The 111,907-nt window shown below is 48.1% G+C and overlaps 3 protein-coding genes across 3 annotated transcripts; 2 read left to right on the top strand and 1 right to left on the bottom strand.

Moving 5' to 3' along the window:
* The first annotated feature begins 16,922 nt into the window (after positions 1–16,922).
* On the top strand, positions 16,923–47,981 carry PADI4 (peptidyl arginine deiminase 4). Its single transcript, XM_004377202.2, has 16 exons — positions 16,923–17,061; positions 25,825–26,005; positions 28,203–28,269; positions 29,275–29,360; positions 30,298–30,415; positions 32,404–32,529; positions 35,028–35,206; positions 35,378–35,481; positions 36,242–36,353; positions 37,855–37,962; positions 41,319–41,473; positions 42,736–42,880; positions 43,076–43,178; positions 44,066–44,139; positions 44,670–44,810; positions 47,534–47,981. Exons 1-16 carry the CDS (start codon positions 16,967–16,969, stop codon positions 47,765–47,767), a joined length of 2,028 nt encoding a protein of 675 aa, XP_004377259.2. The 5' UTR covers positions 16,923–16,966; the 3' UTR covers positions 47,768–47,981.
* Positions 47,982–53,819: 5,838 nt separating this feature from the next.
* On the top strand, positions 53,820–78,874 carry PADI6 (peptidyl arginine deiminase 6). The gene is made up of 16 exons (XM_004377201.3): positions 53,820–53,929; positions 54,633–54,816; positions 56,751–56,823; positions 59,562–59,629; positions 60,341–60,461; positions 61,580–61,705; positions 66,183–66,361; positions 66,621–66,724; positions 69,395–69,506; positions 71,031–71,138; positions 71,375–71,529; positions 72,337–72,493; positions 72,608–72,731; positions 74,557–74,627; positions 76,745–76,906; positions 78,583–78,874. The coding sequence occupies exons 1-16, from the start codon at positions 53,838–53,840 to the stop codon at positions 78,814–78,816; spliced, it is 2,070 nt and encodes a 689-aa protein (XP_004377258.1). The 5' UTR covers positions 53,820–53,837; the 3' UTR covers positions 78,817–78,874.
* A 6,742-nt stretch (positions 78,875–85,616) lies between these two features.
* RCC2 (regulator of chromosome condensation 2) lies at positions 85,617–111,907 on the bottom strand. Its single transcript, XM_004377200.2, has 13 exons — positions 111,745–111,907; positions 110,389–110,690; positions 104,530–104,623; positions 100,545–100,688; positions 97,598–97,729; positions 97,102–97,190; positions 95,598–95,712; positions 92,762–92,928; positions 91,229–91,409; positions 90,846–90,951; positions 89,801–89,873; positions 86,740–86,817; positions 85,617–85,960 (listed from the first exon to the last, which is right to left on the bottom strand). The coding sequence occupies exons 2-13, from the start codon at positions 110,680–110,682 to the stop codon at positions 85,856–85,858; spliced, it is 1,578 nt and encodes a 525-aa protein (XP_004377257.1). The 5' UTR covers positions 110,683–110,690; positions 111,745–111,907; the 3' UTR covers positions 85,617–85,855.

The raw sequence follows: 111,907 nt of genomic DNA, 5'->3' as shown, positions 1-111,907 counted from the left end.
CCAACACCATAATTCAAAGGCATCAATTCTTCATCGATCTTCCGTATTCATTGTCCAGCTTTTGCATGTGTATAAGGCAATCGAAAATACCATGGGTTGGGTCAGGTGCACCTTCATCCTCAAAGTGACATCTTTGCTTTTTTGCAGCAGATTTGCCCAATGCAATATTTCATTTGATTTCTTGACTGCCCCTTCCATGAGAGTTGATTGTGGATCCAAGTAAAATGAAATCCTTGACAACTTCAACATTTTCTCCATTTATCATGGTGTTGCTTATATGCCCATTTGTGAGGATCTTTGTTTTCTTTATGTTAAGGTAGGGAGCCCCGGTTGCGCAGTGGTTAGAGTACTCAGCTGCTAACCAAAAACATTGGTGGTTGGAAATCACCAGCTACTCCATAGGAGAAAGATGTGGCAGTCTGCTTTTGGAAAGATTACAGCCTTGGAAACCCTATGGCGCAGCTCTACTGTGTCCTATAGGGTCACTATGAGTCAGAAACAACTTGACGGCAGTGGGTTTGTTTTATTTTTATTTTTTTATGTTGAGGTACAATCCATACTGAAGATTGTAGTTTTTGATCTTCACCACTAAGTACTTTAAGTCCTCTTCACTTACAGCAAGCAAGGTTGTGTCATCTGCATATTGCCTGTTGTTAATGAGTCTTCCTCCAATCCTGATGCCATATTCTTCTTCATATAGACCAACTTCTTGAATTGTTTGCTCAGCATAGAGATTGAGTAAGTGTGGTGAAATGATACAACCCTGACACACACCTTTCCTGATTTTAAACCATGCAGTATCTCCTTGTTCTGTTTGAATGACTGCCTCTCGGTCTATGTACAGGTTCCTCATGAGCACAATTAAGTGTTCTGGAATTCCCATTCTTTGCAATGTTATTCATAGCTTGTTGTGATCCACACAGTTGAATGCCTTTGCATAGTCAATAAAACACAGGTAGACATATTTCTGGCTTTCTCTGCTTTCAGCCAAGATCTGTCTGACATCAACAATGATTTCCCTTGTTCCACGTTTTCTGAATCCAATTATTGAAAGAACAATAGATCTATCTATGAATCTATCTACGAATCCGATTATCAATAGATTGATCGATCGATCGATAGCCATCAAGTTGACTTCAACTCATGCTGATCTGACTTACAACAGAACGAAATGCTGCCCTGTCCTGCATCATCATCCTCACGATCGCTTGTATGCTGGAGTCCGTCACTGCAGTTATTGTGGCAATCCATCTCACCGAGGGCCTCCCTCACCCTGTTGGCCCTCTACTTCACTAAACACGGTGTCTTCCTCTAGTGATTGGTCCCGCCTGATGACGTATCCAAAGCAAATGAGGTGGACAATGTTCTGTTATGATCCATAAGGCTTTTTTCATTGGCTAATTTTCAGAAGATCGTCAGGCCTTTCCTTCTAATCTGTCTTTGTCTGAAAGCTCTGCTAAAACCTGTTCACCATGGGGTATCCTGCTGGAATTTGAAATACTGGTGGCATAGTTTCCAACATGATAGTAACATGCAAGCCACCGCAGTAAAACAAACTGACAGATGTGTGAACCCATCAAACTGTATGCCAAATATTCCACATGCATTTTTCTTTTGTTATTGCGCTTTAGGTGAAAGTTTAGAGCTCAAGTTAATTTCTCATACAAAAATTTATACACATATTGTTATGTGACCCTAGTTGCAATCCCTGTGATGTGACAGTACACTCCGCTTTCCACCCCGCATTTCCTGTGTCCATTCAACCAGCTCAGGGGAGTGTGTTATCAGCTGTCCTCTGCTTCTTGAAGGCATTATGATGCCCCTCGCCTCATACAGCAGGTGCTGCCAGTGCTTGCCCACGTGCCCTCACTGTTCAATCTCCAGCACCTGCTCCCTTTGCCTGAAAGCTTTCTCTGGCCACCAGAGCCCACTGACCTAAGTGCCAGGGAATTAATGTCCCCTAGAAGCAGACAACCAATGACTGATGGAAGTTGGCCACCCCACGCATAATACTACTGTCATTATTGCTTCTGGGCCTGCTTATAAGGCCAAGAGGCTTGTTCATTCTAAACCCACAGGGTCCTTGAGTGACAGCTGAAGATGCCCAGGCAACCCTCCTGAGTGAGGAAGGAAGCATAGTGAGGCCTGGAGCACCCTGGGAGGAGAGCTCCAGCAAAGCCAGCCACCAAACCAAGAGCTGCAAGCTCTGTCGATGCTTGCGCAACAGCCTTACCCAACCCTGCTTTCTGCTTCCTGGCTAGGCTTGAATCCTCTGAGCAAATAAATCCCGGAAGACATAATCACTCAAGTCTGCATGAGGAGAAGGAGAGGTGTCAGTGTTATTTTAAACCAGTGCTAGGTTCAACCTTGTATGACAATGTGATTTTAACACAGCACCAGGTTCAACGCTTGAGTTGCTTTTGGAGAGATGCAATGAGGGTTCTGACCAGAAAAGCATTTTTTTTTTTTTTTGGCTTTTGTGAAATGATGATGAGTTTGTGAAATGACACAGATTCCCTGGCTCTGGCCCTTTCTCTCCCTAACATCTCTCCCCATCAAAATTGCTCTAAAACAACATTAGCAGCAGCAGCAGCATCAACAGCTAGATGGCAAACATCTGGAAGTTTTGTCGGTCACATTAGGAACTAAATAAACACAAAATGTTGTTAGTTGCTGTAGAGTCGATTCTGACTTCTGGTGACCCCATGTGTTGCCGAGTAGAACTGTGCTCCGTAGAGTTTTCAAGGCTTCCAAAAGGTCTTTTGGAAGCAGATGGCCAAGCTTTACTTCTGAGTTGTCGCTGAGTGGTTTTGACTTGCCACCCTCTCGGCTAGTAGTCAAGCACTTAACTGTTTGTCCCACCCAGGGACTCCTAAACACAAAACACCACTATCAAAATAGTGGAAACAAAACCAAAAAATAACGTTGCTGGGAAAGCCATGGAAAAATGAGCAGTCTGGTGAATTGCATATGTAGGTGTGACTGATCTAATCCTTTGGAAAGCAATTTCAAATACTAGGAATTCTGCCTTAGGAAAATAAACCAAGAAAATAAGCCAATTCAGAGACAAATCTTTATTTGGAATTTTTTTTTTTTTTTTTTTGGCTTTAACAGACATTTATTTGCTCATAGTCTAGGAGGCTGGAAGTCCAAATTGAGGGTGTTAGCTTTAGGGAAGGCTATTTGGGATTCTTAAGAGCAAAAAAATCAGAATCATGCTTGGTCAAAATATAAATGCATACAGTAATGAGCAGGAAAATCATGATATCTCCATTTGATGCAAAGTATGAAACCTCCAAGGTCTTTATGGCAATATGACAAACATATCTTATGTTAAGTGAAAAATTCTGGGTACAAAAGGAGGTGCTCTGTGAAATGACAGAGTAAATGAGTAGGTGGGGTAGCCCAGGCGAGGGTGGTTGTAGTAATCATTACGTGTGGAAGTGACTAAGTTAGGGATGGTTTGCTTTGAATGTATCTTTTAAAATTTAAATGTATGGAAAAAAAGAGGAAAAAATTAGAGACATTTATATACAGGACATAGAGAATTGTCTGAGACCTATAAAGTAAAAAAGTTGTGAAACGGTAGATTGTCCAATCCCATCATCCATAATGATCTAGAAGAAATTCTAGAAGGATCTATACTTAATTGAAAATATTGGTTATCAGTGGGGAGTAGAATGAGGGGGTGTGGGTGGGAAAAAGTTTATCTTTCTACATTTTAATAAAATCTCATTTTGAAAGTGGTAACTGAAAAAAAATTAAATTAAGGTTACACAAGAGCAGAAAAGAATCTGTAAGATATAAAACCAAACATTCTATGTATTTAAAAAATGAGAGGAAGTAAAATTATTTGCTAGATAAGATTTTTAGACAGAATCAGATTTTTGTCCCCTTGTGTTTCTTCCAACCAGCATTTTTATTCCCTAATTTATTGTTATTATTATTACCCCTATAAAAAGTAGGAGGAAACATCTCATAAACTATTTTTTATGATTTTTTAAAAAATTTATTTATTTTGTTGTTGTTGAGAATATACACGGCAAAGCATACACAAATTCAACAGTTCCTTCACGTACCATTTAGTAACATTGATTACATTCTTCAAGTTGTGCAACCATTCTCACCCTCCTTTTCAGAGTTGTTCCTCCCCCATTAACATAAATTCACTGCCCCCTAAGATTCCTGTCTAATCATTTGAGTTACTGTTATCATTTTGATCCCATATACATAGTTCTTAAAAGAGCATAATGCTCAAGGCAGGCATTTTTTACTAGTTCAGCTAAACTATTGTTTGGTTTTAAGAAGAGTTCAGGGGATATTTTTGGTTTAAGGTTTAAAGATTATCTCAGGGCAATAGTTTCAGGGGTTCACCCAACTTTCATGGGCTCCAGGAAGCCTGGAGTCCATGAGAATTTGGAATTCTGTTCTCAATTTTCCCCCTTTTGATCAAGACTCTTCTGTAGACTATTTGATCAAAATGTTCAGTAATGGTAGCCAGATACCATCCAGTTCTTCTGGTCTCATGGCAAAGGAGGCAGCTGTTCATGGAGGCAATTAGCCACACATTCCATATCACCTTCCTATTCCTGACTCTCCTTCTTCTTCTCTTGCTCCAGGCTAATAGCGAACAATTGTTGTGCCTTGGATGGCTGCTTGCAAGCTTTTAAGACCCTAGGCACTACACGACCAACTAAGAGGTAGAACAGAAGCACTAAACATGTTATTAGGCCAATTAACTGGGAGGTCCCATGAAACCATGACCCTAAGCTTCCAAACCAAGGAATCAAAGCCCATGAGGCTTTTGGTTATACATAAGCAGTCTCAGCAGCTACTCTTTTTTGTTGTTGTTGTAAATATATAACACAACTTTTGCAAATTCAACTTTTTACAAGTGTACCACTTATTGACAGTAATTACAGTAACTCTACCCTTAATCAATGCTACATTTCCATTACCGTTAACCCCCCTTTCTCCCTCCCTCCCACCTCTGGTAATCAAAAATCAAACCTGTTGCCTTTGAAACTATTCCGACTCATAGTGACCCCATAGGATAGGGTAAAAATTCCCCATAGGGTTTCCAAGGCTGTAATCTTTACAGAAGCAGACTGCCACATCTTTCTCCCTTGGAGCAGCTGGTACGTTCGAATCACCAATCTTTTCGTTTCACAGGTGAGCACTTAACCATTGCACCACCAGGACTTCTCCTGCCCCTGGTATACTCTATGCATTGCCTTTTCTTGTTTCTTTATGTAAGTGGAGGCTGTACATATAATATGTGTCCTTTTATGACTGACTTATTTCACTCAGCATAGTATCTTCGAGCTCCATCCATATTATAGCATGTGTCAAGGCTTCATTTCTCCTACAGGCTGAGTAGTAGTCCATTGTATGTGTGTACCACATTTTGTTCATCCATTCATCTGATGATGGGCATTTAGGTTGTTTCCACCTTTTGGCTATTGTGAATAGTGCTGCAGTGAACATTGGTGGGTAAGACACTTTTCAATTCTCTACTTTAAAAGTCCTTTGAGTCTATACCTAGAAGTGGAACTGCTGGGTCACACTTAGTTCTATTTTTAGCCTCCACTGACAGACAGGTGATGGCTATGCGTGGGGTGGTTGGCTGGGAATTGAACCTGGGTCTCCTGCATGTTTTCCAGAATGGCGCTACCCTTTTGCATTCCCAACAGCAATTGGTAAGGGTTCCAGTTTCCCCACAACCTCGCCAACACTTGTTATTTTCTTTTTTTTAATCTTAGCTATCCTAGTGGGATCGTAAACTTTTTAAAGGAAGCTATGAAACTTACTAATCCTATCGTGTAAAATGAAAGGCCTCCCCTGGGGGGTTTCTGTCAACAGGAAGTAAAGCTCCAACAATTTTGAGTCTCCTCCAGCAGCAAGGTCAACACTTTGGCCATGGGCTGGAGGGGAGGGGTGGTATCTTCGTTAACTCCCAAATAATGAGTCAGTTGATTTCCTCAAAGATGAAATGAATTTATCATCTGACTGAATCCCTGCCAAAGTGGATACGCCTCCTCTCCCCAAGGAGGAAAGCAGATCCCGGGCCCTTATTCTCCATCAGCCAGGCCAGATGCCCAGCTGTTGCTAGAACCAAGCAGGCATATGATCAAGAACAATGGTACTGAAGGAAGAAGTTCAAGCTGCACTGAAGGCTTTGGCAAAAAACAAAGTCTGTAAGAATTGACGGAATACCAATTGAGATGTTTCAACAAACAGATGCAATGCTGGAAGCACTTACGTCTATGCCAAGAAATTTGGAAGATAGCTACCTGGCCAACCGACTGGAAGAGAGCCATATTTGTGCTTATTCCAAAGAAAAGTGAGGTCTAACAGAATGTGGAAATTATCGAACAATATCATTAATATCACACTCAAGTAAAATTTTGCTGAAGATCATTCAAAAGCGGTTGCAATAGTACATCAACAGGGAACTGCCAGAAATTCAAGCCAGATTCAGAAGAGGACATGGAACCAGGGATATCATTGCTGATGTCAGATGGATCTTGGCTGAAAGCAGAGAGTATTGGAAGGATGTTTACCTGTGTTTAATTGACTATGCAAAGGCATTCGACTGTGTGGATCATAATAAATTATGGATAACTTTGCAAAAAATGGGAATACTAGAACACTTAATTGTGCTCATGAGGAACCTGTACATAGACCAAGAGGCAGTCATTCAAACAGAACAAGGGAATACTGCGTGGTTTAAAGTCAGGAAAGGTGTGTGTCAGGGTTGTATCCTTTCACCATACTTATTCAATCTGTATGCTGAGCAGATAATCAGAGAAGGTGGACTATATGAAGAAGAATGCAGTATCAGGACCGGAGGAAGATTCATTAACAACCCGTGTTATGCAGATGACACAACCTTGCTTGCTGAAAGTGAAGAGGACTTGAAGCACTTACTGATAAAGATCAAAGACTCAGCCTTCAGTATGAATTACATCTCAACATAAAGAAAACACAAATCCTCACAACTGGACCGATAAGCAACATTATGATAAATGGAGAAAAGATGGAAGTTGTCAGGGATTTCATTTTACTTGGATCCAATCAACCCCCATGGAAGCAGCAATCAAGAAATCAAATGATCTGTGTCTGGTTACCCAATAAGCAAGGTAAGCATGGGTTTACTTGTGCTTACTTACTAATCTGTAGTGAACAGTTTCACATTTTTTCACCAAATTAAAGATTCTCTTTCTAGATATGGCTGGCATCTGTCTCTCTCCCAACCTCGCAGCATCTTCCTATAGAATCGAGGCCTCTTTTCAAATTTACTGTCCCTAACAGTAACTGTGTGAAATTGTTCACTATAGATTAGTAAGTAAGCACAAATAAGCCCATGCTTACCTTACTTATTCTGTGGTGAAACCCATGTGAAATTTTTCACTACAGATTAGTAAGTAAGCACAAATAAGCCCGTGCTTACCTTGCTTATTGGGTAATGCACTCCTGCAAATGAGGGCTAATCTGCTGCAAAAGACCTCTTTAAAATGTTAAAAAGCAAAGATGTAACCTTGAGGACTAAGGTGCACCTGACCCAAGCCATGGTGTTTTCAATCGCCTCATGCATGTGAAAGCTAGACAATGAATAAGGAAGACCAAAGAAAAATTGATGACTTTGAATTATGGTGCTGGCAAAGAATATTGAATATTCGAGTCAGTTGCAGTTCATAGTAACCCTATGTACAACAGAAGGACATACTGCCAGGTCTTGTGCCATTCTTATAATCATTGCTATGCTTGAGCCCATTGTTGAAGCCACTGTGTTAATCCACCTCATCAACGGTCTGCCTCTTTTTTGACGACCCTCTACTTTACCAAACATGATGTCCATCTCCACACACTGGTCCCTACTGATAACATGACCAAAGTACATGACACAAAGTCTTGTCATCTTTGCTTCCAAGGAACTCTCTGGCTGTATTTCTTCCAAGACAGACTTGTTTGTTTTTCTGGCAGTCCGTGGTATATTCAATATTCTTCGCCAACACCATAATTCAAAGGCATCAATTCTTCTTCGGTCTTCCTTGTTCATGCAAAAAATTAAATAGGTATAATTCTAACAAAACATGTGCAGGACTTGTATGCTAAAAGCTACAAAACACTGGCAAAAGAAATCAAATATCTAAATAAACGGAAGGACATACCATGTTCATGGGTTAAAAGGCTCAACATAGTAAAGATGTCAATTCTCCCCAAATTAATATTAATATAATGCAATTCCTCTCAAAATCCCAGCAAGATTTTTTTTGTAGATAGAGACAAGATTATTCTAAAATATACGTGGAAATACAAAGGAAATAGAATAGCTAAGGCAATTTTGGGGGGAAAAAAAAGAATAAGATCGGAGCAATTGGTCTACTGATTTCAAGATATGTTACAGAGCTTCAATAACCAAAACTGTGTGGTATTGGATGGGGGATAAACATAGATCAGTGGAACAGAACAGAGAACCCAGTAATAGCCCATACATATATGGCCAACTAATTTTTGATAAAGACGCAAAAGCAATTCAATGAAGGTAGGATAGTCTTTTCAACAAACGGTGCAGGAGCAAAGGATATATCTTAAAATAAATGGTGTCTTCGATTCAAGAAACTACGGTACTTTTTGTACACCTATAAGTGCTAGAAACTGTTCTAGGCAGTAGGAATATTTTGCTGTTGCTGTTGTAGTTGATGTTCAATCACCTCCAATTCATGGTGACCTTATGTATAACAGAACAAAACGTTGCCTGGTCCTATGTCATCTTCATGATTGTTGGTATATTTGAGTCCATAGTTGTGGCCATTGTGTCAATCCAACTCATTGAACAGTGAACAGAGTAAAGTCCTTGCCTTTGTGGTGCTGACATTCTTGTGGACACGATCCCTGGGAAGAATCCTAGGTGCTGGAGAAGGAATGTGGGCACCTAGGGCCAAGGATGGGGTGGAAGTCAGTGCCAGAAAAGGAATGCAGGGGCATTGACCTTCAGTCTGGCTGGGTCCCTGTCATGGATTGAATTGTGTTTTCCAAAAATATCTGTCAACTTGGCTAGGTCATGATTCCCAGTATTGTATGATTATCTACCATTTTGTCATCTGATGTGATTTCCCTATCTGTTGTATATTCTCTTACTATCACATAATAAGATGGATTAGTGGTAGTTATATTGATGAGATCTACAAGATTAGATAGTGTCTTAAGCCAATCTCTTTTGAGATATAAAAGAGATAAGTGAGCTGAGAGACACGGGAACCTCACACCACCAAGAAAGCAGCACCAGGAGCAGAGCGTGTCCTTTGGACCTGAGGTTCCTGTGCTGAGATGCTCCTGGACCAAGGGAAGACTGATGCATCACAAGGACATTCCTCCAGAGCCGACAGAGAGAGAAAGCCTTCCCCTGGAGCCGGCGCCCTGAATTTGGACTTCTAGCCTACAAAACTGTGAGAGAATAAACTTCTCTTTGTTAAAGCCATCCACTTGTAGTATATCTGTTACAGCGGCACTAGATAACCAGCATAGTCCCCTTCCTTTTCTCAAAGATAGCATGGTGGAAGGTCACAGGCATTTGATGCACAAACCTGTGTTCCATTTCCCATCTCTATCCCCAACTGGCTGCTTATTCATCAATGATCAATATCAACGTCAACACATCCTCCCTTCACTGGGTTATCATGAGGTTCACATGAGTGGGTGCATGTAAAATGGCTCAGGGTGGGGACTGGCACTTGTTAAAGTCATGATTCTGCCCCCTAGTGGAAGCATGAAAGGATTCTGCGAAGGAGGGCAGAGAGGTGCTGGGGGCAGGACAGGGCTGTACGAGCAGAGGAAGAAGGAAAGAGCCCCCACTCTACCCTAGCAAGCAGAGGTGCACCTGGACAAACAACGTACCAGGAGGGGGAGGTTGGCCAGTTTCTGCCAGCCTGCATGACACGTTCCCAGTTTTATGCTTCAAGTTACAGAGGCAGAGGGGCCTAGAGGCCAGGGTCTTTGTGCTGGAAGGGTCTTGAGAGCTCCTTGGCCAAGGGCCCGGGTCAGTGGGTGGCTGCATGACCGGAAGAGTGGGGCAAGCACACACAGGCTCGGGAGTCAGGCCAAGCAAAAATAAAGCCAGGCATTAACACTGTGTTTGTAACCTTGGTCAGGTTGCCTAACCGCTCTGAGGCCTGGTTTCCTCACATGGAAAATGGGGAGAGTGTAGTTCAGATGTCAAGATTGCTGCGGGGAGGAGGGGTGATGCAAATCAGGCACCTGGCACAGGTAAGGGCTGCACAGAGAATGGACTGTATCAGATGGAGCTGGGTTTGAAACCTGCATAGCAGCTGTGTGGCCTCAAGCAGAGTGCCACTGCAGAAATGAGATCATAATTCCTGCCCCACTGGGTTATGGGGAGAATTGGAAATAATGCAGCTAAAGGACTAGTGACAGGTGTGGCACACACCAGTTGCCATCCAGTCAATTCCAACTCATGGCAATCTTATGTGCATCAGAGTAGAACTGTCCTCCATAGGGTTTTCAATGGCTGATTTTTCGGAAGTAGATCTCCAGGCCTTTCTTCTGAGGCACCTCTGGGTGGACACGAACCTCCGACCTCTTGGTTAGCAGCAGAGCATATTAACCATTGCATCACTCAGGTGTTCAATAACCAAACCAAAAAAACAAACCCATCGCTGTTGAGTCGATTCCGCCTCATGGCAACCCCACGTATTACAGAGTAGAACTGCTCCATGGGGCTTTCTTGGCAGATCACCAGGCCTTTCTTCTGCAGAGCCACTGAGTGGATTTGAATCACCAACCTTTAGATTAGCAGCCAAGCGTAAACCATTTGTGCCACCCAGAGACTTCGTTTAATAATCAAAAACCTAACCAAACCTGCTGTCGTCGAGCCTACTCCAACTCATAGTGACCCTATAGGGCAGAGTAGAACTGCCCCATAGGGTTTCCAAGGAGTGGCTAGTGGATTCAAACTGCCAACCTTTTGGTTAGCAGCCGAGCTTTTAACCACTTCGCCACCAGGGCTCAGCTTAATAACCAAACCTTAAAAAAAAACCAAACCTGTTGCCGTCAAGTCAATTTCGACTCATAGTGACCCTATAGGACAGAGTAGAACTGCCCCATAAGGTTTCCAAGGAGCAGTTGGTAGATTTGAACTGCCAACCTTTTGGTTAGCAGCCAAACGCTTAACCATTGCACCACCAGGGCTCCGTGATAAGCAGGGAGTGTTCAATAGACAGTGCCAGGCACTTAGTAGGCATTCAATTTACTGAATGAACAGCTAAATAAATGAATCTTGCTGAAGGAATGGCTAGGCCATCTACTCTGAATGCAACTGCGCTACCCTCAGTCTCAGGTTCTCTGGGAGGCTTCCCTGACCCCAGTTCCTTTCCCCAGGATGACATTGTCACCGTCACCTGGAGCAGGAAAGCTGGGCCAGTCATGGTGCCTGGACATTAACTCAGTGCTCAGTGGCCTGGCCCTAAATGCCCAGAGGGCATTGGGCAACCCTTAGAACACCTTCACTTCCTCCGGGAGAGAGGCTGGCCTGGAGGTTCTGCATTTGGCAGGAAGAGAGGCCCCTTCCTCCAGGTTCTGACCTGAGTTCTGAGCCAGTTGCCCACTGGACAGGAAAGGGTCCTCAGCCCCAAGGCCCCCTTGAGGCTCTGAGAGGGTTAATGCCTCCTGAAAAGGTAACAGCCAGGCTGGGTTCTCAGGGATTCTCTCAGGAGGCTGTCTTGAGAGGCCCCACCCATGGTCAAGTGCTGGGCTGAACTGCGATCAGCCACGAGTGTTTAGTGAACCCTACTACATGCGAGGCTCTGTTCCAGGCCTTGGGGTAGAACCAAGATAGAAACAGGTTCTGCTCTCATGAAGAATCCGGACTAGCTAGGAGACAGACATGTATACACATACATAGTGACAAACGGTGGCGAATTTCAAGGACAAAACCCAAAAAGCTCTATGGGAGAATAGGAGGGGCACCTTTTAGAAGGAAGAATCAGGCGTGCACTCTTGGAGGAAGTGATGCTGAAGCTGAGATACTTAAATTAGCCCTGACAAGCCACTTACTCTGCACCAGGCACTGTTGGGAAGTTTTACATGCATTAGCTCATATAATCCTTATATCAATCCCATGAAGTAAGTACTGTTATCATCCTCGTATTACAGATGAGGAAACTGAGGCACAAAGAGGTGAAGTAACTTATCCAGGGTCACACAATTAGAAGGCCAAGATGTGAACCCAGGCCGCCTGGCTACGCAGTCTTTGCTCTTAAGCCCCATCCCTGCTACTGAACCATCACCTAGGACAGAATGGGGGTCATAATAGGGAGACAGTGCCAGAGAGGGAAGCTCTCCAGGGAGATTCGGAGCCCCAGGAGTTCCTAAGCCCTTTGTAGGAACTGAAGGAAGCCCTGGTGGTCTGGAGTAAAGTGAGATTTGAGAACAGGCTCCACATCCAACAGTAGGGAGCAGCTATGTGATGATGTAGTCATCAGAAATGCTGGAGTGGGTGGTACCCGGCACCCTTCTCCCAGGCCCATCTGCCTCTTGTTTCACTGACCTTGATTCCTGCCCACCCCAGAGCCCATTGCCCCTGCCCTGCCCTGCATGACCGAGTGCAGGTCTGCAAAGAGGTTCTGCCTCAGAAATGCAGCTGCTCTCCCCAAGACTGTGGGTGTGCGTGTGTGTGTGCATATACGTGTGTGCATGCGTGTGCACGTGTGTGCATGTAGAAAGAGGAGGGAGGCTCTTCCTTGTTATAATTAAAGGAATGTTTATAAACCTGGCTTTCATTGCCCCCTGTGGAATAGAAAATAACAAGACCTTGCTCTCTGGGTTCGCCTCTGTCTGGTCACTCCTTCTTGGTCTCTGGTGGAGTGCCCCAGGGCTCATTCCTTGGCCTTCTCTCTTCTCCTTCCACACTCATCCCTAGGTGAGCTCTACATGCCGACATCTCACAGATTTCGTTTCCAGCATGGTCTTCTCTCTCTTTTTTTTTATTTTTTGTTTATTTATTTTGTATTATACATTAGATGAAGGTTTACAGAACAAATAGTTTCTCATTACCCAGTCAGTACACATATTGTTTTATGACATTGGTTAACAACCCCACGACATGTTAACACTCTTCCTTCTCAACTTTGGAGGACTTTTTTTTTTTTTTTTTTTTTGGTGAAAGTATACATAGCCAAAGTTACACCATTTCAAATGTTTCTACATGTACAATTCAGTGACATCGATCACATTAGTCCAATTGTGCTGCTATTCTCCCTGTCCTTTTCCAGATTATTCTATCACCATTATCTTTAACTCACTGCCCCTTAGGCTTCCCATCAAACCTTTTGAGTTGCTGTTGGCAATTCGGTCTCACATAGATAATTCTTTTTTTTTTGTACCTTAGATGAAGGTTTACAGAAAAAATAGTTTCTCATTAAACAGTTAGCATGGTCTTCTCTCTTGAACTCCAGAATGATGGGTCCAATCATTCTACAGGATGTCTCTGCACGGACTCTAATGAACATTTCCCATTGGACACGGCCAGGACCAAACTCTTAATCTCCCCACTGCCCTCAACCTCCCCTCCACCAGCTTCCCCCAGCTCAGTTGATGGCAGCTCCATCCTTCCAGGTGCTCAGGCCCTGAACTTTGGAGTCACCCTGGTTCCTCTCTTTTCCTTACACCCACATCCAACCCATCTGCAAATCCTATTGGCTGTACCTTCACGATATGCTCAGAATCTGACCACTTCTCTGTCTCCACTGCCACCACCCTGGCCTGAGCCCCCATCCTCTCTCACCTCCCTGGTCTCCCTACTTCCTCCTTTGCCCCCTATGGTCTATTCTCACACAGCAACCAGAGTGGTTGTGTTCAAAGAAGCCAGATCATGTTCTTCCTCTGCTCAAAAGTCCCCCATGGCTCTCCAGGTCACTTGGAGTAAAAGCCAAAGTCCTTAAAAGGCCCCCAAGGCCCCATATGATCTGTTTCCTCATCACCACCTCCTTTCCTGCTGCTCGCCCCTCCCTGTTCCTCATTCCACCCCAGCCACACTGGCCTTCTTACTCATCCTGGAACCCATCAGTCATGTCCCTGCCTCAGGACACTGGTTGCACTGGCTGTTCCCTCTACCTGGAACATTCTTTCCCCAGATATTCACATTGTCACCTCCCTCAAGTCTTCACTCAAATGTCACCTACTCTGACCACCCTATTTAAAACTGCAACCTGCCTTTTGCCCTGCATTCCTGGCAGCCCTAACTCTGGTCCATTTTTCCATAGCAGTGGCCTCCTAATATATTATAATATATAATAATAATATAGTAGATATAATCCACTTATTATATTTATTGCCTATTGACTGTCTCTTTCCATTAGAAAATAAATTCTGTGAAGGCAGGGATCTTTGTCTGTTTTATTTGCTATGTATCCCCAGTGCCAGAGACAGTGCCTGGCAAACAGTAGGTACTCAATAAATATTTGTTGGATTAATAAAATTGCTCTTGATTTGTCTGCTTTGTGGCTTATCCACAGCAAATTTAAACCCCAAACTGCCATAGGAAAAAGTAAACTACCCAGAAGACCTAAGACTTGGTGGCATTTCAACCCTCCCACTGACTTGCTGTGTGACCACGGGCATGCCAAAGCCCCTCTCTGTGCCTCAGTCTCCCCATCTATAGAATGAAGACTGGATTTGGTGTTCCCTGAGGGCCCTCTCAACTCTGACAATTGACAGCTCCCTCCTGCCACCTTCCATTAGATGCTCAAACTAGTTTGAATTATATGGCTGCCAAAGAATTTCTTTTATTAAGAATTACTGTGTGCAAGTAATTGTGTAGACACATCAGAGCAACAAGTCTGGCCGCATTATCTCCAGGTAAAGAAAACGGGCTTTGAGTCTTGTCTTAGTCATCTAGTGCTGCTCTAACAGATACCACAAGTGAATGGCTTTAACAAAGAGAAGTTTCTTCTCTCACGGTCCAGTAGGCTACACGTTCAAATTCAGGGCATCAGTTCCAAGGGAACACTTTCTCTGTCAGCTCTGGAGGAAGGTCCATGTCACCAGTCTTCCCTTGGTCTGGGAGCCTCTCTGCTCAGGAATTTCAGGTCCGAAGGAGGCGCTCTGCTCCCGGCACTGCTTTCTTGGTGGTATGAGTTACCCATGTCTCTCTGCTTGCTTGTCTCTTTTACATCTCAGAAGAGATTGGCTTAAGACACTATCGACTTTGTAGACTTCATCAGTATAACCACCGCTAATCTATCTTATTACATCGTAGTGATAGAGTTACAACACATAAGGAAATCACATCAGATTACAAAATGGTACACAATCATAGAGTATTGGGAATCATGACCCAGCCAAGTTGACAAATATTTTTGGGGGACACAATTCAATCCATGACAAGCCTCAAGAAGGGGGTTTGGAAACTGGACCCTGCACTTTATGAGTTGTGGGACATTAGGAGATTTATTTAGCCTCTCTGAGCCTTTATGGCTCACCTATAAAGTGGGCATCATGATAGGACCTGCCTCACAGGCATGTTGGCACGAAGCAGGATTTGAATTCAGGCCTGCCCCTTACAAAAGTCAGGCTCTTACTTACTAATGGGGTGCCCATTCCTAGTCAGATTCTTACTAATGGGGTGCCCATTCCCAGTCAGATTCTTACTAATGGCCTGCCCATTCCCAGCCAGACTTTTACTTACTAATGCAAACTCTCTGCTTTGAAGCCAAAGCAGACAGAATACAGCATCCCCAACCTGCAGAACGCTTTATGCTCCCTCCAGATCCCCGTGCACCGCCCCCTCTGAGTGCTCTCCGCTGGGGCCTGTCCAGCCCTCCTCACCCATCACCTCACTGGCAGACAGAGCCCGGCACCAAAGGCCCAGGTGCAACCACAGCTCTGTGGCCAAGTGGGTGTCCCCCTGGCAGGTGTGGTCCCCTCCTGCTCTGTCTAGTCTGACACCCAGAGGCCCCAGCAAGAGGCAGGCATCCTGGAGTGTGCAGAGAACACCAGCTTCCAGGCCAGCTCTCCCACGCACTAGCTACGGAAACTTGGGCAAGCACTTTTCGTCTCTGGGCCTCAGTTTTTCCCTTCTGTAAAATGGGTGGTAGTAATACATACATATATACCTTGTTCTGTAGTGACGAGTAGATATAGTAAAGTCTGAAAAGCACTTATGACGTGGACAGGCAGCTAAAAAATCTCACACTCTAGAGCCAGATGTCTTTGGTTCAAATCCTGGCTCTAGTGCTTTCTGGCTGTGTAGTCTCTCTGCACCCCGGTGTCTTCCTCTGTAAAGTGGGAATAATAATGGCGCTGACCTCAGAGAGTTGCTGTGAGGATGAAACGGGGATAGTAAGAGTGCCTACTTCATAAGCTTGTTGTCATGAGTTATTCCAGACAAAGTGCACAGACAGGTGCCTGGCACATGGGACACACTCAAGAAGGGGGTGCTGTCACATGGTCACCCAGCCTGTGGAGACTTGTCCCAAGCCTGGCTAGTCTTTGAATGTATAACCTGGGCTGTGACCTCTTGCCTAAAATCTCCCAACCTCCCTGCGTGTATAGCCTTCTCTTCTCTGATGCCCTTGTTTGGTGCAGGGAGGCGAGGTTGGGTGGATCTAGATGGTCATGGACCCCCAGCTGGGACAGGGCCATGGGCATGATGGCTCAGACCTGCACCCAGGTGAAGGCTTCCTCACTTGATAGTGAGCCCCCTGGAGCCCTAGGTCTTTCCCAGGACACTGAGTGAGCTAGCTGCCCTTGATCCTGGTATTGAACCCCGAGCTGTCAGAGGGGCAGCCCCAGGGCAGAGGACAGCTGAGAGCACTTGCCCGGGACCTGAACTGGGAGGGGCTGAGCCACTGGAGCTCCACCACAGGCGCTGACTCATGGCCTCTGCTGGGCAGTATAAAGGAACCAGCCTGGGGGCTTCTTGTAGCCAGAGGGAGGACCTGGCTGGATGATGGCCCAGGGGGCAGTGATCTGTGTGGCCCCAGAGAAGCCCACCCATGCCGTGTGTGTGCTGGGCACCAAGTCTCGAGTCGATGTCTTCAGGTGAGAGGGGGGCTGTGGGCAGGTCCAGGGATGTTGACAAGGCTGCCCTGCAGACACAGGAATGTGCGGTTGACTCAGGCTTCCGGCTCCAGCCTTGGTAGCCGCCGCCAGGGGAGCAGCTGGGAGAGATAAAACCTAAGGGGCCCTGGGAGGTGCCCAGGCTCACGGCAGTGGGCTCTTTGCCCTGTACAAGTACAAGTTCCTGTGGGCCTCACCACAGAGAATTATTATGAGGCAAACAGGGCAGGCTTCCTCTCACCATCGAAGCAACAGAAGCTAAGAAATGGTCTGTGACTTGCCTAAGTTCACACAGCAGTATGCCCTGGAAACAAAGCTAAAACCTGGGCCTCCTGACACGTACTGGTTCACGGTGCATTTTGTTACCCCTCACCTCTCAGCCAAGCATAATAGTGTGGGAATGATAAGATGGGCTCTGCCATGGGACAGACCAAGGTGGGAAACCTGGCCCTGCTGTTGGCTAGCTGGGCAACTGAGCCTCAGGTTCCTCATCTGTGAAATGGGATGATAATACCCACTTCATAGGGTGCTTGCAGGGATTAAATGTGAAAAAAATGTGACAGTGTTTGTTGAGCACTTGGCTTAGGGCTGGCTACATGGCAGGTAGCTGTTTGTTCATTCAGTTAAGAAATGTTAACTGAGGACTGACTACGTGCCAAGCCATGTGCCAGACTCTGGGGAAAGCAAGATGGTTGAAGAATGTTCTCAGGGAGTGTACATGGTTGTTGTCAGTAAGAGTAATGGCAGCCCTGGTTCCTCCACCGCAGGCAGGAACGTTTCCTTGAAAGTACCACTCACTGCCTGAACCCCGGGAGTCTGAGAACAGCAGGAAAGGTCTGTGTGGCCTCCCAGGGTCAGGGAGGGGGATGAGAGAATGAAAAGATTGGAGAATAAAAGAAAAAGATAAAGCCTGATGTTGCTTGAGGCCATAAACTCCTTTAAGAATGAGACACTCGGTGGTGCATACAGAGGAAATGAAAAGGGCTGGAGCTAGCCCGGGCCCCTGGCAGCATGCCCAGGCTAGCCCTCTACCCAGCACAGGGCTGGGCAGCACTGAAGAGCAGTGGGCTAAGGTCACAAGTGCTTCTTCTGGCCCTGGAGATGGGGACAGGGAGCTGGCCAGGGCTGGGCCAAGAGGGAGGCCCTGCCCACTTCTCCCCAGAAAGGATCCTCCAGATGGTCGTGAGCCCTGTCAATTCTATCCCCTAAAGATCTCACATAAGAATAGCTAATATTTACATTGCATTTTCTACATATAACTCATTCAACAGCCTTAGGAGGTAGGTGGTACTGTTATCTCCATTTCACAGAGGGGGAAACTGAGGCTCAGAGAGGTTAAGTAATCTACCTGAAGGCACATAGCTACTAAGTGGGGGGGGGGTCTAGGATTCCAACCCAGGCAGCCTAGCTGCAGGACCCTCCTCTCTCCTCCTGGCTCCCTCTATGAGCCCTTCCCATCACTTCTTACCTAGTCCTTGACGGCCACGCTTTTTCCCATCTCCCATCTTCCTCCCAGTCAGCGCCTTCCGCCTGTCTCCTACTCAACCATCACCTTCATGAGGCCTGGCTTCTTTCCCTAATACACAGATGGGGCCGGGCCCTCCCTCCTCGCCTACTTCCTTGACCCCGCAGCCCCAGGCCCATCGCATGCCGGTCTCTATATCTTTGCTCAAGTTGTGCCCTCTGCCACTGGGCTCTGAAACCCCAGAGGTTACAAAGTCAAGGCCATTGAGCTGGGACCAGACCTCAGAGGTGTGGGCGCCTATTCCAGAGCTCTTAGAAACTCTGCTTGTGGTTTTAGCTCTGGGTTTGACAACTGCTTTCCCTGCAATGGGAAATACATTGATTAAATTCAAACAGAATATCGCTGACCTGTGATGAATGTTAACTGTCAAGGGCTTTCGATAATGTTAGCTGCTGAGGTCAGGGAAGCATCACGATCTCAGCTACTGCATGCCAGGCCCTATGCATCTACAGTTTCTAATCCTCACAGGAAACCTGTGAGGTAAACACTATCATCACCCCCATTTTAGAGATGAGTAAACCAAGGCTCAGAGAGGCGAAAGGTCACCCAACTTAAATGCAGCAAAGTCGGGAGATTGGCCTCGCTGGGTGCTGCTTCTGAAGGGCTCGGGGAAGGCCCAGAACGGGTGGAAGTCCCAGGAGGCACCTACCCCGGAGGATGTTGGGGACTCTGAAGCTGCCGTCAATGGGCTTCTCCTCTTCCTCCCAGGGTCTTCTTCTCAACAGGAGACCACTCAGTGTGGTGAAAAGGAGCAAGGGCATTTCCGTCAGTGTCTCTGTGCCTCAATTTTCCCATCTAAGCCTCATAGCAGCCTAGGAAGCAGGTGCACATTGTTCCCATCTCACAGAGGGAGACACTGAGACCCAGGGACGGTCAGTGGTTAGGCCTAGGCCACACAGCTTGTCAGAAGCAGCCTGAGGTCATGTTCATTCTCCATCCCCTTAAGGCTGCCTGCTGCTCATTGGCTGGACTGGGGGAGGTTTCCATCGGGCGGCAGAACCACTAGCTGGTCTGCAGGTCAGTGTCTGATCAAAAGCTACTTGCTGGCTGGTGACGCCTGAGTGCAAAACCACTGACAGTGTAGACGGGTCTGCCCTGTGTGGTGTGGTGCGGTGCAGTTCATACACTCAGAACACGTTGACCTAGAGCCTCCCTGATCCAGTTAGACCTGGATCAGGGTAGTCCAGCCCCACCCTCTGCTCTCCTCAGCCCAGCACCCTTCCTCGGTGACCTCACAGCCCTGCAGGACCACACCTGTCACCTGACCTGGGTGAATCCCTGACCCGCAGCTCTGCCCTGACCCCTCCTCACTTGGCCTCCACCCACGGGCTGCCTCCACCTGAAGCACCTGGACGGCCCACTGAAAACAAAACCAGCCTGACCAACTTCCCTTTCCTGATCCTTATGATGAACCCGCCTCCCCTATTTTCCTACTAACCTCACTAACATCCCCTGCCCCATCGCCCAGGCTCCCGACTGTGGGTGCGTTTCAGTGGGGTGCTGTGGCAGAAGCAGAGATTCTGGACGGGATACCAGTTCTACCGCTCCTGAGCTGTGTGACCGGGTGACCATGGGCAGGGTGACTTGAGGCTCCGTTTTCTCATCTGTAAATTAGGGAGAGTGACGCCTGCTTTGCAGTGCTGCTGTGAATGTTCAGTGAAGCAACACATCTAAAGGGCCAGGCACATAGTTGCCCTCAACCAATAGCGCACTCATTCTCTCCAGCCTCAGTTTCTTCATCTATAAAAGGAAACAATAAAGGTACCTACATCACAGAGTAGTCATGGAGCTGTACATAAACGGGTTTACACAGTGCCTAGCACAGAGTAAATAATAAATGACAGCTATTGCAATGATTGGAGTCCCTGGTGGCACAGTGGTTAAGAGCTGTGGCTGCTAACCAAAAGGTCAGCAGTTCGAATCCACCAGGCTCTCCTTGGAAACCCTATGGGGCAGTTCTACTCTGTCCTTAGGGTCTCTATGAGTCAGAATCGACTTGATGGCAATGGGTTTGGTATTTTTGGATTGCAATGATTGGAGTCCCTGGGTGGTGCAAACAGTTAATGTACTCAGCTGCTAACTGGAAGATGGGAGGATCGGGTCCACCCGGAGATGCCTCTGAAGAAAGGCCTGTCGATCTACTTCAGAAAAGTCAGCCATTGGAAACCCTAAGGATGTAGAAATCATTGAATGGGAAACTGTTTTTCTGTGTATAGTTTCACCAAAAATACAATAAAATATTAAAAAAAAAAAACTCTATGGAGCACAGTTCTATTCTGACACATGTAGGGTTGCCATCAGTTAGAACTGACTCGGCCACAGCTAGGTATTTTGTTTTTGTTTTTTTTTACCGTTTTGTTGCAATGATTGTTTCTATCATTCATCATACATCACTATGCCTATCATAGGAATCCATGCTTTCTTGCCCATGGTTACTGGGGTTGTAAGTGGAGGGAATAAGATTCAAACCCAGGTCTGTCTGTTTTCTGCTTGTCTCCATAGCCCCTCTAATCAGGACCCCAACTTCCCTTTTCCCCACCTACTCCTGGGACTTGCCAAGCCAGCCCTGAATTATTCAAGGGACCTTCAAGACCTTCTCCTACTTCCTGTCTCTTCCAGCTCCACGTTTCTTTCACGCAGCTCTGAGCCTTCTCTTCCTCTGACAGCATTGCAATTGTGCCCCTCCCTTTTGCCAGAACCTACCCTGGCTCCCCATTGTCCACCATATTGAATCTCAACTACCATTGGCCTCAACGCTTTGATTCTCTGCTTCTGCTCCCTGCTTCACCACCTTCCCTCTTCATTACCTTTCAGTCCCTCAGGTAAGACTAATGCATTCCTCTCCTCTAGCCCAGCAAGTCTGTTGACTCCAGACTAACTCCTCCCATCTCTGTGGCTTTAAATAGCACTAACAATGCATACACTGGCATGGTGCTTTCTTTATCCTACCCTGTGCATCACTTCATATTTCCCTCAGACTCCAGTCAAGTTCAAGGTAATGCAACAAACTGGTATTAGCATCTTCTAGGGCAGCAGTTCTCACAATTAAGCATGCATCAGAATCTTGTGGAAGGCTCATTAAAACCAGGGCTTAGAACCAGTTCACTCAGGTTGGAACCCCTGCTGAGAATTTACATTTCTAAGAAGTTTCCATGCGATGCTAATGTTACTGGTTAGAGACCAATTCTGAGAACCACTAGTAGAGCAGTGGTTCTCAAAATTTATTGGAATAAGAATCACTTGGAGATCTTGTTAAAATGTAGATTCTGACTCAGTATATCTGGGGTGGAAATGCAAATTCTCAGTAGGTGTTTGAACTGAAATGAACTGGTTCGAAGCCATGGTTAAAACAGATTACTGGAACCCAACTCCAGTTTCTGATTCAGTAGGTCTGGGTGGGACTCAGGTTCTCAGCTGATGTTGATGCTGCTGTTCTGGGGACTACACTTTGAGAACCACTGGTCTGTGGAAGAGCACAGGGCTGGAACATCAGAGTACGGGCGGGTGCAGATGAGGAAGCCAGCCCCAGTGTGGTGGACGTGAACTCGGGCTTGGCTGCAGGCAGACTCAGACCTGCCATTATTAGCCATGTGGCCTGGACAAGTCACTTCGCCCCTCTGAGTCTCAGTTTCCTCATCTGTAAAACAGGACTAACAATACCCCACCCACAGGATTATTGTGAAAATGGAGGTTAATGACCACATTGAGAAAGATGACCAGCTGGTCACATGCTGCAGGCTTCACCTTAGTGAAAGTCAGGAAAACTTGAGCAATGCCATAATTGTGCCATACCAACAATGTCACCGAAGGTGACAAAGATTCCAAGTGCTAGAATTCCTGAACAGAGAACGGGGAGGACACTGTGGCTACTGGTTGGGAGCTAATGTTTCAGCTGTGGCTTTTCCTATTTCAGCTAAGAATAAACATTTTTATATTGTCACCTTTTGTTGTTCATATCCACATGACAGGCAAAAATTGGCATGGCTGACTTTTTAAAATCTACTAGGACATGTCACTTGCTTTTTCTTTCTTCTTATGAGGGAATTGATTTTGATTCCAGTGATTTTTAATTACCTGCCACCTCTCCAGAACCAAGGCATCACGTCACTTGAGAGAATAGGACTTTCTTGAAAGTGGAGAGAAAGAACTGCTGTCTAGAGAAGCCCAGAGAGCGAGGGTGTATGAGTTTCCTATGGCCTCTATAACAAACTACCACTAATTTAGTGGTTTAAAACAACACAAATGTATTATCTTAACATTTGGAGACCACAAGTCTGAAAATGGGCCTCACAGAAGGGCTGCAACCTTCGGGAGATTTTAAGGAGAATCATTCCTTGCCTTTTCCAGCTTCTAGAGGTCGCCCACACTTCTTGGCTCATGGCCCCTTCCAACAATCACGTATTCCAACCTCTTTTTCCATGGTCACATCTCCTTCTCCGACTCTGACCCTCCTTCTTCTCTAAGGACACTTACCTTTCTTTTTCTTCTCTTAGTGGAGTAACTGGAATCTGCTGTACAATGTCGAAAAACTTTGGTGATTATGGACATTCTTGCCATGTTCCTAATCTCAAAGGGGAGGTTTACAGAATTTCACTATTAAATATGATGCTTTCTGTGGGTTTTTTGTTTACCTTTATCAACTACTTATAAAAATATCTGCTTTATCTGTAGTGATATTTTCTTTCTATATTCCTGATTTTTTTTCCTTGATCAGCCTTGCCAGAGATATGTCAGTTTTGTTAGTCTCTTCTAAGAACCAGCTTTTGACTTTGTTGATTTACTTGTTGTCTAGTTCATAGATTTCTGCCATGTTTATTTTCTTTATTTTGGGTGGTTACATTCTGTTTTCTTAATTTTTGGTCTTTTTAAAGACTGCTTTTACGATCCCCCAAATTTCTAAGTATTATTATTTAATATCCTTTATTAATTATCCTTTGACTTGTGAGTTACTTACAAGTTTGCTTTTTAAAATTCCAAATGTAAGGTATCGGGCTTTTAAAAAATACTTTATGTTAGTGAATTCTAACTTAGTTACATTGTGATCAAAGAATACACTACCGTTCTATATGTTACCTATCCTTTAACATTTGTTGGAATTTGCCTTACGGCCAAGTAAAAAGTCAATTTTTTAAATGATCCATGTGTGATTTGCTTGGGAAAATGTATTTTATAACTTTCTTGTATACAGATGATATTTGTTTAGATTTACCAAAATATTTACTATTTTATTTGCTCACAATTCTTCCTTTTATCTCATACCATAATTCTGGCATCAGATATCTTCTTCCTAAAGTATGTCTTTAGAAATTGCTTTGGTGAAAGTTTGTTGGTTTTAAAATATCAAATTTTGCTCATCTGAAATGTCTTTATTAAAAGAAAGTTTTGTTGGGTGCACAATTCTAGATTAATAGTTTTTTTTCAAAATACTTCAAATATATTATTCAACTATCTCCTGGATTTCATTGTTGCTGTTGAGAAGTCTTTCAATCTAATTGATATTCCTTTATAGATAATCTGACTTTTCCTTCTAGATGCCTTTAAGGTCTTCTTTTTGTCTTTAGTGTTCTTTAGTTTAACCACTGTATGTGGGTGTGTGTGTGCATGTGTGCGCATGTGCACACACAGAGAAGAGATTCCTTAAATATTTCCCTTACTTCTCATGATCTAAGCAATGGTTTCAAAAGTATATTTTATTCATGATCCAGTTGTTTTGTAAGAGGAATGTCCTTCAGAATATCTAGTCTGCCATAATCCTAGAAACAGAAGTCTGTGATTCTTCATTTGTGCACATATGTGTGGGTGTAAAATCTTCAATAAATTGAAGAGGAACGGCGTCACATTCATTGTCAAAAAGAACATTTCAAGATCTATCCTGAAGTACAACTCTGCCAGTGATAGGATAATATCCATATGCTCACAAGGAAGACCAGTTAATGTGACTATTTATTCAAATTTACGCACAACCACTAAGGCCAAAGATAAGGAAATTGAAGATTTTTACCAACTTCTGCAGTCTGAAATTGACTGGACATGCAATCAAGATGCATTGATAATTATTAGTGATTGGAATGTGAAAGTTGGAAACAGAGAAGAAGGATCAGTAGTTGGAAAATACGGCCTTGGTGATAGAAACGACGCTGGAGATCACATGATAGAATTTTGCAAGACCAAAGACTTACTCATTGCAAATATCTTTTTTCGTCAACATAAATAGTAACTATACACGTGGATCTTGCCAGATGGAATACACAAGAATCAAATCAACTACATCTGTGGAAAAAGATGATAGAAAAGCTCAATATCATCAGTCAAAACAAGGCAAGGGGTGACTGCGGAACAGACCTCAATTGTTCATATGCAAGTTCAAGCTGAAGCTGAAGAAAATTAAAACAAGTCCACAAGAGCCAAAATACAACCTTGAATATATCCCACCTTGAGCATCTCAAGAATAGTTTTGATGCATTAAACACTAATGACCGAAGACCAGACGAGTTGTAGAATGACATCAAGGACATCATATATGAAGAAAGCAAAAGGTCGTTAAAAAGAAAGGAAAGAAAGAAAACACCAAAATGGATGTCAGAAGAGACTCTGAAACTTGCTTTTGAATGTACAGTAGCTAAAGCCACTGGAAGAAATGATGAAGTAAAAGAGCTCAACAGAAGATTTCAAAGGGTGGTTCGAGAAGAAAAAGTAAAGTATTACAATGAAATGTGCAAAGACCTGGAGTTAGAAAACCAAAAGGGAAGAACATGCTCAGCATTTCTCAAGCTGAAAAAACTGAAGAAAAATTCAAGCCTCGAGCCGCAATATTGAAGGTTCTATGGGCAAAATATTGAACAATGCAGGAAGCATCAAAAGAAGATAGAAGGAATACACACGGTCACTGTACCAAAAATAATTGGTCAACGTTCAGCCATTTCAGGAGGTAGCATATGATCAAGAACCAATGGTATTGAAGGAAGAAGTCCAAGCTGCACGAAAAGCACTGGTGAAAAATAAGGATCCAGAAACTGACGGAATACCAATTGAGATGTTTTGACAAATGAATGCAGCACCGGAGGTGCTCACTTGTCTATGCTAAGAAATTTGGAAGACAGCTATATGCTCATTCCAAAGAAAAGTGATCCTGTAGAAAAAGGAGAAATGCTGAGGAGAGTAGAATGGGCCAGGCCCTTCCTCACTTGGTCTCTCTGTTCCTCTATCTTTTTCTTCCACAGCTCTGCCCCCAATGGCTGCACATCCTTCAGCATCAGTGCCTCCCCAGAAGTGGTCGTGAATGTTGCCCACATCCGTCCAGTCAAGAAGAATCCCACAGGTTCTTCCACATGGCCCCTGGACCCTAGGCTGGAGGTGACCGTGATGATGAAAGCTTCTAGCAGTAGCATCAGTGACCAGAAGGTGAGTGTGGCTGCTGTGCAATGGGATGTGTGGGAGTAGGTCAGCAGGGCAGAAACTACTCACAGTCTGTCCTGCCTTAATCCACAGCCCCAGCCCTGGCAGAGCCTCCTTCCCTCTGAAAAGGCTCAGATGGCTTGTTCCAGCCATAGCATCCTCACAGACAATACTATAGGGATACCAGGGGGTTATGGATACCAGGGCTTGGATTAAATTCTTTTATTCAGCAAATGTTTAGTGAGTATTTACTGCATGCTAGACACTGTTAGGCTCTGGGATATAGAAATAAACAAGACAGATGATGTCGCAGTCCTCATGGGGCTTACAACACATGAGTGAAGGCATCAGATAATATACAGGTAAATAAGCAAGAATTACAAATGGCGGTGAATACTAGGAAGCCCACAGGCAGGAAGTCCCAGGGAACTCTGCTCCATGTATCTTGTATTAGCTTTCTGTGGCTGCTCTAACAAATTGCCGAAAACTATTGGCTTAAAACAACAAAAATTTATTCTTTCACAGTTGCAGAGGCCAGAAGTCCAAAATCAAGGTGCCCTCAGGGCCACACTCCCTGTGGAGGCTGTAGTGGAGACTCAGGTCTTTGCCTCTTCCAGCTTCTGTTGGCTGTTGGCATTCCTTGATTTATGGCTGCATCACTCTAATCTCTGCCTCCATGGTCACGTTGCTCCTTCTCATCTCTGTGTAATCTCCCTCTTCCTCACTCCTATGAGGACACTTGTCATTATAAGGACACTTGTCCAGGGCTCACCTCCATAATCCAGGATGAACTCCTCATCTCGAGATTCTTAATTACATCTGCAAAGGCCCTGTTTCCAAATAAGGCAACACTCACAGCTCCCAACACTCACAGAGATTAGGACGTGGACATATCTTTTTGGGGATTATCATTGAACCCACTGCATTCCTTTGACTGTAGATGGGCCAAACAGGATCCTCAAGGGTTCGCACAGAGAGATCTGAGCCAACGGCCACTCTCTCCCAGAAGGATGGGCCAAGCAGCCTCCTCCCTGGGACCAGAAAGTTATCACCTGCTGTGGGAACACAGAGCTGGGGCATTCAGTCAGGTCAAGGAGGGGATGGTCAGGTAAAACCTCCTGGAAGAAGTGGCAAGCTGAAGGATGGGTACGAGTGGCCCATATAAGTGAGAGCTTTACCTAGAGGAGGCGGCCTGTGTGCATACTCTGGATGAGAAGAGGGTGGGAAACATGTTGGAGAAACTGAGGCAGTTCTACCTGGCAAGATGGGAGGGTGGTGAGGAAAGTGGGTGAGAGAGGGAGTCAGTATAAAGGGTTTGGCAATTTTCTGAGGGCAACAGGAAGCCAGTGAAAAATTTTCTGCCAGAATCACATTTGTATGTTAGAAAGATCCCACTGGCTGAAGTGTAGCAAGTAGGACTAGGGTGTAGACTGGAGGCAGGGAGGCCAGTCAGGAGACTGATGCCTTGGTTTATACAAGAGGCAACAGTGGCCATGACGTTTCCCTGGACTCCCCACTCTCTACAGGGCAGGTCCAAATACTTCAGTGGGCTCCATCAGTCTCCTCAGGAGTTCCTCTTCTTCTGGTGGCAGCTCTTTGATTTTGCTTGGGGGAACTTCCCACTGCTATTTTGCTTGGAATTGTCAATCCAGATACTCTGCCCTCCTCTGGACAGGCTGAGCCAATCAGAGGTGTTCTCCCTGGATTTTGAACCTTGGGCAAAGGGGATTGGTGTTTCTTAATTTCAATAGCACCCACCCTAAAGAGACCACGACCCACGTAAAGCTCCTGCTCCCCAGATTCTCCCAGGGCTTGGGCTCTAGCCTCTCTGAGGTCTGGTTCTTCAGGTCTTTCCTTAATCCCTTTTGCTCTCCAGACTCACTTTATGTGCCTGTAACCAACTCTCTCCCTCTAATACCTCTTCCACTGTGTACCTCTTCATTAGATCCTCCCCGACACCCCCAAGCAGAGTGAGTCACTCAATTTCTGGGTTCCCATAGAACCTTCTACAACATCATAGTTATTTGAGTTGTTTGCTAGCCCTCTCTCTCCACCAGCTGGGGCACTCCTTACAGGCTGGGACTATGTCTTGCCCATCCTTGTCTCCCCATTGCCCAGCCCTGAGCTGGCACATAGCAGGGGGCCAGTCAGTGTTTGTTGAATGAATAAGAGAAGTCATTAGTGGTCTGCTGCTGTCCTGTAGGTTCGAATTTCATACTGTGGACCCCAGTCCCAGCCAACCCAAGCCCTGCTCTACCTCACTGGAGTCGGTAAGTGATGACCAGGATCCTGGAGCACCAGCCACCCCCTACACACACACACACACACACACACACACACACACACACACACACACACACACATCTGCAAGGCATCTCGCCAGCTCTTCTCTGGAGCTTATTTTAGACTGAGCAGAGAAAAAGAACAGGTTCTAGCCAGGCATACATCTGTTAGTTCATAAGTATTCCCTCATGAGTCAGTGAACCACAAAAAATACAATTGGTAGGGGTGTGTAGGAAGCTTCGATTACATCTTATTAGTATTTTATTTTTCAAGTTAGGTGGTGGGTACATGGATTTTTCAATATGAGTCTCTATAACTTTTCAACTCCTCAAATATTTATCACAAAAGATGTATTATAGAATAATATAGACCAGAGTTTCCAAATTTCCGTGATATATTCCATCCTCACAATTTTTGCCATATCAATGATCTGCCTATACTAATATATATTTTTAATATTCTTCTTTAAATAAAATCCATTTTTAAACTTGTCCTCATCTTGAGCAATAATCATGATATTATTATTTAAATGTGTATTAAATATCTAAACAATGTTTTATATATGCTGGTCAGCCTGATCATTCGAGCATATAAACAGTTCGTATTAACTAGGGAAACAGCCAAAGTCACCAGGGGCTGGAGCTGGGGCCAGAGCTTTGAGAGCCAAGCGAGATGTCCTTGCATGGCTTTCCGAAACTCCGGGGGAAGGCAGGACATCTACGGCCCACTTTGCACCACAGTTGTGGCCCCTTGAAGGAGAATGGATGTTGGCAGAAGTCCTCGCTCTGCTGTCTGAATGGCAGCCATCTCTCTTGAGGGCCCTGGTGCGGAGGGATTCTTTGAGCCTGTGTCTCCTGGGAAAGGAGAGGGAGCGATGCTTCCCACCCTCGGTGCACAGAGTCTTCTGCACTAACGGCCTGCCCATCCAGGGCCAGGTGAGCCCCCAGCCTATACCGTCACCAACTTTCTCCTCTCATTTGGTGGGATTTCAGAAATCTCCCTGCGCACGGACATCAGCCGCGCGGCCAAAGTGAAGCCGGGCAAAGTGAAGCCGACCGGAAGAGCCGGGAATCACCAGGTACCTCGCAACCTTGACCACCGTCATCCCCATCGGCTCCCTTTAGCTCTGCTGGGTTCTCCTGGGGCCACCCCTTGTGGTGCTGAAGTGAACAACAGTCTGTCTCATGTATTACAGAAAGTAAAAACAAAAAAAGAAAAGAAGAAGGAAATTAAAATCACCATTCCCATTTTGGTTTATATATTTCCCATCTCTTTTACGAGACTAGATTTTCACCGTTTGTGGATTCAGAAAATGTGTTGCCCTGGAAACTATAGAGTCACCAGCTAACACAAAGCAGAGAAAAGATTTGTAAGCAGGTCTCTCTGGCTCAAAATCCCCTTGCTGTGCTTGTTAGTTGCTGTTGAGTCAATGCAGACTCATGATGACCCCATGTGTGCAGAGTAGAACTGCCCCGTAGTGTTTTCCAGGAATCCACTCTTTTCTTCCCACTCAAAATCTAGTCATCCCCAGTGGCAAATGCTCTCCAACCAACGGAAGGTGTTGTCAGTATTAGTTTCCCTACCGGGCAGGGCCACTTAATTTGCCTTCATCTTTGACCAGACAGTACCTGGCTGCTAAGAATAGACTCACACTTCGGCAAATAAGTACTTAAGGGTTCACATAATAGTAACTATTTAGATTAGAATCTTGACATAAATATTTAGCTCAACTTGGTTTGTCAAGTCAACAGTTTTAAAAAGTTGTTGAAGTCCATTCTACCGACTTCGGCACCTTTTGAAAAACCATGGACTGCATTTTTGGTGCCTGTGTTTATGATTTTGTAGGCAGGCAAAAATCCACTTCTGAGACAAAAGAGTTATTTGATGTGGGAGCGGGATGTGTAACCTGCAGGAAGCTGATGAGAAGATGAGGGAAGATAGCTCTGCTTCTCCCAAGAGTTCGGGGGCTCTATGAGGGTTCCTAAGTGTGCCCCATCTCTCCTGGGTGTCCACAGAGGACCTGGACCTGGGGCCCTCGCGGACAGGGCGCCATCCTGCTGGTGAACTGTGACAAAGACGATCCCAGATCCTCTACCATGGACTTGATGAATAATGAGGTGAACAGTGGCAAAGGTAAAGACCCCTGATAGCCAGGGGGAATGGGGTTTTGGCACATGGCCTGAGCCTCCTATCAGCCCTCTGAAATAGGGTTATTGAAAGCATGTTCTTGTTAGGATGTTCATTTTATAGGTGAAGAAATGAGAAAAGACCCTGAAGGGGTAAGTGACCTGCCCAAGGTCACACAGCAGTCAGAGAAGAGCTGGGACCAATGCTGAGTCTTCTCCAGGCTTCAGTTCCCATGTCCTTGCTTCCTGTCCAACTCAAACTTCTGCTATTGAGGCAAACTTGGAGCCCAAAATAATCCCAAATGAAAACCTGCCCCAGATGCATGCCACAGCAACCCCTGGGTCCCTGCCAGATCCAGGCACTGCTCTGAGCACTTCAGAATCATTAACTCATCTGATCCTTTAACACAAAGCTAAGAAGTATACACTATCATCATCCCCATTCTACAGGTAGGGAAACCAAGGCACAGAGAAGCAATTGGCCCAAAGTTACACAGCTAATAAGTAGCAGGCTTAGGATTTGAACCTGGGCATTCTGACACCAGGACAGGTTTAGGGGCACAAGGAGGGTGGTGGGCTAGGCAAGGGGGCAGGGCTCCCCTGTCACATCTCTGGGCTAATGAGCTGTGGCCAGGGTGGATGACATGACATCGCCCATTTGCTGGAGGAGGGTGCTAAGGGGGTGAGGTTGGTGACGCCAGGGCAGTGGCTGTTGCCTTCCTGGGGAGCTGCTAGGATAACACAGAAATGGATGCATTGTAAAGTTGCATCCAGTTGGTCTGGCCTGAGGCCAGGGGACAGCCTCTACACAGTGCCTGGTACAAAGTCATGGCCCTCTGTGAGTACCCCTAGGGTGCCAGACACTGCAGTAAGCATTTTATATGCGTTACCTCATCTTACCTGCATGACAGCCCTAAGGGTGGGCACTACTCTTAGCCCTTGTCTTAGGGTTCTCTAGAGAAACAGAACAAGTGATATAGATGTATGTATATACAGAGAAAGAGAGAGAATTTACTTCAAGGGATTTGGCTTATGTGATTGTCGGGGCTGGCAACTTCAAAATTGTAGAGCAGGTGGCAGGCTGGAGACTATTGCAGGATGGCATCCCAAGATCTGTAGTTCAGCAGACAGGAAAAGTGCAGAATAAAGAGAGAGAGCAAGTTCTGCCAAAGTATCTATTTAAAGTTTGGAGGCTGACCACGTCCTAAGGAACTTGCCTCTCAAATGATTGATTGATTACATTGCATTAGATTACATTATGGAATGTGATTACATTACACTGCGTTAGATTACATTATGGAACAGCAACTGGTCTAGTGTTTGGCCAAATCAACTGGGAACCATAGCCTAGCCAAGTTGGCACATAAAATGAACCATCACAGTCCTGTCTTACTGATGAGGAAACTGAGGCACCAGGAACTGAGATAACTGTTCCAAGCTCACACGGAGTCAAGATTCATACCTGGCTGACTCCAAAGCCCTTAGCCCCTTGACTCTCATCCAGTCCATCAGAAACCATTGCTTGAAAGCATCACCCTCCTCATGCCTTTGTCATTATTGTTCAAGTTAGTTCACAAACTTCACTTCCTGCCCAGGACGGTAAGAAGAAATCTTCGCACCCATTCATTCTACAAATAGTTATCGAGCACCTGCCATGTGCTAGTCACTGTTCTAGGTGCTTCTAGGTTCCACGTGCTGGGAACACAGCAATGAACAGGCTAAGCATGGTCCCTGCCTTTACTGAGCTTACATCCTAGTGGAAGACCAAAAACCTAACACCCTTCCAAAATGAGACAGATCATCTCAAACACTGGAAATAGCGTAGAGAAAATAAAATTGGGCGACGTGATAAAGAGTGGTCTCGAGGATGAGGGGTGGAGGATAGTGAGCCCCCGCCAGGGGGTGGCTAACAGGAGATTAGCCATGTGTCTGTGCAGGTCTGGCCAGGCAGGGGTCTCAGGACCTGCATTTCAGGCCATGCTCTTCTCATTCCAGACCTGCAGGACATGTCCCTGATGACCTTGAGCACGAAGACCCCCAAAGATTTCTTCACCAAGTATAAACTGGTGCTCCACGTGGCCAAAAAAGAGATGAACAAAGTGCGTGTGTTTCAAGCCAAATGTGAGTTGTCCTTGGCCTCTGACCCTTTCTCCCCATCTGTGATCCCCACCTACCCCAACCAATGGGGCACAGCCCCTTCAGTGGGTAATTTCTGAGCACCCACTATGAGCCAGGTTCTAAGAACCAAGGATGGCAGCATGGGCAAAACAGACAGCATCTCTGCCACTACCTTCTAGAGGGCAACACAGACAAAATGCAAGCACGCATACACAAATGAGATAATGCCTGGTGCTAGTGAGCCCTGTGAAGAAAATAAACTCTTCCCAAGGACTCTTGTCACTGTTCTCTGCTTCTCTCAGTGTCTGTCTGTCTATCTCTCTCAGACACACACACACACACACACACACACACACACACACACACACACAATGGACTCATGTTTACAGAGATTTTGAATCCAAGCAGACTGCATGTGTTAGGCAATAATTCATTCTCCAACATCCTGCCAATCAAAACCGAAACCAGTTGCCGTGGAGTTGATTCCAACTCATGGTGACCCATGGTGTGTCAGAGTAGAACTGTGTCCTCCATAGGATTTTCAATGGCTGGTTTTTCAGAAGTAGATTGCCAGGAATTTCTTCCAAGGTGCCCCTGGGTGGACTTGAACCTCCAACCTTTCAGTTAGCAGCGAAGCACATTAACCATTTACACCACCCAGGAATTTCTCCTGCAAATGAAAGACATCAGTAATTGCTCAGCAGTGCATGAACGTCTGCTACTAAGTGTCAGTCTCAGTTCTAGACTTGGAGCACAGAGCAACAAACAAAAGTCCCCGCCCTCACGTTGCTTTCATCTTAGAGGGATGAGAGATGATATGTAAAATTAAGTAAAGTACTGAGTGTGTCAGATGATGTCAAATGCTGTCTTAGTCATCGAGTGCTGCTATAACAGAAATACCACAAGTGGACGGCTTTAACGAAGAGAATTTTATTTTCTCGCAGTCGAGGAGTCTACAAGTCCAAATTCAGGGCATCAGCTCCAGGAGAAGGCTTTCTGTCTGTGTCGGCTCTGGAGGAAGGTCCTTGTGATGCATCAGTCTTCCCTTGGTCTGGGAGCGTCTCAGCTCAGGAACCTCTGGTCCAAAGGATGCGCTCTGCTCCTGGCACTGGTGGTGTGAGGTTCCCGTGCGTCTCTGCTTGCTTCTCCCTTTTATATCTCAAAAGAGGTTGGCTTAAGACACCATCCAATCTTGTAGACCTCATCAGTATAACTGCCGCTAATCCATCTTATTACATGATAGTGATAGAGTTTACAACACATAAGGATGTCACATCAGATTACCAAATGGTACACAATCATACAATACTGGGAATCATGACCCAGCCAAGTTGATACACACATTTTTTGGGGCAAATAATTCAATCCATGACAAATGCTATGTAGAAAAATACAACAGGGAAGGGGATGTGAAGTAAGGGGTAGAGTCAGAGTGTGTAGAGAGGGTGGTCAGGAAAGGCTTCCCTGATAGTTGTCATGTGAGCAGGAGGAGGTGTGATAATAGCAGATACTGGTGGGGGGTGGGGAGGGGGTGGGGTGAGGGCATTACAGGCCGAGGGAACAGCAAATGCAAAGGCCCTGAGGTGACATCACACCTGTGGGCTAGGGGAATGCAAGGAGCCCAGTGGGGCTGGAGTAGGGTATGCAAGGAGGAGAGTGGTAGATGAGGGCAGAGAAGAAAGGGGCAGCTCAAGTAGGCTTCTACTGACTCGCCTACAAGATGGGGGAGGCCAATCAGATGGTTTTGTGCAGAGACGAAATGGGATCTGACTTACTTCCATTCTTCTCAGTAGATTCCAACTCATGGCCGTGCCACGTGTGCAGAGTAGAACTGCTCCAATAGGGTTTTCAAGGCTTTGACCTTTCAGAAGCAGATCGCCAGGGCTGTCTTTCGACGTGCCTCTGGGTGGATCCAAACCACCAACCTTTCAGCTAGCAGTTGAGCCACCCAGGGACTCCTTTCTATACCAAAGTAATTCAACTGACATTAGTTTGGTGACACATTAGGCATCGCCTCCTCCAGGAAAACCTCCCTGGCCCTCTAGACTTCCCTCCAACACACACCTAACACCCCCTGTTATTCAGACTGTCTGTGCTCCTCCTACTCACCAACAGACTGTGCACACTCTGGGGGCGAGGACAGTGACTGTCTCCCTGATATCCCCAGGTCTCAGCTGAGATCTGGCTGGAACAGGTGCTTGGGAATAAATTAATGAATCAATGAATGAATGAGCCATGATGTATACTGGACTTCCTATAAAGTTGGCAATGGCTCAGGTACCCCTGCCACTCCCTTCCTATCCCCCCTAGGCTGGGGAGGAACACCTCAACTGAACTTTGGTCCTGTACTCCCAAAGGAAGGCTCCAGCCGGATTTGGCTGTGAGAGGCCTCCAGTGGGGTCCACGTGGTGGCTCTGGGAAAGGTATCACCACACCAGGGAGAAGAAACAGGGTCTTCAGAGGTGGGGTGCAGACCTGAGCCTCCCCTGCCCTTCTCTTAGGGGGCAAGTTGCCCTCCGAGTACAGGGTGGTCCTGGGACCCCAGCAGCCGTCTCATGCCCTGGAGCTCCCCAGCGGCCAGCACAGCACCAACTTCTATGTGGAGGGCCTCTCTTTCCCGGATGCCAACTTCCCCGGGCTCATCTCCCTCGGCATCTCCCTGCTGGACACATCCGACTCGGTAAGCCAAGATGGCAGCTCAGAGTGGGGGCTGGGCTTCAAGTAGTGGCCCAGCTGGGAGGGGGAGTGCAGAACCCAGTTAGGGAGAGGGACCCAAAAAAACCACCAGGGAAGCAGTAGGTGTTGGACCCTGGCTGCTGTGATGACCCCTTCCCCACCCTGCTCCCCACAGGAGACCCCTGAAGCACTGGTTTTCCAAGATAGCGTGACCTTTCGCGTGGCCCCGTGGATCATGACCCCCAACACCCAGCCCCCGCAGGAAGTGTATGTGTGCAGGTGAGGGGCATTGGAGTGCTGGGGGTGGGGGGCACTGATATATCAGGAGGAGTCCTGGACTGGGAATCAGGAGCCCTGGGTTCTGGCCACAGCCCACCACGCACTCGCTGTATGAATGGGAAAAATTGTTGCGGTGGTTGTTATCCTGCCATGATGCTGGCTGAGTCCCTGAGCCAGGCTTCCAGGGTTTCTCAGCGTGGTCCGTGAACCTCCTGCATCAGAAACACCTAGAAACTTGCTTAAAATGCACATTCCTGGCTGACCAGTTGGGTCTTGTCTCTGGGGACGCCCCAGGCATCCGTGCTGTAGTCTGAGAGCCCCTGATAAGTGTGCGGAGCCTCAGGGCCACCCTCCCCTCTTCTCTTCTAGTTGCTTTAGGGTCAGAAGGAGTGAAAGTGTGGCCTGATGGTTAGGACGCAGGCTGGACACCACAGAGGCCTGGGTTTGAATCCCAGAGCTGTCCCCAGGTGGCGTGACCGCCACGCTCTGTCTCCTCCTGGTGAAAGGGGGTTCCTGCTAGCTCCCACCTCTTGGGCTATGAGGATTAAATAGATAATCCTGTTAAGAGCAGAGAGACAGGACGAGCCAGGCCGACAAGTGTCTCCTGGGCACCTACTGCGTGCACCTCCCACTCTGTCCAGGCCTGGGCTCTGGCGCCCCCTAGGGGACACCGAGGCCATCCAACTTGCCTGCTCAGAGCCCAGCCCAGGCCATTGGCTGAATCCAGAGCACTGAGGGGCTGCTTTTCTGCTCTGTCCAGTGTTTTCGATAACGGGAACTTCCTGAAGTCAGTGACTGCTCTGGCCAAGAAAGCCAAGTGCAAGCTGACCATCTGCTGTGAGGAGGAGAACAAGAACGACCGGTGGATCCAGGTACGTTGGCCCTGCGGGACAGGTGGGCAAGGGCAGGTGGTCTGGGGCACATGGGGCAAAGGACATTAGGGGTTCCATGTGACTGGGGCCCAGCCCAGCGCCTTAGCAGCCGCCCTTTCTCAGATGGGCAGGGAGTTAGGTGCCTCTGAGTGGCCCTGCATAAGGGGGCTTGGGCCAATGAGTCAACTGACATTGACTGCAGGCCACTGCATACCCACCGTCACTGAAATGAAAGCCACCTCCCTGCTGGAGAACTCTCAGATGGCCTCAGAGAGGTTGCAAAGCTCAGGGGGCTCAATCCTCAACCGTTCCCTCAAGTGCTCCTCCCACAAGTCGGCCTTCCTGGCCCAGCCCCCAGGCTTGCAGTGGCTCCCATGGCCTCCTCCTTAGTCTGCTTCCGGGGCCCACCCACCCTGGCTGCGTTCCTAGCCCAGCCGTTCCCTGCACCGGCCACACCAGAGGGCCAGGCTCTGTTTCTATGCCTGCCTCGCATATCACACGTGAGCTCCTTGAGGCAGAGACTGAGTATCATTCAGCTCAGCACCCCAAAGCCTAGCACCAGGGAGCCGTCCAGTGGGCAGTTGGTGGGCTGCCCAAACCTCCTTTCTCCTTCAGATCTCTGCCTCCCATGCCATTCCCCTGCTGCCCCACCTCCACACCTTTGCCCATGCCATTCCTTCTATCCCCATCGAATCCCAGCTTGAATGTGCCCCCTCCGTAGGCTTCTCCAACCCACCGGTGAGAATTCATCTCCCTTTCTTCCAAATCCCCATTTTCTTTCTTGTCATTCTATCTTTATGATGTCAGGTTGAACCATATGAAATTACCATTATGTCAACATTTTTTGACCCACAAATATGGCAATTTCATATAGTTCAACTTAATAGTGATTTCTGCCCAATATCACATCTGCCTACTAGAATACAAGCCCCTGGAAGCAGGATTTGACCAGATTCGTCTCTGAACCCCCCTTCCCCTTACCCCATGGGCTCTGTTGGGGCCTTACCTGCCTTCCTTTGGGGCAGGCAGGAGGCTGTGGGGGAGGGGCTGTTCTTACTCACCCTCCAGGTCTTCCTCCCTTCAGGAAGTCTTCTCTGACCAGCCCCAACCCCAACAGCATGAGGAGGCCCTCATCTGTGTCCCCACAGACCTGTGACTTCGCCTCCCATCACCCCGCTAAAGTGGGATAGTAGCTGCCCAGCTCCCTGGCTCACTCACCTTGAGGGACAGGTTCCTTGAGGACGTGGAACCCAGCACCCAGGCAGGGCACACAGCAGGAGTAAGGGTGAAGGGCGCATCAAGGGTTTCACCACTTGTTTCTGTGCCAGGCAAACACAGGACACTAAGCTCTGCTTTCCCAGACTCCCTTCTCTGGGGTCAAATATTTCACAGGACTCCAAGGGCGAGAGAGTGTGGATGGCTCCACGCCCCCCATCCCTGCACTAGGTGCCAAGACCAGGGCAGCACGTCTAACAACCTCCTTTCCGCTCATTCTGCACAGGATGAAATGGAGATTGGCTACATCCAAGCCCGGCATAAAACGCTGCCAGTGGTCTTCGACTCCCCACGGAACAGAGGGCTGAAGGACTTCCCCATGAAGCACTTGCTGGTACCTGCACGGTGGTGGGGGTCACCAGCTGCCAAAACCTCCTTGCCTTCCTCATTAGCCTGTCCCCCAACCCCCACCGCTGCGGGCTGAGCAGCCCAGTTCCCACAAGTGGAATTCCTGCTTGCTTGGGGGTGGTGCAGGTGGGGCTGGTTATTTTTGTTGTTGCTATGATGCAAAGATCTGGCTCATTTCCCAAAGCCCTTTCCACCCATGAGCTCACCTTGTCCTCAAGATAACCCTGCTGAGGGATAGGTGAGGCGCAGGCATCCTTGTTGGACTGGAGATGTTCTTGCGGCAAGGTGGGAGTGGAGCCAGGATTGGTACCTTTCCCAACATCCACTTGGAGGTTCTATTTTTGGGGCAGAGTCAGGTCCTCAAGGCTCCATCCGAGATGTGGTGGTTTCCAGGACCAGAGTGGTTATTCCCTGGTCATGACTTTACCGGCCAAAGTCTGTGTGTGTGTGAGGGGGGCAGGTGACATAATGCTGAGTTATGCTTGACTAGCCTGGCAAGTTCATGCAAACTCAGCACAGAATAATAATAACAGCAATAATAACGATGAAAGTTGAGCATTCATTCTGTGTCAGTCACACTGCTAAATTCTTTACTTGCATTGACTCATTTAATTCATCTGATAACCTTTTATGTAGATACTATTAATAGGCCCATTTTACAGATGAGGAAACTGAAGCTCTGTGAGGTGAAGCAACTTTCTCAAAGTCACACAAAAAGTGAGTGGAGAAGTTGGAACTCAGACCTTGGGGGTGAAAGTCAGTTTGGTATGAGTTTTAGAGAGAAAAGGAGGACAGAAATTGGAAATGATGGTTTTTAAACTTTTGGCATCACAGACCTCCTTGAGACTACTCATCTTCCCAGGAAAATGCACCCAGGTGCACAATTTAGAATCTACTTTCAGGGAGTCCATGGAGCTTCAGGGAATAGATCATTGGTTTGTGGAAGATCAGTTTTTCATACTGTGGTGGCTTGCTTGTTGGACAGTTTTCAGCTGAGCTTCCAGACTGAGACAGACTAGGAGGAGAGACCTGGCAATCTACTTCCAAATTTCAGCCAATGAAAATTCTGTGGAATCACACAGAATATTGTCCGATATAGTGCTGAAAGATGAGCTCCCTAATTGGAAGGCACTCAAAAGACACCAGGGTCGCAACAATGGACTCAAGCATACCAATGATCGTGAAGATGGTGCAGGATGGGGCAGTGTTTCATTCTGTTGTACGTGGGGTCACCATGAGTTGGAGCCGACTCGGTGGCAACTAACAACAGAGCTAAGAGGCTACATCCTCTCCTAAGGTATGTGGTAGGCTGAATAATGGCCCCTCAGATATGACCAAATCCTAATCTCTGAAGCCCATGAGTGTTACTTTTTATGGCAAAAGAGATTTTGCAGAAGTGATTAAATTAAGGATCTTGAGATTGGAGATTATCCTGGATTATCTAGGTGAACCCACTGTAATCATAACACTCCGATGAGACGGAGGCAGGAGGGCCGGAGTGGGAGAAGGTGTTGTGATGAGTGAAGCAAAGATTGGAATGATTCTATTTGAATATGGAGGAAGCGCCATGAGCCAAGGTGGCCACTGGAAACTGCACAAGGCTCCCCTAAAGCCTCCAGAGAGTCCCTGGGTGGTGAAAACAGTTAACACACTGAGCTGCTAACCAAAAGGTTGGAGGTTCGAGTTCACCCAGAGGCACCCCAGAACAAAGGCCTGGCGATCTACTTCTGAAAAAAATCATCCATTGAAGCCCCTATGGAGCACAGCTCTATCCTGACACACATGGTGTCACCATGAGTTGGAGCTGTTGAGATGGCATCTGGTACTGGTGCTGGTGTGTGATGTCACTTTGAGGACTAAGGTGCACCTGACCCAAGCCATGGTGTTTTCAGTTGCCTCATATGCATGCGAAAGCTGGACAATGAATAAGGAAGACCGAAGAAGAATTGATGCCTTTGAATTACTGTGTTGGCGAAGCATATTGAATATACCGTGGACTGCCAGAATGAACAAATCTGTCGTGGAAGAAGTACAGCCAGAATCTTCCTTAGAAGCAAGGATGGAGAGACTTTGTCTCACATACTTTGGGCATGTTATCAGGAGGTCTCAGTCCCTGGAGAAGGGTATCATGCTTGGTAAAGTAGAGGGTCAGTGAAAAAGAAAAAGACCCTCGATGAGATGCATTGACACAGTGGCTGCGACAATGGGCTCAAGCATAGCAATGATCATGAGGATGGCGCAGGACTGGGCAGTGTTTTGTTCTGTTGTACATAGGGTCGCTATGAGTCGGAACCGACTCGATGGCACCCAACAACGACGACAACATCTGGTACTGGTACTGGTAGAACCTCCAGAAGGAACCAGCCCTGTGGACACCTTGACTTTATCCCAGTGAGACTGATTTTGGACTTCTGACCTCCAGAACTATGAGGGAATACACTTGTGTTGCTTTAAGCTGCTTCGTTTGTGGTAACATGTTACAGGAGCCCTAGGAGACTCACGCAGGGAGTGAGAGCTGGACCCCTGGTCCTTCGTGAAGACCTGCATGGAACGTCACAGCCATTCTGTGAAGCGCATTCCAGCCAAGATGAAGACACAGCCTAGCATAGCCAGGAGCTCTTGCTGGAGAGGAAGCTCAGATCCTGGCTCTTCTACAAACTGGCTCTGGGGCTTTGTGGGCAGCCATACTACCACTCTGAACTCAGTTTCTTCATCTGCAAAATAAGGATAAAATGATATTTACAGATTTGTTATTAAGCCCAAGTGAAGGTTTACGAAGGAGGGTGGTAGTGGTTCAGTGGTGGAATTCTCGTCTTCCATGTGGGAGACCTGGGTTCGCATCCTGGCCAAGGTATCTCATGCACAGCCACCACCTTTCTGTCAGTGGCGGCTTGAGTGTTGCTAGGATGCTAAACAGGTTTTAGCAGAGCTTCTAGACTAAAACTCGGAAGAAAGGTTTGGCGATCTACTTCCAAAAATCAGCCAATGAAAACTCGTTGGAGCACCATAGTCTAATCTGCAACCATTGTGGGGCTGATGCAGGACCAGGCAGTGTCTCCTTCCATTGTGTATGGGGCTGACTCGAAGGTAACTAACAACAACAAGGTTTGCGAAGCAGCTGGCACGCATTAGGTACCCAACAAATGCTAGTCCCTTTTCTTATCACCTGATTCGACATTCTGTCGACGGTCCATAATGTTGAAGCACCTACTATGCGCTACCCACTGGCAGTTTATTGAATTCCTTCTTGTAACCAAGTTAATCTTTCAGACTTGGACCTCACCCTCTCTTCAGCCAGGGACTCCTTTCTCTAACTCTTGCTGCATACTTCTTCCATTTCAGGGCCCAGATTTTGGCTACATGACTCGAGGGGCCAAAATAGGACAAATCACTGGTCTAGATTCGTTTGGGAACCTGGAAGTGAGCCCCCCAGTCACAGTCGGGGAGAAGGAATATCCGCTCGGAAGGATTCTCACTGGGAACAGCAGTTACCCCAGGTGAAGAGGGGAGGGGAAGGGTGGTCAGGGGCCAGGGATACCATGAAAAGCAGAGGCCAGAATCAGAAGCCTCTGCTACCTGCCTCCAACCCAAGAGGGCTCAATAAACTTCAGAGAATATAAGAGGAATTAAAGTACAGGACAAGGCACATGGGCTTTGGGGCCCATAGACCTAAGTTCAAATCCAGCTCCATGACATACACCCACTCTTTCAGGTGGTGAATATTTACTGAGCACCTACTATGTACCAGGCATTATGCTAGGAGCCAGGAGCGCTGGTGGTGCAGTGGTTAAGCACTTGGCTGCTAACTGAAAAGTTGGCGGTTCGAACCCACCAGCCACTTGGTGGGAGAAAGATATGGCAGTCTGCTTCTGTAAAGATTATAGCCTTGAAAACACTATGGGACAGTTCTACTCTGTCCTATAAGGTCACTATGAGTTGGAATTGACTTGACAGCAATGAGTCCTATTTTTTTTTTAACATTAGGAGCTGGGAACGCAGCTGTGAATACGACAGACAAATCCCTGACAATATTCTAGTGGGGGAGACAGACAGTAGAGAAGTAAATAAACAAAATCATTTTCTAATAGTAAAGAAAACAAATGAGAGAGGTGCAGAGGAGGAGTGGGAACTAGGTTAGTCATGGTGATTAGGGAACTGAAGGCTGATGACAGGAAGGCCCTGGTCATGTGGAGATACGGGACAGAGAATTCCAAGCAGATGGAAGAGACATGCAAAGGCCCTGAGGCAGGAACAAACTTGGTGTGTTCAACAAGGCCAGAGTGGCTAGAACAGATTGAGCAAAAGGAAGACAGCTAGGCAGAGGCTAGATCATGTAGCCCAGGGCAAGGAGAAAACCGAGGCTCAGAGAGGTAAAGAATTGTTCCCAAGGCCACACAGCTAACAAGGGACCACGAGCTCAGGTCAGACTGGCTCCAAACCCCACATTTTTCCACAACACCAGCATCTAGACTGAGTTACCAGGCAGTGCTTTCTCAAGCTAAGCTCCAGCCCTATATACATTAAATACTCTGTGCCTCAGTTTCCCCCAGTAAAACTGGGATAAAGGTTCCTAAATCCCACAAATTCTAGGGAATATGATAAAGGTGAGGAGGCATTCAGCCCCCTGAATCTCTTCCCCAGCTGCAGGAGCACCCTGACCCCTTTGCCAAGCCCCCAGTCTGTGACAGACTTTCCTGCTGACCCTCTTCCCTACCGTCTTCCCTCCCCCACACACACTCCTTTATCCCTACGTTGGCAGCGATAAGAGCCGAGAGATGAACCAGGCCCTGCAGGACTTCCTCGCCGCCCAGCAGGTGCAGGCCCCTGTGAAGCTCTATTCTGACTGGCTGTTTGTGGGCCACGTGGACGAGTTCCTGAGCTTTGTGCCGGCACGTGATAGGAAGGTGCAATCTGGAGGCCTGCCTGGAGGAGGCCATGTACCTCCTTCCTGGGTTCCCATGTCTGACTCTTTTTCCCTCACTTCTGGGGTGGGGGAATGGAGGAGGCAACCAACCTGGGACCAAGTCTGCACTCCCCACACTCTCAGCTGAGCCCCATGGGCAATGCTGACCTCTGACCTCAGTGTTTCCTGCCTCCAGGGATTCCGTCTGCTCCTGGCCAGCCCGAGGGCCTGCTACAAACTGTTCCAGGAGAAAGAGAAAGAAGGCCATGGGGAGGCTGTGCTGTTCGAAGGGGTCAACAGTAAGCGAAGCATGCCTGTTCCTCCCTTCTGGGCACTTTTCTCTGCGTGCTGTGGTCACCTATTGCCAAAAGGAATCACCTAGGCAACAGATATTTCTGAGCACCTACTGCAGGCCAGGCATCATGCTAAGTGCCAGGGGATACTTCAAGAGCAGGGCAAAATGGCTTCCAACCCCCAGGGCTCACAGTCCGGGGGAAGCCAGTCAAGCAAACAACTATAATACAGGGGCCTTGGGAGTGTCTGGGAGAGCTCAGGGAGAGCTTCCTGGAGGAGGGGAAGACCAAGCAGGAACATGAGGGATGAGTAAGAGTTGGCCGGACAAGTGGGGTGGTGGGATGATGGGAAGGAAAATATTATAGACAGAGGGAACAGTGAATGTAAAGGCCCAGAGGCAAGAGAAAGCAAGATATGTTTGAAGACCTGAAAGAAATTCAGTCTTTCAGGTAATAAAAAGGTAATATAGTATGATGTGATATGATACGATATTATAATTTCTTCACTGAAATATCTTTTCAGTAAAGTTCACAGACATGGGTTGGGGTCAGAGGCTAACAAACCTCCACATCTGAGCGTTTTTGCCTAATATCTGTAGTGTGCCATGTGGCATCAGGCAACGGTCACACCTCCTTTTTGCCCTTTGTAAAAGGGATCTCTCTGAGGATAAGAGGATCTAATGAAGTGAGAGCAACATTTTAAATGAGAACTGACACTGATAAAATATTTTATTGAAAGCATTGCCTTGCAGATGCTCACAACAAACTTATACATTAGGAGTTATTGCTGCCCCCGTTTTATACATGGGGAAACTGAGTCCTCACAGCACGTACTCGGAGGAGGGAAATGCACCCCTGAATTTATTTGCATTTTTTTATCTTTTTCTCCATAGCACGAAAAAAACAGCAAAAAATAAAGGACATTTTGTCAAGCAAGAAATTGAGAGAACATAATTTATATGCAGAGGTACAAGCCTGCGTGCCCAGGAGATGCCACCCCCACCCCAGCCACCTTCCCTGCAATTAGGGGCACAAGGCAGGAGCCTTCTGTGGGCTGCATGTCGGCTAGGTGATGAGCAGCCCCCGGGGGCTATGGTGACGTCCCTTAGGATTTGGGTAGATGAGAAAAAGAGAGAAACCTCCGTCAATACCCCAGGAATAGGGTGATGCATGAAAAAGAGAAAAGTCAGAAAAACTGGAGTCAGAGAAAGAGGTGACACCCTCAGAAACAGAGGGACAGTGGGACAGTGTGAGAGGCCGAGCAGAGCGTCCAGAGAGATAGAGACACACATAAGTAGAGGCAGAGAGAGACCCAGAGATGCAGGGAGAGCGGAGCAGAGCAGAGCAGAGGGACAGAGGAGGAACAAAGAGGAAGGAAGAAGCCCACGAAGGCCAAGGGCCCCAGTGCCAGGGAGCTGCCTGTCAGAGAGGCCGCAAGCACTGCCCTCCAGGTCCTTCCCGTCAGCATGCTCACTGCCCTCCTCCCTCCCCACACAGCGCTGCATTGACTGGAACCGAGAGGTGCTGAAGCAGGAGCTAGGCCTGGAGGAGCGTGACATCATCGACATCCCCCAGCTCTACAAGCTCCTGAAGGACAGCAGAGGAACCCTCAAAGCCGAAGCCTTTTTCCCAAACATGGTGAGGAGGGGTCAGCCCAAAGTCCAATGGGGCTGTCGGTGGAGGCGGGGGGGGGGTCCAGGAAGCTTGGGTTCTCTTCACCTGCCTGGGATTTTCATGACCCTTTACAGTTTACAAGGAATCCCTGGGTGGTGCAAAGAGTTAATGGGCTTGGCTGCTAACTGAAAGGTTGGAGGTTCGAGTCTACCCAGAGGTGCCTCGGAAGAAAGCCCTGGCTATCTACTTCCAAAAGATCACAGCCATGAAAACCCTAGAGAGCACAGTTCTACTCTGACACATGCGGGGTTGCCATGGGTCCTAATCAACTTGACAGCAACTGGTTTTTGTGGGTTTTACAGTTTATAAAGTGCCTTCTGGTATCTCACAACCACGCTGCAAGTTAGATACTGTTATCGCCTCCACTATACAGAGGAGGCCCAGCGAGGTGTGGTCTCTTGCACAAATACACACAGCTGGCAAGAGGCGGAGCTCAAATTCAAAGCCAGGGGTCTGGTTGCAGAACCCGTGCTCTAACCAGCAGGCTGTGCTACCTCCCATCAGCTGCCCTGCCACGGGGAGGGACACAAACTCAAACAAGATGCTTTCAGGTTACATTAAGCCCCGTGAGGGAAATGAACACAGGGGCACCACTTTAGACTGGGTGGTCTGGGCAGTCCTCTCTAAGGAGGTGGCACTGCCAGGGCTGGGTGGGATCACCATCTGAAGGATGGACTTGAGGGTGAGCCCACTTTTGTCAACAACTGTTATCTGTGACCCACAAGCACTATCTTGAAGTCATCTACTGCATTTTACCACCCTTCTGCCCTGCCACGCTCTCTCTCCAAAGAATACCCAAGGGCCAGATGGAAACTTCACCCAATTCCACTGGGTCCCCTCTGCCACCCCGCTCGCTCCCTGCAGGGAGTTCAGGAAAGGGCCAGCATTCCCTGGCACGTGGTTTTCAAACTGTGATCCCCAGCGTGTTGGGGTTCCAAGGCAGTGCTGCAAATTCAGTGGCTCAGATTTTCTGTATTATGCATTGAGGCTCTGCAAAAGATTTTGTTTTTGAATAAAGGGTTCCTTGATACAGTAGAGGAGCCCTGGTGGCTCAGTAGTTAAGAGCTCAGCTGCTAACCAAAAGGTCGGCGGTTCGAATCCACCAGCCGCTCCTTGGAAACCCTGTGGGGCAGTTCTACTCTGTCCTATAGGATCGCCATGAGTCAGAATTAACTGAAGAGCAATGAGTTTGAGGTTTGGCCAAAACAAGGCAGGAGGCGGTACCACTCCTTCCCAGCTCCCTGAATAAAATTCCTTGGTCACAAGCATCTTGTTTCCTCTTGGGGTTAGCCCAGCCAGGCTTTCTAGCTCAGGAAAGAAAGCTGATGCCAATTGCTGGGGTTAGGGCATCTCAGATAAATCCATCAGTGGGCATGGAACAGGTAGAGACACCAATAGCGGTGCTGTGTCTGAGCAGGACAGAGAATGAGATCCCCATCCAATCACTCATGAACCAGGAGACTGACTGTGCACAGCCCTGCCTGGGCCCCCAGGAAGCTACGTCTAATATGCACCTATGTGCTGGGTAAGAGCCCTGGTGGCACAATGGTTAAGTGCTCGGCTGCTAACCGAAAGGTCAGCAGTTCGAACCCAACAGCTGCTCTGCGGGAGAAAGATGTGGCAGTCTGCTTCCGTAAAGATTACAGCCTTGGAAACTCTATGGGGCAGTTCTACTGTGTCCTACAGGGTTACTATGAGTCAGGATTGACTCGACGGCAGTGGGTTTGGTTTTGTTTGGTATGTGCTGGGCACGGAGACAGTGGTAGAATTCTTGCCTTCCAGGTTCAATTCCCAGCCAATGCACCTCAAACAAAGCCACCACCCATCTGTCAGTGGAGGCTTGCATTTTACTATGATACTGAACAGGTTCCAGTGGAGCTTCCAGACTAAGACAGACTAGAATGAAAGGCCTGGTGATCTACATCCAAAAACCAGCCAATGAAAACCTTATGGATCACAACAGTCTGATCCTGTTGTGCATGGGGTAGCCATGAGCTGGGGGCTGACCTCATGGCAGCTAACAACATGTGCTGGGCACAATGCTTTGCATACATGCTCTTATCTAATTGTCATAGCGATGGAAATGTGTTTGGGCTCATTTTGCTGATGAGGCTTGCCTAAGGTCATACATCGATTGAGTAGCAGAGCTGAGATTCAAACCCATGTTGGCCTGGAGCCCAGATCCTCTCCTTTCACCTCACCAGGCCACCTCCCAATATAATGGAGGAAACATTGGTGTTTACATAAGTTATCATGTATTAAAAGTGCTGTAACAGAGGTAGCCATTTATTCGTCCGTTCAATAGATACTTATTAAATGCCTGCGACATGTCAGGCACCGTGCTGGGAGCTATGGGAGCTGAGGAGGAGTGACTAATGGCCAGAGTGTGGGACAGTCGTGGCTGCTTCACAGAGGAGGTAGCGTTTGAGCTGGGTCTTGAGTAATAGAAAAAATTTGCCAAAAGGTCGGAGGTGGGGAGGAGAGTGTAGTGTTGTGAGCATAGACCCTGGAGTACAAAAGAATTGGGTGTAAGTTCTAGACTAGCTGGGTGATGTTAAGCAAGCCAGTTTACCTGTCTGGGCCTCAGTTTCCTCATCTATAAAGTGGGCTATTGTTTTTGGAGGTCAAAAGAGGGAGGGGCCCCTCAGGTAGTGATACCTTTGACTCAGGATCCTACCTCTTTGCAGGTGAACATGCTGGTTCTGGGGAAGTACCTGGGCATCCCCAAGCCCTTCGGGCCCATCATCGAGGGCTGCTGCTGCCTGGAGGAGAAGGTGCGGTCCCTGCTGGAGCTGCTGGGACTGCACTGCACCTTCATCGACGACTTTGACACCTACCATGTTCATTGCGGGGAGGTGCACTGTGGCACCAATGTGCGCCGGAAGCCCTTCTCCTTCAAGTGGTGGAACATGGTGCCCTGAGCTTAGCCCCTCCCAGCATCCTCTCCTCCGAGAACCTCCTGGCCAAAGGCTTCTGGTCCCCTGCGGTGCCCCAGTGCAGAGCTCTTCGGGACATTTTGGCTCCCCAGAGGTGGCTAGCCTTCCCAGCAGTGGCTTGCTTCCTTCCCTTGTTCTCCAGCCCCCAGGACCCCTCTGAGGATCACAAGATGGTCCTGGCATTGCAAGCTCAGTTCTGGCTACGAGAAACTGCAATAAAGTTTTGGGTTTTTAAAAAAGTTTCCAGACTAGGAGCTTCTGCTCCCGGCACTGCTTTCTTGATGGTATGAGTTCCTCCTGTCTCACTGCTCACTTCTGTCTTTTATTTCTCAAGAGATTGCCTCAGGACACAATCCAGTCTTGTAGATGAGGTCCTGCCTTACTAACACAACTGCCACCCATCCTCCCTCATTAACATCATAGAGGCAGGTTTACAACATACAGGAAAATCACACAGTACCAGGAATCATGGCCTAGCCAAATTGACACACACATTTTTGGGGGGACATAATTCAAACCATGACACTGTGTAAATAATCCGAGAAGCTGGACTACATGAAGAAGAACGTGGCATCAAGGTTGGAGGAAGACTCATTAACAAGCTGTGTTATGCAGATGACACAACTTTGCTTGCTCAAAGTGAAGAGGACTTGAAGCACTTACTGATAAAGATTGAAGACTACAGTCTTCAGTATGGATTACACCTCAGCATAAAGAAAACAAAAATCCTCACAACTGGACCAATAAGCATCATCATGATAAACGGAGAAAAGATTTGACGTTGTTAAGGGTTTCATTTCATTTGGATCCACAATCAACACACATGGAAGCAGCAGTCAAGAAATCAAATGACATATTCCTCTGGGCAAATCTGCTGCAAAAAAACCTTTTTAAAGTGTTAAAAAGCAAAGACGTCACCTTGAGGACTAAGGTGCACCTGACCCAAGCCATGGTATTTCCAATTGCTTCATATGCATGCGAAAGCTGGACAATGAATAAGGAAGACTGAAGAAGAATTGATGCCTTTGAATTATGGTGTCGGTGAAGAATACTGACTGTACCATGGACTGTCAGAAGAACGAACAAGTCTCTCTTGGAAAAAATACAGCCAGAGTGTTCCTTGGAAGCAAGGATGGCAAGACTTCATCTCATGTACTTTGGACATATTATCAGGAGGGACCAGTTCCTGGAGAAGAATATCATGCTTGGTAAAGTAGAGGGTCAGTGAAAAAGAGAAAGACCCTGACACTTCTTCTCAGTAGACCCCAGAGTCTACAAAGCTCTGAGGGGAAAAAGTGAGGCTTTTAGGTGGGAATTTTATCCCCATTTAAGCTGCCCTTTGAGAAAAAGGCAACAAACAGGTAACGCAGGAACCCAAGGGATTCATTAGGATTTGACTGTTTCATTCAGTCAGAACAGCACAGATACCCCGAAGTCAGCGGGGTCTCTGTGACCCTCTCATTTCTGTTCCACTAGCACGAAGGCGCCAGAAAGTAGGCCCTGGTCTCTCGTTCACTGCTGCTGCACAAGGAACCTGGAACTGGGCATGGCGCACTGCATCATAGGAACGATTGGTTTTTGTGGAATGGAATGTCAAACAAAAAAACAAATCCATCCTTTGATAGAGAGAAGCTTTGTTCAGAAAACTTTGTTATTGTAATAACAATAGAGGGAGAGGTCTATTGTTGTAACAGGGAGACCACTCTGACCATAAGATCAGCAAGCCTCATAAATGAGTAACTGAACTGCTATGAGTAATAATCCCTTTCCGCCTTTTCTTTCTAAATACAGTTTCTCACTATCAAAGTCTGAATTTGTTTTTTGTTGGATGGTAACATTCACGGGTCCCAGGGATTAGGACCTGTTATCTTTGGGCGCCATTATTCGGCCCACCATAGGTCAGAAACTACCATTTGCAAACTGCGGCAGGAAGATGGGGAAGAAACCAATCCTTTGCTTTTCATAGGGGAAGATTTAACTTCATAAAACCAAGTTTAGAGGTTTTCTTTTGTGTGGGATTGTACTTTCTAATTGAGATTGAGATTGTTTGGTGACTGTCTTGTATCTGGTTCCCAGGCGGTTGATTGGGGGGTGGTCTCAGGAGCGGCATCTGTGAGGGAGCCAGGGAAGCAGAGGGAGACACTGAAATGTAGTGCAGTTGCCACAGGTGCTTCCGGCAATCCCATGGGGAGCTCAAGCTGGGGTTGCCCTTCAGAGTTGTCCTGAATTAAGGCGAGGCAGTGTGGCTTTTGTACCTCTACGTTGGATGTAGCTGCCCCTAAAGAGGGGGCAGAACTTTGGGCTGAGCAGCTCCTTGCCACAGAAGGCAAGTTCAGACAGGGACTCAGCTGTGAGCAACTAGAAGCCAATACTACCAGCAGCTGGGAAATAAGTGCCTCTGTCCTCAAGGGGGAGCTAGGTGGCACACTACAGCATCCACTACAGTGACCTAAAGTGACCACAGGACTTTTGATGACCTAAGAGTGATGAGAAAAACCTCATGGAGAAGCAGATGGAGAACTTCCTATTCTGAATAAGTATGTGAGGAGCTGTGGGGGTCAACATAAGCTTGCTTAATGATTGCTGTTGGTAATTGCTGTCCAGTCAGCTGTGACTCCTGGTGATCACATGTTCAGCAGAATGAAATGCTGCTCAGTCCTGTGCCATCCTCATGATTGCTGGTGTGCTTGAGTCCACTGTTGCCTTCCAACCGAGGGGGTTCATCTTCCAGCACTATACCAAAAAACCAAACCCGTTGCCGTCCAGTCAATTCCAGCTCATAGCAACCCTAGAGGACAGAGTAGAACTGCCCCGTAGGGTTTCCAAAGAGCGACTGGTGGATTTGAACTGCCAAACTTTTGGTTAGCAGCCAAGTTCTTAACCACTATACCACCAGGGCTCCTCCAGCACTGTATTGGACAATATTCTATACTCCATAGGCTTTTCATTGGCTAATTTTCAGAAGTAGATCGCCAGGCATTTCTTCCTAGTCTGTCTTAGTCTGGAAACTCCACTGAAACCTGTCCACCAAGGTAACCCTGCTGGTATTTCAAATTCCAGTGGCATAGCTTCCAGCATCTTAGCAACACTCATACCATCACAGTGCGATAAACTGGCAGACGGGTGGGGGGCTTTAAGATTCCACAGCCCAAATGGGCTCCTTTGAGACGCGCTAGAGGAATCACATTACTCTCTCATGTGAATTGTCTTACCAAAGATAACCAGCTTTTTGGGCTACGCTTCATTACTTTAGAACTCACAGGAGGGCCTGTGAACAATCAAATTTTAAGAGAGCAATGTAGAGGATAGAAGTAACAATGAGGTCAGAAGCCACAGCTGGAGAGCAGATCTAACTGAGAAGTGAAGAGCAGCTTGGGTGACCACTTCAATGTGTCTTACTGTTGGGGAAATGGTCTGCCTCTATGCTTCCCATCTGGGCTGCCTAAGTAAAGGCCTTGGGCCCAGAACATTCTCTGATAAGGAAGCTGGGGATTGGGTCGTCATCTCTCTCCTAGTTCCTTCTTATCAGAGAAGCCTTCCGCTTGTTCTGGGCACACAGTGACTTTCTCTGTCTCTTGCACATGGGTGGGCACCATATGGCACCTGGCCAACCCCACTTCTATATCTGCTCCTGGCGGGAAGGGAATGGGGTCTCTCGACCTCGGCACGAGAGGGGTGAACATAGACATCTGCCCTACACTGGCCATATGTGGGACAATCCTGCTGGCCACAGGAGACCGGTGTTCACTAGTGAATCGGATCTCACTCACTGTCTCTTCTCTATGTGAGTAAAGCGTTTTCCCATGCACTGATAGAGCTTGTGTGTGGTCTTTTGTTGGCAACCCTGAACCTTAGTATACACTTACCCTGAGAATACACATGCTGAGAACCTCCCATGTGTTTAATCTTACCGCTTTTAACCCAACTGATGGAATTTTTGAGAGATCAAAAGCCCCTGCTCCCAAGGGCTCCTAAAACAAATCCATCCCTGACAGCTATGCTGTCTGCTTAAAACCTCCCAGGTGGTGGTTTTAACTTCTTGTCCAGAATTTAACAAACCTGGCTTACAGAGATGTCTTCACTTAGTGCTCAACCTAAATCCCCTGTGCTTGTTACACATGGGTTACTCACGGCAGCACTGTGTAGAAGGGCAAAGGACCAAAACAAATACTTAGTAAGTGGGGACTGGTCGGAGCCCAATGTGGAAATAACACTACACAACCATGACAAAGCATTGAATTCATGTCCCCCCCAAGTTCATATCCTTCCCAGAACCTCAGAATGTGACCTTATTTGGAAATAGAGTCTTTGCAGGTGTAATTAGTTAAGATGAAGTCATACTAGAGTATGATTTCAGTGGGCCCTAAATCTAACGACTTATTTAAAAAAACTCGTTGTAAGAAGAGACACAGACACAGCCACACGGGGAGAAGCTCAAGTGATGACAGAGGCAGATACTGGAACGATGCATCTACAAGCCAAGGAACGCCAAGGATCGTGCGAAAGCACCAGAAGCAAGAGAAAGGCATGGAACAGATTCTCCCTCAGGCCCCTCCAGAAGGAATCAACCTTGCCTCACTTTGAGTTAGGACTTCTGGCCTCTAGAACTCAGATTTCTGTTGTTTTAAGCCACCCAGATTGCTTTGTATGTTCTGATACAAATAACTCTTCAAGTTGTACTATTCAGTGAAAAAAGCAAGGTGCAGAATACTATATAGCATACAGGACCATGAATGTAAAACAAAGAAAAAGGAGGGAAGGACATACATACACACTGGCTTGGTTGTGCATAACATTTACTTGGAAATACATACGAGAACCTGATGTTGCTGGTTGCCTTCATGTAAGGGGACTGGGTGGGTGAGGGATGGGGCTGGAGGGAGACTTTTTGGTTGTGCTCCTTTTTACTTTTTGAACTTGGAATAATGTGAATGTGTTACCCACAGAAGAACACAACCCAGACTTAAAATGTAAAAGGAACAATGCTATATATATGTACACGTATATGTGTATATATATATATATATATATATACATATTTTGGGTTGAAATTTTTTTTAAATATTTTATATCCAAAAGGTCCACTTTGGTTGGTACATATCAGCATGCTCGGCAGACTTTGATTCAAAGAACTATACGAGCAGAGGTGTTGCATTTTAAGATTGAGGTGCACCAACATAATGGGAACTGAATCCCATCTGCCTGTGAGAATAGACACAGGGAGGTGAGGGTCTTCCTGAAAATGAACAATGTAAAGTAAGCTGGTAAGTCCTTCGTGCCAGAGCAAGCATTCCTAGTTCTTTGCTCTGTGGACTTGGCCGACATGGAGAACAGCTGGGGAACTCGGCTCACTTGGGGTGCTTCATTTATTCTTGGACCAGTACTGGGTGTCTCAGTACTGGGGTCACAGCTGTGAACAAGCCCTATGAGCTCCTGGGCTTCTCTGAGCTCACCTAATCACCTGGACCACACCCCAATCCTGCCAGACCCAGGAATTTGCAATTTTAGCAAGCTCCCGTCATTGCAGTATCACCAGAATGTGGAGAACCACTGTTCGTGCACTTTGCTGGGCTCCCCAGATGCATTTCCAGGAAACACACCCCTAGAGCTGAGGCCGCAGAGCCTGATCACTGCCCCGCCCCAGGCAGACAGCTTCCAGCTGAGTCCTCCCGCGTGTGGCCAGGTTAACCAGCGCCAGGCACCAGCTTCCCAGAGTCCCTCTTGCTCTCAGCTATAGGCCAGAGCCCCGACTCCAGCCGCAGACTCCTCACGGTTGCAGGCACTAGCTGTGTAATAAATTAGTGGGGAGAGGGGGCCCGGACCTCACCCTGCTCCTCTGCACCTCCCCCGCCCCAGCCACCGGAAGCCTCAGTGGAGAAAACCACTCACACCTGGACAGCTGCCCAAGGCCCACACTGCTCCTTAACAAGGGGGCGGGGCTGGAGAGGCCCTCACCCTTAACAGTGGTGGGCAGGGGGCGCCCTGGGTCCTCTGAGGCTGCTGTACTGTGTGAGGGTGGTCTGCGTGTAGAGTGGTCCACGTGGAGGGAGGTGCCATGTCTTTCCAGAGCATCGTCCACCTGTCCCTGGACAGCCCTGTCCAGGCCATCTGTGTGCTGGGCACGGAAATCTGCTTGGATCTCCAGGGGTGAGAAGTTGGGGGATTTTCCGGGGGGGCTCCCGTTAAGGGTGTAAGCAGCTGCTGACTAGGCAGGCCTGTGCAGCGTTATTGGCGCCCGGCTCCCTTTTGGGTCTGCCTTGCATCACGTGGGAGTTGGGGTGACCTTCCATCTCTGTGTCTCAGAAGCTGGTCTCTAAAGGGTCTGTAGCCTTCTGACACAAGCCCGCCTCTGCCCTGTGTTGGCTGTGGGCCCTCGGGTAAGGGGGGACATGACCTTATCTGTGAAACCGGGTGATGTGGGCGCTTGAGGGGACCATGGAAATTGAGTGGGTGTGGCCAGTTGGCATTTCAGTGTGGACATGACCCCTCACAGAAGGCTATGACTTCCCCAGGGTCATAGTGCAGAACTTCTGAGGCCCAGTCCATTTCCGTGGGGCTCAGACAAATGGTTCCCTGCCTTGTTGGGAATTGGGGGTTTATAAATGTAGCTTTGGTGACTTCTTGAATGTTGGTGGTGGGAGGGGGAGGGGCCTGGGGCGGTGTTGTAACCTGTTGGAGGGAGGACGGGGATCCTTGGAGCAGAGGAGGGTAGGAGTAAGGTGGAAGCCATGTTAGGAGCCCTTTGCCTCAACACCCCAAGAGGAGAGAGGAGCCGGAACATCCCCTGCCATGCCGCATGCTGAGGAGTGCCTCTGTGCCCTAAAGTCCGTGTTCTTGTCGGGCAACCTAGGTGTGCCCCGCAGCAGTGCGAGTCCTTCACCATCAGTGGCTCTCTGGGGATCTTGACTGATGTCCACAATGCGATCCCTGTAAAGACCACGGAGGAGGCGGCCACAACCAGGTGGCCCCTGTCTGGACCCATGGACGTGCTGGTGAAGATGGTTTCGCCGAGCACTGCCCCTAGCGAGGACAAGGTGAGCCTGGTTGGGAGTTGGTGGGGTGGGGGTGGGGGTGGGGGCTCTCCCAGGGGAGGGAACTAATATACCCCTTGGGCCTCACTCCTGACAGCTGGCGTTCCTGAGCCCTGGGTCTGTGAAAAATGCATGCCAGGTGCTTTGCATGTTTAATCTCATTGCTTGCTACATTTGTGAGTGGGCACGGCATGACCCCATTTCACAGATAAAGAAGCCGAGGCATTGAGTGAGGGAATGCCTTGCCCAAGCCAGTAATCAGCAGACCTGGGATTCAAGCTGGAGCATGTCTGTCTCCCACGTGTGGTCCCGATCCTCTGCACACTTTCAAACCAGCTGCTTTTAAAGCCTGGCTTAAAAGGTTTTAGAATAACCCAAATGGGCTTTTTGGCTAAGGCTGGTCTTTTGAACTGGGATATTTTAATAAAACTTAAAAGCTAATGCCTATTAAATGCATGTGATGATCTAGGTACTTTGAGTGATATTTCAAGAGGTTGGCATTGCCCCCATTTTTCATAAGAGCAACTGAGGCACGAGTGATGTACCTAACCCTAAATGGCATAACTATTGTGGAGTTGATCAGGATTTGAACCCACATCTGTGCTCTTTCTCCTGAGCCAAGCTGGCTCCCTAACAGGGCACCTTTGGCAGGGAGAGGTTGATTTCCACCTGGCAGTAGATCAAGCGTCGGTCTCTTCGTGGGTCAGGTGTTGGTGGTGCTACTGTAGGAGAAGCAGATCACTCGTTCAAAGCAGTGGTTGCTCAACCTTGGCTGCAGATTAGAACCACCGGGAACTTTATAAAACCCAGCGCCCAGTCCATACCCCTAAATAAATCGGCCTCTTGGGGGTGAGAACCAGGACCAGCATTTCAAAGCTCTCCAGATGACTCCACTGTGAAGCCAAGGCTGAGAACCACTGATGAAGCAAGTGAAGCTCTTTGAGGACCAGGGAAAACTCATGCCCATCTGAACCTGGGGAGTTAAGTCTGTGGCAGTTGGTAGAAGGTTAAGACTAGGACGGCAGATGGGTAGTACTCCTGCCCATTCTACAATCCATGCCTGGGCAGGCTAAGCCCTAAAAGGGAGGGTAGTACATCTTATTAAGTGCTGCGTCCCAGCTGAGCCCAGACTAACTCAAAAAGGTCTCTGCCCAGGGCTCAGCCTCCAACACCATCAGGGGTGGACTACAAAGTGATGGAATTGACCTTGAAGAACTAAAGCTTCCATGTAGGGGAAGGTGGTGGATCACATGTGTGTAAATATGGCCCTGGCTAGTGGTTTGTTCTGGTTCATGATGAAGGCCTCATGATCAGGCCAGTGGCAGAAGAGCAGGTTGTCTTTGTCTCTAGAAGCTGAGGCTAGTGCAGGACAAAGGGGAGACTGAGTTCCCCACCTCAGGTGTCCCACTTCTTTTAGGTAGGCAACTTAACCCATGGACAGGTTAACCTACTTTCCCACTGTCCACCTTAAACTACTTCCCCACTGTTCACCTCCTGGGGCGATGGGTGGGATCACGGGGGTTGGTATAAAGCAAGGGGATATGTAGATAGTTAAAAGCTCGGCCTTGAAACCCGCATAATCTGGATCTTAAATCCCTGCTCCACCACTTTCTGGCTGAATGATGTAGGCAAGTTCCTGAGTTTCTCTATGCCTTTAGGGGTGCAGATGCCACCTGAGTGGGCTGTAGTGAGGCCACAGTGTGGAAGTACTTGGATTGGTCCTGGCAGGTTCTAAATGCTCATGTGGGTTACCCTCACTTAGTCTGCAGTACAGTGGAGTGGCCACTGTACCAGCGGATGGTGAGTCATCAGAAGCTGTAACGTGAGACCAAGTCACACGACCAAACAATATTCAAACTCGGGCCCACGGCCAGGATGTTCTGCTCCTGACCCCTGCCCTCCAATGTTGCTGTGGGTTCCGGATACTGTCTCCACAGGTTCTGGTCTCATACTATGAGCCTGACAAGGAAGTCCCGGTGGCCGTAGCTGTGCTCTACCTCACTGGCATTGGTGAGTGTTGCCCCCTACCGATGGAGGGGGCGGGGGCAGGGAATGGACTTCGTAAAAGCAAGAAGAGCTAAAAGGGGCTTTCCTGGTAATAAGATGTTCCCCTGTGGGGCCTAGATGGATTCACCCAAAATACCTGCTCACACATTCCCTCCTCAAAGCTCAGTCATGTCTTCCCATCCTCACTGGCAATGCTGACCTAATCTTCGGAGACTAGAAGCAATTTCTACATATTCCACCATCAACCCACCTCCCCATATCTGGTACATACATGCTGTTTCCTGTTATAACTCTTTAGTCTTTCTTGTCCCATTAGATCCTTTCCCCTCTCACTCATTCCAGATCATTCCTTTAGAAATTATCCTTACTCATGTAGGAAGCCACTGACCTTCCCCCTTCTGAATCATTCCCATCAGCACACGAACAAGCTATAATGTCCACTCTTTTAAACCTGACTCTATACCCTCTTCAAAATCCACGGCTCCACCTCTCTGCTCCTTAGGATTTATCTGTACTTCATCAGTTTCTCCTGTTTCTTGAACCTACTCAAGTCAGACACCTGCCACCAGCATTGCTTATCAAGGACCTTAACAGCTTCTGCTTTACTAAGTTCCGTGGACAGCTCTGTCTCCTCTCCTTGACCTGTCAGCAGTAGTTGATAGAACTGGTTATTCTTTCTTGACACTTTACTTCTGGGACCTTCCACTAAGATGCCTTTGCTGGGTCCTGTATCCCTAACCCTGAGCCTGTCAACGATGTGTCCCAGGGCTCAGCCAGTTGTGTCTATTTAAATACCATCTAGAGACTACTCCTGGGGTCCCTGGGCAGTGCAAACAGTTAAAAGCTCAGCTACTAGGTAAAAGGCTAGAAGTTCAGGACTACCTAAAGGTACCTCAGAAGAAAGGCCTTGTGATCTACTTCCAAAAAATCAGTCATTGAAATACCTATGGGGCACAGTTCTACTCTGACGCACCAGGGGATCTCCATGATTTGGCGTTTACTTGACAGCATACTACTCCCAAAACTATCTCTAGCAGGCCTCTCCAAGACCTTGGATAGACTTGGATGTTGGTCTACCCAACACAACTTCTTTTGTCTCTAACAGACATCACAAATCAAACTGATTTTTTTCTACTGCCCCAAAAAGCTATCTTTAAAATAGTCTTCCCCATTGGCAGTAGATCGTAGCCCCATCCTTCTATTTGTTCAGTAACTTTGGCATCACCCTGATTCTTCTTGGGCCGCATGTCAATCTATGAATCTTAATCTTGGTGGTGGTGCCTGAAGTTTAGCAGGAATCCAGCTACTTGCCAATTCAGATGCTCCATCGCCCTGGTCTGAGCCATTAGCCTTCTTGCCTGGATCTCTTCACAACTCCCCTGAAGGGAAGGTCACCTGTTCTCACCCTTGCCCTTCTATAGTTCCAGTCCTGCCTCAGCAGCCAGAGTGGCACATTTTTGAAAGGATATGAGATAATGTCTCCTCAGTTCAAAGCCTTCCGCCTGTTTTCCATCTTGCTTGGATTAAAGCCAAAATCATTGTTACCCTCAAAACTGTACGATCTCATCCCGTGTTACCTCTTGCCTCATGGCCCATTATCCTTTCCCTGGATCATTCTGTGCTAGACATATTGGCCTCTTTGCTGATCTTGAGCTTGCCAGCTTGTACTTTGTATTCTCTTATTGCTTTTACTCCACAGATTTTCTTGCCTCCTTCAGATTTCCATTCAAACTTCAAATTAGAAGATATCCTTGATCGCACATCTAATACTGAAAACATCCCCACCCAGTCCACCCTTCCCTATTTCCCACTGCTCTTATTGCCGTTGGACATATGTATTTTACTTATTTATTCACCTCTGCATACATACACACTAATGCAATTTCCAAGAAGAGAGGGCTTCTGTCTTGTCCATTGCTGTGTCCCTAGGACCTACAACTGTGTGCCTGGCTCATAGTAAGCATCTGACCCCTGAGCATTTGTGTGCCAGGTGCTGAGGCTACAGCAGCAAACAAGGTCTGTTCTCATGGCCCCACCATCTCTTTTGGGAAATAGCATGTTGGATGACAAGAGCTGTGAACAAAAATAAAGCCATACAATGGTTGAGGGTGGAAGTGGGAATGGAGGTGACATGAAGGGCAGCCTCTACAGTGATATTTGGGTAGAAACTTGGGTCCTTAGGCTCTACCAAAACCAAACCAAACTTGTTGGCCATAGAGTCAATTCTGACTCACAGTGACCTATAGGACAGTAGAACTGCCCATAGGGTTTCCAAGGAGCCACTGGTGGATTAAAACTGCCGAACTTTTGGTTAGCAGCTGGGCTCTTAACCACTGTGCCACCAGGGTTCCTCAAGCTCTACAGGGCCTTGGAATTGCAATGTTCTGAGTCCTTCCTATGTCTTACTGTACAAAGAGCTTTCTAGGAGGTTAAAGAGGCGGGCCTTCCAGGTAGGAATCATCTGGGTAGAGGCTAGACAGCACAAAGTGGCATCGAAACCACCGGGGACTGGTTTTGTGAATTTGGGAGGTCAGGATAGATATGTAAATACTTGGGCCTCTCTAGGCTTGCTTATAAGAAATAGCCTGTATTTGAGGATTTTTTTTTTTTCTTAAGCTGACAGCCTGCCCAAAATGTTGTGTAGTCTTGATACCAGCCTTGGGCAGCCACAGTGGGATTAAAACTTCAGAGCTCCTTCCAGCAGGTATAGGTGACTGAGACACCTTTTCCTGTTGTTCCAGAGGTTTCCCTGGATGTGGACATCTACCGCAGTGGGCAGGTTGAGATGCGGAGTGACAAACAGGCTAAGGTGAGGCCACCAGGAAAAGGGTGAAGCTAGGGACCTGTGAGCAGATTTAGCCAACAGACCCATTTTATTTAGCCTTTAGGCCTTTATAGAGTCCCTGGGTTACTGGAAGTTTGGCGGTTCAAACCCACCCAGAGGTACCTTGGAAGAAAGGCTGGTGCTCTGCTTCTGAAAGGTCACAGCTTTGAAAACCGTATGGAGTGCATTTCTACCCGGCATACATGGTGTCGCCATGAAATGCAATCAATTTAACGGCAACTGGTAGTACTCTTAAAATTAGCTGCAATACAAATCAAAACTGATAAAATCAATTTCTAGGGTTTTTTGTTTTTTTTTTCTTTAAAATAGAATGTCTGGCAACACTAGACCCACATTCTAGCCTGGTCATATAGTCAGAACATAAAATTAGCTGCTACCTTCAGATGGGAACTGCCTCTTTTCCATCCTTAGCCCCTACTTCCTCCGATGCTGAAGCAAGGTAGGTAACTGGTAACCCATATCTAGCTTTTTCTCTCCCTACTCTTTATCTTGGAGTATCCGATGTTAACCTCCCTGTTCTATAGGCGCTTGGGTTTGTAAATTCTGTTCTAGGGATCTCTGCTGCCCTGGAGAAAGGCTTGCCTCTGCCCCTCATATGGGGTGGCATCTGGGAAGCAGAGAGCTAACCTGACTTCTCCCTGAGCCAATATTCCTGTCTTTCTGGGACATTTGCAGAAAAAATGGGTCTGGGGCTCCAGTGGTTGGGGTGCCATACTGCTTGTGAACTGCAATCCTGCCAATGTGGGCGAGCTCACAGACAAGAAGAAGAAGACCTTGAAGGTGCTCTATTCAGAGGGTAAGAAAGAGCTAGCCACTAGCTGGGACTGTCCCCACCTTTCCTTCTTGGGCTCTGCTTCCCGTTGGGCTTTGCTGGCTATTGCTGGCCATCAAGTTGGTACTGACTCATGGTGACCTTATATATAACAGAATGAAACACTGCCCAGTCCTGCACCATCTTCATGATCGTTGGTATGTTTGAGTCCATTGTTGCAGCTATTGGTTCAATCCATCTCACTGAGGGTTTCCCTCATTTTCACTGACCCTCTACTCTACCAAACATAATGTCCTTCTCTAGTGACTGGTCTTTCCTGATGACGTGTCCAAAGTAAGTGAGCCAAAGTCTCACCGTTCTCGCTTCTAAGGAGCATTCTGGTTGTATTTCTAAGACTGATGGCTGCTCTACCCCTCAGCAAATATAAAAATTCCAGGCCAGTGTCCCCACTCTAGGCTGATCAAGTCTTTTGTCATGGCCTGAAGCTGTGTAGTTGGCTTCATGTCCCCATGGGAAGAATATGGGCTCTGATGTCAGACGCATTTGATTCCCCCCCAAGGGTTAACTTCCTGGCTGTGAACTTGAGTGTATTTACTTCCCTGATCATGTTTGCTGTCTGTAAAATGGCAGGTAGTTGAGAAGACTAAATGGAAACCATAAAAGGAGTATACAAGCTTTCTAAAAACCCTCTTGTAACCTGGGGCAGGAACCTCACTGTCTTAAGCAAAAAGGACCTTGTATCTGGTCCTGACTTGTGGTTGAGACCAGGCTTTTAGGTCTCAGCAGTAGCATGGGATGTCTTGGTTCACACCAAAGCCAGTAGGCAAAACCTCTGAACACTGACTGTCAGGCACTGTCCTAGGTGTTTATGGGGACTATCAAAGCTTTACAATCATACAGAGTAAATGTCATTCTCATGCAAAATAAAGTGGGCCCCAGGGTTGGCAACTTGCCTGTGGCCATGTAGTAAGCAAGTAGCAGAGTCAAGGTGCAGGCCTGGGCAGCCTGGGCCAAAGTGGGAGGCAGAGGGTCCTTGATGTTTCAATATTACGATCCCCTACCCTGTCCCTGCTGTCTCCCCCGTGCCTGGAGTGCTGGGCTTCCCCAAGCCCCCTTGAACCTTTACCTTGTCCTCCACCCAGAAATACAGAATATGTCCCAGATGACACTGAGTGTCCAAGGCCCCAGCTGCACTTTAAAGAAACACCGGCTGGTTCTCCACACCTCCAAGGAAGAGTCGGAGAAGGCGAGAGTCTACTGGCTCCAAAGTGAGTGCTCCCACACCTACTCCAGCAGGTCCCCATCAGAAGCTTGCTGGGAACCTAGCAGGTTGGGGTCTGTTGTGGCCAGACCTTATGTCCTGGGATTCTCTGGCTGCCATCTTCACCATAGACTAAGTCTACACATTCACAGGAGTTACTGTACACCAGAGCTACTTTCCTTGTCTGTAAAATGGGGGCAATGGTGCCTGTCCTGCAGGATTGTCATGGCTGGAAAAGAAAAAACATGTTATGTGAAATGGTAGCTATTACCTTAAACAGGTTAGCTAACATCTTCTCCCGACTACTCCTACCAGAAAAATCCATCTTCCTTCTTAACCAAGACTCTACTACATTAAGACTCCAGAATCCAGAGGTCAAGAAGCTAGAGTGACTCCTACAATTGGCACCTATGTTCCAGGCACCACACTACACACTACCCATCTTCAGCCCTTGTCAACTTGGGAGGCTGGTGGTATCTCTATTCTATAGATAAAGGCATAGAGGGTTGCTGGTTTAGAAAGCAGACATGTCTAACTCCAGTGAAATACCCACAAACAAATCTTTGACTACCCATAACTGGTTTAGTATTCAATGCTTCTGATTTCCTCCAAAATTAAGATTTAACTCTTTGCTTCTGGAGGCATATGCCAGTATGTCACCTTCATTTAAAGGGTTCATCTGGGCAAGTTGGGGAATCCTGTAGTATATAATGTGCGTATTCCAGGGAGGGGACCATGCTCTACTTTCAGCATTGGAGAGCAGGTCTTAGCTACTTCTCTCTGTGCTCTGGAGTCTTAGCTCAAAGTCCCCCTGCCCATCTCCTCTGTAGACCATAGGTCACAGCTGGACTTAGAAGCAACCTGGGACTGCTAGAAAAGGCAGCCCAGGTTGCATGTGGTCCTTTTACATGTGGACTAGGAGTGAGCCTTAGAAATCCATGGCTCTAGGCCTGGTTCAGGCCACAAGGGCCAGTCTAGCCCTGTGAGTCCCACCGAGTGTGGACAACTCTGAGCTAGGCTGGGCTATGCCAGATGGTCCTTGGAGCCTGCCCAGGAGGCCAGTGATTTACACAGCCTGCTAAAGATACCGAATCTCATTGTGTATATTATAGCTACCTTCTCTTTACTAAAGAAAAGCTCATTCAAGAACCTGGGGCAGGGAAACAGTATCCTATGCTTTAACAAGCCCTCCAGGTGATTCTGAAACATACTAAAGCTTGAGAACCACTAGTCTAGAAGATACAGCAAACGAGTCTGAAGAGGAATTGCCAGAGAAATAGAAAGCCAGAGGATAAGGGTTAGAAACAAAGTGAAGGTAGCCTTGCAAGAAGGGAATGAGTAACTATAGCAAATGTTGTTGCTAGACTGATGCCAAATCTAATGAGAAACTCAGTTTTCAAGATTACTGTCATTAGTGACCTTGATAAAAACAGTTTCAATAAAGCAGGCTAAAGGCAGAATTAAAGTGTGCAATTATAGTGAATCTAAACAACAGGAGGGATCTGCCATAAAGGGAAATATGTGGAGGTGTAATAACTGGAGTAGGTAGTAGCTAGTCCAGGGAGGGTGTCTGAAAATGGTGGAACACAAGCGCAGCTGCGGGCAGACAGGACTGATCAACAGAGGTGGGGAAATGGATTTAGCAGAAGAGACTTGTTCAGAGTACATGATATTCAGAAGTGGGTACAAGAAGTGGGAGCATTAATGGACACAAGAGAAACAATAGCGTTTTTGAGTAGTGTTGAGGGCACATGCTGAGGGCTGCTCATATCTTAGAGACCTTTCAGTGTGGTGGTTTCTCCAGCTGCTCAGGTAGAAGAGCATGAGTCTCATAGACTAAGTTTAACCAGAGTCGCGCTTTTGTCAGGCACATAAATTATAGGGCAGGAGTTGACAGTGTATACAAGGGAATGGGTGTAGTGACGGATCTTGGAATCAGAAGGATAAAAAGGAAAGTGAGGATGGAGTGTGGGGATCGACAGTGGACAGGTTTGGGACTGGGGTTGAAGAATCACTGAGCTGGGAGTATAGATGAACTAAAAGATTGGACCCAAAAAAACAAAACCCACTGCCGCTGAGTCGATTCCAACTCATAGCTTACCCTATAGGACAAAGTAGAACTGCCCCATAGGGTTTCCAAGGCTGTAAATCTTTACGGAAGCTGACTGCCACATCATTCTCCAGTAGAGTGGCTGGTGGATTTGAACCACTGACCTTCCAGTTAACAGCTGAGAACTTTAACCACTGTACCACCAAGACTCAAAAGATAGGAAAGTTGATGTTAAAAAATGAGTTTGGGAGATAGTATTTAGTTTAGCCTATGACCATTAAAAAAAATGCATCTGAGATGGTGTAGAACTCAGGCTCATTGAAAATATGGTCAAAAGAGTAGGATGTCTGACAGATTGTCTGATCTGTGATGTCAAATACCAATAACGATGGTAGTACAGAAAAGCTAGTGCTAGAACAATCCAGGAAGGATAGTAGACAATTGCAACAAGGAAGGGGGACAGGTGGCATTATCCGATAGAATGCATTTCAAAGGAACCGGGATGTTTGAGGAATAAAGAGAGTCTAGACGCATCTATGAAGAACAAAGAGGGTGCCTGTCCCACCTCTAGGCCGTGGTATGTGGACAGTAGAGAAAAGGAGCACATCCCACTCATCTGTGTTTACTCTCTACTTTGGGGACACAGCACTGGAAGGATGAACACACCGCCTACTCTCAAAGCCCACTAGGGCAGACAGACAGCTAAGGATCAAGCAGGGACTTGGAGTGGCTTTTTAAATCTAGTGCCAGGCTGGGCTGCTGAGTGGCCACTTGAGCTGAGACCTGTGAGAACCAAGGGCAAGAAGGGCCTTGTAGGTTAAAGATAACCATTGTGCCTGGGTCATCAGGTTTCTGACCTTTTGTTTTTTGTCTGTATAATAAGGGTGATAACGGCACCTACTTCAAAGGATTGTGAGGATGCAAGTAAGTCCACGAGCCCTCAGTACTTATCACAGTTTCTGGCCTGTCCTAAGTCCACAATGCAATCTTAGCTATGTCTAAAAACAAATAACTAGATAGAAGTGTCTCCACCTCAATCCCCAGGATCAACCACAGAGGAACTGAGATAGCCAGTAGGGGCTTACAGCAAGCCACCTGGGAGAAGAATTGCAGGTGCCGGGCCTGCAGCAGCTCTGGGCCAAGTAATAGACTAGTGTCCAGCACTGCCCGATCTGTGTAGATGGGAACTCCACAGCATGCCAGCTGACTGCAGTGAGTTGAAAGGGCTGTGCCCCACACTGAGGAACTGCAGGGGGCCTGTTGGAAGAGTCTGCTTCCTCCAGTCCCGCCCAATGAAGAAGCCAGGCAGATGACTAGAAGTGGGAATCCCCACAGAAGTGTTCTCAGCTGGTGGCTGTCCAGCTGGCCCTGCCTCTATGCACCCACCAGCAGGAAAAGCAAGAGGACTGAGGCCAAGGCCAGGACCTGTGCCCCCAAGGAGGTGCCACAGAACTTCTGGTAGCTGGAGTCCTTCTGAGGGGCTACAGCCTCCACCCAGGCCAGCGCTGTAGCCACCATCCAGAGCAAGAAGCTGAGGAACTGGAGTGGTACCCGGGGTCCCATGGGTGGTGATGGCCACAGCAATAGCCAGATGCTGGCACATTGGAGGAACTGGAGACCCAGGCAGCTGGCACAGGCATGCAGGAGGGCTAAGGAGCATGCAGTGCCCTGATCTAGGGGCCTTATTGGCCACGGTAAATCTAGATCAGGATTTCCTGAAATAATCCACCCAAAGGCTTTAAGCAGGAATAGCTATCACTGGGAATGGATCAGAAGGGCAGAGGCCTGGCAGTAAGGCTAGGTAGGGAGAAGGTAGAGTGGGCCAGGTGAGAGAAATTTGGTGTCCTTGGATCAGGGTGCTCTCTGGAAATGAAGCATGATCAAGTATGGGTTCTAGTTAAAACTAGAGATAACTACATCATATGGACAACTTTCTTGTCTCTGTGCCTGGTTTTGTATTTAATGATCTGATAAAGGGGAACACGGGCTTAACAGGTATGATCACAAGACCTGTTCTCGGCTTCTTCAGAAATCTTTTATCCGATAGAAGATTCTCGCAAGTATCTGACCTCTTCTGTTGAGGCTTTGTACACAAAGTTTCTCTTGCCTTTAACACCATTTCCATATTCTCCCAAGAGTTGAATTAGTGGGTCAGAGTCTAGAACCACCTGCTATGTGTTTCCACCCCTTAACTGAACTCCTTGAAGGCAAGCATTTTCATCTGAGTCCCCAGTGCCTGGCACGTAACAGGTTTTTAAAATGCATTGGTGAATAACTGGCCCTTGTTTATGCCCTCCTGGAGCTCAGAGCCTAGCTGCTGACATGAGGAACAAGCCAGTACCCCTGGCTATCAGGTGTGACCTAACACTGAGGTGGTCTGTTCCTTCTAGCAGGAGGCTGCTCTGGTAGCCAATCTGTCCCTCTTCTCTTCTAGAAGACAGCTCCAGCATCTTTGAGTTGGTGCTGGGGCCTGGTCAGCACAGCTACACCTTGCCCCCCGTTGAGGATAACTTGAAGAAAACCTTCTATGTTGAAGCTATGGAGTTCCCATCTGCTGACTTCTCGGGACTGATTTCCTACTCTGTGTCTCTGGTGGATGAGTCTCAAGACCCGGTATGTTCCCAAGCAGACAAGCAGCCCTGGAATCTAGGGGATGGGTGGGAAGGAAGCATCTCCCACAACTGGGCAGAGGGCAGGGGAAAATAAGGTTTGGTGGATGGAGCTAGGGTTTTATGACACCTTCAAGAGAAAGAGCTTCAGAGGACGGGTGAGGTCCCAGAGGTGGGCTGGTCTGAATAGCTGGAGGCCTGGGGGTGGGGTGGGAGGTAGATGAAGAATTAGGTCACTGATGGGGCCTGGTCTTATATTGCAGTTGATTCCGGAGGCCTTGGTGTACAAAGATACAGTAGTATTCCGGGTGGCTCCTTGCATCTTTACTCCCAGCACCCAGATGCCTCTAGAAGTGTATATATGTAGGTAAGAAATCCTTAAGGCTGTCCATGCCAGGTAATCTTCATATCCTTCTTATCAGGAAGGGGAAACTCTTTTACCTGAGCTGCCTGGACTCATTCCCAAGATAGTCATTAACACATGTTTAAACACTTATAAAGCTGGGGACAAAGCAGTGAATGGGACACTGCCTCTCATGTTTTTATGGAGGATGGAAAAAGAAACATTATGACTTCAGGTATAGTATCAACTGCTATAAGTCAGGGTAAAAGGATGAAAGAGACAAGGAGGAGAGTGTGTTCCAGAGACAGCAAGGCAGCCGGTACAGCTAGGAGAGAGCACGTGAGAGGAGGAGGAGATGATGAATGCGGAGGGAGGAAGGGGCCAAAATGAGCAGGTCCTGTGTATTAGGGTAAAATCTCTGTGGCTGTACCAGACCCCACATATAGTAGTTTAAAGTCAACCTTTATCTCGCCTAAATGCCTGCAGGTAGGAGAGTAGCCCAGGTTGATGGGTAGTACTGTCCCCTTTTGTCACTTAGGGGCCCTGTTCCTTTCAGTCTTATTGTACTATCTTCCCTGGCACAGCATCTTCATGATGGAGGCTAGGCCCCAGGCACTCCTAGGCCCAGCCCCTGGGAAGGGGAAGAGCCAAAGTCTGGGAAAAGCTGCCTGTTTGTCACTGCTGGGGGCCTGGAAGTCACCTGTGCTCATATGGTGATGGCCTGAAGAGAGAGAGGATTGCATCCAGCCATAGGGAGGCCAGGAATGCTCTCTGCTTACGTGGCTGTGTGTCTAGGGAGAAGAGGATAAAGGGTCCTAGGGGGTACAACTAATGGAAAATCATCAAGTGTTCTCCCATATGGAAAACTGGGGAGACAAATAAAAGGCAGGAGACCAGTTCAGCTATTGCAACAGTGTGGGCTGGACTCACAAGTGGCTGGGCCAGGGTGGCAGAAGTGAAGTGGGTAGGATTCAGGGTTCTTCTGAAGGTAGATCCTGCCCCATAGGTTATCTGATGCATGGAATGCAAAGAAACAAGGGGGACCCAACAAAGCAAAGGGTGGTGCCACTGCCTGAGGTGAGGTGGAATTGGTGCTTTAGTTTTGGCGACTTAAAGCTTGAGACACCCACTGGATTTCTAAGTGTCTGGAGCTCAGGGGAAAGTTCGGAAGCTAGAGACAAACCTAGGTGCCAGGCACGTGGAGCATATTCAAAGTCACAGGCCTCAATGAGCTTGTCTGTGTTGTTAGTTGCTGTGAGTTGGTTCCTACTTAACAGCAACCTTACACAGAACAGAACATTGCTCGGTCCTGTGCCATCTTCACGATCATTATGTTTTGAGTCCATTGTTGCAGCTGTTGTGTTAACCCATCTCACTGAGGGATTCCTTCGTTTTCATTGACCTTCTACTTTTACCTAACATCATGTCCTTTTCCTAGTGATTGATCTTTCCTGATACGTTCAAAGCAAGCAAGTATATACAGGGAAGATGCCTGAGAACTGAGCTGTAGAGTGATCCAACACTTAGCTTTAGAAAACAATATAGCAAAGGATACTGAAAAGGAAGAGTAAATTAGGATAAAAACCAAGAGAATGATGACCCAAAGGCTAAGGGAAGGAGAAACCAGGTAAGGGGCCAAATGTGTGAAACCCTGACACAAGGAAAATAAGACACCCATTTAATTTGGCAAGATGGAGGTCACTGGACAGAAGGCAACCTGGCATGGCGGCTCTGAAAGTATGATGGGGTTGAAGGATGGCAACGGAGTACACTGCAAGACTCCTCAAAGAAATCGTCTGAAGAAGGAGCAACTACAAGAGGATATGGCATGATGGGAAGGGTTTTCTAAGATTTAAAGCAATGAATAATGCTAATGGAACGATCCAGCAGAGACAGGAAAAACTGATAGGTGAGAAAAGGCAACTGTAGGAACCAAGTCCTTGGGTAGATGAAATCCAGCAGGATTGGTGTACAAGTCAAATTGGCCTTAATAGGTATAGGGTCACTATGAGTCAAACAACTGGACTGCAGTGGATTTTTTTTTTTTTTTTTTAAAGGTACAAGGATAACTCATCCAATGTTCGGTGGGGAGAGCAGAGCAAATTCCTAAGGGAAACATCAGTGGGATGGCTGGATGGTGCTCTGGGCCTACTTAGGTTGGCAAGTTAAGAGTGATCATCATGAGCTTTTATCCAACTACTTTCAGCAACATGAGTTCTAGGGAAGAATAAATGTGGAGAACTGGGTTTAACTAGGGTTAGGGCTGGAGAGATGGCCTTGGGTGCTGAGTGACACTGAGTAAGCCCTGCTCTGAGCTACCAGCTTGTGTTCTATGAGGTGGGGGGACAGCTGCTCTGCTTGTTTCACGGGAACTAGTGCTGTCCCGCCGATTCTGACTCATGGTTGGCCCCCTGTATGTCAGAGTAGAACTGTGATCCATAGGGTTTTCAATGGCTGGTTTTTCAAAAGTAAATCTCCAGGCCTCTTTCTGAGGTGCTTCTGGGTAGACTCGATTCTCCAACTTTTCAGATAGCAGCCAAGAGCTTAAGCGTATATGCCCCTCCCCCCATGCAGTAGTCCTTGGGTGGCTCAATTTCCTGACCAGAAGGAGGTGACCCCTCCTCCTGCACAGGGAGGTTCTGACCAGCGGGGAGCCTTGGAGGCCTTTCCCAAGCCGGCTTATCTCCCATGCAGAGAGCTGCAGCTCCGGGGTTTTGTGAACACGGTGACAGAGCTGAGCAAGAAAAGTAACAGCCAGGTGGCATCTGTCTATGAGGACCCCAACCGCCTGGGCAGGTGGCTCCAGGTAACACCCTGTACACCCTGCCTGGGGAAACGGGCCTGTGGGGGAGGGGCAGAGGAAGACTCTGCACGTACCACAGACTAGGGACTTCATAGACTTCCCTTTAACTTTCACTGCAGCATAAACCTAGAGGCATCTTCATTTTTAGGACTTCAGCAGAAGGTCAAGTTAAGTGACTTGCCCAAGTCATAGATAGTAAGGGAATGAAGCTTAGAGTCCAACCTCCCTCTCGTTCCAGAATACATGTGTGTTTAACACCACAGAACACCAGCACGTTCTCCCCCAGGCACCTGAGGGTCTGACGCCTTTGGCCACAGGCTGTGAGAGCTGGGCCACCATTCCAGCCCCAGAGGAGCCCAATATCTAGAGTCCAGCTGAGGCTGAGTTCTGGTGTTCTGTTCTCCACAATGTCTGAGTGGTTACCGTCTGCTGGGCACCATTCGAAGCACTAGAGAAAAAACAGGATGGGACAGATTCTGCCCCTGCTGTGGCAGTGATAGATAGAACCCTAAGTGCTGTACAAAAAAAAAATAAAAAACACCAAACCTAAGATGATATAGAGAGTTACGAGATCAAACTAGATAGTCTGAGTGGTCAGGAAGAGCTTCAAATTAACTTTACTCATGACACGAGCTGGCCATGCAGAGGTAGGGAGGTGATGGGAAGGATGGGCAGTAGAAGCTCCTCAGGCAGAGGAACAGCTGACATGATGATCTTAATGTGGGGATGCACTTGGGGAATTGAAGGAACAAAAGGGCTAGTGTGGTCAGATCATAGCGAACAAAAGGTCAGAGGTAGGCAGAGCCTAGATTATGTATTAGGCCGTCCCTCTTTCTATTGTGAAAAATCCATGTAACACATTTGCCAATTTAACATTTTTTACGTGTACAATTTAGTGATGTCAATGACATTAATCACGTTATGCAACCATCACCAGTTTCCAGATTTTTCCATTACCCTTCACAGAAACTCAGAGCCCCTAGGAAATGACTCCTCCTTTCCCCCTCCCTCTTGCCAAAGTAAGGAACATAAACGAAAACACGAAGCGGGGAGACATTGAAAGGTATTAATCAGGGGAGGGAAGTTTTACGACTTAGGTTTTGTAAATTGAGATAGAGAACAGATTTCGAAAGGGTGTAAGCATGGGAGAGGAAAAACTAGAAGGTTATTGCACTGGTATAGGTAAGAGATCACGGTGGCTTCCTTAAGGTAGTGCCAGAGATGGGTCCCAGTGAAGCTTGTCTGTTGATAGGGATGCAGAGGGTGAAATAAGGAAAGAATCTGGGATGACTTGGGTTTTAATTGAAGAATAGGGGAATGGGTCAGGGAAAGCCTCCAAGAAGAGGTGACCTTTGAGCTAAGTCTCAAGGACTCAAGAGTAGTTGCAGGAAGAAGGGATTCTTACTGAATCTTCTCTCTGGAGGGGGTCCCATGTGCAGGGGACTGTGGGGCTGATAAGCCCAACACCAGGTGGGAAAGCCGCTGATGGAACAAAGACCTCACAGTTTGCTTTCCTGTCTCCTCCAGGATGAGATGGCCTTCTGCTATACCCAGGCTCCACACAAGACTATTTCCTTGGTCCTTGACACCCCTCGGGTTACCAAGATCGAAGACTTGCCCATGAAATACTCACTGGTGTGGGGCTTGGTGGGGCTGATCTGAACTTGGTCCAACCTCTCAGGCCTGGTGCCTGTCCAGGAGTGATGGGGCACTAAGGAGGGCCCAGGTGGCCTCTGGGCGATGGGGAGGTGGGAGTCTGCTTGAGACAAGACAGTATGTGACATGTTGGCTGGGCAGTCGGATTTAGGGGTAAGATGAGGCTTAAAGCCAATCCTTTCTAATATTCCTGCCCTCGCTGGGTCTCCTTCCAGAGCTCTGATGTTGGCTATGTAATCCAATGCATCAAGGAGAATAAGGTGGCCAGCATGGATTCCATTGGGAACCTGATGGTGTCTCCACCAGTCACCGTCCAAGGGAAAGAGTACCCCCTAGGGAGGATACTCATTGGCAGCAGCTTTTACCCCAGGTGAGGCAAGAGGCCAGGTCTTAACACTGAAGGAAGGGACCCTATAGCCCACCTGGCTCCACCCTGACTCCATATGACCTTAGCAGGTCCCTTCTGCTCTGGATCATTCCTTAAATTTGTAAAATCAGCTATTCTAGATCATTCCTCAAACTTGTAAAATCAGAATATTTGATTTTTTTTGTGTAAGGGATTAAAGGTAGAGAAGGCAGATAAATTGCTTATTCTTTGAGTGATAATTCTGGGATTGAGGCATGCTAAATTCAGCTGGCCTATTGATCCAGTGTAATCCCTGCGTAGTACAAACAGTTAATGCACTTAGCTGCTAATAACCAAGAGGTTGGTAGGTTGGCAGTTCGAGTCCACCCAGGGGTGCCTTGGAAGAAAGGCCTGGTGATCTACTTTCAGAAAATCAACTATTAAAAACCCTGTGGAGCACAGTTCTCTGACACACATGGGGTCACCATGAGTCAGAGTCAACTCAATGATGACTTTTTTTTTTTTTTTTTTAAATTGACCCAGCAGGATGTTATTTTCACAAGATGTGTGGTGGGACTTCTTGGTGGCCATTAATATAAATCAGGAGAATCTTGTCTCCCAGGGTTCAATCTTTATCTAGAATTACTTGGTCCAGTCCTGAGTTTGGTTGGAATAAGATTCTTAATAATCACTATCACCTACGGACCAGTCACTTTAGCCTAATGGTTAGAGCAGCCAGTCACTTGGAGATAGTCTGACCCTTCCTGAGTAGTAGGTGGCCAACCTGGGCCATGCTGGCTCAAGAGCTATTTTTTTCCACCTTCCTTTTAGTGAAGAAGGCCGGAACATGAGTAAGACCCTCCAGGACTTCCTCCATGCCCAGCAAGTCCAGGCCCCAGTAGAACTCTTCTCCGACTGGCTAATGATTGGCCATGTGGATGAGTTCATGTGCTTCGTCCCCACAGATGACCAAAGTGAAGGTGAAAAGGTCTGTGTTGGGAGCCGGGGAGGGTGCATCCGCCATGTGTCCTACGTCTATTGAAGATGCCTGGAAGCTTCTTGGGGTGAAGCTAGTCTCTGATCCTCATTCTTTGTTTCCAAGGGCTTCCGGCTGCTCCTCGCCAGCCCCAGCTCCTGCTATAAACTGTTCCAGGAGAAAAAGAAGGAGGGCTATGGGCATGTGCTGCTGTTTGAAGAGGTTAAAGTGGATCAGCTGCTTTCTAATGGTAAATGATTTCCCCTTCCCGATGAAACACGACATGACTCCCTTCCTCACCAGGGGCCCTTCCTAGATAGTCATTCACTTTTTTTCCCTTCTCAATAGTCATTCTTTGTCACCTTTTGGTGGAAGGGGTCCCAGGAAGGCATAAAAGCAGTTGGAATTATCATAGTAGAACATCTTGTTCTATTTCAGGGCTATTTTGTGGTAGGTACTAGAATAACATAGGAGCCCTGGTGGTGCAGTGGTTAAGCACTTGGCTGCTAACCAAAAGGTCAGTGGTTTGAACCCACCAGCCGATCCACAGGAGAAAGAGGCTACTGTAAAGATGACTTATAGCCGATGGGGCTGTCCTATAGGGTCGCTGTGATTTGGAATGGACTCGACAGTAATGGGTTTGGTTTTGGTATTTAGGATAACATACCAAATAAAAAAACCCGTTGCCATTGAGTCGATTCCGACTCATAGTGATCCTATAGGACAGCGTAGAACTGCCCCACAGGGTTTCCAAGGAGCAGCTGGTGGAGACGAACTGCCCATCTCTTGGTTAGCAGCCAAACGTACAACTACTGCACCACCAGAGCCCCTAGGATAACACAGGCAGACTAAAAGCTCTGGGGATGGTAGCGAGGCTGCTATAATGTATGTGGAAGGGGCTTAGTTAGCACCTAGGTGACTCCATGTGTTAAAAAAAATTAAAAAAAAAAAATGCTAACAATGCCAGTGTTTAGATTTATTCAGAGTATGTTGGGTTAAGTACCTGGGCATTGGGACCTCAGTAGTCTCCTGATCACCCTTAAGGAAAATGTTATAAGTGAGCACAGCCTGATGTCATGCCAGTTCTGTTGTAATTACTGTGGGAACACAAGAAGGGACTCTTTCCCCAGAAAGAAGGTGGGAGCATTGGGCAGTTCTCTCTTGCTGCTCAAAATGTGGTCTGGCGACTAGCAGCATCAGCAGCACCTGGGAGCTTGTTAAAAATGCACGACTTTGGTGCAACCCCAGACGTCCTGAATCAATCTTTGGTGGTGGGGCCCAGGCGCTCACTGTCACAGAAGGACTGTGGAAGGTGATATTTGCTGAGCATGAACCACATACTAACACGATACCAAAGACTTTGTGTTAACTCAGAGCCAGTGGTTGAATTGGGCATCCTTGTCCCAAAGATTAGGGAACTAACGAACAGAGTAACCTGGTCAAAGTCACAGGTAGAAGGTAGCCAGGTTATACAAGTTGTATAATGCACATGGGGGAGGGGGAGGTCCCTGGGTGGTGCAAATGGTTTGCGCTCAACTACTAACCCAAAGGTTGGCGGTTCAAACCCTACCCAGCAGTGGCACAAAAGAAAGACCCGGCGATCTGCTTCCGTAAATACAGTCGAGAAAACCCTATGGAGTAGTTCTACTCTGTAATGCATGGGGTCACCATGAGTCAGTACTGATGGCAACTGGTTTGGTTTGGTTTTCTTTTTTTCTTATAATTGCACAGAGGAGCCCAGCCTGATGGGTGAGTAGGGCCAAAGTCAGCCTGCTAAGGTAACGTAGGCTGCCTCCCGCAAAGCCTGATGTGGGCTACTCCCCTCATACCAGGGACAGAGTGGCCTGTGGTAGTGAAAGTCTTGACCAGGGCTTTCTGCTGCAGGCCCGTCAGCCCCCAGATAAAAGACCTTGAACCTAGGTGGGTCTCCGGAGACTAGCCAGGCCACCTGCCACAGTCATGGGCCCAAGAAGACATGGAGTCTGGCTACGCCTGGAGCTCAAGTCTGTCCAGCTCTGGACCACACTGCAGGCTCCCTGACCTCCAGGCCTACCTGCCCTCTCCTTCTTCCACAGGAAGGGAGGCCAGAACCATTGATCAACTTCTAGCAGATGAAAACATGAGAAAGCAGAACGACTATGTGGAGGTAGGGGGGCCACAGAGGTAGGGAAGTTTCTCCAAGAAAGAACCAGCACTGAGAGTTCTGCCAGAAAGGTTCTGACCTATTCTGCTGGGGGTGGCAGACGTCAGCTGCTCCTCCAAGTGTTAATGCAGGCCCAGATTTGGGGCCAGAGCTGGCCACAGTACCCATGGAGGGGGGCCAGGGAAGGAGGGAGCAAGGGGTTGGGTCTCCACAGCTAGAATCACAGAAGCACTGTAACACTTGAAAGGGACCAAAAAGTACATGGTATCAGCATAACTTTCCAAGGCTCTGACCAAGGATGACTGAGGCCACGGATCTAGACCCCAGGGGCAGGATGGGGGGGATAGAGAACAGGGGGATGGTGTGTCAGGGGACAACTGATAGAAATTGTTCGCTCAGCAGGTTTCATGTACTTGTTAGGGTGAGTTCATCTGTCATGACCTTCTGGCTATTTCCCCAAGGGAGGCAGGTAGAGAAGGCATTGACTATCTGGACAACTAGTTCCTAATTGAGCAGCTACTATGGCCCAAGTACCTACCAGATTGTTAGTTGCTGCCATCAAGTAGGTTCCAACTCATGCAACCTTATGTATAACAGAATGAAATGCTGTCCGGTCCTGAGCCATCTTCATGATCTTTGGTATGTCTGAGTCCATTGTTGATGCTACTGTGTCAATCCATGTCATTAAGGGTTTCTCTTGTTTTCTCCTTGGCCCGTTACTTTACTGACCACGATGTCCTTTTCTAGTGATTGGTCTTTTCCTGATGTGTCCAAAGTGAGTGAGTCAAAGTCTCGCCATCTTCGCTTTTAAGGAACATTCTGGTTGTTGTTTCTTCTAAGACTGATGTGTTCATTTTTTGGCAATCCATGGTATATTCAATATTCTTTGCCAGCATTACAGTTTGAACACATCGTTCTGTCTTCCCTGTTCACTAACCAACTTTCGAATGCATATGGGGCAATTGAAAAGATCACGGCTTGGGTCAGACACACCTTAGTACCCTTACTATAGTTCTGGGAATAACCCTATAAAGTAAAACTTTCTTGTATACGAGGACAGTGAGGCTCAGAGTAAAGTCACTAACCTGAGCCAACAAATGAGGGAACTGGACTGGAACCCAAGTCTAACTCCCAAGTTCTTTCTCGGCTCTCTGTACTGCTCTGAAGTTGTCCAGTGGTGATATAGCTCAGCATCCTCCTTGCACAGGATGTCCCTCCTCCCTGCTTTTCTAAGAAGCTCTGAGCACCAGAGACTTACAGACACAGACCAGGGCCTCCTAAATGTTTCATGGATGAAGGTGTCCATCAGCTCAGTCCTGAGATGGTGCTCAGGGTCAGCATTTCAGAGAGATCTCCCAGCATGTGAAATCATTGGCTGTAAGAAACAGAAGAGTCCCCAGGATCGACTATTCAATTTCTAGAGGTGGGAAGCTACAGCCTGGAGAATGGCAATGACGTGGCCTTGGGCAAGTCATTGCCAGTGGTCAGTGGTTTGCTCACTGGGTCCCTATCACTCTTGGCCCCAGAGCCTTCTGTGCTACAGAGCACTGGTGCCCTGGCCTTTGCAAAAAGGGGCGGGGGGCAGGGAGCACAAGTCTCCTGGCATGGCAGTGGGAGGGTACCAGCCAAGTACAGGGCCAAAATGGCATCCTTGAGCCCCTGGTGATAGCATCCCAGGTGTAGCAGTCAGTCTGAATCTGATTTCAAGACCCAGGGAAATTCTTGGGTGTTGGGCTTCAGATGTTCTGAGCAGGAAGTGGCCCAAGGAGGACAGCTGCTCATGTCCTGTATGAAGAAGAGTGTCCGGGTCTCCTGGGTCTGATGGCTTGCTCTTGCCCTGGTCCAGCCCTCCAGCTCCCTGCCATTGCCCAGGTCCCCGCTCAGGGTGCCAGAGGGGCCAAATGGCATAATAAGCCCATGGGATCCTGTCCTCTGTGGACTAAGCCTTTTTCTGAGCCCCTACATTCCCTTGGTAAAAGGAGAATTGGGCCTGCTTTATGTGAGAGGGTTGGTGTGATATGTAAGGTTATAGCACACAGTAAGTGATGGAGAAACAGTAGCTCCTTCAGGCCATTACCAGTTTCCGTCCTGCTTCTCTCCCGGCCCCTTCCCACCTGCAGAAGTGCATTAACCTGAACCGGGACATCCTGAAACGGGAGCTGGGCCTGGTAGAGAAGGACATCATCGACATCCCCCAGCTCTTCTGCTTGGACCAGCTGACTAACATCTCATCCAACCAGAAGACTGGGAAACACTTTGCAAGGCCCTACTTCCCCGACATGGTGAGGGACTGCTGGGTTGGGAAGCACCCCTTCAGCTAGTGCTAGCTGGTCCTTTAAACGTATATGGTGCTGGGCCCAGCCTTCCAGCTGGCAATCCAGAAGAGCTCCTAACTAAGCAGCTATTATGGCCTAAGCAGCCTCTAAAATAACCTTACTATATAATTCTGGAAATAACCCTATAAAGTAAAATGCATCTTGTATGTGAGATGCCCTTCTCTCCCTCCTCAGTCAGGGATGACCTTGGCCAGGGGGCATAAGCTGGGCCTGAAAACCAGGTGACTACGTTTCCATGGGCAGGGCCCTGGGCTAAGTGCTTTAGGGCACATCAGCTAGCTAGTCCCCAGCCTTAAGGGGGGTGGGTCCTACTAGGCCCACTTCCCAGATGGGGAAGCTGTGCCACTACTGGAGTGAAGGTTTCCAAGCCATCTGCTGGCTGAGACCTCAGGAGCGTTCTCTAAGGTCAGGGTCTTCCCGGCTACGTATCTCCAGTGTCCTTACCAGAGGTGCTCAAACATTTAAAATAATATTCTACTCATATCTAGAATCTGGAGCCCTGGTGGCACAGTGGTTAAGGGCTACGGCTGCTAACCAAAAGGTCAGCAGTTCAAAGCCACCAGCCACTCCTTGGAAAACCCTATGGGGCAGTTCTATTCTGTCCTATAGGGTTGCTATGAGTCGAAATCGACTTGATAGCAAAGGGTTTTTTTTTTTTTTTTGTCTAATAAGCTTGAAGGTGAGAAATTGAGAGAAGGGTGAGGGGAGTACAAGAGATCCCTGCTATGCCAAGCCTAACTATGGACTACATCAGAACCTTCTCATGTAACAACTGTGGCCCATCATGTAGATGTTTAAAATGAATTCTGAAGTATTTGAGCTCATTAATTCCTCAAACACTTGCAGATCTGTACTCACCAACCACACCCGGGTACTTCTTAATTTTATAAGACAGGTATGGCCCTTTGGGCATAAAACAGGAGCCTGGCAGAGCCCCTGGGAATAGGTGTGGGTGGTGGTGACAGAAGCTGCTTTAAGGAACAGACGTTAGAATTCACATGAAAGACCCTCAGAAGTCAACTGAGAAAACCGCAGGGTAGGGAGAGGTAATCAGGAGTATGACTAAAGGGCCAGAATAATAGAAATATAGTGAGGAAGAAACTGGGGAAGTTGGTAAAGCCAGACCTTTCCCAGGCCAAGGATTTTAGTTTTGATACTAAGAAATGCATTGGAAGTCATTAGAGGTTTGAGCTGAAGTGAGTTGGCTTTAGCTCTGAGATTGATTAGTGATGTCTGCACAAGGACAGGCCTGGTGAACAGCCCCGTGTGCTTGCCATTCCTTGTCTAGCCCAATGCCAAGTAGACAGCTGGGCTTTCTCTTGCGTTTAACCTTATGGCATTCACTAAAGTCCCTGGGTGGTGCAAACAGTTAATGTGTTCAGCTGCTAACTAAGAGAGGTTTGAGTCTACCCAGAGGTACTTTGGAAGAAAGGCCTGGTGACCTACTTCCAAAAAACCAGCCATTGAAAACCCCATGCAGCACAGCTCTACTCTGACACACATGGGGTCACCATGAGTTGGAATCGACTTGTCAGCAACTAGTATTCATACTTAGAGGATGGACAGGAGACTTGCTTCCATGGCTCTGAGCCCTGCCCAAGCCTCCCTCCACTCTCTGACAGCTGCAGATGATTGTGATGGGCAAGAACCTAGGGATCCCCAAGCCTTTTGGGCCCCAAATCAAGGGGAACTGCTGCCTGGAAGAAAAAGTCTGCCACTTGCTGGAGCCCCTGGGCTTCAAATGCACCTTCATTAATGACTTTGACTGCTACCTGACTGACGTCGGAGACTTCCGTGCCTGTGCCAACATTCGCCGGGTGCCCTTTGCCTTCAAATGGTGGAGGATGATGCCCTAGACACCAGCCCTGGAGCCACTAGCTCTGACCCAGGACAAATGGTCTCCCGTCATCCCCTCATAGCAGCATTCCAATGCCTTCCGTAGCTGGGGGGCTGGGTATTAAGGCTCTAAACTCCCCCCCCCCCACCCTGTTCACCTCTCCTGTCCCTCGGTATCCAAGGGGGTAGGAAATGGCTGCCAGTGTGAACTCTTTGGGAGAAAAAGATGGAAAGTGGTCTTCAGCTGAGAAATGGCTTACTACTAAACAACCAATAAACCTCTAGCTGTCTGAATGCATTTTGGTAGTAGCATCCTTGTTTGGGGGAAGGAGTAAGTGAGAAAGGAGGTTAAAAACCTGAGCAGCTGGGACACCTATGGTCATGCTGGCCCTCTTGTGTGGAGGAAGGGACTTTTTTTTTTACTTGAAATTTTCTACACCAATTGTTCAGCTACCTTAGTTAACATTTTCCCTAATATGTCAACATTCTCTTTAATCGTGTTCTGGTTGCTTCCAGTACTAAGTCGGGATAAGTCGGGTTGAGTTGCTGTCCCTCTCATCCTCAGCTTCTGTGAAGAAGAAAAGTGGCTGGACTTGGGTTACTCATTTTCTCTAAACATTTGAGAAAAACTGGGTCTAGCAGTTAGAGTTCATTGTGACAAGCTGGGGGAAAGGGGAGAGGGCCTCCCCACTGGGCCTGGCAGGAGCTGGGGGAAGGCAGGCCTGAGAAGTGGGCAGCCCGCCTCAGCAAGGGAGGCTCTGGACTCCATGGGGTCTGGGGGCAAGGCACAGCCTGAGTAACCCTGAGTGCCCAGGAGAGAATGCCCACACCAGGATTTCCACCTGTCTGACCACCCCTGTGTTAATGGCACAGAGGCCAGTAAAGCAAATGACTCAAGATTTAGCCACTGACGCTGTTCCCATCTTGCCCCCTCCTCTCTTGAAGTGCTGCTCCAGGAGCCCCCTGCCTCAGGGCAGACCCTGAGAGGGAGCCGACTGCTTGTGTCCCACAGTGAGTCAAAGGCAGAGCTAGGCCTAGACCCCAGGCCTGGTCCCAGTCCCCGAGGCAGTGGGTTGCTCACCAGGGAAGAGGTGTGCCCTCTGGTTTGAGGCCCCCAGCCTGAGACAGGGCTGCTGCCCCTGGCTACACATTGGCCAGCTCCCTGATCCGGAGTCCTACCAGCATCACCCAGAGGGCTGGTCACATGCTGCCTCAGTTTTCCAGTCTGTATAATGGGAATCACATGTCCAGAAAGTTGGTGTGAGAATGGAGTGCAGGTCAACAACTAGGGACAGCTGTGATCAGACACCTGCATCAACACTGCGCCCGTGACTGGGATGGACCGTGCCTGCCATGGTGTGAACAATTCATTTAGTCATCTCTGCAGATTCTCCAAACAACCGTCTGGGGAGGGGAAGGGACTTGCCAAGGCCACACAGCAAGGATGAAGCAGGGCTGGGACTCAGTACTCTCAGTAGCTCACTTTTCTTCCTCGGGCCCCAGGAAGTGTGGTGGAAGCGTGGGGGTGGAGGTATATCGGTAGTCTCTGGAGCCAGATCCAGATTTCATTTAGGATCTGCCTCTCTTGCTTTGGTGGTGTGCCATTGACCTTGGAGCACCATTTATAGGCTGGGCAGCATCTCGTTAACCTCAAGCATGGGTGCTCAGCGTTTTATCTACACACAGGGAACTAACTGTCGTATTCCCTGTTATATCGGCTACATCAGCCTAGGCTCTGGCACAGAGCCCCTCAAGGGAATCTTAAAAGATGTAAAGGGACAGATCAGCTAATAAAGGGTTAAGGCTGTCACTTGAGAAGCCTATTTGCATTTTCACGTAGTAAAGCCAAAGAAAATGTGGGACTTCTGGTCTGAAGGATTAGTAGGGCTCCATGTTTGGAGGAAGAGAGAGTGAGTCCTGGGACCTGAATGGGGACAGGGAATGTCCTCCATTCCATCCTGCCACCCACCCACCTCACTTAAAGATTGGCTGAGGGTGGAGGCAGTTCATCCCCTCAACAGCCCCCAATTAGCCCCTCACCCAGGACCAGCCCTGGGCCCTCCCCTCCCCACCTGGGAGGGGTATCCCTGAAAAGGCAGCAGGTTAACCTTGTTTCCTGCTGCTCCCAGGCTCCCAACAGTGACACTGTGAGGGACATTGCTAGAAGTGCCCTCACCAACCCTGTCACTCAACACCCACACCAGGCAGCTGACTTTGCTTGGCCTGCACAAAGCAAATTTTTCTCATTAGTCACCAATTGAGACGTTTTTACCCAAAGTCTGGATTTCCAGCGCCTTGCGACAAGTCAGGAGACCTGGCAACCCTGGCTCACAGCTGTTAGCTGTGCTGGCTACACCCTCTAGACAAAGGTGGGCTCCAACTTGCCACAGTCCCCACCCCTCTCCACTGTCTCATCTGACTCTGTACTTGCACGACTATCCTACGAAGGAGGGAAAGGAGAAAATAAAAGCTAGATTAAGAGGGTTCCATGCCTCAGTGTCTTCATCGGTGCAGGAAGTGCAGTCCTGCCACAGGGATTGTTGTGAGGACTGGAACACTTTAGATACAGCGCTAGAACACGGCCCGGCACAGGTCAATGTTAGCTACTCTTACTCATGAAAATGGGAGAAGCCCGTTTCTTGCAGCAGTGAAGGAAATTCCCCAGTGCCTGGTTGGTCTCATTCATTCCCCAGATCCTCTGAGGCAGCCCTTGTGCAACACCAGGATTCAATCTGATTGGAGGCTGCACAGCTGCCTGTTGAGGGTTTGGGAGAAAATCCCAAACCTCTCTGTGAACTGCACCCACCCCTCCCCTCACCTGTTGGCTTTTAGTTCTTTGAATGCGCTCGCCCCTTCCTCAAGGCCTCGATATGCCTGGAACACCTCCAGCTGCAAGTGCCTCCCATGCTTTACCTTTGAAACCATTTGTTAGTCTCTCTGTGCCCAGCTGTGGGGATCCAGCTCCCCCAGGTGCCTGAAGAAATGACTGGGCTCCACAGCTACCAGTGAGTATAGTGGTCACTGAGGTCTTCTCTGGGGTTGTCAACCTCTAGGTATTTACAGTCTCCCAGGTCCCTGTCCTTCCAACATTTGTGGGGGCCTGGGGGTGGAGGACTTTAATGTATGAGGCCAACAGCATCCCACTGACCCAGAGGAAAGAGCACCAGGCCCATCAACTCTGGCCCAGGGGACAGGACTTGGCAAAGTCGCCTCCACCTTCCTGGTCCTTCTCCTCCCTGGGGGGCCTAAGTAGCCACTCAGGACAGAGCCAGCCAGCCCCAGGATGCTGGCTCTGCAGGGTGGCAGCAGCTTTGCAGATGAGGGTCCCCACCCCCACCCCTCCAGCCAACACTTAGGGAGCCTTCTTTCTCCACCCCTACCTTCTGAAGTGGCTCCCATCCCAGCCATAGCTCCCCCGTGCCCCCAGGCCTGACACCCCTCCCTCTTGACCATCTGTTCTATCAGGGTGCCAGACCACCTTGGGAAAGGACAGGGTTGGGGCGGGCCAACTGGCTGTCTCCGCTGCTCTAAGGGCAGCCCCTCTAAAGGGTGGCCATAGGCCACATCTACTCACTGTCCCTGGCTAGGGGCAAGCTGCTGGAGGGCAGGCATGCAGGGTCGTTACTGAGGCAGCACATCAGCAGAGCAGTTCTGGACACCAGCTTTCCCACTCACTATCACTGCAGCCCTGGCCAATGCCCATTTTATCTGTGCCTCACTTTCCTCCTCTGTAAAATGGGAGTGGAATAACGGCCCTACCTCACAAGACTATCATGGGGATTACAGGAGTAAGTGCTGAGTAAATGATAGCCAGAATGTTCTGTCTGACACCTGTTCTCTGGGTGCTACCTGAGCCATGGCTACTCCCTTTCAACTGGGGGAGACCCCCAGACAGGGAGTGAGTTTCCACCAACTGAAGGGACGCTCCAAGTAGTCAAGGCGTTTGGTAATAAACGACACATTTATAGTTAATTCCTGTCTCCTAAAGGTCGTGCTGGCTGTGAAGGCATTGCCTCCTTTCTAAGGTGGGCAAATCTACCCAGGAGGGGCTGGCCTGAGACTAATGAGGCAACAGATAGATATAAAGCAGCCCACCACCCAAGAAGCTCTACAAATGGTGACTAGTGTCAGGTATTTGTGGCTGTAGGTGGCTGGCAGCCACTGCAGATGGTGCAGTTGGCCTGGAGCAGCAGCCTGGGAGCAAAAGGCCTCCATCTTGGCAGAAGAGAACATGCCTCATGGTGTCTGGCCATGCTGTGGGCTGGTGCCCCCCAGTGGGCAACTCACCACACTGCATGTCGGGGGCCAGCGAGGCCTGAGGGCAGCTGGAAGAGCTAAATCCAAGTGGCAGTGCTTAACTGAAGAAGGGCCTCCCTTTGAAGAGTTGGGGGAGTGAGAATGAATGTTTTCCTGGACACACAGTACGTGCCAGGGGCACATAGCACGTGCCAGCTGCTGTTCAGGCTTTCTGACCCTGGTCTCACTTTCCATGCTTCTCAAGGACCCAGTGAGATGGACATTAAAAACTCCATTTCTTCACACAATTCAGGGGCAAGGCTGGGAGATCCACTCACCTCCCACCCCTCCAGTTTAAGTCTGGCCCGCTAACACAACTCCCTTCGTGGATGCCAGGGCTTGGGAACGGGCAGCAGCAGGCTGGGAGGCCCATTTGCAGGGAACTGCTCCGTATTCTTAAATTCTACCGAAAAACAAACACAAAAGCCAAAACAGAGTAAACAACGATGTTGTTTATTTAAAATGTTTACTCCAAGAAATATATATATATATATATATTTAAAAAAAAAAAAAAAAAAGACCATTACAGCACTAAACCAGGCACCTGCGACCAATCACAACCTCTTCGATTCCCCTTCACTCTAAAGCCTCTTTTTCATATTCTCCTTCCTGAGCTGGAAGACATGTCAGACACCCAAAGGGTCAGCCACAAACAAAGCCTGTTCACAGCCTGGGTCACTCTGTACCTTTCTTGGAGCGCAGGATCCCTCCCCTAGAATCCTTGTTCTGAAGGATTCTGCCCATTAGGAAGTTTATTTTACAAGTCTAAGCCAAAAGGAGTGATTGTGGAGGGAACAGGTCTTCACTTGAAGGCCTGACATGGGGTTCTTCTACAACAGGCTGGCTGTGGTTTTAGGTCATCCCACTGAAGACCTAAGCACCGGGTCAGCCGAGCATATAGTTCCTGCAAAAGGCTGGAACCCTGGGCTGTTGCTTCCTCAACCCTTGCTTCCTCCAACTGCAAACCTCCTGGTGCCCACAAAACTCCAAGGAGACCTCAAGTGTATAAGGAACACATATGCCTGAGCCACATTCCAGAAAAGACACTTGTCCAGGGAAGCAGATGAGGTCCCACACATGAAAGCTGGAGTTAAAATGGTGGTTTGGGGTGATCTGGACAAATTCAGTTAGTTTAGCAGAAGCTCTGAAGTTGCAGAAGCTTCTCCCCTGGACTACTGATTGAACACAGGACAGTAGAGGTGAGTGTGAAATTAGATGCCAGGCATGAGGGCTGGCCAAGACAGGGACTGCTCTATGCCCCTCAAAGGCAGAAGAACTGTACGGAATCACTGGGGTGGGAGAGCAGGAGAAAAGCAACAACAACTAGGTCATTTTTGGCATTTTAACATCGAGACAATGACAAAATAGCAAAAGCAAACAATAAAAAGACCAATACTTAACTTTCCTGTTCACCCAAGTCTCACACTTAATTCTACCCCTTCTCCCTTACATAAGCACCACTAAACTAAAAATCTATTTTAAAGCACCCAAACCAGTCCAGACCCTCTCAAAACCAAGAACCCCAGCCAGAGCCGGTGCCACTCTTGGGTCCAAGTGAGAGGAGGGTTCTGGGAAAGGCACCTCATAACTCACGCAGAGCAGCACAACCCAGGTGACGAGCTCAGGCAGAGGGCACTTTGCAGGGGCAGGGTGGCAGTCACAGCATCTGCACTGATGTGCGGGGGAGGGGAAATCTTCAGTCATCCCAACTATTTGGTACCAGAGCCAAGCAAATGCAACAAAAGAGAGCTGGGTTAGCAGAGCAGTAAACCCCGAGTCTCGGAAACAGGAAGGGCCCGTTCTAGGCATGATTCAGCTGTGGGGGAGGAAGACAGACAGAAGCACTAAGATGCCAAAGGCTGGTACGATAAAGGGCTGATCCATCGCTGCAAGAACGTCAGAATTCCTTTTTGCTGCTGGCTGATCAATCTTTAACGGTGAGTGCTAGCGACTAGGCCCTGGCTCCTGGGAGAGCCAGAAAGCCCATATTCAAACAGATACAGACGTTCCCCACCGCCGCCCACCCCCCCAATCCCCACTGGTTCCAGGATCACCTGATTTTCATTTGGACTTCTTTTACAGCTAAAGTAGATAGAAATGGCTGAACACAGAGCCCAAAGCCCCCACGCCAGTGGGGAATGGCAGATTCTATTAATGTCTCAGCCAAGAGGCTGTGGCTTTCAAGCAGCCAAGGGAGACACAGAACCACCACTGGCCTCAGACAGTCTACAAGGAGAGGAGACCCAGATGCTTCCAGAGCACACGGGCACAACCTGGGAGAGATCAACCACCCAGGACACCTTGGTCACAATGCTGCCGGTTCCCGCCAGCGACTGGTTTTTCTGAGTAAATGGTAATTTCTCTCCTACGTAGCACCCATTCTGATCACAACGCTAAATACAACTGGGAAGGGACCTTTTGGGAAGTGTATTTAGAAGAGAAAAACAACTTAAAAAAACAAAACAAAACAAAAACCCTAAATTGCTCAAAGTTTCTGCTTCTTTTGTAGGAATGGTAAGTCAACTATGAGCAAATATTTTAATTAAACATCAAGAGGAAAAAAAACACTTTGGAAAGCATACAGAAAAAGGTAGTTGACGTTGAATCACTTATAAAACGGAACGGAACCTCAGGGAGTTTAACAAAAATGCACCTTCGGTCGACTTTTGCTTTTGTAAATTCCTTGTCTGACTTCCCGTCCCAGTGCACATGGAATGACAGCTGCCGCGAGAGGTGTGGGCTCGGAAGGAGACTCTGGGAGCGTCAGAGGGTCCGGGGGTTGTACTCCGGCAGCTTCTTGATCTTCTCCTTGTCGGTCTCACCGTCATCTCTCGCTATCACCAGCGAGTGTGAGTAGCCCATAGCAACCTGAGGGGACAAACCAGGGCCGCGTGTGCGAGGGGCCTTCTGGCGCACGGTAGCCCGCCGTCCAGTTTGGAGCAGATAAGCACAAGGTAGACAGGAAATGGGGCATGAGCAAGCTGGCTGGCAAACTGGGTCAATATGGACAGAAGTGGAGAACTCCTGAACGGCGTGAAAACCCTTTACTAAAGACGGCTCATCTCTACAGAAGCCCGTCCCAACCCCTGCCAACCAGACTCTTCCCAGGCTGCCCTGGGAGACCCAGCTGGAAGGAAGCTCCTGAGCTCAGCTTCTCAACGTTGTCTGTTGGCAGGAACTGGCGGGGACAGGGGGATCTAGCTGATTGTTCCATCTGTCTCTTGGGCACAACAGCTTGGATCAGTCCCGCCTCTAAGAGGTGCCTCCTGCTCTGGGACTCGGCACACAGGGGCTGGCAGCCGGGCTAACTAGCAGCAGGGCCTCGCCCCACCATCTGCCCTGCAGCCTGATGGCTTGTATCCAAGCGAGGGGAGGGAGTCTGCTCTATGCGGCACTGAGGCAAGAGCAGTCACCATGCCTGGCCAGCATTCCTCTGCCCTCTCTCCTGGTGATGTCCCCCAAGAAAGCTCTGTTGCATGACGGCAGGAAAGCTGGTCAAGGATGGTAAACTATACTCAAATGGGCGGCAAAGATCAGAGGCATGCAAAGGAAGGGGCCATCAGACACGTCATTTTTTCCTCTAGTGGGTGGCATCCCATGTCTGCCACCAGTGCCTCGTTTTCCCAGGCACAGACGTCCATGCTCACCTGCTCTGTGAAAATGCCGTCCAGTGTCTTCACCTCTTGGGCTGCAGTGGAAGACTTGGGCTTGTGATCTCCATAGCCCTGGCAAAGCAAACAGGGGAGACATGCAAAAAATGGGGTCAATCTGGCACAGTCCTGAAAAAGGGAGTTAATGGTGAAGTTTCCAGGCATCCCACTAACCAGGAGTCAAGGTAATGCCTTCTGCCTTTTCTGTGACTCCACCAAGCCCAGCCATTCAGACACGAGGGCCCGGTTTTACCAACACTTACCCACAAACGCTACTGCCAACAGGTGGCAATTTTTTAACTTAAAGACGACCGAGATGCCCTACAGGTGCTGTGGGTTAACAAGCTTTTTGAGAAATGTCACTCTGAAGAATTACCCAAGACAACATGATGACCAGAAAAAAACGGCAACTGCAGCCCTTCATGTCTATAAGGCTGCAAAGAACTCTCGTCATCCCCAACCCGCAACGCCTCTGGGGTCTTCAAACACGTTATCCAAATCATGATGTTTACTTCTAAGAGTCAAAGGGAGTGCTATGCATAGTAATGATCCAGGACAAGGAGTCCCCCTACCAGAGACCAAAGGGACTGATCATGGACTGCTGAGAAGTCATGTGCTAAGGCAACAGAAAGGGCCACAGAGCCATCAGCGCAGCTGAAACAGACTGCCTCCTTCCCCACAGGCCAGTCCATTTCCCCAGCGCCATGTTCCACTGGGCCCCACCTCACACCTTCCAGTACAGTGCATGGTTCTTCCAAGATGCCATGCCATCTCTCACCACTGAGCTGCTTCTCCATGTCTCCCTCTCAGTCCCCTTTAGTTTCAAAATTCATACTTAGAAGGTTAAAGTCTAGTTCTGGCAGGCCCACAAAAATCATCTGTCTTTCTCTAAGAGCAAGCCATAAAAACGAGGCCAGGTTCTTCTCAGACTCCTTCAAGGTTCTGAATGGGGCTGCCTAAAAGGAGGCCACCTGCGTGTCCACAGCACTGGGCGCTCTCTAAACCACCAGACTCAAGGCGTGCGTGGAGGAGCATCAAGGAAAATGCATGTTCAGCATCAGTCCCACAGATGACTCCAGAGAAGGAAAGACCTTCCCTTCCACCTCTCCATCAACCATTTCAGCTCCTACAGCCTAGAAAAGGTGAGAGGAGGGAAAGAAAACAGACCACATTTCTAACAAGATCAACTATTAACTGAAGACAAGCTACCAAGAGCTGAGCTGCAGACCAGCAGGATGAACTCCACAGCTGAGCTCCATTATGAAGCAAGCTATTCAGCCAAGCTACTGTTCTTAATAAAGAAATTTAAAATTTTAAGTACAGGTAGTCCCCCCACTTACAAGGAGGTTCCGGCCCAACAACTCTGTCGTTAAGTCAGATCTGACCTAAGTCGAGTATCTCGTTTTCTTTGTTTTCATCATCAGTAACCTTCTATATCCAATCTTTGTCTTTGGGGATTGGCATGAGAATGAGAACATCAGCAAATTATGCACTGCAATGCTGTATGCAGCACATGTTACCACCACCAAGATGTGCAAAAAATAAAAACAGACAGGACGGTTGTGGTTTTAAGTGCAGTTTGTTGTAACTCAACTACACCGTAGGTCAAGGACTACCTGCATTCAGAACCTTAACTAAAGGTATTTGCTTGAAGGCCAAGTAGGTGTGAGAAACCGAGGGCCACTGGTTCTAACCTCATCACTCAAGTCACTGAGACTAAAATCAAGGAACACCTACAAACTCAATTTAGGAAAACTGAGAGAAGATAGCCCTCAAGTCACCTAAGCAGCTGACCGCCAGCGCCCTGCTCAATGGTGTGCAGCCAAAACAATGGCCTGATGCTGCTGATGGGGAAACCTTGGCAGTTCCGAGCCACTGGCAACAGCGCCACCTGCCAGCCCCAGGGTTCGTGATAATACAGTGTTCCTGTTAACTTCACCCTCCTGGGGAAAGGGGAAGAAAGAAACTGTCTCATCTCCTAACACACTCGTAGCCCAAAATGCAACAGAAATGGGAACTAAAACTTACTAATCTCTTCATTTTAAAAGATGGGCAGACTAGATTTGAAAGCTTCGGACCATAGTCTCATGGGACAACTGAGTCAACTGGCATAATATAGTTCATGAAGTTCATGTTCTGCATCCTAGTGAAGTGAGTAGGGGTCTGGGGCCTTAAAGCTTGCAAGCAGCCATCTAGATGCAACTATTGGTCTCTACTCAACAGGAGCAAGAGTAAGAAGGTAACCAAAATCTCAGAGAAGAAACAAGTCTACAAGACTAATAGCCTATAAAAGCCTGACCTCAACTATCCTAAGACCAGAAGAACTAGATGGTGCCCGGCTACCGCCACAGACCAATCTGACCAGGGGCACAACAGATGATCCCAGTTAGAATGGGAGAAAAATGCACAACAAAACTCAAATACTTAAAAAAGTCCAGACTAACTGGACCACCAGGTCAGGAACCCCCCAAGATGCTCTTTAAACCCTGAACCAAAACTATCCCAAGATCACCCTTCAGCAGAGAAGCAGAATGACACACAAATAAAGGATATCACCCATCACACATCAGTACTCTACTAAGAAAAATCTGTAAGAGTCCAAGAGGTCAACAAGTACTCCAAAGCAAAGATGAGAAGATAAAGGGGCAGGGAACCTAGAATACTGGAAACGGACCAACCAGAACACAGAGCATGTTGATGGAATGTGAAAAACATAACTAACATCACTGATCGATTTATGCGGAAATTGTCTAACAGGAACCTAACTGGCTGTGTAAACTTTCAGCTGTGTAAACTTTCACCAAATTGCAATTAAAAAAAAAAAAACAAAAAAACCATGGGCAGAAATAACTTTCGCAATTATTTGATCAGCACAGAATTGTCCTTGAACACTGACGTGACCCAAATATTCTGAAATGTTGCAGCCCTTAAACACAGCAAAGACAAACAGGACCCACTTTTTGCTCCTGCACACTCTTACCAGGTTTTAGAGAACCCAGCAAGCCCACAGCCATGCGGCCCTGATTCCTGCCCCCTTCACCACTCGGCTGCCACTTACCAGTTCCCCGAAGGTTGGAGATGGGCCCCAGCTGATGGTGCTCTCGTCAGCAGCCACGATGATGCTGCTCTTCCTGAAAGCAGGCACAGAGGCTGTTACTGCCATGCCCAGCACCCTCAGCCCTGGATCCCACTCAGACCCCATGGACTCTTCTGACAAGTTACCTGCCCTGACCTGATGAAGAGCACGGGTGAGTTACTGGCTTTTAAAATTCAAGTGCATCCTTTACAAACTCCACAATGTACTCATTTCCAAATAGCAAACGTAACTAGGGGACTAGCCAAGTTTCCCCTGAACCCTAACGACTATCCCATAAAAATAGAAGAGCCCTTAGATAGGACTAGGAACCAAAGGGCCATGAGACCTAAGGGGGGGGCGGGGCGGGGGAAGCAGGAGCTAGAGGGTTCTCAAGCAGGAGGTCACCTTTGGATGAACAAACCGGGAAAAGAATAACCAAATCTGAATGAAAAGATCATTCCAAAGGGGGTGAGACTTCACAATTCTGGTGGGGCTAGAGAATTCAACAGGTACACGCCACACTGCCCCCGCCCCGCCTCCCACCTCCCACAGCAGACTGACATGATCAAACTCCCCACCAAGTGCTAGATAACTCAACGGGTGTCCTTGAAATAAATCGACAACCACTGACTTGCAGGTAACTCCTTCTCCCCAGTGAGTCAGAGTCTACAACCCGACTACATTCCCAACTGGAGAATTCTGAACCTGCAGCATAAGCAGAACACACCAAGCCTTCAAGAAAAAAATCTTCCAAAATGACTTTCTTTCCCTGAAGATAGAGTCAAGCCACCACTTCTAGTACCTACTACCCCACAGGCCCGACCACAGCCCCCTCCTCCCTGATGCCCGGACTGGTGTCCTCTTCTGTCTCGGCTCAGGGACCGTTTCCAGCCCCTCTTGGCAAGGACAGGGTGAGCCTGTCAGCAGGGGTGTAGCCCTCTCAAGGGAAGAGGCCCTTCTGAGTGTGTCTGACACACGCAAGAAGAGACAGAACGGTCCCCATTCGTCAGGAGACGGCTGCACGCACCCACAAGCCAGGCTCCGGATTTTCCAACCGCAGAGGTCCTGTACTGCTTTCGGATACATGGTGGACTCACGTGAGGTGTTGGTGGCCCCCCAGAAAAACAGACCACCTGAAGAAAAACAAAACATGTGCCTACTGTGACCAGATGCCTGGAAAGAGTTAAGTCTAATCAGTTATCAGGAGTGCTGAGAAGGGCACACAGCACCGGCGCCACATTCGAGCGCTCTAGTTAAAGGAATACTGGGAAGGAAATTAGAGCAGGGCTCACAGTCTCGGACCAGGAAAATCATACATGGTTCCCTACTGGAGCTCTGAGCTGCAAGGAAAGACCTGGTCTGGACACCTTCATCCCAAGCTTGGCATGAACAGGGGAGGACATCACTAACCCACTTCACTGACGGCAAAGGAGCAGGTGTAACCAGCATAGATCTGGGACGCCCCACGCCCGGGGAAGTCAAACAGCTTCACCAGGCGGGGGACCATCTCATCCTTCTGCTCCGCGTGGCCCAGCCGGCCATAGCCACCAAACCCCCAGGAGAAGACGCGCTTCTGGGAGTCCAGGACCAGCTGCAGGGAGAGAGAAAATACAGGGTTGGAACAAACTGGCCTGCCCAACAAGACGGTGACAAAATGGGTCATCATTTCTGTGCCGGAGAACCCGGTCTAACAGCGAATGGCAAAGGAGCAGAAACATTAAAAACAACCTATACCTGCCTCCATTGGGAGAGGCTGTGACAGGAGCAGGTGTAGCAAAATGATGCATTCCCTACATGGCCAGCCTGCTGTTTTCTCTGCCAGGAACCCATTTTCCATTCTTATTATAATTTAAAAAAAAACAAAAAACAAAAAAACACAAGTCTTCCTCCCTTGCCCTCATCAGAACCAAGAGGACTGTGTCTCCAGACAGTAGAGCAATGCTTTCCATTTCATATTAGAATGTTGATTAAAATGCAGAAAGAACACAAGAGGAGAAAATACCTGCCTGTCTGGGATTTTTCTTTCCACTTCCCCCATCACATACACAGTTAACCCCATCTGCTTAATGATGAAGTGAGCACATATCAACAATTTAAAATCTATCTTCTTCACAGAATCTTTGATGTTTCATGTTTGAGCAGTATGAAAGCACAATCTATTCAAAACAATTTGATTTTAAGAAGCCTAAACAAAATCTAACTCTATTTCCCCTGTCTACACTGCACAGAACAAAACTACAAAGATTAATTCCTTGAATGCTAGCTGGGGAACAGGATTCCAGGAAAAGTCATGCCCAAGGTCATGCAGCCAGGTGGGGGTAGAGCCAGGAGGACCAACGTGGTCTCTGGCCCCCAGCCCAGTGCTCTTGCTCATTCACAGGCATTCTCGGGCAAATTAACTCTTAAGAAGGGAACTGAAATATAAAGGTGCAAAATATCTTTACCGCAGTTTAAAGTATCCTTTAAGGAAACAAACTGAATAAAAGAAAAATTGCTCAACACTCACAGCATAGAATACAGCCTATCAATCAACCTGGAAAGATGTTCACGATGCTGTTAACTGACAAAAGCCGAAAGGAGAAACATGCCTACTGTATGGTACCATTGTGGAGGGAGGGGAAACGCGTGTGTGCTTACACGTGCTCGCAGAAGCCAGACAGCAAGCTGTCAACATTAACAGTAGTGATACAGGACTTTCAAAAAAAATTTCAGCAAAACGGAGACACACAGGAGAGACAATCCAAGGACTCTGAACTGAGTGTCCTGAGTTGCACTGGCAGGAAGCATTCGTACTCAATTGTGCCTGGTGGCCATAGTGGTCAATTTAGTGGTCAGAAACCCACTAAGGCAGGCACGACCCCCCACGTCAGGGTCCCTGGGCTTAAATGCCCCCTTCACACTGGTGTGACACTCAGGAAGCGTTAAGAAAAACTCCAGCCTTACCGTGTGGTTGGCGCCACAGGCCACGTCTCGCACAACCACGTTTGGGACTGGCAAAATCTGCCCGTCTTTCGTCTTCTCAATGAAGATGGCCACTCGCCGGGGCACCAGCTCACAGTCATACTCTATCCGCTGTGCCCGGGCGATGAACTTCCCATCCGAGTTGTGTCCTGTGGAGACCAGAAGCAGCAGTCGTCAGAAGCAGCAGCTTGTTATACCAGAGACCAATGGTATGCCTGTTTCCTGGCAAAGGCAAGCTCCCAGACCTGAGAACCTGGAGCAGGCCGAGCATCTGCCCCAATCAGTGAAAGGCAGCACTCTTTGATCTGAGGCCCAACCCAGATGGCAGGTCATGAAATCAGTTTTGTGGGTTGAGACCAGTTTTTTTTTTTTTTTTAAAATAAATACAATTTTAAAAAAAAGTATTTCTGAAAATTCTTTGTATGTATTTCTACGTTCAGATTGGGCTGCAATATAAAATATACTGTGGGCTGCAGTCAAAATTGCTTGGAAGCTACTGAGCCAAAGGAATGGTTGATAAAATATGATATGTCCCTCTTGCAGAAAGGAATCTCAAGGAGTCCCTGGATGGGACAACAATTCTAGACTTCCACTATCATGAATTACTAATACCCTACATGTATCAGGAGTTGCTATAACCTGGAATTCATACGCTACGACTGGCAAGATGCATGCATTAACAAGGATTCCAATTCAGCATGCTGCTAATGAGGAGCCGGTTGGAAAAGTCCTGAGAACACACAGGAAACACCCACACTCCTGCAGACTGGTGGAAGGTCAGCTACCACTACACAAGCAGGGCTGTCACTGGTAGTCTTCAACTGCTACTGTTCCTATTAATTATTAGCTAGCTAGCTACAATATTATCATGTCATATGCAGTTTTATAAGTTAGCCCTCAGCTTTTGGCTAATCCAAGTATACTTGTCTAAGAACAACCTTTTAGTGGCATTATATGTGTGAACTTTATGCTACTTAAATACCTTGATATCACAATCAAATTAAGCACAATAAAATTACTGCATTTGTTTACAGGGCACTGTTTTCATAACGTTCTTCTTAAGCAATATTCATATCATCACACCAGTTCTCCAGCCGCTTTCCATTGTCCCAGGGTCACGGCTTCTCAAGGCTATGCTGAATTTAAGGATGCCACAGTGAAAAGCACGTGCACTTCAGGACGTGGGGGCGGGGACACAGACACACATACAGACACAGACACACACTCTCGTCTTTTGAAACACCTGCACTTTTCTGGACAAGGTTTTGGTAAAGCAATCAGCAATATTATTTATTGAGACCCTACTATGTGATTAAGAAGTGCCTCCGAGAGGCGGCAACTTGTTAAAATGCAGTTCATTGGCACAGCCCAACCTCTACCCTGCCTGACCCAGTAGATGCATTTTGGGGGAGGGGGTAACACGTGCTGGCAACGCACTTCCCAGGCCACGTTTACGTTCTAACTCTTAAGACCAATCTCTCTGGATTTATACCTTAAGATTGAAAAATGTTGTACAGTCATTTAGCAATTTAAGAATAACTAATTCTAGAAATACAATCAAGTCAATTTCTCAAACACCTTTAAAGAGTCTATATTGCGCAAAATGACAATCTGTACAAAGTGCTTGAATGGTGGCTGGGACACAGTAATTGCTCAATAAACATTAGCTGTTGTTAGCCATTATTACTACCAAGGTCATTTCATTTTTCCTAAAGGAAAATCAACTTGCTATGGTGAGCTGCTTGTCTGCAAATCTGGGGAAGCCAAAGGCAGCAAGGGAGCTACACACTTCAGGAAGCAACCCAGAAACGCACTTCCGGTGTTGCCCAGGGCTGGTATACCGAGAGTGCCTGTGGTCATGGAAACGGTTTCTCCAACAATCTCTGACAACTCCCCAGCAACCAACACTGAATGTGCGTAAGGGGCTGCTCTTTCTTGTTCGCTTCTGACTTGAGGTATATTTAGTTTCACAAAGTCACTGTTCCCTAATTTTAAGGCCAGTGAGATGCTCCTCATTCTATTTATACAGTTTTCCATCTGCCTGCTTTTAATGACGTCGAGACCCAGCAACCCAGATAAGTGGGGGCTGCCACTGAACTGGCAAGTGGATACAGCTAAGGAGCCAGCAGAGGGCGCCCACTCCTCACCTCCTACTCGAGTCCTCCATGGAAGGGGCCAGGGTGGTGGGAGGACGTCAGGGAAGAGGGGAGGGGAAAAAAAAAAAAAAACACTTCAGTGTCAGATGGGAAAAGAAAATGGAGACCTTGCAAAATTAGGATCAGAAGATATTTTCCACTGACAGAACTGGTTTCTGAGGTTTTCTTCTCTACTCAATGGGATATAAGTAAATGTGTTTTGGGATGTGTACACCGTTTAAGGATGAAAAAAACAAGAGGGATTCCAGACACTTTTATATACAGCAGTTCCTCACGCATCTACCTGAAATAACCACCCAGGAGATTTTCTCACTTTCAATAAAAGCAAATCTCTGAACGTGGAACTGAATGAATGTGGCTTGATTTTTTTTTTTTATACAACTTTGAAATCCTTTCATATAAATGAATTCACAAACGAGAAAAAAGAATCCTTTGTCAGACTCGACTCCCGACTTTTTCACTGAGGCAAGTCATTGTAATACTCTACAATCCCATGCGTTACAACATGCTGTTCCACTGAACTTGAGATCCACTTAATGGATAAAGGCTATTATCTGAGATCAATTACCCACATTTCTCACACATGTATGTGGCCTCACACGGATTTCTCGTTCCAAATACAGTTATAGATTATAGAGCTTTTAAAAAATAGACTTCCATACCCAGCTGACCATATTCAGGGCACCCAAAGGAATAGAGGTTTCCTTTGCAGTCCATTATCATACTGAATTCAGCCCCACAGGCCATTTTGGTAATTGGCTGGCCGTTGTACATTATCTGAAAAGACAAGACAGGAGACTTTCAGACTTTTTTTTTTTTTTTAAAGATTGATAAAAGTCTCTATTCTCTGCAGGTTGGCACAAAACAATTACTAAGGTTACAAAGGAAATGTAATGGACTCAACAATTCTTAAGGCAAAAGGTGAGGGCACTTCTGTAATATAAAGCTTAGAAAATATATGAAGAAACATCCCCATGACCCCCACCTTCTGTTACAGAGCAGAGTTCAAAGACAGGTAAATCATGCCTCTGTATCCATCAAAATGCCCAACACTGTGCCTGGCACATCCCAAGTGCTTAGAGAGCATCTAGAAAACTGACTGATTCTCAATCTCCACTAATTCCAATGTCACCCGGCTTTAAAAATGAGAAAGAAGGCTTTTGCAAGTGATATTACCAGCCAGTAAAATTAACTTTTTGACATTCTCTTTACTACTGGAGAGATACGCTACTAATTAGTCTAACTAAGGTATGAACAAGAAATAAAATGGTTCAAAAATTAGGGAGCTAGAAGGAAGATAGCGAAGACCCCAAATAACTTAACATGGGACTTGGAAACAAATCTAAGAAAATACTTAGAAAACTTGCTATTGCAAACTAATCAGCCTACGGAAGCAGTGGACAAGACCCTGGTGAACCAGGAGGAACAGCACAGCTGGACATCAGCACCAGAAAGCAGACAAGACCCGGGACGCACACGCCACGTCCCCTCAGCCCTTGTTTATTTCTCTGTAAACCCTGTTACATTCACTTCAGAGTAAATGGGTGAGAAACCACAAACACCTCAAAAACCCTTCGAATTGCTGATGAGCTTGGCCACTGTATCTTGTGTATCTCTTTAAGACCAAAAAAATCCAAGTCCTCCCCACTCTTCAGCACCTAAACCACTTATTAGGCACTTAGCATTCTCCTGCTTTGTATTAGCAGTTCATTTTGTAGGTATAAACACCATCCCTCCAACTGTTTAATCCAAGTTTCTTAGGAACAATAGTCTATGCAGGTCCCATTCATGTTCTAAACACCTGGTATGTGATTTTATACAAGGTCAAAACTCAAAGTATTTGCAGATAAAGACAAATCACATCCAAATAACACTTTCCTTGGGAAATAGGGACTTGTGCAGGCTTAAAACAAGGCCTCTCGAACCAAATTTTTCCATTCGGAAAGAAAAACTGGTTTCAGGATGTTTTTCAACTGTGACCACAAACTGAACCTGTTCTAAAGACTGTAGCATGTGAGTTCCACTCAAGCCATCTAGACCTTGTTTTTACAAGGGGTCAATTAACTGGGAGGATGGAGAGAAGTACACAATTCCACCTCTGAAAGCCAAACACGAAGCCAGAGGTGAAGCCATGCAGCCTGCCTGGAAAGTGGCGCATTCCATTACCTGTGCGGGGCTGGGAACTGCGTCTGTCTGATTGCCCAGGCCCAGCTGTCCCATCTTGTTCTCTCCAAACGCAAACACAGAGCCCGTTTCTGGAAGGAAAGAACAATATCAGAAAAAAGGAATGTAAGCCTGAACGTTTTGATCTAGATTTAAAATCAAAGGCATCAAAACACTAACAACCACAGCTCATACGCCAGGAAGAGTGACAGTGAAGACAGTGTTCCGAAAGATGGTGGAGTGGATGGACACTTCAGAGCAAAACCATTTCACACCAGAGACTGGGTGCACAGAAATGCCAGAATCTGGTCTCAGACGCCTAACAGGGACTTCACGCACCTAAGGGCAACACTCTCAATACCCTTAAGAAGCCACCCACCGGGCTCTCTGGAGCATCTTCTGATCTTGACCAACAGTCATGGGGTCACTCCCCCCTTCCCCAGGTAAACATCTGGTCTCTTGCCAAATTTAGAAGGTGCCCAGGTGGCTTTCTCCGTACCTGTCAAGGCCAGGGTGTGGTTCCGCCCACATGCTGCCAACACAATCACTTCGTGGCTGAGCCCCTCTATGAGTTTGGGGGCTTCAACTCTCTTGGTATCACCATGTCCCAGTTGACCTTTCTCGTTTCGACCTGCAGAACATGAGCCAAATAAAAGTGCGGAAGAGAGAAGAGGCCCAACAGCGTCACAAGGGAAGCACATACACTCTCAGATGGAGACAAATCTGTCTCCCAGAAGGTGCCCTCCAAACTCGCCAGCCGAGATCTAGGTGAAAGAAAGCCCTGACTTCTCAGTAAATGGCCAGCCTTGAGGCCTGCCTGGTCAGGTGACAGCATTAACAGAGATGGTACCCTCCCTGGAGACCATATCCTTGGGCAGCCCACCAGCAGGGGTCACCTACTTCACGTTCCCTGACCCTTTTTTCTAGGGCAGCAGCTGGGACCCCTCTCCGCCCCTCAATGTGCACTTCCTGAATTTCTCTGCTAGGAGGCAAATAGGAGAAGTGCTCAGTTTGGCATGAATGTCACACACAAACAGGGGCACTCATGGAAACACACCCAGCTTCTCACTTCTCACAGTTATCTGCCAGCCAACTCCCTCGTTCCCTTCACTCTAGGATGTATTTTAAGACAGTAACCATCTTTGACACCTGCCTCACAAGTTTAATTACCTCACTGCTCTGGGCATCTACCACGGGCCACTGAGTTCCTGCCGTCATTTCTCTTCTTTGTATCTGCCCTATGAAGAGTGCTCACAGGAACAGCACCAGCCCCACCTCCTACGGATCCTCCCTCACAGGGTCTCTCACTACATGAACCCTGGTGATGGACCAAGTACAGACCTGCTCTGAGCGAAGACCCCCCCACCAACAGGGCCCACCTCCATCCCTGGAGCTGCTCTGGCTGACTGGGGATTTGGGTGAAGTTCTGAGGAGACCACTCCCTAGCCCTGAGCCCTCGGCAATGGACAGGCCCTCTGGAAAATGTCTTCGGTTCCAAAACAGACATAGCAAATCGGACAGGGCCAAAGGGAATGTGAGAAGCCCTTAACCCTTACCTCGTTTTTCAACATAGCCTGTAATAGTTCCAAAACAAAACCATGCAACGGGCCACTCTCAAATGCTGCAGTCAACAGAAGACCCACACTTGTAACCCAGTATTTTTGGAGATTTGGGGAGATTTTACAGGACGAAAACATCAGGGCAATTCTGCAGGGAGATTCACAGACTTCCCCAACAATGAACTGTTCACCCTTCATGTCATGAGACGTGGAGAGTGGAGCCCAAGGGTGGCACCAACCATCTCAGAGAAGACAAGATGGAAGTGAACAGCCTCCGACTACCTGAGGAATTGGTAAAAGGAGGAAAACCATCCTCAGCCAAGTACTTCAATTAAAGAGAGGTCAGCTTAAATGCCAGGACGGGCTCCCTGGCAGGAGGGCCAGAGAAAAGATCTAATGGGCGCTCCCACGCCCACTGTGACAGGCTCTTTGAACACAGAATGAGCAGAGTGCTGTTTTCACCTGGGGTTCAGACCCCACAGGGGGAAAAGCACTAATGCGTATGGACACTGCACAACGCCCCTGTCCCTTTTAGGGTGACTAACAGCGCGCCTGCAACACGCCCACTGGAGCATCAACATCCACAGCACCTCAGCTTGCTCACAGCGACACACATCTGCTCTGGGAGCAGGTTAGATGCGCAGCCTTCAGAAGCCTTCCCTGCCCACAGGGTCAGCACATGGGGCATTTTTAGAAAAACCACGTTTACGTGAAATGTAGTAAAGAGATGAGAAATCAGATATTTTAAGTTTGGAAAACTCTGACAGAAAATGTAGTGCACAGTGTCAGAAGACTAAAGGGGGCTGCTTCGGGGAGGAGGGACTCGCCTCTACGCCAACCTAGAGAAAACAAAATCCGTGGCAATGTCAGCATGTCATCAAGAGGCTACAAAGTAGAAATCTAGACCAAACTTGTTAGCTTTTTTCCAACAGAATTACAAAATTAGCGGAGTGCAGGGAAGACAACAGATGTTAATATATTTGGACTTTGGTACAGCAGCTCATGAAATTGCAGAAAAAAAGGTTCAGACAGACTGAAATGAAAACGCAGTCATCTGGACTAAAACCTAGCTGGAGGGCCAGAAAACAGAGGGCGGGGACAGGAGCCAACATAACCAGCTGGGAGGAGGGTCCAGGGAGAGCTTGGGGACAAACTGAGCCTTAGGCAATAACTGTATTAATAATCTGGAAGAGGAAATAGGCAGTGATACGAAAGCCTTCTGCAGAGGACCCTGGAATGGAAGGGAGGTTGTACAAGGCAAGGACAGAAAACCATCCCAAGTACCCAGACGAGGAAACACAGCAGAAGGGAAAGCAAATCAAGTCCTAAAATATCTGGGTAAACCAGAAATGGACAAAATAGGCAAAAGGCTACAAAACCCGCAGACCCGTGTGAACCTCTGAAACAGACAGGATTACACGCAGGCAGACGGCGGAGCTGCGAGCATGGCTTCCGGTATGCTGTGGCAGTTTTCAAAGCCAATGGCATTTAAAGTGGCAAGAACAAAGGTCACATGCCACATTGCATTGTGAATCAAGAAGGGGACTGCCTGTTGGAGGGACGGCATGCCTAAAATAGGAGTTTAATTTTAGGCACCTCGATATCAGAAATATCAAGATTCAGTCAGAATGTTCAGTAAAAGGTTGCCTGAAGAGGAGGATTCAAAACATTAGGGCGCTGTGTGCAGGAAGACGACTTATCTGTATGGTATAGAAGAGACTAGATGGGAACTGGGAAAAGAGACCATACAGGCTGCAGATCAAGGAGCTCTGCTTTAGAAGACGTCTCTTTTCCAAGCAGACAAAAAGCCCTGTGGGGGGACAGTTCTATGACCAGGGTTGTCCCTAGTTCCACTGCATATTAACGGGGCTCCAGCGCAGTACTTACCCCAGCTCCACAGCTTCCCTTCTGTGGTGATGAGGAGACTGTGGGCGGCACAGGAACCTGAAACCACTGTCCGCACCCGGACCCCAGACAGGCACCCATATCTGTGGGGCCCCCACAAGTTCTGACCTAGATTGCGGTAAGCAGCTGCAATGAGAAAAGAACACAAATCAAATACCCAAGGAGCAATGACAGGTGGGTGAGAAGTACCTCAAAAAGCAACCACTACCACAGAGGGTACACTTTCCTACCACACATCTGGCAGGTACTCCTCGGGGAACAGTGTCAGGAGGCTGTGTGAGAAGGAAGTTTACGCCTTGATTCCCTGCGAGACCTCTGAGAGGCCACAGAACAAATGTTCCAGAGGCTGACAGCACGGCCACCTTCATACTGATGCCACTCCTTCTCCATCTCTGGCCCAGGCCCCTGGTGAGCTGCAGCCCTACCTGACCACCTGCTACTAAGCCTTCTTCCCAGGGACCTTGTTCTCAACCTATTCAAAAGGCAGGGCTGCTCCCCTTCCTGTAGCCCCGTGAGGGTGGGTGGCAACCGTTTAAGCAAGAGCTGACCCGGGAACCTGCTCCTCCCCCCCACCCTTATCCCGCTCCCCCCTTCTCTCTGCAGAGCTGTCCTCACCTTCCCAATGGCTCTCCTGCCTGCCAACTTAAGCTTCCCCACTGCGGCCGGAATGTACTTTCCGACTTGTGACTTTGAGTATCTCCCACCTCCACATAACAGCCTTGAGTGGTCACTAACCTACCCTACTAGCATATCCATCAGGCCCTTCCTGGAGAGGCCCCTACCCAGCTCCAGCTCCTGCCACTGATGCTTGGTCCACTCTCAAGGGCTCCATTGTTCCACTGGCCATATTTCATGGCTCCTTGCGACCTGCTTCCGTAAAGATTACAGCCAAGGAACCCCTATGGAGCACAGTTCTACTATGTAATACACGGAGTTGCCATGAGTCAGAACCAACTCAATGGCATTGCCATGAGTCAGAACCAACTCAATGGCAATAGCTTTGTGTTTTTGCCTTTGCCCGTGCACCCTCATCCCCACAATGCCCTTCCCTGCTTACTACGTCCTCTTCAAAACTCAGTTCAAGCACTCTTTCCTCTGGGAAGCCCTCCTGGCCTACATCTGACTTAGAAATCTCCCCTTTGTACCCGCTGCTCACCCCTGCACCCTGTCTATCCTATCATAGGGCTTTGGGTTCCATTTTCAGCCCAGGTCTCAACAGAAGCATGGCACACAGGAAGTACTCAAATGTTAGCGGGACTGCAGGAGAGAAGAAGCACCAGTAACCTCCTTCCAAATACTCCAACCTATTAATGGAGCCCTGGTGGCACAGTGGTTAAGCATTTGGCTGCTAACTAAAACGTCGGCAGTTCAGATCCACCAGCCTCTCCTTGGAAGCCCTACAGAGTGGTTCTACTGTGTCCCCTAGAGTTCCTATAAGTCAGAATTAATGGACACGGCTATGGCCAGCAACTGATATTTTTTGCTTAATATTTTCAATCTGAGGCTGTCAAGCACAGAAACGCAAGAGCGTTTCCAGATCTGCGGGGGATACTCTGAAATGCTAGCAGCTGCCAAATCAATTGTCAGATTGATTGGGATGCAGGAACCGACTGAAAGGCGATATTTTTCCATCAGTTACCTGGCCCCTGTGAGCCCCCACCCTCCCGCACCCCCGTGACTCCTCTCATTTAGTTACAAAGGGCCATTCTTGGAAAAGGTGGAAAGGCCTCCCCCTGCCACTTCAGGGAGCTTGTCGAGCAGATCAGAGGACTACAGAACTATACAACTCACAAAAGCCACACATCTAAGTCTCTCCACCTGAAGACACTTCAACTACTGAAAGGTGAAAAGAAAAACCAACAATCTCCAGAAGGAAAGATCAGACCGCAAATGATAGCCTTCAGAGGTTCTATTAAAACTGGTTAGGAGAAAACCAAGGTCTGTTTATCACGAAGGCAGGACCAATGGTGGCATGATGGATGTGTGGCATTCTTAGACACCATATGCTGAACTGATGCACAGCGCCAGGAGACGGCAGGGGACGCTGCGCAGGGAATAGGTCTAAATCTGACCCGGCCTGGCTAAGTGGACCATGTCTCACGGGGGGCAGATGCTCATCGATCTGCCAGAGCATCCTCCTCTGCACTGGCGCCATTAACACCCAAAACGCAGTCAGCTCGCAAGGGAAGCAGAGACTCTCCTGGCTTCCTAAGGAACCCTGTCAGAGTGGCCCAAATTGAATTAAACACCCCCCAGCAGTCCTGGGCACCTTGGTGAGGCAGGTGGACATGGGTTCCTGTGGCTTCCAGATTCCCGGGGCCTGATCCTAATCACAGAGCTGGAGCATGAATCACTGTTATCTTGAAAACCAACAAGCATACCCGCTGCTGATCTTATGACCCACAGCAGTAGTCACACAAGGTCAGATGGGCTCTTCTGGCTTTGACAGGAGGCACACTTCAAGGATGGCACAAGACTGGGGGGCAGAGGGAAATCATTCTTCCTCTCATGTCTGACACCAGTGGGAAAACAAATCCTCCCTCCCTCCCCTTACGTCTACCGGCAAAGTCAGGTCACAGAGGGCCTGAGGATATTCTTAAAAAAGAATATAGAAAAATTCATTCAGAGGGAGACAAATCAAGGAAGCAAAGGTGGAAATGGGGGAAGACAAAAGGGCATTCTTAAAACAAGCATAATTAGGGTACAATCAGTTCAACTAGGGCATAAGGGTCCATTTCTTGACCCCAGGCAGCTTCCCTACCTTCTTACCTCAGGGAGGTTTATGGGGAGGCTGAGCTGATGGTTGAGGCCGACTCCGGCCGTCATTCCGAGCAGCGCCACTCCATCCTACATGTGCAGGAGGCAATGGAGTAAACGAGAGGGTAGGGGTTCTAACCCAGGGCCTGCCACTTGCCTCCTGCTGGAAATGGACTTCCCCTCTCTGGGCCCACGTCTTTAACTGCAGGTGGGCCACTCAGCTCAAGAGCAGCTTTGAGAAACGATGCAACACAGCACAGGCAGATATGCTGTTCCATACAAAGGCTTGTGATCATGGCCCAGCAGGGAGCACTAGCACTCGCTGCCCTTTGGAATCAGCCCTTAACGGCTTGGTCCTGAAGGTCAGCTTGGTCCTGAAGGTCGGGCATTTTCCACAACAGGAAGAACAGCTGCTACCTGAGGCTTGGCCCCATTTCTAACTCAGGTGGGCCAGGACACTGCTGAAACTCCTGCCGTTCACATGGAATACGATGATCTTTGCTGCCCCTGCTTGAGGTGCTAGGGAGTGGCAGTGTGCAAATTATTTGTTCACCAGACAAAGCAAGGTTTGAAAGGATGCTGGGAATCTTTCCAAATGAAATCAAGATGTCATAACACGTGGCAATGTGCCAACCTTCTCTTGGATGGGCCAGTATTCTCCAGAGAAAAAAACACCTATCTTCTAAAAGCGACTGGAGACAAAAGTTACTTCTTAGGACCTCTGTGCTCTCCCCCTCTGTCCGTGGACTGTTACTTGCTCTGTCAAACCAGCTCATGAAACAATCTGGCAGCATTGAAAGAAATGTGCTTGTGGCATCATCTCCCAGGACCAGCCTCTTGATTTTAATGGAAGTGATGTAAGAGGAGATGAAAAAAGGTGTCAACAAGAAGGCTGTTTATCTGAGACTTCTATTTATACTTTTCTGTGCAATCTTAATGAATTTGGTTTTTTTAAAGGCAGAATTGTTAAACAAGAGCCTCACACAAGACCACAGTTCAATCCCAAATCCATCACTCTGGTGGTCATGTGGCCCTGGCCAAGTCACTTGAACCCTCTGAACTCTGCTTTCCTGTTTTAAAAGCAGAGAATACCCACCCAGCCAGTGTGTTACCAGAATCATCTTGGATGCTATAAGCAAAGAACCCAGTATGTAGAAAGCACTCAGTAAACTGTAGCTACTTAGATTTAAAAAAAAAAAGTTTTTCATACCTTGTTGTTTAGGCACTTCTTTTCGACCAATCAAGTCCCAGTTGGTTGCCCCAAAAATCAAAAGCTGCCCTTTGCACTTAGACCCTTCAAGTTTCTACAGGGACAGAGAAAGAGGGGGAAAAAGAATTAGTTTGTAATACTCCTTCAAGCTTTCCAAGCTCTCCAACAGTAAGAAACAAAAGAAAAATAATTCATTGTTACCTCTTCCACCTAGCAGCTCAACGCAACTGGCAGAGGGCTCAATGCAATCACTGGCCCAGCTGCCTCGCTTCAATGAACGTAATCCCAAACCTGCCCACAGCAGCTCGTTTGTTACGCCCAGGGCTCATTTTTATCCTGTGATTTCTCTGACACATCTTTTGCAAAACCTAAAAGATAAGCCACAATACCTTTCTTCCCTCTGGTCTGCACAGACTTATACAGGTATTTGCAGGAAGCCTGGCATGTCACACAGAGAATTAAGATCGGCTCATCTTCGGGGCCAGATTGTCTTTCCACCACCAAGAGAGCATTCCACACACGGATTCCAGCCCTTAGGAGCCCGCATGATTTCTGCACAGTAGTATCGCATCATCCCCTTTCCCATCATCCCTCCGTTTGCTGCCCACTGTGCCAAGAACCTTTGCTGGGATCAGGAGAGGAAACTGTGGAGAACTGGGTTCCATTTTTACATTGGAGGCAGGGAAGAAAAGGGGACATGAGGCTTCCAGGGTAGGGGGTGGGGTTTAAGACACAAGAGGCCTGAGATGGGCTCAGCCTCCCTGCTGGCTGGGCAATCAGTGAGAGAAATGAGGGACCTCCCAGGCTGGGACCTATGAGACAGAAGCTGTGGCCAGTGAATTCAATTCAATTCAGGAATCAGTCTTGCAACACACAAGTCATTAAGGCCACAGGCACTCAAATTGTCGACAGCAACGTGTTATTTAAAAAGGCCTCTGGCCAGTTCTAGGTGGCATTCATGATATTCTCAGCACTTTATTTTTTAAATGTCCAAAGACATTTTTTAAAGTAAATTGCTATTCAAAGATTCAATTCTCACCTAGCCACTCAGTTCCACGTTGGAAAAGGAAGCATGAACTTCCCCTTCTGCTTTCATCTTCAACATGGCCATCCCAGAATATTAAAAGAAAAGAGATTTCCTCCTTTAGAGAACTGTTCTTGGAAGACTACAAATTCACTCATTCTAATCTCTGCATGGTGACTGCCCTGGCTTGTAACGTTTGGGCAATACGGTTCATGCATTTTTAGGCTGAACACATTTTCCCAATAAATGAATTCCAAAACTTTACATGACCCAAACCTGACGATACAGGCACCCCCTACAGTACAGCTCCCGGCAAGCTCTCCTACTTGGCCACGTTTACATGGCAGGAGGAAGATGGTCCATTACAGGCACACAGCCTGCAGTCAGCGTGAAAACGAGAAATGAAACAGCACTGCCATCAAGAAGGACTTCACCACAATTTAAATTATTTAGTGAAGGACCTTAATCAGAGGGTAGTAGTTCAACCCTGGCAGCACCCACAGACTCAGATTACTTGAATCGCAGCCTAGTTTCCCCTGGTTATCTATCGCCCCTTCTTTGTTTAACTGGCAGGCCTGACTGGAATATTCTACAGGTCTACTGTAGAAGATGCTGAAGATGCATAGCAGTCAGTCAGCTCTATTTTCCCGTGGAAGGAGAGACCCACGGAAAGAACTGGGTTCCATGGAAGGAAAAGTTCTCTGCCCGTGTAGCTGACTTGTTCTCCACTATCCCTTAGGCTGGTGTGGAGGGGGCAGCAGAGACACAGGAAGGGAATAAAGCTGCCAGGCCAGACAGAGTTCGGAAAGAGCGCTGGCAAGCCAGGCAGCAACCCTGCACCCAGCAGCTCCCCCTGCCCAGACAGGCAAGAGGGTTCAAGGATAACTATGTTCAATGTTCACCGTTGAGATGCTTAAACCACTCAACATTGAGATACATCACTACAGAAAGATACCACCAGTGCTGGACCTGTAGCTACTGGCAAGGATGAAGCAGGCTGGGCAGAGGGCTTGAGTTCCGTCCAGACTGCCAGGACATGCTGCGACCTCCTTGGGCACAGGGGACCTCCTCTATGACATGGAGATGCCAATATCTGCTGAAGTGGGCAAGGACTTTGGGTACTAGCCCACCGAGCCAATAAGTATTTTAAAAAATTCAGCCTTTTAGATAAAGGTATTTGTAAAGAACTCGAGTCTACTCCAGCTCAGCTACAACAGTGGTCTGACTCCCATGAATGGTGTTATATTTAAGTTTTTATGTCATGGACTTTATTTTCTTACACGTTAGATGGAGATAATTGTATTTCATTGGTATTATCTACACAATTGTTTCCAGTATACTGCTTACCCTTTGTGTCTCCACTATTTAATTCTTCCCTCCAATTTATATGAAATAAAAAATTAAAACAATGAACAGAATTCCTAACACCCTTTAAATCACAGCCCAAGTTGGCTCTTCATTACACCTGCAACTTCTCATCACACAGAAGAGCCCCTGATGCCCATCTGGCTCCATCTAGAAGGGCTGCCACTGCGTGGACATCAGGTTATGTGAACCTCCAGTGTAATCAAACCTTCACTGATGGGACTGGAGATTGTCTTTGGATGAACTCAGCGCTCGTGATATTGCTTGCCATCTAAAGGCCATGTAGCAGAAAAGCCTGAAAACACATTCCGCCCAACAGGATGAGTGAATTTCATTTCACCTTGCTGCCTCCCAACAACCTGGTCACGTAACCTGGGCTGAGATTAGCAGCAATGGCAGGAAAATGCACCGAGCTTCTTCGATCAACAAAATGGGATTTCTGGTCCAGAGCAATTCCTGAATTACTGTCTGAGCGCAAGGAACATGTTTACAAGGCTGAGAGTCAACCTTTTAACATACATCCATTTAGAACACTGCTGCCCTCTGAGGAGGGAGAACTGCTCAGAGAAATGCTGGCAACAACAAATTCCCTAATGGACAATCAACTAAAACAGGCTTCAAAAGCTCGATTTTCAGTTTTATTTGGTCCTTTCGGATTGGACAGTTTGTTTCAGGGTCCACAAAACCTGGCAACCCAAGACTGGGAAGACGACAAAAACACGGACAATTTCCAACTTGCGACAGCCACCTGTTTTCTAAGATTCCGCGATGCTGCCTGCTCTACCTACAGGGGTGTGAGTTTCACAGGGAATTCAAACTGACTCAACCCTAGACGATCACTAAATACTCATCTGACGTAACTATACATAAACCCAGGGTCCTTACAGAGAACACTTTCTGAGCTTGAAATCAGAATGTTCTATAAAAGTACACATCTTTGACTCAAGGCAAGTTTCCTGTCAACAGTGAAAGCACTGGTTTCATCTTTCCCAAGCCCAACACCTGCAGCTTTGAGTTAACTAAAAGTAACGTGGTTTTAGACAACTCTCAGCAGCTGCTCTCACACAAACCTTCAAGTAACCCTAAACAGTGGCAAGGCTTGCAAAATTCTTGGTGAAAAGGCTCTTTCTGAAACAAGCAAAGAACTGCTGCTGGCCTGTGGCAGCAGACAGGTTTTCCCAGGAACTGCTCAACAGGGGGAGACCTTGCGCTTCCATTGAAGACCAGAACCTAGGCCAGGGATAGCTGGCCTGAGACCAAGGCAGGACAAGAGGTGGTGACTCTAGACCTGTGGAAAGGCCCTCACTCTGAAACCAAACTCAATCTATGCTAATGAAAACTTAAAGCTTGGGATGTGCACTTCGCACAAGGCATAAAAGGCATCATTTGCTGGACCTTCACATATCACAGTCTCCTTGATGCTGAGGCTGCGTCTGTGTAATTCCTTAGGGTGGTGTGCAGACCCTTCAACAGCTTAGCAGGCCCTCTTGTTTTTAAAGGGGGTGGGGATAACTACAAATATACACAGACAAAAACAATTTAAAACATACAAAGTAAGTGTAAATATAAAATAAACACAAACTGCAATGGACTACTGTTGTGTCTTCTCATGGGAGCAATGGAATCTTCCAGTAAGACTAACCAAGTGCCATTTCCATCAGAGAAACTGACTTAATGCAGTGCTGGTAGAGGCAGAGGCAAAGGCAGACTGGAGATCTGCTGTCCTTGCCGACTCCTCTTTGACTAAGAGTTCTTGGGTGAATTTCACCACTGGGGTAGGAAGTTCTTCCTTCCCAACAAAACTCACCGTACAACAGGGTGACCAGAGCACTGCAGATGACAGTGTGTGAGTGGACAATCAAACGCTGCATCTTGGTTTTGGAAACACACACCAAATATAAGAAGCAGAAACCTACCTGCCCTTTCTTTTTAGTTTTCTAATACACTGGGATTGGAAAGGAAATATCTGGAGCCTTACACAGTGAACTTCAAAGGAAAGCAATTCCTGTGTTCCAGTTTCTCAATACTGTGGTCATTTCCCTGGCACTAGCCTCGCCCAAGACCCTTGGAAGACCCCGGACAGCAAGATATGTCAGGTACTCCAGCTCTCCCTCACTTCACTCTCCTCTTCTCTGTCTACCCTTTCACTGGGAGGCAGTTATAAAGCATCTTCTTGCAGACAATTTGCAAAGGTGTGAAGAATGACATCAGAAAGCCTGAGCCATTTAGAGATCTGGTTCCATATTCTCTTAGACAAGCTCCTCATCTCTAAGGTGGCTGTGGAAAGTGGATTACTTTAACCACTTAAACATAGCCTGCTGAGCTCCTCTGGGGGAAAGAACTCTGGTACTATTAACCCTTAACCACCCTTTGGAACATGCTTATGGGGAGAAGGGACCTCTCCACAGTGTCAGACTCTAGATCCTAAGTGGAAGTTCCTACTCTTTTAGGAGGGTGGGGGGTGGTTATCTGAGACTGTGGTGAACTCGCCAACTCGCAAAAAGTTCTAGCGTCAGGAGAGACATCTCAGACCCTAGGTTAGAACTGCAACTATGAAGGGAGGGTTTTGCAGCTACAGACTTTGAGCCGATCACGACCTTAATTGATTTGAAGGCCCAACACTGATAAACAAATTCGAGCCCATTCGGACCACCAGAGATACTTCTTCATTAGCAGGCTCTCCAGCATCAAGGCGCCCCCCCTCCACCCACCCAAGAAGCAGCGAACAAAGCCTAAACACCTCTCAGTCGGGATGGGGGAGGGCTCTCCCGAGCATGCGCCCTCGCACCCGCCCAGGAGCCGGCAGCCCCCGCCTTCCCGGCGGCGCGAGACAGCGCAGGACCGCACGGGGCATGCGCGGCGGTCGCCAGGCCCCGCCCCCCCGGAGAGCCGGAGCCGAGGCGGCGGGAACCTCAAAGCCCCGGCGCAAACCGCCGCTCCCCGCAGAGCGCCGGCAGCCCCCTCCCCGGTGACGCCCAGGCGGACAAGCCCCGGCAGGGCGCGGGAGGCCACCGAGGGCAGGCAGCACCGCTCGCCGCTCCTCGCGGCCGCCTGTCCCCTCCTCTGGCCGGAGTGAACTTAAGAAAGTCTCCCATGCGGGGCGGGGGGGGAGGGGAGGAGGAAGGAGTCTGCTCGGAGCGGCGCCGGGGGCGGGGCCATGACCCTCTTGCGCGGGCTCCGGCCGCCCCTCCCCCGCCACGGGGAGCCCGGGGCGCGCGCCCCAACGACCAACCGCTCGCGCGCCAGCGGGGTCCGGATAGGCCGCGGCCCGCGCCCGCCCCCGGCCCGAACCCTTTTGTTGTGCGGAGGCGGCGATGATTCAGCCCACGCCTGCGCCTGCCCGGGCGCCCTGAGGGAACGCGCGCAGGCGGTCTCCCCACCCAAGCGCGCACCGAGGTCCCCCCCGCCCTCCAGGGACGCGACCCCTCCGCCTTCCCTGTCCCCAGCCCCGCGCCAGCGGCCGCACTCACGACGCGCTCCTTGGTGTGCTCGGGCTCGGTGATGACCACCGCTGCGCCGCCCGCCTTGCCCGCCGCTGTCGCTGGCCGCGCCGCGCGCTTGCCCCCACCGGGGGCCCCGTCGAGTTCCAGGCCGTCCTCGTCGCCGCTGCTGCCGCCGCCGCTACTACTACTGCAACGCTCGGGTCGCTCGCGCTTCCTGCCGGCCGGGCCGCCGCGCTTCCTGGGCCCGGCACGGGCCGTGCCGTTGCCCGACCTCGGCTCTTCCCAGGCTGCCGCCGCCGCCGCCGCCTTCTTCCTGGGCATCGTCGCGGCTGAAGGGAGACACGGGGCAGCGGCGCACAATGGACGGGTTATAAACTGCGCGGGGGGAGGGGAGCGGAGACGAGCCACCCGGCCTCCACTTCCTTCCCTGCCCGCCCCAAAGTGGCGGCCGCGTGTGGGCGGAGAGGGGGCGAGTTGGGAGAGGAAATCGCGCCCCTCCCTCGGCCCCGGCCGGCTCCTCCGGGGAATCCCGTACAGGAGGCGAAATCCCAAATTGCAATCCGTTCAGGGGAAAAAAAAAAATGGAGGCTCCCTCCCCCACCGCCACCCTGGCCCATCATCAAGTTAGGTTTGCCTACATGGCATCACAGTTGCAACCTGGTCGCCAAAAAAGTAAAGGAAAAGGAGACCCCGATCCTCTAAAATTTAATAAAGCTTCGGGACACTTGAAAAGAGCCCCTTTTGGCACCTCCGTTGTAAAGGAGCTCCCTCCTCCTCGGCCGCCCCACCTGCTGCTTTTGTCTCAGCGCCCCCGTCCCCAGCCCACTCAATTAAATGCAATTCTCTCCACCCTCGCCCGCCCCCCTGCACCGGCCGGAGCCCCAAATTTCGCCCCATCCCTGGGGTTCCGACCTTGGGCTCTAATTAGCCAAATTCTTCGGGCGGGGGGCTGCCCCGGGCGAGAAAAGAGGGAAGAGCCCAGAATAAAGCCGCCCCCCAACCCTAAACACCTGCTCGCGCAAGCAAGAAAGATAAACTTTAATGGTGTCCAACTCTCTCCCGACCCTCTTCCTGAATGTGCGAGCCGGCCCGATCTCCGCGATCAGGATTGCGAAGTGCCCGGCTCCGCGGCTAGTTTCCCCCAGCGTCCCCTCGGCTTTCGCCCTGTCTGCCTTTTTTTTTTTTTTAATCGATTTTGAACAATGGGATCTCTGTCTGTCTCCGATTAAACCACGTGGATCCGCCTTCCTTCCCCTTTTTATTCATTCGATCCCCCAACCCCCCTTCCCCAGGTTTTTTTTTTTTAACCTTTTCTCCTTAAAAAAAAAAAAAAAAACTTTCCCAGACCCCGCAAACTGATCGCTGTAGATTTTCAGCCCCTACCTTGTCGGAGTGATGAAAAACTGGGGATGTAAACGAAGAGGAGCAACTAAAAGACGACCCGGAGGGCTTTCTTTCTTTTCCGGCCCAGACGAGGGCTCCTGCCCACTCACCAGATATACTTAAAATGTAAATACGAGCTTCCAGAACAAATGCTACAACACAA

The sequence above is a fragment of the Trichechus manatus genome, unplaced genomic scaffold (assembly GCF_000243295.1).
Source record: "Trichechus manatus latirostris isolate Lorelei unplaced genomic scaffold, TriManLat1.0 scaffold00048, whole genome shotgun sequence".
Classification (NCBI taxonomy): domain Eukaryota; kingdom Metazoa; phylum Chordata; class Mammalia; order Sirenia; family Trichechidae; genus Trichechus; species Trichechus manatus.
This window is presented reverse-complemented; position numbering and strand designations above follow the sequence as displayed.

Coding starts and splice junctions, on each gene's coding strand:
- PADI4 (XM_004377202.2), top strand. CDS start 16,967: ATGATGGCCCAGGGGGCAGTGATCTGTGTGGCCCCAGAGAAGCCCACC. Junction 41,474..42,735: donor GGGAACAGCAGTTACCCCAG/GTGAAGAGGGGA, acceptor CTACGTTGGCAG/CGATAAGAGCCGAGAGATGA. Junction 44,811..47,533: donor AAGCCTTTTTCCCAAACATG/GTGAGGAGGGGT, acceptor ACCTCTTTGCAG/GTGAACATGCTGGTTCTGGG.
- PADI6 (XM_004377201.3), top strand. CDS start 53,838: ATGTCTTTCCAGAGCATCGTCCACCTGTCCCTGGACAGCCCTGTCCAG. Junction 53,930..54,632: donor ATCTGCTTGGATCTCCAGGG/GTGAGAAGTTGG, acceptor CGGGCAACCTAG/GTGTGCCCCGCAGCAGTGCG. Junction 76,907..78,582: donor GGCCCTACTTCCCCGACATG/GTGAGGGACTGC, acceptor ACTCTCTGACAG/CTGCAGATGATTGTGATGGG.
- RCC2 (XM_004377200.2), bottom strand. CDS start 110,682: ATGCCCAGGAAGAAGGCGGCGGCGGCGGCGGCAGCCTGGGAAGAGCCG. Junction 104,624..110,388: donor AGCACACCAAGGAGCGCGTC/GTGAGTGCGGCC, acceptor CTGTCCCTGTAG/AAACTTGAAGGGTCTAAGTG. Junction 85,961..86,739: donor ACGGCATTTTCACAGAGCAG/GTGAGCATGGAC, acceptor TTGTCCCCTCAG/GTTGCTATGGGCTACTCACA.